This window comes from Antechinus flavipes, chromosome 2 (genome assembly GCF_016432865.1).
Source record: "Antechinus flavipes isolate AdamAnt ecotype Samford, QLD, Australia chromosome 2, AdamAnt_v2, whole genome shotgun sequence".
Taxonomy (NCBI): domain Eukaryota; kingdom Metazoa; phylum Chordata; class Mammalia; order Dasyuromorphia; family Dasyuridae; genus Antechinus; species Antechinus flavipes.
Window position 1 is genome coordinate 656,111,745 of NC_067399.1, and position 133,125 is coordinate 656,244,869.

Genomic DNA, 133,125 nt, shown 5'->3' on the forward strand with positions numbered 1-133,125 from the left:
ATATCCAAACCACGTGCAGCCACATTAGTTGCCACCAAAACTTTGAAACTGCCTTCCCTGAAGCCTTTCAAAGTAATTTCTCTCTGTGACTGTGCAATATCACCATGCAAACACTGTGCATTCTATTTAGGAAGAGAGGAAAAAAAAAAACTTAAGTGCTCGGATAGTACTCACTTCTGGTAGAACCAAGACAACCCTGTGACATTTCATAGGACCTATTTTATCAACACAGCCTAGTGAAGTCCTTGTCCTCGGGCATTACACTGTGGCTCAGAGGGGACGTAGCATTTTTGAAGGCTCTCCAAGGGGGCACAGGTTGTGGCAGATTCATCAAGCTGTTCCTCCATGTGTACACTGGTCCTCCAACCTGGTCCAATTCCAGAGAAGGTCACCATACCAAGTCTGGCTATGAGGTAATGAATTGTTTTGGCCACTGCTCCTGGTGAATGGCCCTCCAGATGCAGAGACACCATCCTGCTTTGCATCCTAGATCTCAAATACCCCAAGTCTCATGAAGAAGAGCTGGGGGTTAAGGAGGAGGACCTTTTTTGAAGCATCAGAGAACATAGCTAAAGGAATTACAACCATTTTAATGAAATGTCATCTAAATCTTTAGAAAAAGAGAGCCATAGTTTCATCTAATCTTAAGAAAAAAGAATCCACTAAATCATTAAATTAATCATCTCAATCACACAGTAGTTGTCTTCATGGCCTTCTCTTTCTGATTTACTTAAAAGACAAGACATGCTAGACTTTTCCCACATGGACTTCAAAATGACTACAACTCCAAATCTGACTTGTACAAAGAAGAATCTTTAACTATTAATGATTACAAACAAAAATTATAGCTTTGGGGAGAATATGCCTAGTGTTAGCTAATTGCCAGTAACCAATTAATTAATGAATAAATTTAAATTCTTAGGTAATTATTTTAAGGAAATTTTTTTAAGGCTTAAGATCAGCACTATAGTGAAGTTCTAGCTCATTTAATGGGCACCTAATCTATTCAGTAAATAGGAGTTCAAATTCTTCAAGGAGGAAGACACATTTTAAATTGAAGCATTTTGCAAACCTCTTTCTTCCAACAATTCTCATTTCTGCCCCAAGCAAACGAGATCCTGTGTTCAAAACCAAATGCTTTAGTAGATGAAGCCCAGTTTCAGAATCTTGGTCCATGGAGTGATAGCTGACTACAAACCTGTAAGGACCAGGATGCTATCTACTTATTGTACCTATGGGATTCACAAATCATTTCTCAACCAGGCACCAAAATAGTAATAACTGGGTCTAATAAAAAACTGTCAGTTACTTTAAATACAAACTTTTCCAGGTGACATAGAATAATTAAACTGGTCAGAGCAGATCCCTGCTCTGATTCAATTCAACAATCATTTATTAATCGCCTCCTTTATAAGAGACATGTTGTTTATGCATTCTTAAATTAGGACTCTGTATAAAAGCTGGCCCTGCTTACTTCTCGAGAGAATGTTAGGGATTCACATGATCCAAATCTTTATTATCTGGAGTCCCACTGCTAATATTCTTTGCATACTGAGTGCCGTGTTCTTCAAAGATCTTAGGGGCAGGTCAGGTCAGGAAGCTGCATACTTTTAAACACACAAAACAATCTGATTCAGGGCACAGGTTGATTACTTGACTTTATTTTCATGAAAGTTCTAGAACCTGTCTTGTTTCTGAGCAATACAACTGCAAGCTTGTTACTGTCAGGTAACTGGACAGCTCAGAAGATCCCCTACCATATTAAATCCCTCTCTTGGTCCCTCACATCTATGGCCTGAATCCATGATCTCTATGCAAGATATCCTGCTTTATCTTAGTAACAAAAAGACCTGAAAGATTTTCTAAATTACCTTTTATTTTGTCCTTTGTATCTGGAATCACACCAAAAACTCCTTAGAATCATTTAATTGGTCTTCGTTCGAAAACAATTACTACTACATAAAGAACTATCAAGAGTGTCTGCACCAACTATTTAAAAATCATAGCTGCTTTGTGTACAACAGATAAAATGAGGAGGGGATATTAGTTTGTTGAATCTTTTAATCAATCAAGAATAAAATCCTCCTTCTACTCAGAAATTTGCTGAAATCTTCATTTTATCCTCCCCCTCTAATGTATTTTAAAAATCAGACCACTTATCCATAGTCTTTAAGTCAAAAGCAGTAATTAACAGAACAAATGACCTGACCTGACACATTGTCCTTTTGTTCGTTGACCTTAACTGAATTTTGAATGTCAATCTAACAGGTCCCACAAAACAAGCTCCAAATAATTTTCCATCCCTACAGCCTCAACTTTAGAGAAAGTGACTACCTGTTTTATATGAGGATTCAAGGCCATCTCAGCCACGTTTTTCTTCGTCTCACAGAAGATGATGGCTCTCCCGTCATTTCCACTGTAGACCTGAATGACATCACCAATGACTGCTGCCCTCTGAGACCAGTGGCACTGGATGGCCAAATGCTTTGAGAGAAAATTTCAAAAATGTGATCTACGAAATCACAGAAAGATAATCCCCGTCAGCTTTACTTCCCAAATAATCAATAACTTCCAAAAGCTACAATGATGATCTTTGACTTTCTGCCTCAGACCAAGTACTCTCAGGTTCTGTTGATTCTGAGCAAAAAAAAAAAAAAAAAAAATGAGGCTGTGTGCATGTGTGCTTTTAAGAGTTCAGGTTAGGCCTCCAGATACTCCTAACCTAAACACTAGTAGCCACTATTAATACCTACTTCACAGGATCGTATAATGACTTTGCAAACCTTAAAGCATGATGGAAATGCTAGTAATTAAATTTGGCTACAAATGCATGTTTCAAAAAATGAAGTTCCGATTCATTCAATATGGTTGGGTATATTTTGACCATAACTAGAACTGAATTAATTTCCTCAAGATTTCTTCTCAAGATAAACATTGGCAATGCAGAAAAATTCACCATTTCAAAATAACTCACAAGCTGTAATCCTTCCATTTCCACAAATAATGTGTCAAAATAAATTGCTAAATTTATTGTGTATCTTCTGGTGCAGTAAGAACTGCAGGAACAAGCTGGTCTTCACCCCTCCATTCTCACTTCAGTGGAGGCCTGCTGAGGTCAGGTCAACCTGCCTAACTTGTTTGGGATATAGAAAGGGAGGGGTGGGAAGGAAGAAGGCTGGGCAGGAGGCCACAGATGTTATCACTAGTTATAGTATTTATTCTTTAGCCATTTAACATGTTTAAACTGTGCTATAATTTTCAATAGGTTCCTATTGTTTTCTGATGTCTTACTGACAAGGTTTTTGAGGGTTGGGCTGTTAACTCTGCTTTCCCCTATAACCCTATAGTTTTATAGCAGATTTTATGTAGCCTTTTCAGAATACATGTCTCATTATAGCAGAACTGACTTTATTATTATTTTTAAACAAAATTTCTTACTTCCACGGTGGTTGCAGTCTTTTGAGTCATTTTCCCCACGAGATCAATCTCTTCATATTTGGTTTTCATGTATTTTTTGGCAACTTTATACACCCATTGTGGGCAAGTTGCAGAAAACAGGAGGGTCTGAGGATTGTCTTCGGAACCTTAAACATATAAATCTGATTCAGTGTCCCCGAACATCATTGTAAGACTCTTCAAAATTCTCCAGCCAAATTTCCAAATCCAAGAAAATGTATTTTCTAGTTCAAAGCCCAAATATTTATGCATGTATACATATAACCCCGAAAATTCAAAGGCTTCATCCCAAAGATTTTTTTTTAAATTTACTTTTAACATTATTTTGAAATACCTGTTTTATAAGATCCATGGATAATGTCCTCCACTTGGTCAGCAAAGCCCATATCTAACATTTGGTCCACTTCATCAAGCACAACATGATGCAATTTAGAAAGATCCAAACGGCCACTCTGCAGGTGGTCTTTGATACGACCAGGGGTCCCAACTAAGATGTCAATACCTCTTCTAATGTGATTAACTAAGGAAGGAAAGAAAAGCCAATCATATTTGTAAATAAAAAATTCTAAGAATTGCATCTGTTTCTTTTGATATATGAATAATTACATGTTTAACAACTAACATGAACATTCACTCACTTTGGCCCTGATAGGGTGTTCCGCCATAAAAACATGCCACACTAAGTTTCCGAGTTATATCTTGGAAGTCTTTGGCTACTTGGTTTGCCAGTTCCCTTGTTGGAGCCAGAACAAGTACCTGTGTAGTGGTTTAAAGAAAAAATTAAGAGAGAGGCATTTCCAAGACCAAAATTCACAAAGCAGAGATTGAATAAAAGCATCATATATCTCTAAAAACTAAAAGAAACCACCAAAATCCCCATTAAAGCAGTTATGGAAGAAAAAAAAAGGGGGCGGGGAAACATTTCTACACTCTGTATAACAATTCACACAGAAAACAAAAATTCTTAAAAAAAAAAAAAATGTCCATTAACCAAGTGCGGATTCCTAGGAAAAGGTGTTACTGAATATATTAGGTGTATAAGTACTTTAAAAATAAACATATCAGCTTCATGTTATATGAAGTTATCAAAAACTATCTCAAGAGCCATAGAAATCACCAATCACCTGCTTCAAAAATCTTTTCTTTGCAACTACCAAAAAGTAAGAGGATTCTTTTTGAAATGTTTGCTCTGAGACCCAAAAGGCTCACTGGACTTTTTATTTTCATAGATTGAAGCTTAGGCAACAACCTCTTTTCCTTCATAATAGTATTTAAAGCCATTCATGCCTGTAATTATAATGGTTACCTTTGGAGAGCGGTTTTTTTTCATTTCTTCCTGATCTCTTTGGAGTTTCTCAATCAAAGGGATAGCAAAGGAAAATGTCTTCCCTGTTCCTGTCCGTGCCTGAGCAATTAAATCTTTCCCTTCGTATACAGGACTAAAAGTCTTCACTTGGATGGGAAACAAATAAGTTACCCCACGAGCTGTAAAATGAAATTTTGTTAGAATGGTTCTGCAGCATCAGCTCTAGTAGTTGCATGACCAACACAGATTCCTCAAAGCTTCTTTCTGTACAGATGCTGTCCAAATGACAGTCAACTCTTATTTATACATCAAAGAAGCAAAGTCACCACTGGCCTATAATGTAGGTCTGCTAATACCCACACAGAGGATGGAGGGGATAAAAAAAAAAGGTTAACCCTTTCCACAACTCCTCAAGAACTCCCTCAGTGTAAAGGGAATTAATCTCAAAGTTTCTCCAAGTAAGTTCATAGATGAAATAAATTGAGGGCAGCTAACAATGGGTTAAATTGTCCAATTGTTCACATTTAAAAAGAAGGGATCAGAGGCCTGGGAATCCAAAAAACTGTGTCTCTGCTGCAGGCACGCTGCCAGCAGGATCTTGCAAAAGTCCCAGTCACTGTGAGCCTGCATTTTCATTGTATAAAATAGAAGGTTAGCCTACATGAACACAAGATTTTCTTCCAGAGCCAACACTGTATGATGCCAAATGACAAAATAAATCAATGGCCCACATAATGAATCTGCATACAATGGTTCACCAACAGATTCTTTACTTTAACTTCAATCCAGGCTTAAAAATAGCAGCTTAAAGAACTTCTAGAACTGAGACAATCCCAGGTTTAAAAAAAAAAAAAAGAAAAGAAAAAAAAAAAAAAAAAAAATCAAACAAAAATCATACAAATTCCCAAGTAAAATTAAGCAATTCCCAAAATACAGATTATAAGTATCCAAAGCAAATCAAAATAAAAAAAAATTTATTCTGGCCTCAATCCAATTTCACTGATATAGAAAACTTCCAGTATGGAAACTCCTTCCATCCATGCAAATCAATAACTATCTTCAACTTATTCTAGCTGTTTGAACACTGCACACTCAAGTGATTTGCTCATGCTCATGCAACACAGTAGTCAAGATTTCAACTTGGCTATTTCTTATTATTTGGCCAACTCTCTATCAAGTATACCATCATCACCACTAATAAAAATAATGATAAAGCAAATTTATAATTAATAATTAGTATTTAACAAATTCACAATGTTAAAAATAACTTGAGACAGAATTCCTTAAGATAACAGAAGATCAACAAGGATACCAGAAACACAAGCATAATAAAACACTAGTTGTTTTATGTTGTCTTATGCAATACTTTTCTTTTGACCAGAAAAGGTACAAGAGTAGTTTTGCTACACTATACATTGAATTAAACTTCACATTACCTTTAAGAAGTTTTATAGTTTCTTCAGAGATAGGGAATCGGGAGAAGGCGCCTTCTTTCTGCTCCGGTGTTAGGTCCTATCAAAATTAAATTCAAGTTCATATATAGCTCATACTTCATCCTAAATTCTATAGTTGGGGAAACATTTTCCAAGACCCTTAAGTTAATATTTATCTACAACTACTTAATTTTATAAAATGGAAAAAATTACAAAACAGATAAAGTGCCAAACTTAACAATATTGCTATTTATTAAAGCAGGACACTGAGATAAAATGCAGGTTAGCTCAGTCATGGGAACTGTATCAGGCCGATAAGCCAAGGTCTGAAAGAACACACAGTGGACAAAAACATTTTAACTATAATCTGTAGCTTAATCAATTGTTTCTTATTTACTGACATCACCAGTTTCATCTCCATTTTGGATGCATGGGGAAAGATAAAAGGAAATCAGATAGCCTGCATTTTTGAGGGTGGGATCTTCTAAGGAAACAGCTAAGAATTGAAGAATTCAGCATCTGTCAATGCATATTCTAAAGCAAAGTTTATCTACAGAATAGACATTTGAACAAGATGATCCATAAGTTTAAATAAATCAGCCTCTTTATCTTAAGCTGTTTTAGACTGAATATAGGTTATACTTGCTCCCCAAAATTTGGATTTGTATAAAATCCAAGTCCTTATATAACTTGTTTGATTGTTTTGCACCTCTCTGGTTTACTGTCCAAAGCCATCTCATTTTAAAGATAAAATCTACAACCAGGAGCAGCACGGAATATGTCTATCTTTAACTTAATGTAAAAAAGAAGATGTACAGTGTGAATGCTGCTGCACTGGGAGCCATGTGATGGTAAAGAGCTCTTGTGTACTGGAAGGAATCCCTGTATACACATTAGGGGATTATATACAGAAGTCTCATAATATGAGAAAGTACAAATGATTGTGAATTGTACCACAGCCGGGAGTACACAATGATGATATCCAGGACCCACTGATGCATTTACTGAATGTAAAACAAAACCTTCATACCTCTTCCAGTTTACTGTATTTTGTTGTCTGGCTGGAGTTGCTAAGAGATGATCTGCTCTTTGAAATCTTTCCATTTTCTTGAGTATTTGAGAGGGCTTTCTTTTTTGCTCTGTCAGATTTGGGTGAACCTGAAAATTCACTTGGAAACCTATCTAGGCCTTCTTTTGTGTCTCCATTTAGCTTCTCTTTCCTTTTTGATTTTTTGGATTTGGGAGGGCTAAGTCCATCTAAATCATCATTATCTGATGTTTCCAATTTTTTTTTAAATCATCTCGGTGGTTCAATTTTCTTTTATCACTCTGTTGAGGAAACAAAGAACAGTAATAAATAAATGTAAATAAAATAGGCAAAAAAGACTGCCATGAAATTCTCAAGTGATTTAAATCAATGTCCATTAAGCACTATGTGTAAGGCTCTGAGACTGCAATATAACAGAAAAAAAAGTTGCAATTCAAAAAACCATAACAGTAGACAAGAAATGAAGTCAAAGTACTGTACTATAAAAAGATGGGGGGGGGGGGGAAGGGAGGGGAGGAAACATTTTTGATAGACAGACAAACAGAGCAGACAGAAAGAGAACAGTTTGATATTTTGGACATTCTGAGTTTGAGATGTCAGTAAGACAGTAGGACATCCAGGTGGAAATTTATCCAGCAGGAAGTACAGATGAAAGCATGGAACAAAGATCCCGGGAAGAAGTTATGGCAGATGACAAAGACAATCTGGGAATCGCATGCATATACTGATGATCAAGAAGATAGAAGCAGAGAAAAACAAGTGAGACACCTCTCAGACAAGGTAGGATGACAGGAAAAGATAATGCTGAATGTTGGAGGGGATGTGGGAAAACTGGGACACTGATACATTGTTGGTGGAACTGTGAATGCATCCAGCCTTTCTGGAGAGCAATTTGGAACTATGCTCAAAAAGTTATCAAACTGTGCATACCCTTTGATCCAGCAGTGTTACTACTGGGCTTATATCGCAAAGAGATCTTTTTTTTTTTTTCCCTTGGTTTTTTTTTTTTTAATTTTAAATTTTATTTTATTGAATAATAACTTTGTATTGACAGAATCCATACCAGGATAATTTTACAAAGAGATCTTAAAGAAGGAAAAGGGACCTGTATATACAAGATTGTTTGTGACAGCCCTCTTTGTAGTGGCTAGAAACTGGAAATCAAATGAATGCCCAACAATTGGAGAATGACTGAATAAATTATGATATATGAATGTGATAGAATATTATTGTTTTGTAAGAAATGACCAGCAGGATGAATACAGAGAGGCTTGGAGAGACTTACATGAACTGATGCTGAGTGAAATGAGCAGGACCAGAAGATCATTATATACTTCAACAATACCATATGATGATCAATTCTGATGGACGTGGCTATTTTCAACAATGAGATGAACCAAATCAGTTCCACTTGTTCAATAATGAATAGAACCAGCTACGCCCAGCAAAAGAACTCTGGGAAATGAGTGTGAACCACTACGTAGCATTTCCATTGCCTCTGTTTTTGTCTGCTTGCATTTTTTATTTCCTTCTCAGTTTAATTTTACCTCAATTTTAAGTCTGATTTTTCTTGTGCAGAAAAACAACTGTATGGATATGTATACATATATTGTATTTAACATGTATTGGTCAACCTGCCATCTAGGGGAGGGGGTGAGGGGAAGGAGGGGAAAAGTTGGAACAGACGGTTTTGCAATTGACAATGTTGAAAAATTACCCATGCATATATCTTGTAAATAAAAAGCTATTAAAAAAAGTGAGAAAATATAACAAAGTGAAGAAAGCTAAGGACTGCACCTTGGGTTCATACGTATTTAAAAGGCTAAAAGAAGGTAAGGCTGAAACCTATCCTGAATTGTAGCTATGGCTACACCCGATAGCAGCAAATTATTACCCCCCGCCCCCCAACACACAACCCTTATCAAAATCACAAATAAATCTTTCTCAAGAAAAGATTTCTCAATCCTGTTTTAGAATGGGGGAAAAGGAAATAAAATTAAATCAGGCCCTTCCCTGATCTAAGGAAAAATCCTTAATGGTCTATTTTAGTGGAGTTCTAGTGATTCTAGTGATTTTAGCACAAGTTGGAAATAATTAACTTTTGAAATCCTGTACTATTGAGAGAATATGTCTTTAGAATTCAATAGCTATTTTACAGTCCCATTTTATAAAGTAAAAAATCATTTGTGGCCTCTAAATTTAGCCTGAAATGAAGCAATTTTAAGACCTGTCCTTCTCCCTTCCCTCCCCCACCATCTTTCTAGTCAGTATTTAGAGAGGCCACCTAAAATTAGGTTTAGTCAAACTAGTTAGGGAGGGATTTAGGGAGGAAGTGAGAAGAGAAGAAAAGACTAGAGGGCTTTATGGAGACAAGCTGAACTTTGAAATACCATTTTGGTTTGCATTGCTTTTAAAGGGGCTTATGTGTGGGATGAACCAGATCCCTTGTCAGATCTCTAATTCCTGTTCCTATATCACAGAATCAAGAAGATAATTCTATTCCATGGAAAAGCTCTGGTTAGTATCTGACATATTTGAACAATCATTCTCAAAACTTTTCCCTTGTTTTGTAATTTTTTGATCAATCTACTCTGAACTTGTTTGCTTTGATAGTTATTTATTCTTTCCCCATCTTTAGGAATGTTTCTGTCTTCAGTATTGAGTTCCACTTCTTCTATCAACTATCATCTTTATGAACTGTAACAATCCCTAAATAATAATTATAAATAACTGATATTTAGATAATGCTTTAAAACATGCAAAGCCCTCTACACACATTAACTCATTTGAGACTCAGAACAATCGTATGCATAAAGTGTTTTGCAAACTTTAGATCATTACATAAACATCAGTTACTTATTATGGAAATCAAAAGTAATGTCTTATTTTTACTCATTAAATCCTATTTCTTTGCTGGCTTTTCAAGGCTCTCCAATTTGGTCCAAGTTAGTCCAAAACAGTGCATGCTCTCCTTGTCCACACAAACACTGATCTGCCTAACAATTCCTTCTCAACTCTCCTTTGCTGGATATTTATCCATACTACATCCATTACTTGGGGATACCCACAAAATTCTATTTTATTTTCTTGTTATACTCTCAGAGTGATCTGATCACATTAATCCTAATGGGCTCAATTACCTCCAGCCCTAGTCTGTCTTCTAAGTTCATCATCACCAACTACCTGTCAGACATTTTAAAACAGATGTCCCACAAATATCTCAAACTCAAAGAACTTTGCACCACCATCCAGGTTCATAACTTTTATGTCATCCTCAACTTCTCTCACTGAACAAATAAATCCAAAACTGTCAAATCTTATTTTCCACATGTCCCCTTCTTTCTATCCTAAGAGCCGTCATAGAAGAAGCCCTACCATTACTTCTTGCCTGAACTATTCCAATGGCCTTCTTTGTCTCCCATCTCAATTTTTTCCCATTCTCATGATTATAGGAAATAAGTATTGATGTCACTCTCTCTCTACTCAATACATTTGTGACACTAAAACTCTTCTATTTTTCCCTTTCCATCTCCCTACGTTCTGCTTCTCTTAAGTCATGTTTCAATTCAGCCATGCTGCTCTACTGCAACATTCCAGAACATTCCCTCCCAACTCTTAGAATCTCTACCTTCCTTTTAAGACTCCTTTTAAGGCCTTCCAAAGGCCTTTCCCCATCCCCCAGGGTGCCATTCCCTCTACAGGAGACTTCCACGTATTCTGTATTTCTACTGTATTAACTATAATATTATTAATATATATAATAAATATTAGTAGTAGTAGTAGTAGTATTGTCTTCTCCCATTAGAAGGTAAACTGCCTGAGGGAAAGACGGAAAAGTTTTTCTTTTGTATCCTTCCCTAGAATACAAATAGCATAGGAAAAACGCTAAAAATGCTTGTTGATTACAAAGACAATCAAGCTTATTTTGAGAGGAGCCAATCACTTCCCCTCTCAGCTACAGGCCTCTAGGAGACCCCCGCAGCAGGGGAGATGCTGATCTGCGCCAGCTCCATCACATAGAACCCTGAGCGGTTAGGGAGTGGGAAACTGAGGGCGCTGTCAGAGAAGCTTCTCTCACTCCATTCCTCCCTGCCTTTCCATATTCACAGAACTTACTCCCAAAGGGCTCCAGGGTGAGGCTGCTCCAGGGAGGCTCCGACTTTTCCTCCCTCCCTCCAGACCCTCACATGCTTTCAAACTAATCTGAAGGTACAAGAGCGTGGCAACCTCGGGAGTCACGGAAGGGGGTGGTAAAAAAAAAAAAAAAAAAAAAAAAAAACAAAAAACAGAACCCCTCTGTGCAGAAGGGAGCCTGCCAGGCTGGGACTCCCTCTCTTCCCTCACGCAGGGCCATCCCGAAGCTTCCCCCCGGGAGACCCCCTTCTTCAGCTGCGTCTCCTGCAGACACAGTCCCTGGGTCACATCCTGGGGGAGGCGCCCTCCATCTAAGCACCCTCCCCTCTCAGCTAGCACCGCCATCCTCACGCTGCAGGCGCTAGCTCCTCCCCAGATTCTCGAGGTGGGGGGGGACTCCCTTTGGTCTTGAGCCCTGGGGTGTACACGTGACGGAGTCAACAAACACTCGTGGAACTGAACAGGAAAGCAATGGGAAAGTCTGGGCGGAAATTCCAACCATTACTAAGTGCCGGACCACGGCCAAATTTCAGGAAACTTCTTGGTGCCTCAGTTTTCCAAGAATATTTGTAACATCTCGCAAAACTTATGGGATTGAAAGGAGAAATGCAACACAATTTGGGGCGTGGCGAATGGGGTTAGCGTGGGGTGTGCTGCAGCAATATCGGACCGTGAGCTGAGACTGGGGGCGCGATCTTCATTACGGGAGGGGGGGCATTCACGGGGATACCAACAGGTTTTTTATGGACCGCGGGTAAAGTCCGGAGGTCCGGGAAACCAGAGGGCTCGAACGTTGCGGCCGCGGGAGGAGCTCCTGCCCCTTAAAGGGGGGTTCGCAAGCTGTCAGGACGGAAAGGGGACCCCAGGCTGGATGGAGGGCAAGAAGAGCTCATGGCCATCCGGGCTCTGCCGCTAACTTCTCCCTCCCCCGCCCAGCCTTAGTTTGCCCGCGAGGCAGCCAAGAAGGCGGGTCCGGGTCCATGCTCTCTCCCGGGCCAGGCTCGGCGGAGCAGCCGCCGGGAGGGGATGGGGACCCGGGGAAGGCGAGGTGCCGGGGCCGGGCCTGACAGGCCGCCTCCGCGCTCACCTTGTGCCGGCCACTCTCCCTCCGCGGGCTCTCAGGCCCGTCCAGGGGCGCCGCCTCCTCCATCAGATCTCCCCACAGAACCTTGCTGGGCATCGTCCGCCTTTTGCTCCCGCCCGGCTAACTCCCCACGAGCCCCTCGGCGTGAGCGGTGGCGAGAAAAGGAAGCTGTCCGGGCCGTGCAACCACGCGTCACTTCCGCTCTGAGCCTCTCTACGCCACCGCCTGCTCCTCCTCACTACTACCCGTTGCGGAGGTGCGGTGCGAGCGTCGCGGCCCTCTGGCCAATAGCAGGAGAGAGCGCGCTATTGGCGACTCGCTGAGAGCCCCAGCCAATCCGCGCAAGGAACAGCTCCAGCATCTGGCTCCGGAGCGGGGCGCCGGCTCTGGGATGCGCGCGCAGCAGGTGGCTCCTCGGCTCGTGTGTGGGCAGACGCTCTGCGGTTTGTTGCGTTCCCACCGTGTGTTTGCTGGGCGCCCCAGTTATAAAGAAATCCCCGAACAGCCCTTGCCCTCCAGGAGCTTCCCGTGCTACGGAGGACGCTTCCTGCAAACAGCAGATCCCTCGGGACCGTGGCCTTCTTGGGGGTGGGGAAGAACCTTTCCCAGGCCCCAACTTTTTCCATTCCTGACCCCTTTTTGCTGAGAAGTTTTTATACGACCCCAACATATAAAATAGGTAACAAACCAAACATTTTCTGATAATTTCACAACCCCCCACATTCAGTGGTGAGAGCCTAACCTACCGGATAAGAAGCTTTTTGCTGAGATGTTAAGCTGTGCGCATGTGTTTGTGTATGTATGTTACATGCACACGGCCATAGAAAAGAAAGCACAGAGAACTCAAAATCCAGTGTCTGCAAAGTTCGAACGTTGGAACTCTGAATGGAACCTCAGGAGAATGTGGAAAGCTCTCTACCACAATAATATTTATTATTGTTATAAAATGATTGATAAGAATTTCCCCCCCGACTGCACTATTTTGACTTCTTCATAGCGCCCGGTGATGGAGGACCTTTCTCGCATGCCTTTTCTTCAGCCTCTAGATTATAAACAACGTAAGGAAAGAGCCTGCCTTTTCTGCATATATTAGCTGGACTTAGCACTTAGAAGGTGCTCAGTTTGATTGGATGATTATAAAGATCAACACATTTTCTAGATTGTAAGAGCTAGAAGGAATCTTGGTTTAGGAAAATGGGCCATTTGTACCAAGGGTCATTAGCTTAGACAAAGCAAAAAGGGTCATCTAGAAAAGTCATCTAGTCCTGGGCTGCTGCTGCTGCTGCTTTTTTTTTTTTTTTTTTGTAAAGATGTTTACTTTCAAAACATGCATAGATAATTCTCAACATTCACCCTTGCGAAATCCTGCGGTCCACATTTTTTTTTCCTTCCTTTCTCCCCACCCCCTCTCCTAGATGAGAATTTATCCAATATGTTAAATATGTACAGTTCTTCTATACATATTTCCACAATTATCATTCTGCACAAGAAAAACCAGATCAAAAGGAAAAAATGAGAAAGAAAACAAAATGCAAGCAAGCAATAAAAAGGTGAAAATATTCTACATTCAGTTCCCACAGCCCTCTTTCTGGGTACAGATGGCTCTCTCCATCACAGGACCACTGAAACTGGCCCGAAACACTTCACTGTTGAAAAGAGCCAAGTGCATCAGAATTGATCATCGTATAATCTTGCTGTTGCCATCTACAATGTTCTCCTGGTTCTACTCCCTTCACTCAGCATCAGTTCCTTTAATTCTCTCCAGGCCTCTCTGAAATCATCCTGCTGGTCATTCCTTACAGAACAAGAATATTCCATAACACTCATATGCCATAATTTATTCAGCCATTCTCCAACTGATGAACATCCACTCAGTTTCCAGTTTCTGGCCACTACAAAAAGGGCTGCCCCAAACATTTTTTGCACACGTGGGTCCTTTTCCCTTTTTTATGATCTCTTTGGGATACAGGCTCGCTTAAAGCCCATTCATGACTCCTTTTCACCCAAGAAATTTTTGTACAATCTCAGATGTATAGATATACGAAATAAGTATACAAATCAAACATTTACTGGTAATAAATAATCATTTTGCAACCCCCACATTCAGTTATGGGACCCCACATGGGGTCTCAACTCACAATTTAATAAGCTTTGATATGAAAAAAAGCTTTGATCTAGTCTAACCAATTTTCAGGGAAATACAGACACAAGAAAGGAAGAAAATGCCAGAGCTTAAATAAGAAACCAGGCTACTGATTTTAGCTCCAGTAACTCTGTCCACTATATCACTTTCCCTTCCCTCCTGCTCATAAAGCCTCTACGTTTAGAAATTAAGAGAGACTTTGATCTTCCCCAACACAGATTCTCATTAGAACATGAAGCTGGATGAACAGTCAGTCCAGTGAGTTAGTGCATCAGAATGGGTGTGTGTGTGTATCTTAGACAGTCATAGCAGATGGACAACCAGCTGGGGCCAAGACTGAACAAGCAGAAAAAAGTCAGTTGGACTACAGTCCAAAAGCTACTGTCCAACATAAAATCTCTTCTTTTAATATTAATAGGATTACAGATTATAGATTTAGACTCAAAAGAACTTTTAGAGCCCCTCAAATCCAAGGCTTTCATTTTACAGACTAAGAAAGTGAGACCCAGAAGAATGAATCTCAGAATTGCCTGGGGCAAGGTTTGAACTCAGGTTTTCCAGCTTCTAAGTCCAATACACTATCCATTATACTGTGTTCAATGACTATGAATAAGAAGTTTCCCTCAATTTGTATAGAATTTAAATTGTGATTGACTCAATGTCATATGGTAATGATGTGAATAATAGCTAACGTTGATGTAATGCTTTAAGGTTTGCATAAGTGTTTTACTTATATTTTCTCATTTGAGCCTTGCAACAACGAGATAAGGTAAAATTGAGGGTCATTTCCCAATAGCTAAATGGCTGAAAGATGAAAAGACAGTTTCGATAGGAAAAAAAAAAAACTATAAAGAAAATGAAAAAAAAAATCTATTGTAATTAGAAAAATGCAAAGTGACAAAAATGAGGTTTTTTTTTTCTTGTTAAGGTAGATTAGTATAACAGGCACAATATGTTGCATGAATTAATTGACAGATTGCCAGAATAATACTCAGAAGCCTGAGTTTGAGTCTAAGTTTTGACAATAATTAGAGCTCAATTTTTTCATTTGTGAACTGTGACTATGTGACATTGGGTCAATCACAATTTTAATTCTTCACATATTGTGAGAGATTTCCTATTTGTAATCATAGAGATGGTATAATGGATAGTATACTGGACTTGGAATCTGGAAGACCTTGTCCCAGAATCAGCTCTTTATATATTTTGTCTATAAAACCACTATCAGAGAAATTTGCTACAGCGATTTTCCTCCCTTATTAACTTCTTTCCCTTCTAATTTTAACTACATTAGACTTGAGTAAAAATTCTTAAATGTTATGCAATCCAATAAGCAATACAATTACTTATTTGAAAATTATTTGAAAATTGTCCCTTTCATCTTGTGGTTTCTATTGCTTATTTGATCATGAATTCTTCCCGTACCCTTAGATCCAAAAGGTACTTTCCCCCCTTATTCCTTTGTTTATCCCTAGATCGTGTCCTATTTAGAACTTTAATTTGATGTATAGAAGATGGTATTAGTTTAAATCATAAGTTTAAAGGTCATCACCTATGTCAAAACTTCTGAGTACTGCCTGAACCAGATTAAAATGTTTTAACAAAAAAAATGTTTAACAAAATAAATGAAAAAACAACAAAATTCTAGGTAATGTTAATTTGTGGTTTACTAAGTCAATGTGTAGCTTCAGGGATCTGTTTCAATTTTAATTTGATGCCTTTGATTTAAACCTATTTATAGAACCATCAATTTTTTTAAATGACCCTAGAAATAAAGGTAAATGGTGATGGTGAGGGAATAACAAATATCAACCTAGTTTGTTTTTAATAAAATTCAGTTTGTTTCAAATGAATCCTGTTTTCCTGGTCTCTTTGTATATTAACTAACATTTGTAGATGGCTTAAGGTTTGTAAAACATTCTACATATTTCATTTGCTCCTCATAAGAACCTTTGGAGTTTAGTACTATTATTATGTGGATTTTACAGATAAAGAAACTGAGGCAGCCAACAGTTAAGAGACTTACCCAGAGTCACTCAGCTTTTAAAAATTTAAGGTCACATTTGAACCTGATTCTGAGTCCTACATTCTTAGGACCTTAATGGAATGTCCTGTGCCATGCTGTCTTTCTCCTAGGAGTTTGTAAAATAGGATATAACTCAAAAAGTAGCAGGGACAGCTGGAATGAAAAAGAGACCTTGGTGTGAGTGTTGGTGAGTTCACCAGCCAGATGCCCTTTGGTTATTTCCCTTCTCCGGAGCTGGCTGCCCCCTTTGTAAAATTAAAGGGGTAGACTAGGTGGCCATGCCTATTTAAGTTCTTGCAAATCTAAGACCTTATATCTGTATACATATGATCTATATATAGTGATATATAATGATAGTGAGTGACTTAAGTTTAAGTGTCTTGTTCTCTTGCTGTCTACTTCCTTCAGGAGGCAACTAGGATGAGGAAAGCACAAAACGATGATATATAGCAGAAAAAATGAAATTGGACAGTGAATTCTCATGTGTTTCCGAGTAATCCTATTAAACGGACTAGTTTCAACCACCTTTCTCTGGGTGTCTATGTTCCAGTTCCCTCTGAAATTGTCCCAAAAAAACAAACAAACAAAAATCTAAAATTTATATGATCTTCTATTGCTTTGGAAGTTCTGAATCTTCCTGGGTTTTTAGCAGTTTTATGTCCCATCAACTGAGCCACAAGAGGGCATAACTCATCAAGAAATTCAATCTGATAATTCAAATAAATTACATTACAAATAAAATCATCCTATAAAAGGCAAAGAATCTCTTTAAGACCTACAAAATTTGCTCATGACCTGTAATGCTTACAATGTACTCAGCTAACTATGGTCCAAGTTCAGAATAGAAAAACCAGCCTCCCATGGGAACTCCATGTCTGTGTAGGTGAGAAAACACTGGGCTTGGAACAGGAAGATCTTTGTGGCCAGGGCTGGCTCCTCCCTCCACTCCCTTAGTGCCTATGACTAAGCCAGGAGATACCTCTGAGATGCTCTGAGCCCATCCTATCATTTTACAGAAAATTGACTTCCATTAAGGTGAGAAGATTTGTTTGAAGTGATCCAGATGGTCACAAGCCAGGCTTGTCCTTGAACTCCAAATTCTATCAATGCTCCTTCTGGTTTCTGCCATTTACCCTCTTGAAGACTGAGTTTCCTCATCTATAAAAAGGGAACTTCCCAATTCCAGGGTCTGTCTCTTCTCTGTCTACTATTCCATTTGTAAAAAGTGTTTGCTTCTGTCCCCACCACCACCTTATAGGGCTGTGGTCAGGAATACAAATGTGAACTCATTATCAATACTCTTCATCACTCCTTTATATGTGTCTATCTATCTATCTATCTATCCACCTATCATCTATCTATCCATCCATCATCTATCTATCCATCTATCATCTATCTATCCACCTATCATATATCTATCCATCTATCATCCATCATCTATCTATCCATCTATCATTTGTCATCTATCTATCCATCTATCATTTGTCATCTATCTATCCATCTATCATCTATCTATCTATTCATCTATCATCTATCTATCCATCCATCATCTATCTATCCATCTATCATCTATCTATCTATTCATCTATCATCTATACTCTATCTATCTATCTATCTATCTATCTATCTATCTATCTATCTAGGTCTTCCCTGTTAGAATATAAGGTGCTTGATATATTTCTATATATATACATATGTGTGTGTGTGATATATACATATACATATAGATATATGTATGTCTTCCCTGTTAGAATATAAAGTGCCTGAGGGCAACATCTCTTTTGTATTTATATTCCCATTTTTGAGTCCAGAGCCTGACACAGTTAGCAAATGTCTTTTTATCCATTCATTCCACGATATACACAATTCATTTGATAAACATTTATTAAGCACCTTTCATGTACAAAGTACTATTCTCTGTTAGGTGCTGGGGAAGATACAAAGATGAATAAGGCATTCCCTGCCCTCAAGGAGCTTACACTCTAGTTGGGGAAATATCATGTTCATGAAAAACCAAAGTACAAATGAGATTATGATAGGCGCACAAATCAAGCACAATGATGAGATCAGACAAGGGAGTTCATAGAGGCAAGGAATGTTTCCTGGAGAAAGTATTTGAGCTGGTCCTAAAGGAGGGGTACAGTATAGAGGACATCACACTGATAGAAATGAGTTGGAATGGATTCTTAGGCACAGGGAATGTGAACAGAGAACAGAGGTGGGAAAATGCAGGATATGTTTAAGGGAGGGCAAACCATCCAACCTGCCTGGAGCACTGAATTTGTCAAGGGGCAAAGTGTGAAATGAGTAGGAAAGTAGGGGGAGGCATATGGTGGAGGAGAAGGCAGCATGGCCCTGAGTTTGAGTCTCCTCTCCCTACCTGTATGACCTTGGATTGGTCAATCAACCTGTCTGCTCCTCAGTTTCCTCATCTATAAATTGCAGTGATTGGCTCTGATGACTTCTAAGGTACCTTGCAGCTCTAAATTCATAATCCCTACAAATACCAAGCTAAAGAGTTTCTACTTTATTTGCAGAAGGTCAGAGGCAAATTATATTAGCCTGGTATAATGAAAGGATACAATATTTTCAGTCAAAAGACAGGTGCAAATCAAAGCTCTGCTATTTTTTGAAAATTGTTTTTATTTATTTCATCAAATATTTCCTAATTACATATAAAATTTTATTATTTTTTATTATAGCTTTTTATTTACAAGATATATGCATGGGTAATTTTTCAACACTGACCCTTGCAAAACCTTCTGTTTCAACTTTCCCCCTCCTTCCCCCACCCCCTCCCCTCAATGCAAGTAGACCAATACATGTTAAATATGTTAAAGTAACATATAAAAAATTTAACAATCATTAAAAATATAAACCATCTCTGTTACTTAATACTTGTGTGAAGCGAGCCACTTGTTTGTCTAGGTGTCCTTTCTTATTTTTAAAATGAGGTAAGGATTGGGTATTGGGGGAGGGGAAATCATTGACCTTTAAGGTCCTTTTCTGCTCATAAGTCAAGCCAATGGAAATCCATTAACATAATATAATTATCCGGGTATAACTATATAGTGTGGTCACAATTAAGGCTTTTTCTGGAAAATAATTTCTGTATTCTAAATATTTGCTATTAATATTATTAGTTCAGTAGGAGAGAGGTCAGATGTATAATTTCAGGATCATGAAGAATATTTGAAGCAGAATCTCCTTCCACCAATTTAGATGAGAGACTCCAGTTTAATTTGCAATCTTAGAGTTGCCTGGGATACTGAGAGGTTAAGTGTCTTGCCAATATCTGTATTACCAATAGATCAACCATGTTTGTGTTAGATCCAAAGTCTTCTTTACTCCAAGATCTGTGTGTTCATCTACCATTCTAGCCACACTTTTTTTGTTTTTTGCCTGTTATTATGATTGCATACATAACTTACAGTGTGAAAATTCTCTCCATCAACGTAAATCAACAATTGGTCTGTAATTTATAATCTTAGAAAGTTATTCAGCACAAATGGTTAAGCCCAAAGTCACAAGGCCACTATATATCAGAGATATTAAGATTTACAATCTTCCTAATTGTAAAGTGGACTATTTATCCATTAGGCCACACAGCCTTTCTTATGTATTATTAATTTTTTTTGTAAATTATTATTATTAATTTAATTAATTATAATGAATCTTTTCACCTCTGAAATAAGATAGCAGTATTAGGTAATCTCTTCAGGTTATTTCCAGGGAGAAGGACTTTAAGGCAAAATTTAGCTGTCAACACATCTGCTGGCTTCAGATCATCTCTCTTGCCCAGGTATCTTGCTCCCTGAGGGCACAGCCCAATATCCTTTAATATTCCAGCTTCTCCTCAGGTTCTGGCACATGGCAAGTTTGATAATAATTATTGCCTAATCCACTCTCCATTCAGCTTCATTCACTTTTCTTAAGAACCTTCAAGATCCAAAGGAGTGAATTTCTAATGAAATTCTAATGAAAGAACATTAGATCCTTGATAAGCAGCAAATAGTGTCTAAGGTCAAGAGTTGGACGTGATCTTTGAAATCAACCCTTTCATTTTATAGATTAAGGCTCTGTGAAATAACTCACTTAATAATAGCAATGTTCTGGAATCACCAGCTGTAAATGACTTTGTTATTCTCAGGAGTGCAATCATCCACACCTACTCTGAAGGACTTAGGATGAATAATCATTTTCATACCCAGAGAAGGACCTGATTGAGTCTGAATATAGACTGAAGCATTCTTTCTCTTTCTCTCTCTCTCTCTCTCTCTGTATCTCTCTCTCTCTCTCTCTGTATCTCTCTCTCTCTCTCTGTATCTCTCTCTCTCTCTCTCTCTCTGTATCTCTCTCTCTCTGTATCTCTCTCTCTCTCTCTGTATCTCTCTCTCTCTCTCTCTGTATCTCTCTCTGTATCTCTCTCTCTCTCTCTCTCTCTCTCTCTCTCTCTCTCTCTCTCTCTTAAAAAATAATTTTTCTTGAGGGCTTTTACTTTCATTAGGGTGGGAGATCTATTTTTTTTTTTTTACAACTTAACTTTTATGGAAAAGTTTTGCATAACTTCACATGTGGTTTCTTAATTGTGGGTGGGGAGAAGGAAGAGCATCTAGACCGCAAAAATCTTAAAAACAAATGTAAATATTCAATATATAACGGATCACTTGGAAGGGGGTGGGAGAAGGGAAGGAAAAAAATAGAACACAGGGTTTTGCAGGAGTGAATGTTGAAAGTTATCCATGTATACTTTTTGAAAATAAAAAACTTTAATTAAAAAAAAGTTAAAATTGTTTTGAATGTAACTGGGGGAAAATATTAAATAAATTAAAAAAAAAAAAACAAACCTCACTTCAAGTCACCCTGGAAGTGTGAACTATCAAAGCAAAGTAGACCACAGGACATTTGTTTGAAATGAGAGACTTTAGTAGAAACTTAGTCCAATTTCTTTCTCCCATTTTACAAATGAAGAAGGTACATCGAGGTTGTTACAAGCCCAGGGTCACACTAGTGTTGGAGGTGCAATTCTATATTCCATCCTGTCTCAGGGAGTCACTTGACAAGGCAATTCCATCAATACATGCTAATTTTATTTTTCTACTTAGGATGAGTCCAGAAAATAGTGTTGTTGCTTTTTTCTTTAGTAAAGAATAGATAGTTCAAAGGAAAAAAAAAAGTCAGTTAAAGTTTCCTGTCAAATCAATCTACAACACTGTTTGTTGTCATACATTATAAGGAATAATCCTCCACCAAGCCTGGGGAATTCACCACAATTTAATACATTTCTTTCATCTGTAATTTCTGTGGTTCCATGAGGTGTTTTTGAGATAATAAAGGAACATACCTGATTTCATAAAGGGTCATATTTAGGACACATAATTATGGATTTGTATAATCCATTCTGAAAGGAAGCTGGATGGGTCTAAGTGGTTCACATATTGGGCCAAGGCTGGAGGGAGCCTTTGTCTGCCTTCCTTCCCTGCTGCCCCAAGAATCTCCAGCCTCCTAGGTCAAAGCCAGAAAGAAAGCCCAGGGGTTAGTGTCCCCTCTTCGCCCAGGTAGCAGGATGTGTTAAAGGTCAGGAAGATCATAGGGGTACAGTTCTACAGTGGACCTCAGAGGCCAACTATTTTGACCTCCCCTAACAGATGAAGAGACTGAAAGTCAAGGTTAGGTGATTTTGTTCAAGGTCATACAAGGAAGTAGGAGAGTAAGAATTTGAACTCAAGTCTTTTGACTCCAAATCCATTATTTTTTCAATGACACCACACTGCTTCTTGATTTGTATTAATAGAGAAAAAAAGGAGAAAGAAGTTTCTCTTTTAATAACTGGAGTAAATATTCAGCTAGCTTTAATTAACCTCCCTGTCCTCCTTTCAAATATACATATACATATATATGGATTTCTTGATTTGACAAAGCCAAAAAAAAAAAATTCCCCAAACAAAACAAAACCCTCTGGCAAAACTATACGGGCAATTTCACAAAGAGGAATAATGACTGACCTCTGTCCTCCAGTCTCTGTTGGACACCACTGAGGTACAGTGGAAAGAGAACCTTGGCTTAACTACCACCTCTAATAAGTCATGACCCAGCTCAGACTCGTTTCCTCATTTGTAAAATGAAGATTATAAAACCCATAGGACCTCCTGGGATGGTTGTGAAGGTCCAAGGGGGTCATATAGGTAAGTAAAGGGCTTTTCTAACCATGAATGTTTCTAAACATGGGTTATTCTCTCCCCTCCCTTACTCGTAAGCGTTTTCTCATATATTAGATGTCCTTTCTTCAAACCCTCCTCTACCATTTAAAATTTTTTATACTTCTTTATACTTTATAGCCTTTCTTTATACCTTAATACCCTATAAGCTTTCTTCATACCTCTCCACTAAATATGTACAGAAGAACTGCACATGTTGAACATATTGAGTTACTTGCCATCCAGGGGAGGGAGTGAGGGAAAGGGAAGGAAAAAAAAATTGGAATACAAGATTTTGCAAAGGCAAATGTTGAAATTAATCTTTGTATGTGTTTTGAAAAAAAAAAAAAAGAATCTTATACCTCCACGGCCCAAATCTGGCAAATTCATGACTACCTTTTTCTTAACGAGATTAAATCCTTCCAAAAAGAACTCCTCAGCCCCCCTTCTCTAGTCCTCAAGCCTTCCTCCCTCCATCCCCCTTCCCCGTCCCACTAGGCAGAGGACAAGCTGTCCTACTCTACTGGGTAAATGTCTCAACCTTAGCCATGACTGTGTGCCCCGTGGCCCGCTTCTGGCCTGGGTCCCAGGACTCCCCCTGCTTCTCTCTGGAACTGCCTCCTTCCTTTTACCCACAAGGATGCTGAGATCTCCGTAATTCCAAGGCGGCGTTCCGAGGGAATGGGTTTGAGAATCAGAGGGTGAGCCTTAGTTTCCCTGTCTGTAAAATGAAGAGCATGGATCCAAATACGGACCTTCCTCGCTCTAAGACTACATGGCTCGTGGCCGGTCTCCCCTCACCCAGCTACGTCCACCTCCCTCCTTCCCTTCTCTGACAGCTCCTGGAACACGTTTCCGTACCTCCCATCCCCCTGCCACATCCCACCGGCTCTTTTCCTTTTAATTTCCCCATATCTGGCTTCCATCATCTCTCTGAAATCACTCCAAATCACCTCTTCTCCCTGCCGTGTCCCCTTCACCTCCTATAGCACTTAACTGTGCTCTCCAAATGAGAAATTCTCTCCTCCTTGGGCTCCAGAAACTCCACAATCTTCTGATTCTCTCTCTTCCCCAACTTCCTCCACTAACCATCCATCCTGGTTCTGACTCCTTCAGACGGGATCTGATCTTCCTTTCTCCCCTCCCTCTCTACGTTCTTCCTCCGTGACTGGCTGGCACCTCAGAGCTGGAGGGAATCTGGTCCAAATGTGACCTGAGCAAGAACCTCCTCTCCTCTCTACCATTCCCTCTGAGGGCCCAAGTCACCCCAGACTGCACGTTAGCCCTGACCGCCATGTCGAGCTCCAGATCCACTTCTCTGGGTGGATGCTTCCGCCAGGATGTGCTGCCAGTATCTCAAAGTCAGCGTGTGCAAACCCAGGAGGACGACCGATCCCCTCAAACCCCGTCCTCCTGGAGATGTGGGTCAAAGGGACCAGCATTCACCCCGTTCAAAATCGGAGGGTTCGCTTTGATTTTCCTTCTCATTCCGTTCAATCACTCATCAAGGCCTGGAAGTTCTACCTGCATAATATTCCCTCATCTTTTCCCTTCTTCTTTCCAATGTTACCATCTTGAAGACATTCACACAGATTATTGTAATAACCTTTTCGGTCTTTCAACCTCCTTCTCCACCCATATCGCTCCTACACTAATTGTTATATATGGCTCACATTCTTTACTCCAATAGAATATAAGCTCCCCGAGGCAGGGAATTCACTTTTGTCTTGGTAGTCCCAGGGTCTAGTATACTGTAGGCACTTTAAAAATGTTCATTAATGGGTATTGATGGATATACTTGGCTTTCAGTACCTACCAAGGAAGGTCTGATTCTTTATCCTGCAATTGAGGTCCTTGAAAAATGGCTCCACTCTACCTTCCCAGTCTCAACTTCTTCCTCTCTCTTTATTATGATCGAGTTCCTTTGCTCGTGTCATTGGTCATGCTCTTGTTCAACCTCCCTGCTTTAATCACTGGACTTTTCCCCATCCTTTTTTCAAATAGAATTTCAAAATTCATTACAATTATGAAGACAATTTTCAATTTTCCATCTTTTAAAGCCCAAGTGCCTGTTTATAGCAATGAATCCAATCCCATGAATGGTTCCCATTTTGGCAAGAATCCCATATTCTTCAATGTCTTATTGAACACAAATCAACTAACTTCTTTCCATTACATGTAGAAAGTGACACCGAATGAGCAGTTTGAAAATAGCCAATGTGCCCCCTCCTCCAGAAGCAAACCTTCCCCAGTCCCCTCCAGCTAATAACAATCTTTTTTTAAAAATGAAATTATCAGTGTCATTGTAACTCATCAATGCCATTAAGATCACTATTTGTTATTGAGAAGGCAGTATGGCACAGCAGGCAGGAGCCAGACCTGGAGCCAAGAATACTGAGCTCAGATATTGATTAGCTTTGTGATCCTCCATTTCTCAGAGCCTTCAACCTCCCCATCTGTCCACAAAAGGCAGAAGTGGGGAGGGAAGGAGGGATGCATGCTCTCCATGGTCCCTTGAATTTCTAAATCTTTAATCCTACAATATCTCAGCACTATTCTAGGCATGAGGGATACAAAGACAAGAAGGAAAGAGCCTGCCCCCAAAGGGCTTACATTCTTCTAGAGGACTGATCAGATTAGGGGCTCCAGATCCATCCAGGATCTGTCTGTCCTTCTATATCAAGCAGAACAAGATTAAATATTACTCCCATTTGACAGCACATTCAGGAAAAAGAGAGGTCACAGCTCAGGGAGGGTCAGAGGTAAGATACAAACCCACCTCCCGTGTCCTTTCAACTCTGATGCACAACAATAAAGATGACTAATGTCACATCTGATTTTTTTTTTATTGTAAACATTCTAATATTTCCAATGACTCTATACCAAAATAAACTGTTGTAAAAAGGTTTCTTTTTTTTTTTTTTTAAAGATCAGAAACAGAACAAAAGCCGTGACTAGAGCACAAATATTCAAGAATTATAAAGTATGTATGTAAAACAAGAGTCAATCTGACACAGGCAGCGGGTTAAAACATTTACAGTCAAGGCTGTACATTTTTACAAAAAAAAGAAAGAAAAATAGCCCCAAGTTCCCAAAGAAAAAGAAAACTCAAACGTTTATGACAGGCGTCAACTGGAGCAGAGAGTTGGAGGTGAGGATCTGTCCGTTCCTCGAGCTGTTTAGGCCTTCAAAGTTCTGTAGGAAACTCCGTCTTCTCTTTAGCTCCTCCAGAATGACAGAATTATTGGATGCCAGGCTCTGTGTCCTAAAGATATCAAAAATTAAGTAGAGTTGTTACTTTAAAAAAAAAAAAAAAGGAAAGGTCTTTGGATTTCTGTTTATATTAACCAAATAAGGCATTGTATTCCTGTATTGAATACTGCCTCAGCAAAAATTAAATAAATAAAGCAAAAATAAATAAATAAAATATGAGTAACAGACTATTAAAATTTGACTGTATACATAAAACCAGGGTTTCATTTTTTAAAATTATTATTAAAGTTTTTTATTTTCAAAACACACGCATAGATAATTTATTTATATATTTATTTATTGCTGAGATTATTGGGATTAAGTGACTTGCCCAGGGTCACACCACTAAGAAATGTTATGTGTCTGAGGCCAGATTTGAACTCAGGTCCTCCTGACTTCAGGGTTGGTGCTCTATTCACTGCACCACTTAGTTGCCCCTACATAGGTAATTTTCAACATTCACGCTTGCAAAATCTTGTGTTCCCATTTTTTTTCCTCCTTTTTCCCTCCCCCCAACATAGAATCCAAAACATGTGCAACCTGAATTACATTCTTAAAAGAAGTCAGCTCCTCAATCCCAAGTATCCTTCATGGGTAACATGTTCCACAGTTGGACATTTATGATATCATTACCTGTATTGCTTATGTAATCCAATTCAATAAACACTAATTAGGGATTTTCCTCCTTTTTTTGCAGACGTGGTAGACTCCAGGAGTTGAACACTACCTACATGGACAAATTCCATTGGCCTATTAATTTGGTTGAATTGGTTTATTTCTCTTTCTTTTTATAGTTACAAGGAGTATTGCTATGTAGAGAAGGGAAGATTGGAAATGAAGATGAGATCAAAACAAAATATATTAAAAAATGAAAAATATTAAAAACCTAAGCATTATCTTGTTTTCTTACTCATTTTCTTTTTTTTTTAATCTGATTTTTTTGTCCAGCAAGAGAATTGTATAAATATCTTTACACATATTGGATTTAACATATATTTTAACATATATAATATATATTAGATTGCTTGCCATATAGGGGAGGGGGTGGGAGGAAGGAGGTGAAAATCTGGAACACAAGGCAATGTTGAAAAATTATTCATACATTTGTTTTGAAAATAAAAAGCTTTTTTTAAAAAAAGAAAATGATCGCTTAGTATTTATTTTATAGGTTTTTTTTTTTAGTAAACAGTATGAGATGGAAATTCATGATTTTATACTAAATCCTTTTATCTTATGATATGTACATGGAAATGTTCTTTTTTGTGTATTTTTGTGTTTCATTTCTTGATAAATTAAAAAGAAACCCAAGCATTTAGTAAACACTTTCTTTTGGGCCATGCACTGAGTTTGTTTCTGGAGATCGAAATACAAAACTGAATTAGTTCCTTCCCGCAAAGAGCTTACATTTCACTGGTATTAAATATATTCATCTATTCAACAGCAGGTATCTCTTTAATTAAACCCTAATGTATTTCTGTATCTAAGGGACTATAAAACTAAAATTCACTCACTACACGGCCACTTAAAGTAGTATAATTTATCTTACATAAATAACTAAATATGGCGGGCTCCATCCCGAGATTCCCTTTTCTGGATAGAGAGTGTCATTTTAGCCTCCGTGGTCCAGACAAGTCCATCTTTCTCCCGTCCCCTTCCCTCCCTTTTCCCGTATGCTCAGTCCAGTAGAACATAATCTCCTGGAGGACAAGGACGCTTTGTATAGCCCCAGCTCCCCAGTGTAGTGCCTTGGGCATCGTGGGTCTTAGGAAATGTTTCTGTTGTTGACTTGAATAGATTTCTGCTCTCTGAACTCCAACTTTGCCCTTACCTGTGGTTAAGAACCCAACTGAGATGGCTTCACACACTAAGGAAATCACTGCTCTAGTTCCCAGTTCCCAATGGCACCTGCTTCACAGAGCTCTGGAAGACCTGAGGCAGCTTAGTGGTGAAGTGGATAGAATTAGGAAGCTCTGACTCAAACCCAGCCCCAGACACTTACTATCTGCATTACCCTGGGCAAGTTGCTGAATCCCATCTGCTTCAGTTAACTCATCTATAAAATGAGCCAGAGAAGGGAATGGCCAGTCCCTCCAGGATCTCTGCCAAGAAAACCCCAGATAAAGCCACAAGAAGTTGGACATGACTGAGAAATGGCTGACCGCTAACTCCAACATGATGGAGGGGACCAAAGAAAGGCCGAAAAGTGTTCATAAATAACGTGAAACACTCATGTTTCATCTCCAGCCCAAACTTCTCCTCCCCTTTTGACCATCATTTCATATTCATCACTTGGGGGATTTAGAGCAGAAGGGGACCTTGCGGATCTTATCATATAATCCAAATTGCTCATTTTACAGAGAGAAGTCACTCCTATATAGCCCAAGTGAAATCTCATCATGTCCTACAAGGGGCCTCCTCCAGATCCCTTCCTTCTCCTCCATCCTACGCCTCTAGAATCCCAATGGATCATCTTGTCCTTGTTCAGGTGACCCGATGATCCTTCTCCTAGGCCAAAGGATCTCTGAATATTCTTTAAAAAAATATTTTGATGAGTGTATTTCAATTTAATTGGGTTCCTTCATAATCACGTATATTTTACTTTATGTATTTTAAAAGAATATTCTGTGAAGGGCCCAGGAGTCACGTACAAAGCTGGGGGACCCGGCCACTCCTTCCCTTCTTTCATGGGCACATTTGATCTATATGGTTAAATAGCAAACAGGGAGAGATCAGGACTAATTCTGGCACTTTCCTGACATCCGGAGGAGGAATGGTTAGAAAAATGCTACCCCTTTTCCTTCCAGCACCTGGAGGGATGCAGGAAATCTTTGCTGGACACTTAAATGGCTGCAGTAACCTCTGGGGAGGCTGGGGAGGACAATCCAAAAAGTGACTGTTCAATAGATCCTCTTCCACCCTCATTATAAACATTCTAGTACCAACCACCATAATACAGAGGTAGGACCCTGGACCAGGACACATGGCGGGTGCTTAATAAATGCTTACTGATGAACTGATCATTACCTATCCAAAGTCTGTTCATCCAAATTATAGAAACTTCCACATGTAAAATATATATTTTAGGAAAATGAAAAATACATGTAGGAGGGCAGTGTATGGCCCAGTGGATGAGGCATTGGCTCTGGAATCAGGAGGATCTGAGTTCAAATCTGGTCTCAAACACTTCACACTTATTAACTGCGAGACCCTGGACAAGTCACTTAACCCCAACTGCCTTGCCCCCAAAATCCGGAAAATATTTAGAGTGCTCTGTATCATTATGATCAATGCTGATGCTTACATATCTACCAGGGGACTTGGGAGAAAATTGAATGTTGGGGAGCTGCTTTCTTGAGCAGTCATTTTTTGCTCTTAATCACTTCTGGTAGAATCACTGACCTTATTTATTTTTTAATTAACAAAGGAAAAAAAATAAATCTTTGTTTTTATTCATCAGCGAGGAAAGTTTATGCTTTATTTAAACCCTTACAAAAAGATTGAACTTAAATTAGAAAATAGAATCATAGAAATTGGGGGCTCAGCTTGAAGGTTCTTTGGTTTTTCCCAGCTAATAGTTCTCTCTCTCCACATGATGCCTTAAATACTTTCTGAGGAAGTGAGGTGGTACAGTGGAGAGAGGGCTAGATGTAGTCAAGAGTACCTGAATTCAAATTCTGCCTCAGATACCAACAGTGTGGCCCAGGCAAGTCATTTCACAGTCTGCCTCAGTTTTGCCATCTGTAAAATGGGGACACTAATATTACCCACCTCCCAGACGTATTGCGAGGACAAAATGAGATAATATTTATAAAATGCTTTGCAAACCCTAAAGCATTATCTAAATGCTAGCTCTTATGCTATTTCCCCCCATTAAAATGTCCCAAATCTCTTGAGGATATGGACAATTTCACTTTTGTCTTTTTATCTCTAGCACTCAACCTCACATATAATAAGTGCATTTTGATTGAAGGAAATTTTGAGAGGATGGGACCCAACTCCCTCATTTTACAGATGAAGAAACTGAGATCGAGAGAAAGCAATGATTTGCCCCAAAACAAATAACTTGTCCTTCTTATATAAAAAAAAGGAAGAACTGAGTAGAAATGAATAGAAAATTTTCTAAAAAAGTACCTGATGAGTTACTAAATGGTACAATGGATAGAGCTCTGAACCTGGACTTAGGAAAACTTAGTGATTGTGATCCTGGACAAGTCACTTTAATCAAAGTTTCTTTATGTATAAAACGGAAAATAAAGCTCCCTGCTTCTCAGAGACATTTGCAAAGTGGTTTTTTTAAAAAAAAATCTTAAGGGGCTTTATGAATGACAGAAATATGATATTAATATTATTATTATTTTTATCCCAGGAAAACTAAGTATCCTTATAGAGACCACTGGGATTTCATTTAGGGCAAATCAAATGCCACTGAGGTTTAATTCCTTAATCTGTGACATCTCTCAAGATTCTTTCTTAACACTCATAAAAATTTCTAATATTTTCCAATGACTATTCACTGACGAATAGACTTGACCACTACCCTATCAAGATGACCTTTCAAGTGCTTCTCTTTAAATTAAAATGCTGAAAAATCAAATTGATTTGTTCAAAATTAGGTAGATAATGGACAGACCCAATGTTATATGAGCCTCCTTCCAAGTCTCTGTTCTAAACCTCTAGGATGTCTGAAACTTCCCAGCAGCCTGTATTTTTCTTTCTGGTTTTAGAGATGTTTCAGTGAAGCTTTAGCCAAAGGCAGATCAAAATTAAATCAGTTTTACGGAAATTATATTTGAAACAGTTCTTTAAGTAATGCATTCAGGGTTAGGGTTAGTCCCTTAAAGGGATGGATGTGGTAAAGATGGACTAGATCCTATGCTGGTAATTGCTTTGGAGGACAAGTGCTGTACAGTCTGTCCCTCCAAGTCCCACCAGAGAGTGAGGTGCTCACCGAGGAGAATCGATCCCGCTGTCTCCTGTCAGACTGTGGTTCTCGGTTCCTTCTAAATGACTCTGCTCCTGCTGGACACTCTGGGCCAAACCTGGCACCCGGGAGTCGCGGAAGGGCTCCGGCTTCTGCCTGAAATGCTTCCTCAGCTCCTCGCCTGGCGGCCCCAGGCCCCAGCAAGCCGATTTCTCCCCCACCTCCCCGGTGGAGTTCTGCAAAGTTTCTGCCTCAGAATCGGCCTCGCTGTAATAGTCAAATATACTGCCATCGACGAGCTCTTGGACCCTTGAAACGGAGCCCGTGTCCTCCTCACAGCTGTAGCCACGGGGACGGAGGCCGTGGTTTTCCCCTGAGAAATCCATCTTCTGGCCCCTTTCCGGGTCAGCGAGGGAGCCAGCGGGTCTGTGATAGTCATTTCTTTCGCAAGTCTGAGGCTTAAATCTTTGTATTTTGCTGCTATAATCAGGCAGGTCGCTGCTTATCTGCCAGTGGCCCAGGGTCCCTCGGTCACTTTAGTTTTCCCTAAGTTGTCCCAGGGGCTTCCATCTGAGAAGGGAAACGGGATGTGGCCCGGCTGAGCGGGACACAAAAGGTCCTTCTCCTCCTCCTCCTCCTCTTCCAAATACAGAGAGCTGCCGGTGTCATCAAGGCCTTCGGCCTCCTTCTGGTACAAAGCCTGATGGTCATCGTCGTCAGTAAAGCCCTCGTTCTCTTGACTGAGGGCCCCCCAGCATTTCCCAGTCGGCTCCTTTGGGGTGTCTCTGCTTTGCCTCTCGGGCGGTCCGACCTGGTGAGTCCTGTCCAGGCGAGGATCCAGAAGCCCGAGATTCTGGAACTGATGCACGAGAGCCTGCTCCATCAGCCCCCGCCCAGGGGCCTGGGACGCAGAGCCTCGCTGGGCTTCGGTTTGGGTCTCCGCCGCTGGGTCGGTGCGGGAGTGGATTTTCCACTGGACCTCAGGGCCTATCTTGTCTTGGCCGGCGTAGGCGCTCTGCCCGGGCAGGCTTTCTCTGAAGGGATGGCCCTTCCCACTCGCTCTGACTGCTCCACGCTGCGAGTAACTGGAGAGACAGTTCTGAAAGGGGTCCCCAGCCGATGGGACAGAGGCGTCATCAGGCTTAAAAGGGATTCCCGGCCCGCCCTGCTCTCCGGGCTGCTCGGCGCTCGGCTGGTGGACATCACTGTCCACGACTCTGGAGGCGTCCAAAGACCTCGGCCTTCGAAAGGCCTTCGGGGGCTTCTCGGTCTGCTTGGGTTTCGGGTCACCACTCTTCTGGCCCTTGTAGCCTCTGACCGTCGGGTTCCCCCTGTGAGGAAAGCCCGGAAAAGGGTTGCTGATTCTCTTTTTGTAAATAAACTGGGGGCTGGAGACTCCTGGGCGAGTCCCACCCAGAGGGGTCTGAGCCAGTTCTTCCTCCGGGCCTTTGGCGTCGGGCACAGCCTCAGCAGGAGGGGGCTTGGGGTGTTTCTCTGGCTTGGTGACCACTGACCGTGGCTCGCTGCCCTGGGATCCCCTCAGGCTCCGGCCTCTGGCCCTCTCCCTGCTGGAATGCCCCCTCCTCCGATGCCTTCCGGACCGGCTCTGCCGTCTCCTCGCCCCAGCCTCCCGGGCGGCGGCGGCTGCTTGTGTCCCGCCGCCCGCAGGTCAGTGGACGTGCCCTGACTCGTGTATTTTTTCCGCTCCTCGTACTTCTGCATCAGGACCGTGTGCTTGATCAAGTTATCCACAGTCAGCTCGGGATTGATGCGCTTGATAATCTCATGCTCGACGTCCCGGGGAATATTGTCCAAGTTCTCCTCGTCCCGGACGGGCCACTCTTCGGGAGGGAACTGGGCCGAGAAGCTCCTGTGGTCCTTCTTGGGCCGGTCTTTCCTGGACATCTGGCGCCAGAGCAGACGGAGACCAAACTTCTTGCTCTTTCCTTTGTCCTTGCCGGACCGCTCCCAAAGGCGGCCCTCCTCCGGCGTCGAGCCGGCCGAGTCCTTCGGCCCTTTCCCGACCCCGTCCCTCGTAACTCCTCGGCCCTCTGCGGGACACGGCTCCGGGAAGCAGCGGCAGGACTTGCAGTGGGAGGCATTTTCTTTGGTTAATTCGGCCTGGCTGTCCATGCTGACAAGGTAGGTGACGGAAGCTGGCAGTGGGCAGCTGTGGGGATCTTCCAGCGGCCCTCTCTTCTTGGGCTGGCTCGCTGCGTTTGTGATGAAATACGTCTGGGGGGTGACAATGAAGTAGCCCTCCCCCGTATGGTAGATCTTCCTCTCTTTTATTAAATTCCCCAGCGTGGTATAGAGGATGTCTTGTGAGGGAGTGGCTATACCTACAGCAAAGACATAGAAGTCAGAGATTTACTTCCATTCGTAAAAAACAAATGCATAAAATCACTAACTCAGAAATGACCTCAGTCATGATCTCGAGGAGATGAATTCCTTCCTTTTTTGTGCAAAGGTCCAAATAATAGCAACAAGCTCTCCCGTGTGACATGATACAATCGTAAACACCCCGGCTAGTTACTGAGACTCTGCCTCAGGACACCAAATTTAGAAGGCAAAAAATTTAGACATTATTTTCTTTTTCTTTCTTTTGCACATGGTGCCCATTTAATAAACGTTTATCTAAACAAGATGTTCTAGATAACATTTCCATATTATGTGTACACTCCCTATCCAGTTTTAAATTTTACATATGTACGTACACATATGAATACTGCGATAAATCTGAATTCGGAATTCACAATCAAAACCGGCTCGTTTAAAATGAAGAGTAGTTTTTCTAGTTGAAATTTGAAAGGAACAAGAAAATCGAGAAATCGGTTATAGAACACTGAATGGACATACCCATGAATTTTACAGGAAAGTGGGAGATTTTCAGTTTAGTCTACCAGACATCACGGGGCTCAACCAGAACAAAACATCATTTAAGCTTATTTCAGATGGAACAGCAATGGCGTGGTAAAATTGACAGATTTAATCTTAATGGCACCAAGTGAACTTAGCCACTTAAGTATTTTTAAAAAGTTATTCCCTCCCCCAAAATGAGGGAGCTTTTCTCTCCCACTGCCCCACAGCAGTTTCCTGGTATTTGTGTGTATGGACAACATATTCTTCATTTAATCACTATTTTCAAAGAGCATAGAATTTTATTCATTCATTCATTTATCTGTCTATTTATTTATTCAGTTATTCATTCATTCATTCATTCATTTATTTAATGAGGCAGTTGGGGCTAAGTGACGTGCCCAGGGTCACACAGCTAGGAAATGTTAAGTGTCTGAGACCAGATTAGAATTTTTTTATTAAAGCTTTTTATTTTCAAAATATATGCATGGATAATTCTTCAACATTAACCTTTGCAAAACCTTGTGTTCCAGTTTCCCCCCCTTCTCCCATCTTTTTTCCTAGATGGCAAGTCATCCAATATATGTTAAAGATGGTAGAAATTTATGTTAAGTCCAACCTATGCATACATATTTGCACAATTATCTGAACATAGAATTTTAAAATTTGCCATTTCTCATTCTGATAGCAATTATACTCTTCTGGAAGCCTGGAAACAATTGAGTTTAATATTCGGCTGGACCAGAAGTTAAAATACAACGCTACCACAAAGTAAGTTCCCTCACCAGCCCAGCCTAATCTTCTTCGATCTTCCATTAGCCTTGTGTTTCTGGCCAGTATTCCTGGCTTTCTGCACAGGACTGGTGTTGAGGTCTCTCCCTCCCTTTTCCTCCCAGCAGGGTGCCCATGTCTGGACTCTCTCTCACCACATAAGGGGTATTTCGATGTCCCTCCCACCATGAAACTAGTTTCCCGGAGCCTCTACTCCAGTTCAACTATTCTTTATTAAACTGGATCATTTTCATATCATAAATTGCAAAGTTAATTTGAGGGAGCATTTTGTACTGCCTGCCCTGGGCCCTAAAATGGATATTTGCCATTCTGATGACCTGTAAGTTTGAGCATCGGAGAATAGCTGAATGAAATAACAGAGAGGAGTATAATGGCTCAAGCACGGAATCCTCTCTCCTGGAGGAGGGGAGTCCAGGGGATCTCTTTAGTTGCATTGTTCTGAGCTGCAATGAACTAATCAATACAGTGAGTCCAAGGTGGGAGGTCACCAGACTGCCTAATGAGGGGACACCGTGCCCTATTAGAAATGGAGCAGATTCATTCAAGAATAAGATCAGGCCCACGGGTGATCAGTGGACTTTTAGCCTGGGTGAGATAGGAGACCAGCCTTAAAAAATGAAAATATTCAAGATATGAATTAATCAATAGAATATCAAATATTCATAATATGAAATAATCAATAGAATATCATAGCAGAAAATAATAAATACATGAATCATATAAGGAAATATAGAGAGATGCAAAGGGAGCTTGCTGGAAGTAGACTAATAAATACAGTGACTGTAACTATATAATTTAAAAAAGAAAAACTAGAAGCTGCTGTGTTTCAGATAGACTTAGATGGAGACACAAAACAAAATCAAGCGGTGGCTTGTCTATTGTTTATTTATTCATCTTGTTAAGGATATTACCTAAACGTCCACCCCTTACTGTGCATTTTAATTTTAATTTGTTTGTGGCTTTTCTTTATTACCAATTGCCAAGGTTATAATAAAACCACTGTTAATTCAAAAATTCTATTTCAGTCAAAGATTACATGTCTGAAGCTGATTTCAGGCAGCGAAGTGGGGGTTGGGCTTGGACGGGGCTTTTCATGGCCAAATCACTTCACCCTGGTTGCCTCAGTTTCCTCATCTGTAATATGAGCTGGAGAAGAAAATGGCAAATTTACTCCAGTATCATTGCCAAGAAACCTCAAATGGATTCAGAGAGTCAGCCATGACTGAACAACAATACAACATGGCAGAAAGATGATGGTGATCTGGTCACGATATTCGGCTTTGTCATTTAGTGTCTGGGATAAGTCCCTTCCCTGCTCGAAGTCTCAGTTTCCTCTCCTGTGCTTCCCCAAAGTCACAACTCTTTGATCCCTCAATACTACTACTAGATTTATATCCCCCAAAAAAGATTAAAGAAAGAATGAAAGGATGCATTTATCTGTGGTGGCAAGCAACTGGAAAATAAGGGGATGCCATCTCCCAGGTAGCACCCGAGCAAATCATGACATAGGGACGTGATGGAATATCATTATTCTGTAAGGAAAGACAAAGGGAATGGCTTCAGAGAAATCTAAGAAGATTTGTATGAACTGACGCAGAGCAAAGTGAGCAGAACCAGGAAATGATTTTATGTTATAATAAAAACATTGTAAAGACAAACAACTTTGGAAGACTTAAGAACTCTTAAGAACTCTCATCAGTACTGTGGCCAACAACACCAAAGGACCAATGATGAAGCATTTGACTCATCTCCTAACAGAGGTGACTGATTCAAGAAGGATTCTCACACTTTTGGATATGGCTGGCGTGGAAGTCTGTTTTCCTTGACTATGTAAATGGATTACACGGGCTTTGTTTTAATTTTTTCAAGAGAGATGGGGAGGGAAGAAGAGGCTAGAAGGAGTCAAGCTTTGAAAGTTACTGGTTGAATTTATTGTATACTTAAAAATTAAAGCAAGATGTTCATAATAGACACAGAGTTGCAGGTATAATCTTCCCTGCTTATTCTATACTATATATAGAAATATACATTTTATTTAGTGCATATTAAGGTCAGAAATAAAAAATGGTGAGGGAAAAAACCCAAAGAGATTGGATTAGATGATCCTAATAGTCTTATCCAACTCAAATTCTAAGTATCATTTGATTAAATATAACTAATATAATTTTGTTGAAGGCAGGAACGGCTTCATTTTGGTCTTTAAATCATTTAACATGCTTGTTTAAATATCTGATGTATGTCAGGCAATGTGCTAAGAAGCATTGACTTCAGGATATATTAAACAATTTTAAAAATGTTTATTGATTAATTGATTGGCTTTTCAAGTTGAGAAGTTATCAAAATTGTTATTTAAAATGCTATTTTCTTCTGGAAAACAAGAACATACGCTTACAGTTCTAGAAAGCATGGGTGCCATTTTGCCCATTCCATCTATAAAATAATGTCCATTATAGCATACCTGATGAGTGGTCATCCATCCTGGGCTTACCGACCTCCAATGAAGGGAAACCCATCACTTCCTGAGGCAGATCTTTCTACCTTTGGACCAAAAGGCTTTTGAGGTTACAGCTCTAGAACTATACCCCTATAATTCTAAATTCCCTAACTTTACAGATGAGAAAACTGAGGTCCCAGGAAGTTAAATGACCAGCTTGACAAAAATTAGGCAATAAATGGCAAAGGTAGTATCTGAACCCAGATCTCTTTCTTCTAGAACCTGTTATCTTTCCACTGGATTATCCTGTGTAGGTACAAATGTTACCATGACAAACACTTAATTTAAATAAATAATTCAAATAAATATATTAATTTAAATAAGTAAATTAATCCAAAACACTCTATAAATAAATGTCAATTGACTATTATTACAACCATTATTTCAATGTTTACAATGAAGTGTCATGATAAAAACTTGCTAATTTGCCATGGCTAAGATTCTCTGGCCCGTGGCCTCTGATCCCTAAGAGTTTTGTTAAGACGGCCTGGAATAGTGTTACCAACCAGCCACCCACAACGCATTATTCATCTTCCACCAAGGAGGGAGGCTTCCAAAATACCTGGATAGTGTTTCACCAGCTGATCCATCAGGGACTCCTGGGTCACCACAACATGAGCTGCGTTCATGTCCGCTATTGCACAGCAAAGGACCTCAGCCAGAGGTATAAACTGGGACTGAGTAATTGGATTCATCTGCACTGGAAAAACATCCCCTACGGAGAAAAAAACCACAAAGTTTGAAAATCCGCACTATGAAACGTCCGGACGGTCCAGTCAAGACGACAAGCAGTTCTCAGCAAACACGTCATTTTTCTCTTTTGTGGAGTCACAGAGAACCAAACTAATGCTTTCCAGCAGCCGGGAAGTTGGGAAGATCTGGTGGCTACGGATGGCGGACAAAGGCAAATCAGACGACCTCTCTGGGACTTGGTTTCTTCATCTATAAAATGGAGTGGAATGCCTGCAGAACCTCAAACATAGGGTTGTTGGGAGGCTCAATGAAATGAGGTATTGGGAAAGGTTTTGCAAAAGTCAGAGCTCTGGGGTCTTCCCCAAAGGTCTTCTTCTCTGGTGACTCGCCACTCTGCTGTCATTTTAGGAAGGGTCGCTGCCACGTTGTAAACCAACCTCATAGAATCCTTCTCTTCCTTCCCCTGCTAACTGGCCCTTTCTCCCTCTGCTTTTCAGCTTCCCACGGTGGGTTGTTTTTCTCCATCAGAAGGAAAGCCTCCTGAGAGCAGGGATAGAACTGTGTATATATGTGTGCCCAGTGTTTAGCCCAGTCCCTGGACATTCATCTAAGTCCATTCCCCTGCCTGAGAAATCTCTTCACCCCAGAGTTCACTCCAGCTCATCTGAAGCATTCTCAGTTCCTTGATCCTGTGGCTCCCCCGGAACCTGCAGGTCAGCCTTGTGTCCCCTTCAGGTTTCTTTTATATGAATTTTCCCATATTAGAATGTAATCACCTTGAGGAGAGAGAGTATTTTTCTTTCTCTTAGCCTTTATATTGCCAGCACTTAGCACAATATCTGGCATAAAGTAGGTGTTTAATAAATGCTTGCTGATCTTGAACTAGTAAGCACTTAATATAGCTATCCCTCCCTTTGTTGGGATGGATGTTATTTCCTGACATGGGATGAGGGATAATTGCTAACCTTCCCTACCCACTGATCTGAGAGGAGTGACAGACAGGCTTCTTGGTCACTGTACGTCTCAGAAACTAAATAAAGACACAGCCTTAATAATTAGGATGGGGAAATTACAGCCTTGCTTCAAAGGATTATGGGATCACAGATTCAGAGCTGAAAGAGAGCTCCTAGTTTAGTCCCTGACAGACAAGGTCCCACGACCTCACCTTGGGCAACAAAGGGGAGTTAGGTGACTCAGGGAATAGGATGCTAGAGGGAAGAAAAACTTAATTCAGATCCTGCCTCAGACACTTACTTAGTCTTGGACAAGGTGCTTAAATTTCCTTAGCCTCAGTTTCCACATCTGCAAAATGGAGATAATAAAAGTACCATCTCTCCCGGAATTGTTGTGAAGATAAAATGAGATTACTATCTGTAAACACATCACAAACCTCAATAAATAAGTAAATGGTAGCTATCATTTTTATGTCGGCTATTGCCATCTCAGCCTCTGGATTAGTCAGGGTCTCATTAGCAAATCACTGAATCTCATGACTGCTCAGAACCTCGGAGGCCATATAAGGCCCCCAACACTGAGAAGGGGGAATGATGGGAGGTTAAAGAGGTGCTTTAGTCATTCCCTCTGAAAACCCCACTCCTGTGTAATTTAGCATCTTCCCAAGACACCCCAAGTGGGGTTTATTATTCCAAAGTGACATGAGATCCTACCTCTCTTGGGTCTGTGGGCCTGCACAGGCCAGAAGTCGTAGAAAAAGGAGATAAGCTTTAATAACAGCAAATCTCTGGTCTGGCACCTCAGTGCTGGAATAGAGCGGAGAGTTCTAACCACTGGTTGGGCCGCGAGAATCCCCTCGACTGCCTCTGAGCCGGAGTCGAGAGGGAAAGTAACATGAAAGAGTAACTCCCGTTGGCAGAGAGGGTCACGCAAGCAAAGGATTTACCTTCCAACAATACCTTGAAGCAGGCACTCTAAATACTAATATCTCCATTTTACATACTACATCCACTCTGGGGCTTCATTCGGGATAATTTTTGGTTGTAAATATCTACTGGAGAGATTCTCAGTCCAGGACTCTCATGTTTTGGGCTCTATTGGAGAAAAATTAGCATTCCCCCCCATCTGTTTTAGGGCAGGCAGTGTGGACAGTTGATTTTCTGGCCTGTTTTCTTTCCAAGTTAGACAAGGTCTTCTGAGATAACCTTTCCTGGTTTGAATGCTTAAGTACTAAGATCTGTTATATTCCTGAATCGTTTACAAGTTTGAAAGGTCATATAAGCAGCATGGATTTCATAGCCCTAAAATATTAGGGCTAAACATTTGCCTCGAGCACACTGTGCTGGCTCATAAATGTTTATTATTTTTTTTCCTCCTTTTAAACATAGACTTGCTTGCCCTAATTGCAAAAAGAAGCCAGACAGCTGGTCTGAGATCATTGCATTACAGGTCTAGAAGATAAGGCTGGTTTGCAAATCCTGAAGAATTAACCCCAAGTGCTTCCCTCCTGGGAGTCCCACACCTTTGAGGCTCTTCTAAACTGTTTTAAGTTAGATTTGCCCGTCCTAGTGAGAGGAATTTCATGTAGATTGCCCTAACAAACTGGCAGGGATTCTTTGGGAAATTTCAAATGATTATTTATAGTAAAGGGACCCAAAGAAATCTTTATCTGGCCCTACACAGTCTTATCTGCAAAGGGATACATGAATGCCTTATATGGAAAGAAAAACCTGGATTAAGTTTTGTCAAAACCTTCTGTTGGACTGGTTTATATGCTAAAGGAAACCGTGGAAGGATCTAGGATCATTTCATTTTTCATCCAAAGAGTGAAAAGATCACTTATAGTTGGTCCCAAGTCCCCAAAACCTGTGGAGGGAATCCTATATGTTCTAGGAACTCAGAGGGACCAAGATTTCCCTTTGAGATGAGAATGTGATTTTTCTTCCTTTTTAAAAAAAATAATAGTTTTGAGATTGGAGAAGGCCTCTATAAGTATCAAGACAAGTGACAACTTGGAAGAATTTTACGAAATGATATCTTTTTTTTAGATTGTGTCATTCTGTATTTAGACCTTAAAGAATATTAATTTCCAAATGAATTAGTGAACTACACAGCACATACATTTTTCCTGGTTTTTTTTTTTAGTAGAAAGTACTAGAGAAGGTCTCCGATCATGTTGCATCTCTAGAGAGTTTCTAAGGCACTCGAATTAAGAAGGATTGAGAACGGCTTCCCATGGAAAATTCGATTTTTGGATAGGATTAAATAGTTAGCGAAGCTGGGAGGTGGAGATGGGAGTACTGCAGTCATGGGGAAGAACCAGAGAAAAATCCTGGAATCAAGAGATGGAGCGTCTTGTGAACAGCCTGGAGGCCGTGTCACGGGAGCAGAGTGGTACGTGGAAGGTAGAGGAGCACAAGTAAGAAGGGGCAAGGGGCGAGGCAGGCCTCGATTGCAGACACAGCATTGTGCATTTGCTCCCAGAGGCAGCCACTGCAGCTTGCTGGGTGGGAGGCGGGAGATGACACGGCGGGATCCGAGGTTCAGGAGAATTGCTTTGTGGCTGAACGGAGTTAGGTGGGGAGGGACTCGAGGCGGGTGGAACCACCAGCAGCTAGTGCGTGAGGGCAGGAGGGTCGGTCCCAGAGGGGCCACGTCGGCCATATTTGAGAGATGGAACCAAAGGCCTTGGTGGCTGCATATGAAGGGACAAGGGGGAGAGATGTCTGAAGGGAGATGGGAAATAGGGGCACGGCAGGGCAGGAGAGGGATAGTCAGCATAGAGGGGATGATCGAACCCACGGGAGATGATGAGATCACCGAGTGAAGTAATAGAGATGGAGAAGAGGATGTAGGCCAGGACAGAGCCTCGAGGGACATGCACACTTAGAGAGTGTGGTCCGGATGAGAATCTAGCAGAGCAGACTGAGAAGGAGCCATCTCAGAGCTAGGAAGAGAACGAGAAGAAGAGAGAGACAGAGACAGAGAAAGAGAGAGACAGAGAGACAAAGAGAGAAACAGAGAGACAGAGAGAGAGAGAGAAACAGAGAGACAGACAAAGAGAGAAACAGAGAGACAGAGAGAGACAGAGAGAGAAACAGAGAGACAGAGAGAGAAAGAGACAGAGACAGAGAGACACAGAGAGAGAAATGGAGAGAGACAGAGAGACAGAGACAGACAGAGAGACAGAGAGACAGAGAGAGACAGAGACAGAGAGACAAAGAGAGAGAAACAGAGAGAGAGAGAGAAGAGACAGAGACAGAGACACACAGAGAGAGACAGACAGAGAGAGAGAGAGAGAGAGAAACAGAGAGAGAGAGACAGAGAGAGAGAGAGAGAGACACAGAGAGAGAAAGACAGAGACAGAGAGACACACAGAGAGAGAGAGAGAAACAGAGAGACAGACAAAGAGAGAAACAGAGAGACAGAGAGAGAAACAGAGAGACAGAGAGAAAGAGAGAGAGAGACAGAGAGACAAGAGAGAGAGAGAGAAACAGAGAGACAGAGAGAGATAGAGAGAGAGAGAGAGAGACAAAGAGAAACAGAGAGAGAGAGAGAGAAACAGAGAGACAGAGAGAGAAAGAGACAGAGACAGAGAGACACAGAGAGAGAAACGGAGAGAGACAGAGAGACAGAGACAGACAGAGAGACAGAGAGACAAGAGAGAGAGAAACAAAGAGAGACACACACAGAGAGACAGAGAGAGAGAGAAACAGAGAGAGAGAAGAGACAGAGAGAAAGAGAGAGAGAGAGACAGAGACAGAGACAGAGGCACACAGAGAGACAGACAGAGACACAGAGAGAGAGAGACAGAGACACAGAGAGAGAGACAGAGAGACAAAGAGAGACACACACAGAGAGAAACAGAGAGAGACAGAGAGACAGAGACAGACAGAGAGACAGAGAGAGAGAGAGAGAGAGAGAGACAGAGAGAGAGAGAGAGAGAGAGACAGAGAGAAAGAGACAGAGAGAGACAGAGAGAGAAACAGAGAGAAAGAGACAGAGAGAGAGACAGAGACACAGAGAGACAGAGACAGAGAGAGACAGAGACAGAGAGAGAGAGACAGAGAGACAAAGAGAGACACACACAGAGAGAAACAGAGACAGAGAGACAGAGACAGAGACAGAGAGACAAAGAGAGAGAGAAACAGAGAGAGAGACAGACAGAGAGACAGAGAGACAGAGAGAGAGAGAGAGAGAGAAACAGAGAGAAAGAGACAGAGAGAGACAGAGAGAGAAACAGAGAGAGAGAAAGAGACAGAGAGACAGAGACAGAGAGAGAGACAGAGACACAGAGAGACAGAGACAGGTTGGATCTGACTGTAGGCAGCTGGCAGAAAGGGGGAGATTGAAAAGAAGTGACAGCCTGGGGACGCCAGAGCAAGCATCCCTTGGAGGAGACGGGCTGCCGTGCAGTAGCCTCTCCATAGGAGGCAAGGGTAAAAGAAGCGTATGAGTGATAGCGGATGAGGAGAAGAGGGAAATCATAATTAAAAAAAAAACAAACCTCATTTTTTCCCCTGTAAAATGAGACAAAGTTCTCAGCTGGGAAGGGGAGCCACAGATGGAGGAGACAGGAAGAGCCGCTGTTCAGAGCTGGCAAGTGAGCCAATGAAGGAGAGCGGGTGAGACTGCCCTAATGACAGTCAGCATTTGAACTCAGGCCTTTCGACTGTAAAACACTTTCCACTAACCAGGGCATCTCTCACTAAGAGATGCTCAACTAGGAAAAGAGAGTGACTGAGGTTCACAGTGGGGGCCGCACCCCAGGAAAACTCCCCGGAAGAGGGTTTGGATTTTTGTTTGCTTTGTCCATCACTCACACCTGACTCTCTGTGACCCCATTTCGGGGTGTTCTCGGCAGAGATCCTGGGGCAGTTACTTCTCTAGCTCATGTAAGGAAACTGAGGCCCCAAAGTGACCTGCCCAGGATCGCACCGCGAGCGTTTGAAGCCACATGTGAACTCAGGAGAACGCGCCTTCTTGACTCCACGCCTGGCACTCTCCCCACCGTGCCACCTAATTGCCTCCTTGTTCCCTTGGTTATGTTTAATTCCAGGCTACTCTGCCCGAGAAAAACAAATAAATCCATAATAACCCATTTCTAAATGACCCAAGAATCATTTTGGCGAGGCCGCCCGGGGCATTTCAATCAACTTGGCATTAAGTTGGCTTTTTTTGGCTTTCCACCCAAACCCAATTTTTTGTGAAGAAAACAAAGTACGTATTAAAATACATTATGACCGAAGCCCCTTGGCTTTGTCGCCTGGCTGAGTAATTGAGTCATATGCTTATAATGAGGCCCTGGAGAGGTCCTTCACTGCCACAGGAAGGAAAAAAAAAAAAAAAACTATCAGAAATGTCTAAGGCAGGGAATGGGAGAAAGAGGCAAGAGACAGAACCTTGGTCAAGTATCGCCTGCACTTTGAGGAACTGTGGGAAAGAGGTGCTGCCCGCTAGGAGAATGCTTCAAAGGAAGTTAATTATTTGATTCAATGAACTTTAATTAAACATCTACAGTATACAGGAGAGATACAGAGCTGGATAAGGCAGAGTTCCTGTTTTCATGGAACTCAGTTCAGCAGAAGTATAAATCCCAGCCCTGAGGGCTATAAGTCACTGCAGTACTAGGCAAGTCTGTTTAGGAGGTGAGGAAGAAGGCTTCCTGTTGGCACGAAGATCAGAAATAAACTCCTGAGCTTGACTTTAAAGCCCTTCCAATCTGACTTAGTTTACCATGTTTAGTTTTAAAGCCCTATATAACCTGCTCCCAGCCTACCTTTCCAGCCTCATTGGACATTGCTCTGCCGTCCGATCATGTGTCACATGAAACACGGCTCTTCCAGACTGTCTTATCCATCTGTGGCTCCCCTTCCCAGCTGAGAACTTTCTCTCTTATTTTACAGGAACAAAATGAGTTTTTTTTAAATTATGATTTCCCTCTTTTCCCTCATCTACTATCGCTCATATCACTCATGTCTCACACATGACATTCCCACTTCCTCACTTTTGCACTGGCTGTAACACATGCCTAGAATGCCCCATCTTTTCTTCCTTCCTTCCTTCCTTCCTTCCTTCCTTCCTTCCTTCCTTCCTTCCTTCCTTCCTTCCTTCCTTCCTTCCTTCCTTCCTTCCTTTCTGCTGAGGCAATTGGGGTTAAGCCCAGGGTCACACAGCTAGTAAATATAAAGTGAAGCCAAATTTGAACTCAGGTTTTTCTGACTTCAGGGCTGGTGCTCTATCCACTGCACCACCTAGCTGCCCCAAATGCTCCCTCTTTTCACTCTTCCCTCAAAGAATTCTTCTCTTCCTCTAAAAACAAGACTCTAGAACCACCTTCTGCGCGAAACCGTCCCAATTCCTGCTGGTGCCATTCCTGTACTTAATTACATCATACATACTTGCATTTACTCACTTTATATTGATGTGGTAGATATTCTTATGCATGTGTCTCTCCTATTAGAATGTCAGCTCCTATCCATCTCCTGACAAAAAGCTGATTGAGTAGATTGAGGTCGTGTATTCTTTGGACATGGACATGTTTGTTTTGCTTGATTTTGAGGAAGAGAAAATGGAAGAAGAGGAGGAGGAAAAGGAGAAGGTGGAGACAGGAAGAGAAGTAGGAGAAGAAAGAGGAAGATTTGGAGGAGAAAGAAAAGAAAGTGGAGAGAGAAGTGGAGGAAAAGAAGAAAGTAGAGGGAATAGGAAGAGGAGAAGAAAAAGACGAAGAGGAGAAAAAAGAAGAGAAAGAGGAGAAAGTAGAGAGGAGAAGAAAGAAGAGAAAAGAAGGAAGAAGAGGAGGAAAAAACGTTAGCCCCTTCCAAATAGGAATTGTTTCATTCTTTGTACTTGAAGCCCCCACTGCCTACCACAGTGCTTGGCATGTAGTAGGCACTTCATAAATGCTTCTTTATTGGTTATTCACTCCCTCCTCAAATTATCTTCGATTTACTTATCTGTTTTTATATGGTATACACCTAGTAGAAAATAAGTTCCTAGAAAACAAGAATTTTTTATCTTTACATCCCTAGTATCTAGAACAAAGCTTTTCACATAGTAGGTACTTAGTAAATGCTTATTCCTACTGAAAAGGAGTGCAAAAATGATAGGTTTAAAGAGAAATCTCATTTCCAACCCTGTAGCTCACAAAAAGCTTTCAGGAAAAGATGGCATCTGGGGTTGTAAAGCTTAAACAGAAGCCCACAAGTGAAGAAGGGGCTTTGGCAGATTGACAAACTATAGTAGAGATGATGCATCTTTAAAAATAGGGCAGGGGGAGAACACAGTTAGGCGACACAGTGGTCAGAGCACCAGCCCTGGAACTCAGACACTTATTACTTGTGTGACCCTGAGCAAGTTACTTAATCCCAACTGCCTCCCTAAAACATTTTCCCTCAGAGTTCATAACAGCTGGGGTAGCTAGGTGGTGCGATGGATAAAGCACCAGCCCTGAAGTCAGGAGAACCTGAGTTCAAATCTAGCCTCAGATACTTAACACTTCCTGGCTGTGTGACCCTGGGCAAGTCACTTAACCCCAATTGCCTCAGCAAAAAAAAAAAAAAGAAAAAGAAAAAGAATTCATAACAACTTCAAGTTGTGATTGTCACCAAAAAATGTATATATTCTATAAATATGTGTAAGTATATATATTGCATACATATGTGTATGTATATATTGTACATCTAATGTGTACATTTATATGTATGGGTATGCATTTTATATGTATTTGTGTGTGTGTGTGTGTGTATGGATTATCTCTAGGGATACAAATGTGACAAAGAAGGCAGTATACTATTCAGACAGGAAGTACACAGCACTATGGGAATTAGGGGAGAAATCTGTGGTTATAGTGGGGAGGAGTATAACTAACAGTACCTTTAGAATGGAAGTAATGAAATCTGGGCAAAATTACTAATAAAAAATTGATGAAGTTAATAATAATAACAGCTAGCACTTATAGCAGGGATGGGGAATGTCTGGCCCACAGACCACATAAGGCCCCAAAAAATCATTTGCGATGGCAACCACAAGCCATGATGAGCTGAAAGCGAGATATAACAACCTCCCCGCTTGAATTCTGTAAGTTGACAAGTTTGTATGGCCTGCAAATGATGTTACAACTATCCAAATGGCCCTTGGCAGAAAAAAGGTTCCCAACTCCTGATTTATAGAGTGCCTTGAAGTTTGCAAAGTACTTTATATACAGCATCTCAAGATTCCCTTTAAGGAAAAAGAAGCAGATAATAACTCTGGTGGAGAGCAGTAACAACTTAGCAGAAAAATAGCCAAGGAAAGAAAGGAACCAATGTCTCTGGGATAGAGAATAAAAGTTATTGAGAAACACAATTTGAGTGAAATCCTAGCAGTGTGAGTTATACAGGAAATGATCCTTTTCCAACCAAAAAAATGATCTGTGAGAGATCATATTTTGTTGTAAAGGAAGGAAAAAATGATTCTGTGACTTTATTTCCTCTTCTTTACTTTCCTATTCAGTCCTAATTAAAAGCTTTTGTCGTTTGATTTTTGGTTCCTTTCTGATCTATTAAGACAGAATGAATTAGATGGGATTTTAGCTCAAATTTGCCTGATTATGTATAATTAGCTACACCAGTACCAGAACCTATGGTAGCATGGGATCTGGGCTGCTTTTCCTAGTTGAATTGGTGTCTTTTTACTGGGCTATTCCTAGATTTCTGGATGGGGCCTGGAACCGAGAGAAGTGTAAAATTAACCCAGACCCGAAGGGTCACCTTATCCAACTGACATCTTCTCAGTGTGGCTATTTCTTCCATCGATGTAGATCGTAAGCTCCTCTCTAACTTCTCCTTTGGGATTGTTGTCTATGAATTTCCAGAATACAAGGAAACACCTCCTCTGATTTTCTTGAGGATCTGAGGGAGCCGGATTGTCCATCTGTTGATGTTTACTCTCACTCGGACACAGAGACCACAACCTTTTCTGGCAATGTGTACTAGTGATAAAGTCTTTTACATCAATATCAATACTTAAATGATATTCCTATACAACATATACTTAGAAGGTGAGTCTTAGCAAGTTACTACTACAGCTTAGAAGTATTATTGTTTTATTCCAGGTACAACATCTAGAGGACTATTTTTAGTACAGTGCCTGAAACAGAGTAGGTGCCTGATAAATGTATAATGATTGATTATTTACTGATGAAGGAAAATAGATACAAATTAACTAAGAAAATTAAAGTCGCTAAATGAGGAACGTCAAAGCCAAAAGTAGAAATCACATTATTACTATAGGAAATCTAGAGAAGGGATGAGCTGCATCTAGACCAAATGAATCTCAAGGAGAGGGAGCCTGGGGTAGAGCCCAAACCACATTGCACTAGTCACATGCACGGCCCATAATCCTCCAGGATAGCCAAACTAGTAAGCAAAATCAGATTTTAATGTGTGGATGTATTAATAAAAAATAAATTCATAAACATGTAGTTTTTAAGCCAATATGCAGCCTGTAGAGGCCTTATGTGCAGTTGGGAGAGACCTGTTTCAATCTGAGTTTGATTCTGCCAGCAAGATCAGTTCAAATGCTGCCCCTAAAACACCCTGGAGAAACTACTTTCACTCTCAGTATTCTAAGCCAGAGATGTCAAGCTCCAGTAGAAACAGGGCCACTAAATCTCTGTTAATTGCATATTGATTTACAAAACTACATATTAACATTATCTATATTCTACTGTAGTTGTATTTTGTAAATATTTCCCAATTACCTTTCAAACAGAGGATGAGCCACTTTTTGACACCTCTGCTCTTGGCAACTCTCGAAGATGGAAGATTTAAACCTGGCATTCAGGGAGAGATTTCAAGGGATCTGTGAAGCAACAAGGCTTGATTCCAAAGGAGCCTAATGATAAACCTGCTCATCATCCCATCCTTTCTCATATTGAGGATTTGCTCAGTACCCTAAAGGCCTTCTTCCTTTGAGAGTCTGTGGTCCTTAGGCTCTCTGGTATCATTCCCAGTTCTGCTCCACTCCTTATCAATAGACACACCTTTGTTGATGATTAATTCCTATATCCCATAATACTTTAATGATTGTTCTTCCCTCTCCCCCAAAAGGTGCAGAAGGCAACTGGACATAGTGCAAAGAGACCTGATTTGGATTTTATTGTCCTCGGTTTCCATCTTTGTAAAATGAGAAGGCTAGATCACTTGGCTCCCAAGGCCACCATCCTATCATCCATATGTTGAATTCTCTAGTATCCTGTCCATTTTTAATCCCAACGTTTTAGGGATACCCCAGAATGATTTTAAAGTACATGGTGTTGTACGTACATCACCAAACATATGAGTGGAACACGGACCGCCTCCCTCTGAAAGCAAGAAGTCCCTTTGGGATGTCTGCATTCATACTCCAAATCCACCCTTGCCCCGGGGTCAGTTAGGGAGCCCAGCCTGGCAACTCCTAACCCGAGTGAGTTTACACATAACACAGAGAATTTTCTCTTATTATAAGAAATTCGGCTCATACAGAAGTGTTTGTTGACTCTGTGCTAGGCAGCCTGCCAGAAATTCATGCATTATTGACCTTCAAATACTTGAACGGAGCCACTCAAACTCAGCTAATTACCCGGCCCATGAAATCTGAGCCCATCTTTTTGCTGGCCCGTATTGAATCGCACTGTGGGAAAGGTATCTCCTGTGTGTGTTACTGATGACCAAAACGGCCGGCAGACACACTCGAAGACCAGACAAAAGGATGGTTTGTTCTGTGTAATCTGAAGACATTTCCTTAATTTTTAAAAAGCACTTTTATCCAGAACAGAATGTCCACCCATTTTTTTTTTCAAAAACATAAAAAATAATCCTCGATTTAAATCCCCTCCGCAACCCAGCAGAGTATCTTATAACAATGTGCCCCTCATTCCGAGATGGCGATAAGATAGGGTGCCCAAATCAACCGGGCTTAAGATAGTGAGGGTTATTGTTATATGCTTCAATAGACCCAGAAAATCAAGTGAAATTGAAATATAAATACAAACAAAAAAAGGTTTAACCAATAGCACCCAGTCGGCTCTCCCTTTTAACAGAATCGGGTAGTGAAGACTTCTTTCTGTGTTTAGGTGTCAAAGAACCACCCATCTCAGAGGGCAAGATAAGCATACAGGAAAACAGAGAGCAGGGACACGAGAAATTGCAGGTGTTTATCAGACACGGTCACAAGTGTTTGGGAAAAGACGATCCTTTATATTTAATCAGGTCCCCTCCTATCCGTCCCAGCCATGGGTCTTCTGCTGAACAGTTAATGGGGTTCTTCAAGAGGAAGATAAAAGAAAAAAGAATCTCTGACAGGAGCTTTTTAAGGGCTCGAATAAAAATATTCAGGAAATCTATGCCAATCAAGCCCTTGTTATTGATGGGAAATTTTCCACAATTTGGCAAGCATATGTGCAACACTTACCATGCCATGTACCCATTGCAGGGGATGTTAAGAATGGTAAAAAACAAACAAACAAACAAACAAGTAATCACCAATCTCTCAGCGATAGAGCTCAATCCCTGAGCTCCACAAGGCTCAGTCTAATGAAGTATATAACTGCTATGTATATATTTAGAATAAATCAGGGATGTTTTCAGAAGGAAGGAATTAAGATTGCAGAAGGTGGCATTTGAACCATAATCTGAAGGGATCCAAAAAGGCAGGAGACATAGATGGGGAGTGTGTGTTCCAGAAATGGAAGACAGCCACATTGTCATTAGAGTACAGGGAAGGGAGTAAAGTGCAATGAGGATGGAAAGTCAGAAGGGAACAGGTTCTAGAGGCTTTGAGAGCCAAACAGAGGCTTTTATATTTGATCCTAGAGGTAATATAGGGAGCTAGCTGCTGGAGTTTACTGAATGGGGGGTAGGTAGTAGGTGCTTAATTCATGCTCTCCCTGAAGAATTAGGTGATGGGGTCGCAGGATCATTAGGAGCAGAGGTCATACAACTCCACATTTAATAGAGGAGGAATCTGAGGCAGGAACCTGCTTAAATTCACACAGCTTGCAAGGAACATCAGACTTTAAAACCCCCAAATCTTCCCGCCAATCCCACCCCACTGCTCACCCATAGCTGGCCTTCTTATGATTTAGTTTTCCCTTCGATATTCATTTTACCTTGCTATAGATTTGGAGGTGGGAAAGCCATGGGAGAACACGCTATGATTCATTCCCACATCTCCCTATGAACGTCCCCGTCATCTCGTACCCCAAGGACAGTCGGCCAGCAGTCAGGCCTGAGAGCGCTTCGTCCCTTTGCCCTTCTAGTAAACCAGATCGGAGCGCTTAATGAGATATCCCTTTCCTCTGAGACCATCCAGGCAGAGAGGACTTAGTTAATAACTAAGAGGAATCTCATCCGCTCTTTCCAGGGAGTTGTTTTCTTAAATGGGTTTCCTGAGGGCTGGAGTGAACCCACGGGTAACTGAGTTCACCTACAGGGAGACGTTATCCTTATTACCTGCTGTTGTTATTATTTTTGGACTCCTTCATCCAACCTAGGTCAGCACCTGCTCTTCCACTTAGAGTCTCTCTAATTAAAAAAGTAAGCACTTGCTTCGGGGGGCCACACAACCAGGATGAATCAGAGGTGGCGTGTGAATGCGTGTCTTCCTGACAGAAGAGTCGGCTCGCTCTCCGCTACTCCACTCTGCCTTTCTCTGTTATCAGTGTCCTGTCTTGGTACTTGACTGACAGCTTAGCCCAAAGGAAAGAATGCTGAGCTTGAAGTCGGGAAGGCCAAATTCCTTAACCTCACCTGGCCCAGGCCCCAGGGCCCGCTGGGACTTCTCAGCTAAGACAAGGCAGAACTGAAGCTTGATGGCAAGAATATCCTGCTGCTCATTACCTAGTTTTAACCAGTAATCACTAATATTTAGGAAGGGCCCACCACGTGCCAAGCATTATCCTAAAAGCTCTTCTCAAAGGACCAATAGGAGCTCACATTTCTAAAGAGTGTTTGGTAGTCGATGAGATGTTCTGCCTAATGAGACAGTCCTGAGGCCAGGGGAAAAGCCATGAACTCAGATTCAGGATATGGGCTTCGTATCCCAGCTCCAGCCTTATTAGCTGCATCCCAGTCTTTTTAATTTCTATCTCGCTGAGCTAGAGGCAAAGTTAGCAGGAAAACACTGCCTACAACCAAGTCAAACTGTTGTCCATCATTCCAGTGTGATTTTGTTTTTTGTTTTTTGTTTTTTTGCTGAGGCAATTGGGATTAAGTGACTTGCCCAGGGTCACACAGCTAGGAGGTGTTAAGTGTCTGAGGCCAGATTTGAACTCAGGTCCTCCTGACTTCCTGGTGCTCTATCCACTGTGCCACCTAGCTATACCACCACCACCCCTTGTGGTTTTTTGAGACTCTCTCAGGATGCCCACAAGGCCAAAACTATTTTCATTACAGTACAAAGTTGTATTTATACAACCCACCTAAACCTTTGGGGTTCTCAATCATATTTAGGGTAGTTAAGAGATCTTGGGCCAAAAAAGCTGGAGAACCCTATTTTGTATCAAACAAGGCAGCAAGATGACACAGTGGATGGAAAGAGTTCAATCCAGCCTCAGACACATACAAGCTGTGTGACCCCAGGCAAGTTACTTCACCTGTTTGCCTCAGTTTCCTCATCTATAAAATAAGCTGGAGAAGTGGTAAACCACTCCAATATCTCCGCCCAGAAAACCCCAATGGCATCACAGAGAGTTGGACGTAACTGAAAAAACTACACAACTGTGCCATTCGCCATGCTGAGGCTGGGGGAGGGCGGGCGGGGGGAGGAGAGTGGGGCAAAAAGTGGCCTGCCCTCGAAGAACTTACATTCTAATGGGAGAATCAATAAGTATGTAAATAGATATGTACATTGATTATTGTCAATAAATACATGGAAACAAATATGAAAATATATGTATGTAAATCAGACCATGCTAGACATATAGAGAATAGAGGGAAGGGAATCTTAGAGAAGAATAGATGAGAGTTATTCAATTTGTGAGCAAGTCGTATCATCAAATTTATTAGATGTGGATTAGACACTGCAAGGACTCATCCCTCCCAGATCGCTTCCAACATCAATCATAGTGGACCTCACTTAGCTTTTATTTTCTTATTCCAAAGGTGCTTCGGAACTCATGTCCCATGGCGAATGCAAAGGACACCGATTATCGATGAAGTGGGCCCTATCTAGCAACCTAAATGCAGAGCTGGGAGGGTCTTCAGAGGCCATTGAGACCAAACCCCTTATCTTCCAGAGGATGAGGCCTTGGAAAAGATAACAATATTCCGAGGGTCCCACAGTGGGGAGAGGCAGGCAGACCCAGGATCGAATTCCAAATCTGGCCCTATTGGGTTTTTTTCCTAAGTGAATATTTGGATTTTTAAAAAGTTTTAATGAGATTGTAATAATAACTCCTGTCTGAGAGGCAGTTAGGTTCTCGGGCCTGCGTAAGTCAGTTTAAAAGCCACACCACTGAACTCTGGGGTTAGAGGTGGGGCCGTCAGCCATCTGGTGCCCGGCAGGAGGGGCTCGGGAAGGAATTCTCACTTTCCGCTGCTCTGGGGGGGAGCCTGCCCCCAACACTCACATCCATGGCGGGGATCAGGCCTTGGACGGGAGATTTCTGACTGCCGGAGCAGAGGAGCCATCCGCCCCTTTGGCATCCAGTTTTTCCAGAATTCGGTCCTTTTCAACATTCGCAAGCGCCAGCCGATGGGCAGTGAGCAAAACTCAGGAGTCAAAGGTCTGAGCTGCAAACACCGCCTCTGCTCGTTACTAGCTGCGGGGCTGGACAAGTCAAAGAGCCCATGGGGAAAACGAGGCGATCGGAATGAACCTTTCTAAGGTCCCCGACGGCTTAAAAAGGTTCCGATCTTTCTCTGATAATCGAGGTCTACGGTCCAGGGCAAGCGGTGGGGCCCCCGGCAAGAAACAAGGTCAAACCAACATCTTCCCCTCGACCCCAAGCTGGACCCATGACCTGAGGTCCCGAGGCGCTGACCTCCAGCAGCACAGCTGGAAAACCCAGGGGAGCCGGGAGAACTGGGACCTCACCTCCAGCACCAGGAGCGGTGGCCCGAGCCCTAGTCGTTCTCCTCCAGGGCCCTCAGTTTCCTCCCTGTAGGATTAGGGCATTAGACGGGATCTAAGATTACTTTGTATTTCCATTGAGGACATTTTGTATCTACTTGGATATTCACATGTTGTTTCCCACAGAATACAAGCGGTTCCTGGAGATCCTGGCCCCGCCCTTGGTGGCGGCTCTGTGCCGCCCCCCCCCCAAGCCCCACCCCCCACCTCACACCTGCTGTCTGAGGCCCCATTGATCTTCTGGCCTCAGTAGTCTCTTTTGGAAGATAGAAGGGGGCGGGGCGGAGTGGAAGGGGCGGGGCAGAGAGGGAAAAGAGGCGGAGCTGAGGGAAAGGGGCGGGGATAAGGAGAAGGGGCGGGGCGGAGAGAAAAGTTGGACTAGATCTCTCTGGGCTCCCACTGACACTTTTGAGGCTAATCAGTGGACTGAAAAAATATGGCGTAGGGAGGCTGGGGAGGAGGGCTGGAGTTTGGCAAGCAATTCATAAATTAAAAGAATGACCCAAATGGTCGCAGAAAGACCCCTGCCCAGAGCGGCAGGACCCCACACACACTCATCCACACACTCATCCACACATACACACCTCATTTAAAAGGCTACTATCTGTGAAAAAAAGAAATTTCTAGTCAGGTACAAAAGCCAGCCAGTGGCCATTGTCCACTCCTTATCCACAGCGTTGGAGGCAGGGGACCCCCATTTAAAGACACCTCGACTTTTCAGCACCCATGTTACTTTCAGGCGGCCATCTCCGCCCTGGACTTCAGGATCTTCATCTATAAAATGGGGACGAGTGGTTTTGGTCAGCCCCAAGGTCCCTTCTGGTTCTAAATCTCTGAGTAATGAGCATTCTCTATATCAAACATCACCTCTTCCTTCAATTGATTCTCTCCTTTATCGTCGTCATGTTGGTTGCTTTTCTTTAAATGGGTCCAGGCCACCCTGGACTCCGACTCTGAAGTCAGGAGTTGGGTTGCGGCAGCCCCGGACACATATCTTGGTGTGTGACCTTGGAGAATCATTTAGCCTCACTAGGTCTCAGTCTCCTCATCTGTAAAATGACAGGTAACCCCTGGGTAGCCCAGCGATTAGAGCAGTGGGCCTGGAGTTAAGCGGACTCAAGTCAAATCTGGCTCAGACATTTACTAGCTGGGTGAAGCTCGGCAAACTGCTTCTCCTCTGTCTGCCTCAATGTCCTCAACTGTAAAACAGATAGTAACAGCATCTCCTGCCAGGGTTATTGGGAAGATCAAATGAGAGAATATTTGTAAAGCACTTAACCTAAGGTCTTCTTCACACCCCTTCCAGTTCTAATTTAATAAACCCTTTATCGTGTCCCTGGATGCAGTGCTCCAGATGGATCTGACCAACCTAGAATGTTATAATGAGCTAGAGACAGCTCGGGTTCAAATCCAGCTTTGAAACTTGTTACTTGTGCAACCTGACATGTCAGCTTTCCTTCATGGCCTCAGTTTGTTCCCGTGTAAAAATGAAGAGACCAGACCAGATGATCCCAGAAGTCATTTTTAGTGCTATGACAACCACCCCCCAACATTCCCTGTCTCCTGTAACCACTCTAAAGCCAGTTAAGACAACAGCGCATTAGCTTCCTCCTATTTCACTCACTGAGTGGGGGATGGATGGTAGGCTCTGCGTGCCTTCTTTCCCGGTTTACACTATTTGCTAGACTCTGTGGAACCTACTTTGGTTCTGTTGTGAAGTCCTGAAGGGCTAAATATTATTCCCTAAATATTCACAGTATGTTTCCTAAATATTTACAAGATGCTGTTTCTGCCTTTAACATGAACACTCAGTCCTGGTCATGGAAAGAATGTAAAAATGAAGTTTTATTTCTATCTGCTTTTATCTTTCTATCTTTTATCAGAAAATCTCTTGTAAAAAGAAATCACAACTGTTTGGTTCTGCAAATATGTATTGTATCTAGGATATACTGCAACATATTTAACATATATAGGACTGCTTGCCATCTTGGGTGGGGGGGTAAAGGGAGGGAGGGGAAAAAAACGAAACATAAGCGAGTGCAAGGGATAATGTTGTAAAAAATTACCCTGGCATGGATTCTGTCAATACAAAGTTATTATTAAATAAAATTAAATTAAAATTTTAAAAAAAAAAGAAATCACAGCCAAAAGTAAGCAAAAAAAACCCAGACAGTTTTCAAAAGAAGAAGCGCACACCATCAACAATCATATGAAAAATGCTCCATATGACTTATAAGGAAGAGGAAAATTAAAATAACATTGAGGTTTCACCTCAGTCAGCTGATTAACAAAAATGGCAAAAAATCGGTAATGGCCAATCATAGACAGAAGGCAGGAAGCCAAGCACAATAACACATTACTCATAGAGCTGTGAATTAATACAATATTCTGGGGGGAAAAGTTGGGATTAGGCAAGAAGAGTCACTAGACTCTTCCTAACTTTCTCCCAGCAATCCTGTGACTGGGTAAATAATTCAAGGAGATCAAAGGCAAAGGAAGAAAGAAAGGTCTCATAAAAAAGAAAGTATTCACAGCAGTATTTGGGGGATTAGCCATAACTGGAAACAAAGTGGGTACCTGTCAACTGAACAATGGATAAACAAACTGTGGTACAGGAAAATAATATAATGTCATTGTATGGTATGAAACAAGTATGAGGAATTCAGAGAGAACACATATGAATTCAGAGAGAAGACATAAGAACGGATACAAAGCACAGAAAAATAGAACCAAGAATACAACATAGGCAATGTTCTCAATAATTAAAGGAAAGTAATGCTGAAATAAAACTAATATGATGAACAGATTATATTGAACAGTTATACATAATACATACTTATATTTTCATATTTAATCTGATAGATTAATATAACGACCACTCTCTCTTCCAGAGCTGAGGCCAAAATATTCTTAAAGAGATGTGAAATATTGTACATGCTTCAAAATTGTGTTGATTCATCATTTTGTTTTGTTTGATTGTTTTTTATTTATTTCAAGGGAAGCTTCCTTGAGAGGTGAAGTGATTACTAGAAAGTGTTAATGATGATTTTTAAAAATGTACCAAAAATACTGTTTTTAAAAGTATGCTACCACATTCTTATCTGTCACAAAATGGATAGATTCTTTTTTTTTTTTTTTTTGGAAAATACTATGCTTAAATCTTTATTCAAATGTCATCAGTTATTTCTCTGGAGAACGTTAGCATTTTTCATCATGAATCCTTTGGGATTGTCTTAGATCATCGTATTGCCAAAAAATATAGCTAAGTCATTACAATTGTTCATCATATCAGTTATTATAAGTCTTTCTAGAGTTCTGTGATATTACCCTACTCATCATTTCTTATAGCACATAAGTATTCTACCAGAATCATATACTACAACTTGTTCAGACATCCCTTAACTGGTAGACATACCCTTATTTTCCATTTCTTAGCCACCACCAAAAGAGCTGCCATAAATATATTTTTTTTATTTTTTTTCCTTAAAAAATGAATAGATAGCTGAAGGTCACTGTAGCCTGGAAATACGAGGTCAGGAAATCAGAATAGTAATAACTGCTAAGAAATTCCTCTCATATTAGAAACCTGTTAAACCCTAAAGAAGCAAGGATATTTGTACACAAAGTTCTTAGCACAGTGTGCCTGAAACATAGTAGGTGCCTAATAAATGCTTGTTCCCCTTCTCATTCTTCCCTTCCTGAAAGGAAGCCCGTCACATGGAGCCAATAAATTACTGTCCCCATTAAGATCCACAAAGAATTAGCTCAGGATTTAAAGAGTCAAATAAGGGCTACCTCTTCCTCTATTTAAGGGGGTAATTCTCACCATTTGCCCAAGGAATTTACTGTCAATCAATCCTCAGCTAGTCTGAAATCCCTGGCAACAGGCCTCCTAGGACATCTTGCCTGAAAGTTTTGGAGCAGTAGGGGGGTTCCTGAACCCTAGAGAGGGCTGTGTCTACTCCAGAGGAAGCAGACACAGCTTTGCTCTCTGGCTTTCCAAATGTGGAGACTCACTTGCACACTAGAGCTCTCTGAGATTTCACTGGCGCAGGTTCTCCTTCCCTCCTGCCATCAACATAGATCGATGTCCGTTCCATATAGCAAGTATTTAAGAGATGCTGCGTTAAAGATAACTGTATAAATATGTATACATATGTTGTATTTAACTTATACTTTAACATGCATTGGTCTACCTGCCATCTAGGGGAGGGGGTGGGGGAAAGGGGGAAAAGTTGGAACAGAAGTTTTTGCAAGGGTCAATGTTGAAAAATCATCCATGCATGTTTTGTATGCAAAAAGCTATAATTAAAAAAAAATGTATACAATTAAAAAAGAGAGATGCTGTGTTTTAGTTGAGGGAGAACTGGCTTTGGAATCAGCAGACCTGGATTCTGGTGGGTGCTGTTTCTGACACATCCTCTCTTCAGTGGCCAAAGGGCACATGTCTGTCTGAGCATGGCTCTGCTTCTGTGCTTGGATCTCCTGTACAAGCCCCAGTGTGAGGGCACAATAAGTACTTTAAAGAAATGCTTGTTGATTGATTCTGGATTGACCTTGTTGTGGATAATCAATAAATTCTGGTTGCAGGTGTTCTCAAGCTGCCATTGATTTTAATAAAATCTGTTTTTAAAATATCTATTTTAAACTATGTGAAATAAAATCTGTATCAAATCTATTTTAAAATCTATTTGGATAACTGCGTTTCACTGTGATCAGATCTCTTTGTTATCCTCTATTTTATCAGATGCATTAAAATACACGATTCTGAGAAGGGTTAGTGGAGAAGCTGGCCCAGACAGTAATTTAGGAGGCCAGCCACCAGCAAAGTGAAGGCTCCTTTCTTTAGGGGCTTCCTATCCCCATTGGGTTAAATACAAACACCTGTTTGGTGTTTCCAGGCCTTTCCAACCTGGCTCCAAGCTCCCTCCTGGGCTTATGATGTCTCTTTCCTTCACATTCTCTGGCCAGGTTTGGGGCCTGGTACTGCTTCATTTGTGGGTGTACTTATACACCTGGAACACAATAGGGACTTAATTGATGGATGTCAATAAATGGATGATCATATGAAAGCAGAGGAACCCACCTGGAGTCTGGCTTCTGATACATAGGGACAAGTAATTACCCTGGACAAGTAATTTCATCTCTAAGTGCCCCAAGAGCTAAGTCTTTTTTTTTTTTTTTAGCTTTATTTAAAAAAAATTTTTTATATAGATTTTTATTTACAAGTTATATGCATGGGTAATTTTTCAGCATTGACAATTGTCAAACCTTTTGTTCCAATTTTTCTCTCTTTCCCCCCACCCCCTCCCCAGATGGCAGGTTGACCAATACATGTTAAATATCTTAAAGTATAAATTAAATACAATATAAGTATACATGTCCAAATCATTATTTTGCTGTACAAAAAAAGTCTGACTTTGAAATAGTGTACAATTAGCCTGTGAAGGAAATCAAAAATGCAGGCGGACAAAAATAGAGGGATTGGGAATTCTATGTAGTGGTTCATAGTCATCTTCCAGATTCTTTTGCTGGGTGTAGCTGGTTCAGTTCATTACTCCCAAGAGCTTAGTCTTAAGGTCTTTAAGACTGTAGAATACTCCTTGATCTAAACTGGTAAGGACAGTCTTCTGGGGAAAAAAAAAGTTGGTTATAACCAATGACCTTCCAAGACTGCACTGGGAAAAAAAGTGATTAGGGGTGTGTGTGTGTGTGTGTGTGTGTGTGTGTGTGTGTGTAAAACACCAGCAGAAATTCAGTCCCAATTCCTCCCACAGTTCCCTTTTCCATAAGAAAGTATGTGGGAATGGGAGGTGGGGATGGGGCTACCCATAGAAATGTAAAAAGATCTGGCCGGGAATCAAAGCGAGTCAGCCCCACAGAGGCTTCCCAGGCATGGAAGCACTCCCAAAGCGGGCCATTGGCCCATTCAGGTCCCTTTCTGTGCCTCTGAAAGCTTCTCTCCCCAATCTGGAAAGCATCAGTTTCTATTTCAGGCTCAAGGATCTCTTTCACTTCAGCTCTGGGGGCTTGTAGCCCACACCCCCAACTGGGCCCAGGCTGATCCCAGCATATTTGAAAATGTGAACTTTTTAGGGGCAGAGAAAAAGTAGCTTCGAGGCACAGGCTTCATGGGAAGAGAGTCAGAGGGGAAAGCCTCTGTGGGCTGCTGGGAAACTCCAAGCCAGAAGGATCCAAGTTTAAGCTCCCTTGGACTCGCTTTAAATCCTTTTAGCTACCCTCCCCCTCCTCATCTTGGCTAGGCAGAAGGGAGCAGGCCTTTGGGATGCTTCTCCAATGCCATTTCATAAGCATTGATTAAGCCCCTACTATTTTCAGACTCAGTTCGAGAAGCCCACCTCACACAGCTAAGATGCTGACGCTTCCTTCCTCCCATAATTAAGCCGAGAAGAATAATGGCTCTTCCTCTGACATCCACCTCAAGGCTTGCCACATACATACAGGCCAGTGGGTCACTTGCACCACTCCTTTCCAGCGAATCCATCCATTATTATTACCTCTGACCCGGGACAGCCAGAAAGCTTCCTCAGATTACAGTCACCCCCCCAGAGAAGAAAGGCAAGACCTACATTTACACCAGGTTGTTAATGAGGTCCTCCAAAAACCCCAAGCCCATCTGCTGGAGCCATCGGTTCCCCTGCCCCCACCAAATGTTTACCCACTTCCCATCCCCCTCCACAACTAAAGTTGCAGCCCAGAGGAAGGCCTCCAGCCCAGGAAAAGCAGAGCTGTCCCCCTCCTTCCCCCTTCCTTCTCCTGTCACCAGGTCCCTCCCAATCCCCAACTTTTTTTCCTGCCCTATCTCAGGGGGCTATAGTCAAGAAGGGGCTTGGGAAACCCCAATACACTATGTAAATGTCAGCCATTCTTCTTCTTCTCCCCAGCATCCAGCCAGGAATCTTCCCTCTTCCCCTCCTGCCACAGAATTTCTTTTTCTTTTTAAAATCCTTACTGCTCTCCTTTGTTTTTGCATGACCTCCATTTCCAAACATCTCCCTCTCTGCCCCTGGGTGGACTCTCCTCCCCAGAGTGATCCCTTGTCACAAAGAACAGAGGACAAAGAGGAAAAATAGTAATTCAGCAGAATTAACTTGCACGTTCCCCAAATCCAATAATGTATGCAATGTTCTACCCTCTCCTCCACAAAGAACAGAGGATTTCTCACTTATCATTTAAAGAGCGAATAAATGTGAGAGCATTTATTAAGGACCCACTATGTGCCAGGAACTCTGCTGAGCAGCTGGGCATAAAATAAAAGAAAGCCAGACAGTCCCTGTGGTCCAGGGGCTTCCATTCAAAGGGAGCCAAAGCCTTGGGGTGGGGGGCGAGGTGGGAGGGGGTCATAATAATAACACATTTTTATAGCCTTTGTAAAGGTCAAAAGTACTGTCTTCAAATGGGCCTCAGTTTCCCCATCTGTAAAATGAGGAAGAAGGATTCCAAGTCCCTTGAGACTGTTCTGGGACTTGGGTAGGAATCCCAAGTCTGCCACCTACTACCTCATGATTTCGCTAAGACACGAAAACTCTGCACCTAAGTTTGTCATAGGGGCTTTAGGCTAGCCATCCCGAAGACTACTTCCAGCTTTCAGCCTGCGGCCTTCTGGTTAGCCCCCCACAAGAGTGGCAACAGTATGAGAGAGAAGAGGAAACTGAGTCAGGGTTTGGGGTCAAGTCGGTGACTTGATAAGAAGTGCCCAGCTCAGTCTCAAACTGGGGTCCCCAGATCTCCTGTCTGACACTGGAAAGCTGTTGAGCCGTGCTTGTCACTTGAACCCAGAGCCTATAATGTTTAACTTACCAGGACTGCTATGATGCTCCTACGTGAGAATGGAAAACATTCTGCTTCAGCATAAAAAGTCAGCTAATCTTTATTATTATTATTATTAATTTCCTCTCTTCATGGCTCTCATTTCCCCCTAACTGAACACAGAAAATATCTTGTAGGATGGAGAGGGGACTAGAATTAGAGACAGGAGACCAGACTGGCTTGGTCACTTACTGTAAGTGACTTACAAGTCACTTAACTTTTCTTAGCCTCAGTATCCCTAGATGTAACCTGAAGGGCGAAGGACTAGATGGACTCTAAGGTCCTTTCAGCTCGACAGCTATGTCCTTATGATTTGTCTTCCCTTCTCCTTCTATCCAAGTCATCTCCAAGACCATAGTTCAGCTTTCCATTCCTCTCCACTTCAGTCACCCAAAGACCCTGACTTTTACTTCTGAAAAAAAGAATTTAGGCAACTCGTTTCCAAGGGACTTGTCTAGCCACCGGCATTTCCAGGCCATCCCCGCCCGAAAGACACAACGCCAGCTCTCCCTCTGATCACCAGAGCCTATATTTTGAAAGCTTTGGTCCTTCCAGGTGGCCTTCCAGGTCCTGACAGCTCTTTGTGCCTAGGACTGGGGGGTGGGTGGCCTAGAGAGGGTGAACAACTTGCATTTGCATTTATTGATCAGAAGCACCCTAAATTGTTTGTGGGAAGGTTGATTACTGAAACCCATCTTCACTTGGCTCACATCCAAAGCCGTAGATTATTGGGAGAAGAGGGATTAGTTTTCACTTCCTAAGCCTCATGTTCTTTCCCCAGCTGTCCAAATCTTTTTTTTTTAATAATAACTTTTTATTTTCAAAATAACATGCAGATAGTTTTCAACATTCACTCTTGCAAAACCTCTGTTCCAAATTTTTCTCCCTCCCTCCCCCAATCTCTCCTTTATACCAGCTGTCCAATCTTAACAAACACAAGGAAATCCTCAAAGCCAGGGCCCACCCTCTCCAGCAGGCTTTGCTCTCCAAGACTGCCTAGAAAGAAGCAAAAAAAACGAAAAGGAAAAGAGAGAACTGGAGAGAGAAATTGAGAGAAGCAAAGAGATGGGAAACATTTTCAGGCACTTGTGGCTGAGGCTAAGAAACGGGCTGCAGAACTTTTTACTTGAAGAAGAAATCATAAAAAGTAAAATAGGAAATGTCTTACAAATGGCAGGAAATGGGGATTTGTCATAAATATAACACTATAAACGTGATATCTAGAGCTGGAAGAGGCTCAGAATCAGCCACCCCACAGTGGCCCCTGATTTACAGACAGGGAAACCTTCTCTGGGTTTTATATTCCAGAGTTGTGACTAGTCTGAAGTCACACAGGTCATAGGACGCCGGAAAGACTGAGAAGTAGAGGGGGCCAGAGAGGCCGTCCTGGTCCACAGTCTCCCCCAAACTCTCAACCTGCATGGGAAAATGTTCATCTTCATTGTGCTATAATTGGTTTCCCTTGTAATTTTCTCTGTTTTATTTATGCAGCAAAAAACATGATTCTGAGACAGATGCCATGGGGTACATGAGCCCTAGGGAGCCTAATCTAGTCACTTAAAGTGTCTTAGGGTCCACAGTCAAGCAGGTGCCAAGTGATGGATGCAGGTTTTGAATGGGGAAGGGGGCAGCCCTCTCACTCCATAGCCAGCCTCCTTTCTACCACCCCACCCCACGCCTTGCCACGCCACTCCCCGCTGCAGAAACCGGAGCCAGCTGGAGGTCTTCACCGGCTCCCTCTCCAGTGGTTGGCCAGCTGGAGGAAACAATACATCCTTATCGAGTGTCTCCTTTGAGCAGAACTGAGCATCAGGATGTGTGTGACTATGTGTAAGAGTATGAGTGTAACAGTGTGTATAACAGTGAGAATGTATAAGAATGTCAGCTTATGTTAGAGTGTGTGAGGATTTGCAGGTGTATGGTGTGAGTGTGTATAAGAGTGAGTGTATGAGTATGAGTGAATATAAGACTATAAGTGTATATAAGAGTATGTGTATAAAAGCATGAGTGTGTAAAAGTGTATATAATAGTGTGAGTTTATGAGCGTCAGAGTATGTCACAGTGTTTGTAAGTGTGTGGGTGTGAGTGCAAGAGTGTGAATGTGTATAAGAGTATGAGTGTATGTAGGAATGAGTGTCAGAGTGTGTGTGTAAAAGTGTAAAAGTGTAAAAGAGTATGGGTGTATAAGAATGTCCAAGTGTGTGTGTCAGAGTGAATGTGTGTCAGTGTTAGTGTATATGAGAGTGAATGTGTGAAAGTGTTTGTAAGTGTGTGGGTATGAGTGTGTGCAAGAGTGTGAATGTGTATAAGAGTATGAGTGTATGTAGGAATGAGTGTCAGAGTGTGTGTGTAAAAGTGAGTGTCAGGGTATGGATGTATAAGAATGTCCAAGTGTGTGTGTCAGAGTGAGTGTGTGTCAGTGTTAGTGTATATGAGAGTGAATGTGTGAAAGTGTTTGTAAGTGTGTGGGTATGAGTGTGTGCAAGAGTGTGAATGTGTATAAGAGTATGAGTGTATGTAGGAATGAGTGTCAGAGTGTGTGTGTAAAAGTGTAAAAGAGTATGGGTGTATAAGAATGTCCAAGTGTGTGTGTCAGAGTGAATGTGTGTCAGTGTTAGTGTATATGAGAGTGAGTATATGTGTATATGATAGTGTGCGTGTATAAGAGTGAATGTGTGAAAGTGTTTGTAAGTGTATGGGTGTGCGTCTGTAGCAATGAGTGTCAGAGTATGGGTGTAAAAGTGAGTAAGAGTGTATAATAGTATGTAAAATAGCGTGAGTGGATAAGTGTGTCAGAGTATATGTATTTGCAAGTATATAGGTGTGAGTGTGTAGAAGAGTAAGAGTGTGTAAAAGTGAGAGTATAAGTGTGAGTGAATGTAAGAGTATAAGCGTATGTAAGAGTGTGTGTGTGTAAGGGTGTGAGTATATGTAGGAATGAGTATCAGAATATTTGTGTAAAAGTGAGTGTCAGGGTATGGGTATATAACAGTGTCTGAGTGTGTGTGTCAGTGTGAATGTATGTGAGAGGATGAGTGTTTATAACAGTGTGAGTGTATAAAACTGTCAGCATATATGTGCTTGCAAGTACCTGGGTGTGATTATGTAAGAGTGAGTGTGTAAAAATTAGAGTATAAAAGTGTGAGTGAATTTAAGAGTGTAAGTGTATGTACAGGTGTGAGTCTATGCAAGAGTGTGAGTGTGGGTGGGAGTCTGAATTTATGTAGGAATGAGTGTTAGTGTGTGTGTGTGAAAGTGAGTGTCAGAGTATGGGTGTATGAGTGTGAGCCTAAAGATCCAGCCCTGGATAACACCAAATCCCATCAGTCATGGAGCTTGAATCCTATCAGATACTCCCTGGAGTCTGTGCCTCAGTTTCTCTATCTGTAAGATGAGGAGTTAGGCTTCAATGGTCTCTGAAGTCCCTTCCAGAAGCCCCTTGTGAGCTTCAGAACCTAGGGGAGAGTTAAGAGACCTACGGAGATAATGCCATAATTCATTAAGGCAACTGGCGGTATAAAAAGTAAAGCGTCAAGCCTGGAGTCAAGAAGTCCTGAATTCAAATCCTGCCTCAGACCCTCCCTAGCTGTGCTCTTGGGCCACTTACTCAGGTTCTCTCAGTCTTATTTTCCTCATCTGTAAAATGAGAATAACATTCATTGTTACTGTTGTCGCATTGTGCTGTGTAAGTGCAAGCTAACGATGAACAGGATCCACTTTTCAGAGCTGGGAGATGACTAAAATAAGGTGATGAACAATGCCATATTATAAGCCTTGTGCCCTTCACTCCCGAGACACCCACTGGCCCCTGATGAGAAGGTGCTGCAGCACACACAGCCCCCAAGGACCATCCGGCTTTTGTAGGAAATCTCCCAGGAGGGAGAATCCTCTCACTGCCGCCCATTGTGTGGCTGCTGGACAGCTCTCCTGGGCACAACCCACCCTGCCTGAGATGCCCGCCTGCCGCTCATTGTGCCCTCCGGTGCCAGGCAGAACACGAATCCCCCGTCTCCAGCTAGTCCTTCTGACAGCTCCCATGCCTCCCAGGAGTCATCCTTCTTCAGGCTAACCCTTCTGAGTTCCCCAAACCATCCTCTTCTGCAGACTCAAAGCTGTTGGCCAGTGTAGGCGGCCTCCTCTGGGCACTTAGTAATGTCCTTCCTAAGCCTTAGGCATCCAGGACTGATCCCGGTGATCCAAACAGGAAGGAAAACAGAGGGATTCTTCCCTTCTTGTTCCTGGCAGCCAAACTGTGTCTTTTCTTTCTATCTTTCTTTCTTTCTTTCTTTCTTTCTTTCTTTCTTTCTTTCTTTCTTTCTTTCTTTCTTTCTTTCTTTCTTTCTTTCTTTCTTCTTCTTTCTTTCTTTCTTTTCTTCCTTCTTCTTCTTCTTCTTCTTCTTCTTCTTCTTCTTCTTCTTCTTCTTCTTCTTCTTCTTCTTCTTCTTCTTCTTCTTCTTCTTCTTCTTCTTCTTCTTCTTCTTCTTCTTTTTACAAATGAGGAAATGGAAGCTTACAGCAAATGTGAGTTGATCATAATCCCATAGGTTTATTACTTATTATTATTAGAAGGAGGATTTGAACCCATGTCCTCTAACTTCAAATTCACTAGATTTCCTATCAGAACAGCACCAGCATCAGATTTTCCAAGACCATCTGCTGGTTTGTTAAGGACACGATCCATTAGATTATTAGAATACTGAAGCTTGGACCTGGCCATGAAGATCTGGGTTCAAATGCTGCCCCTGGACCTTATATATATAAAACTATTTATAGCCATGGTAAAGAACTGGAAACTGGGAGATGCCCATCAACTGGGGGAATGGCTGGACAAGTTCTGGTATCAGTGTGCTGGAACATTACTGTTTTGAAAAAAAGAAAGGGGGTGATTTCAGAGAAACCTGGAAAGACTTGCATGGAATGATGCAAAGTGAAGTGAGCTGAATCAGGAAAATAAATTAGACAGTAACAGCAACATTGTAAAAATAGACAACTTTGAAAGACTTAGTAACTGATGAACACAACAACTAACCACTATTCCAAAGCACTCATAATATAATGTGTTCCTCACTTCCAGATAAAGGATGATGGACTCAGAGAGCAGTTTAAAGCCGCTGTTATTCACTTTTTTCCTTCCTTCCTTCTTTTCTTCCTTCCTTCCTTCCTTCCTTCCTTTCTTCCTTCTTTCTTTCCTTCCTTTCTTCTTTCCTTCCTTCCTTCCTTCCTTCCTTTCTTCCTTCTTTCTTTCCTTCCTTTCTTCCTTCCTTCCTTCCTTCCTTCCTTCCTTCCTTCCTTCCTTCCTTCCTTCCTTCCTTCTCTTCCTTCCTTCCTTCTTTCCTTCTAACTTCCTTCCTTTTCTTTTTCCCTTCCTTCCTTTTCCTACTTTTCCTTCCCTTTCTCCCTTTCTTTCTTCCTTTGTTTTTTCTTTCCATCCTTCTTTCCTTCTTTGGTTCTTTTCTTCCTGCCCGCCTGCCTTCTTTCTTCCTCCCATCCCTCTTTTCTTACTTTCTTTTTTTTTCTGGACAGAAATTTGTTTTGCATGACATACATATCCATATAGTTTTGTATGGCGTTTTCTTTTTCTTTTCAGTGGTTAAGGGTGGAAGATGAGAGAGGGAGAGAATTTAAAAATAAAATTGAATAAAAAAGAGACAAAGGCTGCTTCTGAAACATACTAGCTATGTAATCTTGGGCCAGTCATTTAATTTCCATGGGTCTCAGTTTCTTCATCTGTCAAATGAGGAGCTTGGAGTAACTGGTCTTAGGGTTCCTTCCTGCTTAAGCAATGCAATGTTATAACAGGAACCCAGAGACAACAGGACAGGAAGAACAATGGCAGCTTTATTTCTAGTCCCTCCCTCTACCCAGTAAGGGTAACTAACCCAGGCTAAGGGGCAGGCAGGCTGGGCTCGGGTAATCAATCGTCCTTGAGAAACAACAGCCAGCTCCCTGGGGACTCTCTCAGTCCCCTGATGACTGAACTATTTTAGAATCTTCTGGTTGATTTAGGGGACCCACCACGGGAACTTTAAACAGCCTTCCTGAGAAGATCCCTCTGCAGCCCCTCTTCTCTCTTTCCCAAAATAAAATCTGATTTTAGTTTGGGGAATGGGGAAGGAAGAAAAAAAAATCTGAGAACTAAAAATCCCAGCTCCATGCCCAAATGAAACCAAGCCCAGGAATGATGCTCTGCGCCAGGTATAGAAATAATCTGGTTTAATTTTTAACCCTGTACTGCAGAAAGGATCAAAATCTGGGAAGGAGATGAAAGAGCTGTAACCACGAAAGGAATCCAAGAAACACATGTCCCACCTCCCGCTGAGCGCCTGCTCCCGCCATTAAATGTGTACCCTATGCAGCTGGCTGAGATCAGCCCCATGGGGAGGGGGGAGGGGGAAAGGAAAGATGGAGGAGAGCTCAGGAGCTGGAGCCCCTAAAAGCTGAAGCCCTGGTTGTGGAGAGCACCAAGGACCTAAGCTTACCAGAGTAAGCCTTTATGGACACAGCTATTAGGGAATCCATCCAGAGACAAAAAGAAGCTATCCCTTTCATTCACATTGTACAGCAACATTGAAATTAGAGTGAGGCAAGATCCCAGAAAGCACCAAATCCAAGCTGCTCAGGATCTCATCACTTCATTCTCATCTCTTTCCCAGAGTTCAGATAGAAACCCCAGAGACAAATCCGTCTTCTGCTGAGTCTTTGCTTTAATATGCTCTGGAACGTCTTGCAGGCAAACGCAATGACTACATTTCATAATTCAGTAAAAGTGCTGGAATTTAAGCACCCACTGCCATTATTTTGGACCAGAACTGTGATTTCCTTAGGGCAAAAAATTCCCTGTGAAAAAACTTTCTCCACCAAAGCAGATCAACCCACAATTTCAGGTTTTCAAGAGTTGTCTTGCTTGGGGAACTAAGAAGTAAGCCACTGGCTCAGGGCCACCTTGCCACAATGGGTCAGAAACAGAGCTGGGGCCCAGGTCTTTATTACCAAAAAGGATAAGCTCTCTAGCTACGATGACACATTTTCCTCTTGTATCCCTAGCATCCAACACAGTGAACGGAACGTATTAGGGGGTTAATAAATGCTTGTGGATGATTACTGTTGATATGATTTCAGCTTTTCCTGGGCCTTCATGATCTTAAAGTAATAGATCTGCCTGTTATGGCTTTGGGGACAGCTAAGACATATTGTCACAAAAGTGCTTTCTAGGGACTATGGAGCAAATGTGACATTACATAACAAGTTCCCAATTCCTAAATGGCTTCTTTGATTAGCTGCCATTGTCGATGGAGAACTGCGAAAAATCTTGGTTGGTCTGGCCCTTCTCTTCAGCTGCTCTCTCTGGGTCAGACTCCAAACAAAATCCTGGGCAATTACTCAACCCCTCCATGCCTGAATGTAGGTCTGCCTCAGTGGAAGGAGTTTCCTTATCTAAGGTGCCCTACAATAAGAAATTGCAGGTTTGATCATATAGTTCTAGGGTCTTGCTTTACAAATGAGGAAACTGAGGGCAAGGGATATTCCTGGAGTCACACAAAGCCACAAGCAAAGATGCTAGCAGAATCAAAATGTGAATATAAGCTCCTTGGCTCCAAATCAAGCATTCTTAAAGTTACATACACCATAAGTCATGAGATATGAGATCAAATCTCCACTGCTACTTACTATTTGTGTGAGTCCAAGTTATTCATCTGACTTTTATGGGTCTCAGTTTCCCTATTTGTAAATAAGAGTCTGGAAACAAACAATTTCAAAACTACTTGTAATTCTAACTCCCAACATTCTATGAGTCAGGACTAGCTCAGAGCTTCTGCCTTCCAATTAATAGGACATTGCTGGGCCAAGATTGAGAAAGTCAGTTATAACAAAAGAAGCCCAGCATGGGCTTTGGACAGCAGGGTGGAAAGGCCTCAAGGCCCCAAGATTGGGAGGGTCAATTCTAACAAAAGAAGCCCTGCATGGGCTTTGGACGGCAGGGTGGAAAGGCCTCAAGGCCCTTGGAGGCTTGTTTGCAGAGGTTAAACTCACAGAAGGGAATGGGGCTGACTTTATTGCCCATAAATCCCAAGATGGACAAATCAATCTCTTCCAACATGGTGGCTTTTCAACAGAAACGTTATGTGTTGTTGGATTTGTGTCTGACGTGAGATGTTCTTGAGGATGGGGGCTACTGCTTTTCTGTCTTTGTATCTCCAGCATCTCCTGCAGTGCCTGGCACATGGTAGGTACTTAATAAAGATTTGTTGATCGATCGATCAATCGATTGATTGATAGGTATTAGACACTGATAACCCACAGCCATCTCCCATCTGGGGACGCCATTTGCTTACACAAACAAACCAATCAATGAATAGCAGCAGCTGATTCTCCCTATATGATGGTGACTTTTTCTAATATAGAGCCTCTAAATGTTAATCCTGATAAACATAATACAATGTAAAATATTAACCTTCCCTAAGGTTGAATTTCCCGATTCCTTTTTTGATGGAATAAAAAAGGAAGCAGCTTGATGGGGGATGGAAGGGGAAAGAAGCACTAGATTTAGGATTATAGAGCATGAGTTCAAATCCCAGTTCTGGCTTAGCTAACTGGCTAGCTGGGGAGGGTTGAAAGAATTAACTTCCTCATCTATAAAATCATGATTGGACTTGATCATATCCAAGGCTCCTTCTAGAATCATTGACACTCAGAAGAGACCACGGGGACCACATTGGCCAGATCTGACCTGACCCCAAATTGAAGAGTGATGGTGCAGTTTTTGCCTCATGATCCCCAGGGATTAGAAACGTACATCCCTTCTGAGAGCTTAAGAGACTTTTCCTTACACCAAGTTTCTCTGTACCTGCCTTTTAGTTCTCTTCTCTGGGATCAAGTGGAAAAAGCTAAATCTGCTTCCCACCTGGCCAATTTCCATCAGAAGGATCATGGGGACTGATTTAGAATTGAAAGAGATTCTAAAGGTGATCAAATCCCTCCCTCCCCATTTTACAGCTAAAGAAACTGAGGTCCAGAGAGGTTAAAGAACTTTGCTCAATGTCACATCTGAGGTGGGATTCAAATGCACATCTTCCTCACTCTTGGCCTATCAATTAGGTCAGGAGCTCTTAACCTTTGTGTGTCCCTTTGGACAATCTGATGAAGCTAGGAACTCCTTCTCAGAATTTTATTTTTAGATGCAAAAAATAAAATATAGGAAAGTACAAAGGAAAATCATATCATTCAAATAAAGATATATTTTTTCCACATCCAAATTCAAGAAAGCCTGAAATCTTCTCATAGACCCCCAATGGGTCCACTTACACCCTGTCCTACACCAAAACTGTGCAAAGCTTTTTGCAGGCCAAACAGTCTCTAAATCCTACATTTCTAGGAAGGTACCAGAAGTTCATGTAAGTTCTGGAGGGCAGCTTTCACTGAGGCCAGAATCTGAAGAAGGTAAAGAATAAAGGGTGCTAAACTTAGAGCCAAGTGACCTGGATTTGAATCCTGCTTTTAAGCACTTGAGTGATCCTAAACAAGTCCCTTTACCTTGAGGGCCTCAGTTTTCTAGGCTGTCAAATAGGGGAGGGGAGGGGGAAGGGGACTAGACCATTCCTCAAGAGTCTTCTAGTTCTAAAAACTCCAATGCTCCTGAGGCAAGAAGTCAGTGGAAGGGGATACAGCCTTGGGGTTGCAAGCACGGGTTAGCATGGGGCCTCTGGACAATACTTTCCATCTCAGAGCCTCAGTCTCAAGCTTTGCAAAGCTAAGACCATAAGAGGAGCTACAGAATCAAGTCTCCCTTCCTCCTCTTCATTAGGATGAGGGCTATAGAAAGGGAGCCACAGTGGTCTGCAAAGCCTGAGGCAGCTGAACTGTGCCTGGAAGAAATTAGCACCTTCCCCTAATTTAGGTTAATTTTCTAGGCCCTCCTTCAGACCTCAGGCCCAGGGGACTCCTGGGGTGTGAGAGTGAGAGAAATGTGGGGGAGGGGAAGTCTAAAGTAAGTGAGAGGTTTGGGGCCCAGATCAAAATGAAATGTATTTACTAGCACTACAAAAAGGGCTGCCACAAACATTTTTGCCCATGTGGATCCCTTTCCCTCCTTTAAAATCTCTTTGGGATATAAGCCCAGTAGTAACACTGCTGGGTCAAAGGGTGTGCACAGTTTGATAGCTCTTTGGGCATAGTTCCAAATTACTCTCCAGAACAGTTGAATCGCTTCACAACTCCACCAACAATGTATTAGTATCCCAGTTTTCCCCACATCCCCTCCAACATTCATCATTATCTTTTCCTGTTATCTTAGCCAATCTGAGAGGCGTGTACCTCAGAATTGTCTTAAATTGCTTTTCTCTGATCAGTAATGATTTAGAGCACCTTTTCTTATGACTAGAAATGGTTTTAATTTCTTCCTCTGAAAATTGTTCATATCCTTTGACCATTTATCAATTGGAGAATGGCTTGAGGGAATTGCACACGTTTAACATATATACTGGATTACTTGCTATCTGGGGAGGGGATGAAGGGAAGGTGGGAAGAAAACTCTGGAACACAAGGTTTTGCAGCGGCGAATGTTGAGAACTATCTTTGCGCATCTTTTGAAAATAAAAAGTTATTATAAAAGCAAAAAAAGTAGATGTTAGAGATGTGGAATTCAGTCAAAGAGAGCTAGTGTGGAGGGGGATAAAGTCACCTGGATCAAAGCCCTGAACCCCACAGTACTTCATGGAGAAAACACTTAAGAAGAGGCTTGGAAGGGAAGAACTCATTTGGTGGATGCCCATCCTGATGGTGAGGAGGTATACGCCCAGATATTATGGGTAACGCCATTTAACTTTCAGCACCACAGGACGAAGTGTTGTCTGCCCATTCCTTGTTAGATCTCTGCCAGCTATATCCTCAATTCATCGAATGACATTGTCTAATCACCTTCTAGCTATGCCTCGGTTTCCTCAGTTGTCAAATGAGGGGACTTGATGTGATCTTTAAAGACCTAGCTCCTAAGACATTATGACTGGGTACCAGGCAGTAAAAAGAACCTTGGTATCTTGAAGTCCGAAGGTATGGATTCAAGCCAGCACCTGGACGCTGGCCATATGACTCCAGGCAGGTCTGGTCTTTAACCTACCTCTTCAGTTTATTCATCTGAATGTCCACCTCCAATAAAGGGGACATTCGCAGCTCAGGGACATAGCTCTTGTGTGATGTTGCTCTCTCTGGGCCCTGGCTTCCTTATAAGTAAAAAACAGGATCTGGACTAAATGAGCTCTAAGGTCCTCCCATTCCTGGATGTTAAGATCCTGTTCCTTAATGCAGCAGAGAAGCTCTCCAAACTATCCATTTTCAGTTCCCAGAAGAAATGAGGCAGCTTGTGCCAAAGGACATAAAGAAATGTTGTCCTAAATTCTGATAAACTGGGAAGGCTTACAAAAAGTCACAGAGTAGGAGCCACAGGGGACTTTTGAGCTCATTTAGTCCAGTCCCCTCCAAGGTCCAGGATGGAAGTGACTTGGCCAGAATCATACGGAGAGTCAGCAGCAAAGGCAAGATTTGCACTCCAGTCCCTTTGATTGTAAACGCTGCTATTTTTCTACTACACCACACCGCCCTGGTCACATTTACAAATATTTAGCTTGGTTTTCATTTTATACAGACCACTATATAGCTAGTGAATATCTGAGGCAGAATTCAAATGCAGGTCTTGATTCCCTACCCACTGCACTCCTTAGCTGTCCTTAAGTCATTCTGTTTTTTGTTTTTCTTCCCTGAGAATCTGCTTGGGTAATGGATGGCATTCAATGCTTGATGGGACCCTGCAAGTCTTAAGGGCAGAGTGAGGTCATGGAATAAAGCCCGCCCTAAGAATCCCATCACTGCCATGTCTGGCCTTTGTGGCCGGGAGCAGGGGTCCCCTGGGCGTCCAGGTCCTCCTCTGGAAAGTGAGAGGGCTGGACCAGAGGCACCAACATCTCCTCTAACCCCTACAAAGTCTGTCCTTTCTGGTGGGACGGAGCCTCAGGAAAGAAGCTGCCGGACACCTCGCTGGAGGCAAGTCCCTTCTGCTCCGTGGGGCCAACATTCCCCCTCTAACATTCTGTGACTCCAACAAGTCTCTGGAAAGAGCTGTTTGACAAGGCAAGACACTAGCTACAATCATGTAAATGCAAAGAATGCTAAAGGGAAGCCAAACGTCTAAATTATGGCTGAGCTTAGTCCCAGAGAGAAGAGATAAGGCAAAATGTATCTTTGTTCAGTCATCATTTTTGTTGGGATCTTTAGTTTTTGACATTGGCTAATGTGAACTTCTTGTTCAGTTGTTTTTTAGTCACGTCTGACTCTTTGTGATCCCCATTTGGGTTTTCCTGGCAAAGATATTGGAATCGTTTGCCATTTCCTTCTCCAGATCATTTTACAGATGAGGAAACTGAGGCAAACAGAATTAAGTGACTTGCTAGTGTCTGAGGCCAAATTTGGACTCTAATCCTCCTAGCTCCAGGGCCAATGTTCTAGTCACTGTGTCACTCAGCTTCCCCAAGTAAGTGCCTCCTCTTTAACAAGATGTGTGTGGGATGGGGTAGGGTTGGAACCTGTGAGTATGGCACAGTACATACACCACCTGGCCTTGGTTAATTATTTGTCTTGATTACAAAGGAAGCTCACGGTGGGGATGACCTCTAAAAATGACTAATATAAAAACAAAAATGTAGAGGGCCAGAAGTCTGGAGAAGTATATGTGAAACAAGGATACTTACAACAAGGTGCTTGCTCAGTGGGATTGATGAGATGATGGTTCTCTAATTCACATATACTTAGTACTTAGCATGATGGTTTAGTAGTTCTACAGTTGGCACATGCTCAGTGTGCTGTAATGATGTAATTGAACTAAGGTATGTAAGGGCTGAGAGGCTGAGATAAGCAGACTTGAGAGAGACTCAGGTGAGGTGGGCTCGAGCTTGGTCTGGGACTCAAGACTCAGAGAGATCCTCGAGAAAGCTAGCCCGGACATCACACAAAAGGGAAAAACAGGTTAAAAGCAGGTCAAAACAAAAGGGACGTCTGGTTAACTAGCTCAGGTTAACTCTGAGACAGATTAGTCCGGGGGAGATCCTTGTCAGCCTTGGACTTCAGCTTCCTGATCCAGCCCCTTAGGTCGAGGACACTCTTTGGGTCTCAGATCTGTGGGCTTGGCTTCCGCCCATGGGTTTACAAGCTGGAGGTGAGAAGGAAGGAGGGATGTGTGAATGGTTCAGCCACCAGAGTTATCACCCGCCATTTACCAAGTTCTCCAGGTGGTGGAACAAAGGGAGGACCTCCAAGACAAGGTTGGAAATCAACATCCTCAGCTGGTCTCCATCCTCTCCTGGAAAAGTCCATTTCATCCCCCAGCTCCCTGGCTTCCCTGCATTTCCTAAAAGGGACCCCAGGAAACCAAAAAGCATCCATGAACTTTACAAAACGGAGAAGGGAAGAAGAGAAAGGCAACAATGGCGGGGATGTCACTGAGCCGCCCTCCCCTTGCATATAACGCCAAACACTCGACCCCAGCTGCATTTACTTAGCGTGTGGATGTGTGTTTGTGCTTCATATCTGTCTGTGGTGTTAACAGCCGGCTTCAGTATGGAAGCATCCTGGGAGCACTGAGGAGCAATCCCTCACCGTTAAGGAGTTCTTACTTGATGCAGCATAGCTCTGGAAGGGGAGCCAGGAGTTCTGGCTTCCAAGTCCTGGCCCTGCTGCTCATTACCAGTATGACCCATAGTCTCTAGGGGCCTCTCAAATTCCAGATCTCTGTGGCTACAAACTCTTATGACTCTACAGGTCTTGGTTTTATTCTCTATAAAAAATAAGGGGATTGTGTCCCTATCCCTCCATGAGCCTCAGTTCCCTTCTCTGTAAAAATAAAGGGATGCAGCGAAAGAACTCTGGGAGATGACTATGAACCACTACATAGAATTCCCAATCCCTTTATTTTTGTCCGCCTGCATTTTTGATTTCCTTCACAGGCTAATTGTCCACTATTTCAAAGTCCGATTCTTTTTGTACAGTAAAATAACTGCATGGACATGTATACTTATATCGTATTTAATTTATACTTTAACATATTTAACATGTATTGGTCAACCTGCCATCTGGGGGAGGGGGGAAGGGGGAAGAAGGGGAAAAGTTGGAACAAAAGGTTTGGCAATTGTCAACGCTGTAAAATTACCCATGTATATATCTTGTAAATAAAAAAAAATAAAAATAAATAAAGGGATGGTGTCCCTATCCCTCTATGGACTATAATTTACTTCTCTGTAAAAATAAAGGGATGGTTTCCTCAGTTTCCTCTCCTTTAAATGGGGATATTGAGTATATATTTTAAGTCTCAAGTTTCCTTCCCTGTAAAACCACGATTGGGGTGAGAGGAGTATTGATTAATGATCCTAGAGAAGTGATAATTCATATTCCTTCTTGTCTGCCAGGAGACAGGAGACTGCTAGGGCAGAATGGAATGTGCATGTATCAGGTGAATTCAAGAAACAGTTTCTTTCTTTCTTTTTTTTTTCTTTGATCCATGGAAGGGAAAGAAAGAGGCTATTTCCAGAATAGAGGGAAATATTAGATGGAAAACTAAAAGGATTAATATAATTAATTTTGTTTTTAAATCAGAGGCATTGTGGTACCACGGTGCCTTGGAATCAAGAAAACAAATTCAAATCTTGCCTCAGACCCTGACTCGCTATGTGACAGCGGGTAAGTCACTTATTATCTCTGGGTCAGGATCCTACAGAACTAAGTAAAATGAGGGAGTTGGGCTCTGACATCCACGCTCCTTTCCATTCCAAAATCCCCTGAGTCTCTGAATTCCAGCTCCAACACTGGGCAAAACACAATAACGTATCGATTTTCAGGGACTTCCTCAGGAGAACAGAGATAATACTTGCCTCACGGTGCAGTGATGTGAGCACAGCAGAGATGATACTAATCCTCCTCCTCATGAGCCTCCTAAATCCCAGGGAATTGGGAAGGGGAATGGGAAGGGAGAGATCAGAGCAGCAGGACAGGGAGGACCATCCCCATTTCACAGATGAAAGGACTGAGGCCTAACGAGATGAAAAAACTTGCCCAATACCAAAGAGAGTGATGGAGCCCTCTGCCCCTTAGCCGGGACACCTCCCCACGACTTGATGACTACAATGACACAGCTAATGGGCACCTAGAGCACACTGTGCTGGGTCTCTTGGGAGCGGCCATGACCGGAGGGGAGACTGAGCTATCTCCACCAGAGAAGCCAGTCTGAAGAGGCCGAGGGCATCAGCATCAACTGAGCACAAACCCGGAGTTTGTTAACAAGTTTGTAAACTCAGACACCCAAGGAGCAAAGGCAGGCCCCAGGGCTCCATCTTGACAGATAAAAATGGCTTCTTGGAGATGGAGTCTTGGAATGATATTAAGAATCTCTTACCTTCCTGGGAAAGGAAGGAATCATAAGAGCAAAGGTTGAGAACTTGAAACGACTTGCAATGTACACTTTCCTTTCTCTCTCTCTCTCATTTTCTTTTTCTTTCTTTTTTCACTTCTTTCTAATTTTTTCTTTCTTCCTTCTTTTTTCTCTTTTCTCTTTTTCTTCTTTTTTCTTTCCTTTCTTCTTTTCTCTTTTCTTTCCTTCCCTTCCCTTCTTCCTTCTCTCCTTCCTTTCTTTCCTTTTCTTCTTTCCTTCCTTTCTTTCCTTTCTTCTTTCCTTTCTCCCTTCTTTCCTTTCCTCCGTCCCTTCCTCCCTCTCTTTCTTCTCCCTTCCTTCCTTTCTCTCTTGCTTTCTTCCTTCCTTCCTCCCCCCTTCCCTTCCTTCCTTTCTCTCTTGCTTTCTTTCTTCCTTTTTCCCTCCTTCCTTTCTTCCTTCCCTCTTCCCTCTCTTTTCTTTTTATTTCTTTTTCTTTTTTTCTTCTTTCTTTTTACCTTCCTCTCTTCTTTCCTATCCTATCCTTTCCTCCCTCTCTCTGTTTCTTCTTTCCCTCCTTCTCTTCCTTTTTCTCTCTTTCTTTCTCTCTCTTTCTTTCTCTCTCTTTCTTTCTCTCTCTTTCTTTTCTTCCATCTTTCCTTTCCTCCTTCCCCTCCTCCCTCTCTCCTTCCTTTCTTTTTTTCTTCCTATCTTGCTTTCTCTCTCTTTCTTTTCTTCCATCTTTCCTTTCCTTTTTCTTTCTGATTTTGGCTTTCATGGAGTATATATCCACTACTACAATCACTAGGTTCAGAGACAAGGATACTTTAGTGAATTTTCTAGTCTAATTCCAAATTATTTTCCATAACCAGTCCCTTCATTTTACTAAGCACAGAGAGGCCCAGACCAAGAAAAAAAAATGAAGGGTCTCTCTACTGCTTTATCCTCCCTCTCTTGCTCCTCACAGCAATCCTTCCAAACTCTTTTTTTCCCTTTTCAATCCTCCCATGACTCTCCTTCTTCAAACTTTTCAGCTGAGAACTTTGCCTCATATTTACGAAAAAAATGGAAGCCGTTTTCTGTGAAATCATTCGCTCTTCTCCTCCGCTTTTTCATCTCCTATCACCCGATGCCTTCACCCGCTCCCTCCTCCTTGGCCCCTGTCTCACATGATGAAGAGGCTTACTCCTCACCAAGCAAGGCTCACCCCTCATCTTACTCAAGCCATCCCATCTCTTCCGGTTGTCTCCAACAGTTTGCCCCATAGGTCATCCTCACTCCATCATTTACTTCCAAATCTCTCCCTGTCTCCTGCTCATTACCTACTGCCTACAAACATGTCCACATTTCCTTCATCCTGAAATGACCCTCACCCTCTAAATTGTCTTATAACTCTTCTGCCTTTTGTGGCTAAATGCTGGAAAGGCTGTCTACAAAGGGGCCTCCACTTTCTTTCTTCCCCCTTTCTAGCAATCTGACATTTTGAAAGATAGAGTGAAAAAACTTCCCTCTCTAAAACAAAACCATCTGCACTTAATTATTTCTTCTCCTAAAACAAACTCTTACAGTTTTGAGGTACCACAAAGATGCAACATCCATAAACGTAATCAATTCATGGTTAATTTATGGTTAAGACCAAACCCGTTATTAATCCACCTTCTGACCATCCACCAAAATGGCTCTTTCTAAAGTTATCCCAGTTGCCAAATCCAATGGCCTCTTCTCAGTCCTCTGTTTGACCTCTCTGTGCTTTGAGACAAAATGTTAAATGTTAATTTAGGATTTAATAATTCATATCTTCTTTTTGCCCTCCTGGGAAGGGCTGGTATAGGGCTGACTCCAGCTAGAAGAGACTGAGACTAGGATCTGGGCAGGGTCCTTGGTAAAGACAGCAACTCTTGCCCATCTATGCCAGGAGTCTCAAGTCCCTTGCTTTCTGGGTCTGTTTCCTCATGCAAATCAAGGGGATTCCACTAGATGACCTCCAAAGAGCTTTCCAAGTCTAAAATCCTGTGATTGAGGGGAAAACACTGGTCTGTAGCCCCATAACTAGATAACAGCCAAATTAATGATAGAACGCAATTTTTTTCACCTAACCTAATCCAGCTGGGCCACCTCTGTAGTAGAGGAAAAGTGGACTGAAATCAGGGGACCTGAGATTCAATACTAGGTCTACAATTTACTGCCTCAGTGGTGTAGGTAGTCACTCATCTTTCTAGATCCCAGGCTTCTCTTCTATCAAATGAAGGAATGGGCCCTGATGACCTAAAGGCCACTTAGGTTTGTTCTCAGAGGGAAATAAGCAATTAGGACTGCCAAAAACCTCCTTGGAGGCCTTTAAGCAGAGAGCAGATGATCACATGTCAGGTGCTATAGTGGGAACTAACCCTGGGCACCTCCTTTGACCCGAAATGCCACTGAGGTCCCAATTCCTAAATCCTATAGTTCTGGGTTATGTGGTATACATATCCTCGCAACCCCTCTGCTGTGTGAACAGACAATAACCTACTGAGATTGGGGACAGGAAATCCAATGGACAGTGCTTGCTCACCATCAGGATGGATGGCCTTCCAATTGACAAAAGGTGACACATTGGTGATAACTGTACTAATGGACCAAACCCATAAAAAAGAGCTGGTTCTAGAGCCAGAGGACCAGAGTTCAAATCCTACTTTGGAGAGGTATAATATGACCCCAGAAAATGGCCCTTAACTATCTCATGTACAGGATGAAGGAATTGGATTAAATGACCTTTGAGCCCTTCTAACACTGTATGGATGATACTACAGCATACACTAATTTCCAGAATTACTTTAAGAAAAGCACTATAAAATGGGAACTATTATTAAGAGAAAGTTCTGCAAAGGGGGTCCCTTTCCAGCTCAACAGTCACCACGTCCTGCTGCCTGTCACACAACGAGACTCAGATGGAGGATTGTTTCTTCATTGCTTATTCCTCCTTTGATGTGCTACATGTTTCACCACAGACAGTATATAGTGAAGATACATTCACTATATAGATATGGTCCCAGGTTCAGGTGGCCTGATAACAAAAAGATCTATGGCAATGTTCACCCAGTTTGGGATGGGATCCCTTGTGCTGTTGCAAATTCAACTCCTCAGCCGCCATGGAGCTGAGCAAGGTAAGAGGTAACATCTGGCTATTAGAAGAAAAACAGAAAAAAGATATAGTCCAGGAAGTCTCCTGGGTAGGGAAAGAGAGGAGCCTGAGGCAGGGGGGAGAGGAAAGGCCCCCACAAGGAGCAGCTGTTATTGCTATTTCCACTGCCTTGGGGTCCTACAGTATTGGAGTGATAGTGATCAAATAACCACACTGGGAGTGTGAGAGGCAGTGTGTGTGGTTGCTGAAGACAAGCAGAGATTAGCCAGGGATGCTGGGAAGCCAGTGAGGAAAGGACAATGGATAGTAGAGTGAGAAGACACTGCTTCCAACTCTGGCTTTGCTACTAATTAACTGTGTGATTTGGGGCATATCACTTCTACTTTGGGCTTCTTTTCTCATGTGAAAACATGACTGGAAGATTATAAAGAAAAAGTGTGTCCCAGAATGGAATTGAAAAAAAAGGAACTCCCTCTTTTCTTGGAAAAGGTGGGGGGGCTAGATATACAGATAGCATCAGACACGGTCGATGTGTTGGTTGGTCCCCCTTTTTCTTTTAGAATCTTTGTTACATGGGATGAATGCTCTGGTGCATTGGAAATAGCAGGAAAATAAAATAATCAGATGCAAAGTCTGATCCTTTGAGATATAAGCAAACACAGCAGGGCTTGGGAAAGGGGATTACATTTGATTACATAGTGGTGAGCTATCCAAATTGGCTAGATGGGGCAGTGAACAGAGTATCTGGCCTGGAAACCTGGTCGCAGATGCTAATTAGCCGGGTGACCCTCGTCACATCATTTAACCCTGTTTGCCTCAGTTTCTTCATCTGTAAAATGAGCTGAAAAAGGAAATGGAAAACCACTCCAGTATCTTTGCTAAGAAAACCCCAAATGTTGTCAACAAAGAGTTGGCTGTGACTAAATAGAAGTTCAAGTCAGCAAGTGTCAAAAATGAAAGATAGTGAAAATGACAATTTAAATGGAACTTGTGTGACTAAATAATCTCTAAGATTCTCTTTTTCAGGGGGAAAATCTGAACAAATATTTAGTGCCACACTTTTTTTTTGTAGAAGTCAAAAACTGGAAACAAACTAGTTGCTCATTAATAGGGAAGTGATTTTACCAACTGTGGTACAGGAAGGTAATAGAATGCTCCTAGACCGTGAGAAAAATGAAGATTAAGACAACCAGAGAAGCCTGGAAGATTTGCACAAACTGAGGCAGAGGGAAATGAACAGATTCAGGAGAAGATATACAATGATTACAACCGAGTAAATGGAAAGATCACTAAACAAAGGCAATCATGTTCTAGAGGTGAGACAACAAAATATCTCTTCATCCAGAGAGCTTTGATTTAACACGAGGAGTAGAATGTTCATACCGTGGCAGATGTGGTCACTGTATCAGGTGATTTTGTTTAATTGTGTTTCTTTGTTATAAGAGAGGGTTCAAGTCCCAGGTTAGGCTAAGAAGTATAGCCAGAGATACCATAATGTTAAAACACAAGGCATCAATAACAGGAGCTAAGATAATGTGAGCACATCTCTAAAAGTTATCAAGCTGTGCATACCCTTTAACCCAGTAGTGTTTCTACTGGGCTTATATCCTAAAGAAAGCTTAAAGGAGGGAAAGGGCCCCACATGTGCAAAAATGTTTGTGGCAGCCCTGTTTGTAGTGGCCAGAAACTGGAAACTGAGGGGATGCCCATCAGTAGGAGAATGGCTGAATAAATTGTGGTATATGGATGTTATGGAATATTATTGTTCGGTAAGAAACGACCAACAGGATGATTTCAGAAAGGCCTGGAGAGACTTACATGAACTGATGCTGAGTGAAATGAGCAGAATCAGGAGATCATTGTACATGGCAACAACAAGACTGTATGATCAATTGTGATGGACATGGCTCTCTTCAACAATGAGATGATTCAAATTAGTTCCAACTGTTCAGTGATGAAGACAGCCATCTGCACCCAGAGAGAGGACCATGGGAACTGAGTGTGGACCACAACATAGCATTCTCACTCTTTCTGTTGTTGTCTTCTTGCATTTTGTTTTCTTTCTCAGTTTTCTTCTTCCTTCTTGATCTGATTTTTCTTGTGCAGCAAGATAACTGTACAATTATGTATACATGTATACATATATTGGATTTAACATATATTTTAACATATTTAACATGTATGGGACTACCTGCCATCTGGGAGAGGGGGTAGAGAGAAGGAGGGGATAATTTGGAACAGAAGGCTTTGCAAGGGACAGTGTTAAAAAATTACCCATGCATATGTTTTGTAAATAAAAAGCTTTAATTAATAAAAAGAAAGAAAGAAAATGTGAGCATAACGAAGTCAATCACTCAATTAACAGGCACATATGAAGTGCCTACTGTATGCTAGGCACTCTTCTCAGAAAAAAAAACTACAAAACAATTTCATCCACGAAGAATAGTACAGAAAAAGAAAATTTGTTTCATGAGATACAAGCAGGAAAAGGTGAGTTTCCTAGGGAGTGCTCAGAGAAGACTTGGTTTCTCATCAACTGCTTTGTTTGAGTTCTACTCCACAAACCTTATGCCGTGTTCAGGATAAGCTCATCATCTGAAATGCCACTATCTAGGAGAGTGATTCAGCTTGGGTACTGAAAATTTCCTTCGCATTTTTAGTTACTTCTTCCCTCTAACTGGAGAGCTGGAAGGCAGAGCAACGAATTCCTCCCCAGGACTCTATGAATGTCCAGACATTTACAGCTAAATTCATTTCCCATTAGGCTCTCTGCTTTTGATTCTATGAATATCATGCCCCCTTACCAGGGGTCTTCCATGCCTCCCCTTCTTCCCTTTTCAACCTCTTTTTATGTATCGTCTTCCTCCATTAGATTGTAAGTTCCTTGGAAAGGAAGGAGGGAGAAAGGAAGAGAGAAAGTAAGGAAAGAAGGGAGGAAAAGAAAGAAAGAAGGAGGAAAGTAGAGTGAGAGACAAAGAAAGAAAAAGGAAAAAAGGAAAGAAAAGAAAGAGAAGTTAGAAGGAAGAAACAAAATCAGCAAAACATTTCAGAATAGGAAGAAGACAGAAAAAGATTGTAAAGATATTAAAATGAGCGATTTGGGTGCTACTTTATTAAATTAGAAACAAATTACAAAAAAAATGAAATTTCATAAACAGTCCTGTTTTTTGTTCTTTGTAAACTGCAATGTCTGTTCTTTCCTTTTCTTATTTGTATCCCCAGAACTTAGCATTCTGAGCTTTATTTTTTATAGCATTATATTTTCAGAACTCATTTACTAATTTTGAGTGATCACTATTTTACTTCTCTGTATGTAGATTTTCCCCAACAAAGGAATAAGAGTTGTTTTAAAAGTTAGAGAGGGTGGTTCAAGCTCTATTGACCACTATAACTTATAAACTAATTTCATTTTAGGAATTCAATAAACAAAAACAAAGTTAGAATCTGGATCCTGAGAATCTCTTCTTCTCTAAAAAAGTGAATTGTTTGAAATCACATTGCTAGTTATGCCCCCAGCCTGTCCCCCCCTTTTTTTCAGTCTTGACCTTTCTTCATTTTGACAAAATGAATAGACTCAGAGAAATCTAAGAAGAGTTACATGAACTGACGCAGTAAAGTGAAGTGAGCAGAAATAGGTGAACAATATATTGAAAAGAAAAATAACTTTGAAAGATGAAAGAATTCTGATCAATACAATGACTAATTACTATTTCAGGGGCGAGGAAGCATGTTACCTATCTCCTGACAGAGAAGTGGCGAACTCAAAACAAACATCTAGATATACAATTTCAGTCACCGCCAGTGCACGGATTTGTGTCATACTTGTTTGTTATCAGAAAAGTTGTTGTTGCTATTATTGTTCTTTTAACATAGAAAAGTTTTATTTGGGGAAAGGATTTGGAAGGGAGAGAACTATGGATGATCCTAACCAAAAAAAAAAAAAAAAAAAAAAAAAAAAAGAAGAAGAAGAAGAAAAGAAAAAAAAAGGAGGGTCATTCTACCATTAAAAAAAAAAATCAGAAAATGGAAGGATGTTCAGAAAGAGAAAAAGATAAGCAGGACAAATTTTAAACTACCACGTTTGATTCATTATGTTATTTTTTTAAATGCCAGTAGGGATATACAATAGGGATCTGTAATTTCATGGATAATCCTCTTTTTCTGATTATCTACATGTATGGAAATACTCACATTTGAACTTGATTGTCAAGGAAATAATAATCAAAAAAAGAGGAGGAAATAAGAAATGTGAACCCAAACAGAAAAGAAACAGAGATTGGGCGTGTTTCAGGAGGGATTGAGGAGATGACTGTTGTAGTGAAGATCATGAAATAGGACAGCCAAAGGCCTTTGCCTCTTCCTATCATCATAGAATGTGAGCTCTGGCAGCTTCTTCATCCAGTCATCCCAGAAGACTTTGGCTCTGAAAAGGTTCCTTGCAAGAGCTCAGAAGTTGAACTCTAACCAGTGCAGTGACCAGTCCTAAAACTTATTATGAAGAAGAGAAAAGATGGATTAGATATAGAGGAGGAAACATGTTTTCAGACAAAGTTTGCAAGTTAGTGAGTAGTGATAGAGATGCAAGAAAAGAAGGGGAAAAAGGAAAGAAAAAAAAAGGATAGGAAACAAAGAAGAGAGAGTTGAGAAAAAAGAGAGGAAAGGAGAAAAAAGAAGAGAAAAAGAAAAGGAGGGAAACATGAAGGAAGAAAATGAGAGAAGAAAGGAGAATGAGAAAGAAGAAAGGAAGAAAGAAAAAAGAAAGATATGTTAGAAGAATGAAATAAACATCAATAAAACATTTAAGAATATGGAGAAGAAAGCAAAAAAAAAAAAACTTTAGAAAGATACCAAAATGAGCGGTTTGATGCTATCTTGTTAAATTAAAATACTCTTAAAAAACAAATTTATAAAGAGCTGAAGTTCAATATAATCTTAGTTTTATTTTGTTCTTAGTACATTTCCATCTACTCCGTAGAAGGAGCACCCACCATGGAGGAGAAGCTCAGATCCCCTAAAGCACTAAAGGATGGAGACACTTCAAATTTGGGAGGCAGGTAGGGAACCTTCAAAGAAAAAAGACTAGTCATTGACCGGCAAATCACAAGAAGCTTGAACAGGGGAAGGACGGAGCTTAGAGCTGGAATAGAGAGCTTTTCAAAAGTCACCCAGACCTTTTTAAAGCTTCTTAAACCCTTTTTAAAGCTTCCTATAACTGAATGTGGAGGTCACAAAATTATGATTTATTATCAAAAAATGTTTAATTTGTACACCTATTTTATATACCTATAAGCCTAGGGTCACCTAAAAATTTCTCAGGCAAAAAGAGATCATGAAAAAAAAAATTTAAGAAGCTCTATCCTAGACCAACTACCTGTGATCTTACAGATATGGGCACTGAGGCTCAAGAGAGAAAGAAATGGCTTATCTAAGGTCATTTTGGACTGTAAGGAGCAAATGTGGAATATGAAGCTAAGCCCACTGCTGCTTCAGGGTGGGCTGGGACTCTGCTCCATGACGTCACCTCTGGACCAAGGGAAAGAGGATATCCCTCTTTCAGAAATAGACCTTGGGGAAAACAGGCTAATTCCAGATTTAATGAAAAACCCATTTTCCCCTCAAACACATGGGAACATATGGAGTAAAAGACAAATCAAGACGGTTCAAGGGAATGGTATACACGAGTTCTCCAGGTGCCTCCGACATTTTTACGAAGCGACGGGAGACTGGAAGACAAAGGCCTGAGGTGGGGAGACAGCCCAGCTATAAATTTCAGGGGAGGACAGGGGAACAAACTTGTTTGGCCAAGTGGCTGTTTTTATGTCTTTTCCCTGAGTAGCCGTTCTGCAAGCTGTCACCATTAACCTTTCACCTTCCCGGAGCACTTTATAAATCCTAAGGTGCCACAGAAATGGGAACCGTTATGATTGGCAAAGAATCTGTCTGACCTTAGTCCCCGCTGACCAGGTCAGCTAGGAAGAGGTGGGAAAGAGGTTCCCAGATCCTTGGGACAGGTCCAGGATGCTGAAACTGTTCCCAAGAATCAAAGGTTCACAAAGCTAGAGATTGGGGCCATCTCAGAGATAACCTAGCCCAATCCCCCCATTTTAGGGATGAGAAAATTGAGACCTGCAGCAGTTTAGCCAAGATTATATAAACGGTCACCATCAGAGACAGAATCTAAATCCAGAGCCCACTCTTTTTTACTTTGGCTTCAAGATTTTCTGGAGGACTTTCTAGAATCAGAAAATCTTCCTTCAAATTTCATCTCTGCTACTTACTAGCTTTATAATCCTAGGCAGATTACTTCATCTTTCTGAGCCTCAGTTTCCCCATATGTAACAAGGAAACACTACCAGGGCTGTGAGAAAAGTGTCTCGGATTGAGTGCTGGGCGTGGTGTCAAGAAGAACAGAGTTCAAATCCAGCCTCAGAAACTTACTTGTATGACCATGGACAAGGCATTCTGTTAATCTTAGTTTCCTCAACTATAAAATGAAGATAATAACAGTACCTACCTTTGGGGGTTGTGAGGATTAATGAGATAGCATTTTTACATAATGGTGGAGAAAGAATTCAAACACAGGTCTTCCTCATTTTACATCCAGCACTCTGACCACCATCCCTCCATGCCGTCTCCCGTAAGGAAATAAAAAAGCCAAGTTTCAAACAAAACTACTCTGACTTCAAATCCCTCTACACTGATTCTCCTGGGGTACCACAGTCTAGCATCCCGTTCCTTTTCCCCTTCTGACCCCAGGTCATTGCAAACGCCAGACTATACCAGCACATCTTCAAGGGTTACATTAAAGAGTAACATAAAGAGTTACAGGGAATGCAAACTTTGCCCCAAAGATTTCCACCTATCCTAAAGAGATAAAGCCTAAACTTTCCAGCTGATCAAGTCTCAAACTAAACTTCCTTCTGCCTAATTTCATCCTCACCCCCTTCTCTTGTTCCAAAGCCCTATGAGACCCTCACATTTGTGGTCCCAAAGAGAATAGGGTCTTTCCAGTTAACCCTTTCTTCCCCTTGATTTGGGATTTATCCACCCTGAAGCTCCAGTTCTAGCTCATTTACCTATTCTACAATCTCAGGGTCACTCTCAGCCAATCAAGAAATCTTCTGATTTCAAGGTGGGCTTTTGGGTATTTCACATATGTATTTATCCGATCTCTGCCTAACATCTTCTCCTCCTGCTCTAGGAAAAGACACAGAAATATCAGCAGGTAAAGACACCTGGACACAGAGGTCAGGTCTACAGTTCACAAAGAGAGTCAGTCCCTTTTATTCTGGCATCAGATTCCCAAAGACTGGTTATGATTCTTTCTCTATCTTTTGCCTCCTGTGCAAACAAAGACTGCACACATATCAGAGGGCACACAGTTCACAGCTGTTTCTCTCTAGAGCCTGAGACCCAGCCCTCTGGTGGGTGAAGGAAAACAAAACCACTCTGGGGACCAGAGAATAAAAGATCATGGAAATGTACCTCCGGGGTCCAAGGCTCCAGTCTGTCCCTTCTTTTAGGAAAAAGTGATCATGGGCCACCACCAAAGGCTGTTAGAAGTTAGGAAGGGAAAAATACAATCACTAAACTTGGGGAAATCCAATTTTGGAATTAGCATGGCTGCCCACAAGTTCACACCTTTGAACAGAGCTGAGGCGCTAAGTCTGGTGCTTTTGGGAGTCCCCATTAAGGAGTCCTGAATTGACAGCCCTTATTTTAATAAATCGAACAACAAGCATTTGGTACCCACTTACTAAGTGCCAGGGGATACAATGACAAAAAAAATGAAAGCATCCCTTCTCTCAAGGAGCTTGTCTTCTAGTAAGTATATTTAGAATCAAGATAAGGAGACCACTATTAGCTGAGAGGATCCGATAAGACCTCTTGGAGAAGGGGATGCTTGAGTTAAGTTTTGAGAGAATCTAGGAGATCTAAGAGACAGAAACAAATGTCCTTCACCCCCTTTCTCTGTGGCCCTTGTTCAGTTCCTCATTTGGGGTCAGTTATGAAACACAAAAGGAGAATGCACAGATAATGCACAGGTTGCCTGGACTTCTGATTATATTCATCGTAGAAGCCAGGTGTTAGCACAACAAGGGAGGCAGAGCAGCTTGAGGAACAGGAAGGCAGCAACCATTACCAATGCAAGGGACTAGCTTTTATCTTCTCTGAGAGTGCTGGAGCAAGGCTAAGAGAACTTGGTTTGAAGTCAGATCTTCATTCAAATCCCCCCTCTGCCACTTATTACTTGTATGACCTTGAGAAATTTCCTTCCCTTCCCAAATAGGGAGCATGCTTTTCTCTCTAAGATCCCTTCTAATTCCCAAACTCATGATTTCTTTGGGCCTCACTGTGCTCATCTACAAAATGAAGGCCAATTCCAGCTCTAAATTTCCAAGAACAACTAACTTGGAGAGCCTGGACTCCCAGCAAGGAGAGTTTCATACTGGCATGTCAGCTGAGTTTATTTTAGAAAGAGAGCCAGGTGAGACTTTTGCAAAGACCAGGGTATCTCTGGGGAGCCTATGAGACATGCCCTGAACAATGTTTGTTCAGGAAAGAAGGAAGGAAGGAAGGAAGAAAGGAAGGAAGGAAGGAAGAAAGGAAGGGAGGCAGGGAGAGAGTGAAGGAGGGAGGGAGGGAAGGAAGAAAGGAAGAGAAGGAAGGAAAGAAGAGAAAGAGGGAGTGAGGGAGGAAAGAAGGAAGGAAGGAAGGAAGAGAGGGAGGGAGGAAGGGAAACTGGGGAAGATGAAAGCATGAACAATGACAACAAATAGCTTTTGTTCATTTCTCGGGCACAACTGCAGAGCAGTGATAGTAGGACTTGAAAAAATTACATAAAAAGCAAAGAATGATTATGGAGATACAGGAATACTAATGCACTATTACTGGAAGTGCAAAATGTCCAACCGTTCTGGGAAGCAAATTGCAAGTATTCTTTTTAAAGTGACTAAAAATATCCATGCCCTTTGACTTAGAACCCCCACTGCTGGGCAAATACCTCAAAGATATCAATAACAAAAAGAAAGGCACCGTATGCACCAAAATACTTGTAGCAACAAAGAACTGGAAACCAAGTAGATACCCATTGGTCAGGAAATGACTAAGTTACATGAATAGATGGAATATTGCTATGGTATTAAAACAATGGATATTTCAAATATGTAGAAACATGGGAAACTTTAATGAACTAATACTTCATAATTAATGAATGCTTGTTGACTGGACAATCTAGATGAACTAACATAAACCAAAAAAAAAAAAATGAGCAGGACCAAGGAAACAATGACTGCAAATAAAATGAGCAGGACCAAGGAAACAATGACTGCAAGGGTGAAAATGGAAAGAACCAGAATGCAACAGAAAGGGAATGTTTTGAAATTATACAGATCAAGGTTGAAGAGCCTAGATGAGAAAAAGCACAACTGGCTCTTGTTTACCAAGGTGGGGGATATGGGAGGTAACAAAATAGGGAGTGAGCAGACACTTTTGCTGTGTTGGTTAATGTTGCTGAACAGCTCTTTCCCATCATCCCCCTTTTTAAAGGTGCTATAAAAGGTGACTCTTTGGGAAGGAGAGAGGGGGAAAGAGAGAGAGTAGAGAGACAGACTGACAGACATAGAGAGGCAGACACACACACAGAAAAAGACATACAGAGACAGAGAGGGGAGAGAGACAGAGAGAAAGAGGCAGAGACAGAGAAACAGAGAGAAAGAGACAGAAGGAAAGACAGAGACACACAGAGAGAGACACAGAAGAAGCGACAGAGACAGAAAGACAGAGAGGGAGAGACAGAAAGATGGGGAGGGAAGAGAGTAAAGAGAGACAAAGATATATAGAGTCAGAGAAACAGACAGAGAGAGACTCACAGAGAGACTGACAGATGGGGGGGGAGAGAAAGAGAGACAGACAGACACAGAGAGGGGGGAGCAAGACATGTAAAAAAACAAATGTTATCAGTAAGAATTCAATTTGGGGTTTTTGTCTTGTTTTGTTCAGCACTGAGGCCTTGGGAAGGCTGAGCTCTTCTTCCTCCCTCACAGCTTGGGTTGACTATTAACACCCTTCTGCACACACATTTTCTGCTTGGTTAAATCAAGCCTAGATTAACAGCCAGAGCAATGAAATTAAGAGACAGCAATCACACTAAGTGCGGATGAGATCCAGGATCATTTTTTCTCTCCCTATTTCAGTACTGCGCATTTGCTCTGGCTATTTTTTCCCCCAGAAAGCAAGAACAAGAATGGGGAAACCAAGGAAGAACTGGAGGACTGGCTGACATTCCTCCTGTGAGAAAGAAGGGAATCCAGGCATTTCACGGGCAGGAAGGGAAAAGCACCTTGGTGTCCCCCTGCCCCTCATCTCTCTCTACCCCCCTGACAGGGTCCTCATTCTGGATCTGTGCTCCCAGCTCTTCCCAGCCTCTGAGCAGGGCCCCTAGGCCAGCCCTCACCTGGGGACTCACTGCTCTCCCTCCCAATCAGACCTGAGGTGAGGAAAGATCTCCCTCTTAGTCCTCCCAAGACAAAGATGTGAACAGTCAGCATGAGCTTGCCACAGTCCACGCCTCTCATTTTACAGAGGGGGAAACTGAGGCCCATGTACCTGAAGAAGTTACATGAATAGACTGGGATATTGCTATAGTATTAAAACAATGGATATGTATAAATATGTGGAAGGATAGGAAGGTTTAATGAACAGTTGTTGAGTGAATGATCTAGATGAACTAACATAACCAAGCAAAACCAAGCGGCAGAACCAAGAAAACAATGAATACAAATAAAATGAGCAGGACCAAGGAAAAAAAATGACTGCAAGGGTGAAAATAGAAAGAACAAGACTACAATAGGAAGGGAATGTTTTGAAATTATACAGATCAAGGTTGAAATGAAGTAGAGTGAATTGTGCAAGTCACCCAGGTCGTAAGCAGGAGTCAAAATTTGAACTCAGACCTGAGGACTGTAGAGTCTTTCCATTGACCCACTTTGGCTAGACTGAAAGGTGCTAAGGGATTTGTCTAGGATCATACGGCTAGTAAGTCTCTGGGGCAGTATTCGAAGTCAGGTCAGATTGACCCAGAGTCTCAGTACCATCCCCACTGTACAATTCCTGGCCACCAGAAGCTTGTGAATAAATGCTTGTACACTGATTTTCGTTCCTATCATAATCCCTCTCTAGGACTCCCTGAGGGTAGGACCACTTCTTCCCCATCAGTGCCTGGTACTATTTGCTAAGTTGGATTCTCAGAGTTTCCTGGGGGAGCTGAAGTTCTATGAGCAGGATTCCCTATCTGGAATGTATCCAGTCAGACTCATTGGGAGGGCTTCTGTATTAGCCCAAGATTACTATGACTGTAAGGACCACAAGGGACACCTAGCCACCCAGGCCCAGCGGAGATCACAGATCCACTTAGATAAGAGCTGGGAGCTCAAGCCATTTTACAGAAGAAGACACTGAGATCCACATGGAGAAAAGCATTCATGGATAATAATAAGGCCTTTCCTTCCAGGTCCAACCAATACTGAGGCTCCCGGTCCCGTCTCCTCTGAGATCTCTGTGCTTTCACCAGCTGCTGAGAATGTTACCTTTTCTGAGGGCTGCTTATCCTCTCTAAGTGCCCCCATGTGGGAGCAGTCAACCCTGATGGCCACCACCAAATTCCATTGTCCTTGGCCTGGAGGACATTCAGTTTCTCAGGTTCTCCTTAGAAGACATTTAATCCCACCTCTCCATAAATCATCTAGCCATTTTCTAGTCTCTGACATTGGACTATTATTCAGAGCCCTAACATGCCATGGCCCTAATGTTAAGTTTCAGACTTCATCCGGATCAGATGTCCTGTCCCAGAGTTCAGCTCAGTTCACAAAATTTCATTAAAGCAAGAGCTCAGAAGTGGAATCCAGGCTCTTCCCTCCCGCGGCAAGTTGTTTCATTTCTCCTGTGGCCATGTAATAACTCATATTCTACAGTGTTTTACAGTTTATCAAGAATAAAAATCAAAGGGGAACTGATTAAAACTGGAAAGGACCAGAAACTGGAAACTGAGTAGACGCCCATCAATTGGAGAATGGTTGGGTATATGAATGTTAGGGAATATTATTGTTCTGTAAGAAATGACCAGCAGGATGATTTCAGAAAGGCCTGGAGATTCTTACAGGAACTGATGCTGAGTGAAATGAGCAGAACTAGGAGATCATTATATACCTCAACAACGATACTATACGATGGTCAATTCTGATGGACGTGGCCCTCTTCAACAATAAGATGAACCAAATCAGTTCCAATGGAGCAGGGATGAACTGAACCAGCTACACCCAGGGAAAGAACTCTGAGAGATGACTATGAACCATTACATAGAATTCCCAATCCCTCTATTTTTGTCTGCATTTTTTATTTTCTTCACAGGCCAATTGTACACTATTGCAAAGTCTGATTCTCTTTGTACAGTAAAACAACTGTATGGATATGTATACATATATTTTATTTAACAAAAACTTTAATATATTTGACATATATTGTTCAACCTGCCATCTGGGAGAGGGGGTGGGGGGAAGGAAGGGAAAAATTGGAACGAAAGATTTTACAATTGTCAATGCTGAAAAATTACCCATGCATATATTTGTAAATAAAAAGCTATAAGAAAAAAAAAAGGGAAAAAAAGGCTGGAAAGGACTTTAAGAAAGCAATGGCTTCAATCTTTTCTTTTCACAGATAAGGAAATGGAGACCTACCCAGAATTTATGTGACTTGTCCAAAGTCATAAACCTATAACATAACAATGGAAGGATTAGAACCCAGGCCTTTGGGTCTTGGGATCCAGAGCTCTATCCATTGAATTCCACTGTTTTTCAACAATTGTATGAGTTAGATAGCAGCAATATGATTATCTCCAATTTTGCAAATAGGAAAAAGTGAGTCTCACACTAATGCATTGTTGGTGGAGTGGTGAACTGATCCAACCATTCTGGAGAACAATTTGAAACTATCCCCAAAGGGCTATCAAACTGTACAAACTCTTTGATCCAAGAAGTGTCTCTATTGGGTCTGTCTCCCAAGGAAATCATGAAGGAGGGAAAAGGGCCCACATGTGCAAAAATCCTTATAGCAGCTCTTTTTTTGTGGTGGCGAAGAATTGGAAAATCAGTAGATGCCTATCAACTAGAGAATGGCTGAACAAGCTGTGGTACATGAAGATAAATGGAATATTGTTGTTCTATTAAAAAATGATGAGAAAGCTGGTTTTAGAAAAGCCTGGAAAGATTTACATGAACTGATGCTGAGTGAAACAAGCAGAACCAGGAATACACTGTAGCATAATACATAGTATATACTGATATAACACATAGTAACAGCAAGATTGTGCAATGATCAACTAGGAAGGACTTGGTTCTTCTCAGTGGTTCAGTGATCCAAAGCAATCCTGATAGACTTTGGATGGGAAACATCATCCACATCCAGAGAGAGAAATATGGATCCTGAATGCAAATCAATACATGCTATGTTCGCTTCTTTTTTCTTTTTCATGTTTTTTTTTCCCCTTGTGGTTTTTCCTTTTTGTTTTGATTTTTCTCTCCCAACATGCTTCATCAAGAAATGTGCTTAAATTTAGATTTTTTCTTCCCGGGTTATTTTTATCTTCTGAATCCAATTCACCCTGTGCAACAAGAGAACTGTTCGGTTCTGCACACGTATATTGTATCTAGGATATATTATAACACATTTAACATGTATAGGACTGCTTGCCATCTGGGAAAGAGAGTGGAGGGAGGGAAGGGAAAAGTCGGAACAGAAGTGAGTGCAAGTAATGTTGTAAAAAATTACCCATGCAGATGTACTGTCAATAAAAAGTTATAATTATTAAAAAAAAAAGAAATGTGCTTTAAAAAATGAATATACATGTATAACCAGAAAAAAATAAAAAGTGATGAAATCATAAAAAAGAAAAGAGAAAGAAAAAGAAAAATGAGTCTCAGAGAAGAGATTTGAATTGCTTGGGAGTCACAAAGCACAAAGTGGAAGTGGTAACATTTGAATCCAGACCATGATTCCCATTCCTATTCTCTTTCTATTAACTACATCAATATAATTCTTCCTGTATATGGAAATAAATACTGAAGAGCCTACGCATAAGAGGTGGAGTCAAGTCAAGGTACAGAAGTTAAGTGAGATCTAGGTTTGCAGCCAGTCTTGGACATTTTTAGCTGAGTGACCACTGGCAAGTCCTTTTGCTTGTCTGAGCCTCAGTGCCCTCATCTGAAAAATAGGAATAATAACGCTGTAGCTTTTATGCTTACCACGCTGGGCTGCTGTGAAGCTTGAATGAGATGGTGGTTGTAAAAGGTTTGGGTACAAACCTTAAAAGCCCTGAATACACATAAATGCCAACTCCTATCACTGCTTTTTGCTATTTCTGAGCAGGGGAGTAAGAGGATCAGAGCTGGCCTTTAGGGCTTGGGGTTTAAAAACCCATTCATTGCTTTTCCACTCTTTCAAATGTTCCCTTAATTATGGCTTAGTTTTCAGATGTCAGCAAACAGAGCCAAGAGACTGAAGGCTCTCACCACCTAACTGGTACCGTATGTCATGTCATCGTTATCGGCTGTGATTTACCCCCTCCTCCTCCATTATCTCACCCAAGCACAGCCCCCACTCCCCAGCTCCTGCCCCCCTGGTGCACTCTGTACTCCATTTAATATTGGAAGCACCAGACCTGGACCTGCTAATTCAAACCAGAAAGAGAAACAAGAGATCAGCGGATAAAGGCTTGGGAGGGAGGGAAGATGGGAATGGATGAGGAGTAGTGCTGTAAATTACCCCGATAAGATATGGGGTAATTGCAAAATATGCCTCCCCCATCCCCACCCGTCTTGCTGTTCGCGCTCAGCTTGGACATTTGAAAAAACGTCTTTAAACAGGCGCGATCACAAGGATGATGGTTTAGTGCTGTGAGAAGCGTGCGACATAGTTCACAAAAGACAGAGACGGGTGCCTCAGTGGCCCCAGGAAGCTCTTTTACACTATAAGTTCTGTAATAGGGGAATTGTTTGGGGAAGATGTAGAGAAAGACAGAATGAGGCTCTTCTGGACACATTTTAGAACTGGGAGACAGCTCCAGCCCTTCACTAAGCAGAGAAGAAAAGACATCTTCAAAAGTAAAAAGTGAGAGAGCTGAGATTTGAATCCAAGTCCTTGGACTCCAAAGTCCCAGCTATCCCCACTATACCACACTGCCCCCAAACCAAAGGTGTCTCAACTGATGACCTGTTGACAACCTGCCTTCAAGCTAACTATAGTCACAAAATAAAGGCAGATAGAGTATAGAGCACCCAAATAATAACAGGAAAAAAAATTACTGAAATTTTAGGCAGCACAGGGGGAAGGAGCTCTGGATGGGGTGAGCCAAAGGCTTGGGCTACTTCACTGAAGGAAATTCAGGAAACTCAGCATCTCTTCAAGCCTCAGTCAACACTTCTAAAAAGGTTTAGCTAGATGGGGTCAGAGGGGCCTCCAGTTCTGATACGCTATGTCCAGCCCTGATATTCCATATTCCAAAGTCCCTTCCACCACTGACATTCCACTACATGAGGTTCCTTCCACCTCTGTCATTCCACATCCCAAGGTCCCTTCCACCTTGTCATTACACGTCCTGAGATCCCTTCCACCTCTGTCATTCCACTTCCTGAGATCCCTTCCACCTCTGTCATTCCACTTCCTGAGATCCCTTCCACTTCTGTCATTCCATTTCCTGAGATCCCTTCCACCTCTGTCATTCCACATCCCAAGGTTCCTTCCACTTCTGTCATTCTAGATCTTAATAAGGTCCCTTCTTGTACTAACACTGAACGTTCTAAAGTCTCTTCTGATTCTGACATTCTGTGTTCTATGACTGTCCAACTACAGGACCCAAGGCAGGGTTTTGCTTAAAAATCCAGTCCAAAGGGATTTTGCACAAGCAAAGAGTAATCCTTAGAAAGGGAACTCAAGGGAAAGCAGACACTGCTATTTTCTATTAAAGTGCAAATAAACTCAAGAGAAGTCTGACTGACAACTGTTTCTTTAAAAAAAAAAAAAGGTTAGAAAAAGTCCTGCAGGCTTTAAACACAGGGGCTGGTAATTTGGGAGCTACTTTCCCTGTTTATTTAGCTGACAAGCTGTCAGGAAGGCAGCTACTTCAATTGCTTTGCAGAGCTAGCAGCTTTAAGCACAGCCAAGAGAGGCAGGGCTTTGCCCCCAGGCCCCTCAATCTTCCGGGGTCAGTCCAAGCTCATCAGCCAGTTCAGTCCAAAATTAAAACAATCCAGAGCTGCACCCATGGAGCCTTTGGTTCCAAACAATCCAGGAGTCACTTCCCTACCAGTTTAGCACCTTGAGGTGCCCTAAGTCTATCCAAGCCAAGCCAACAAGTATTTCCTAAGCAACTACTCTGTCCTAAGTGCAGGGGATACAAAAGAAATAGGCTTTCCTTTCAGGGAGTTTATAGTGTTCTGAGGAAAGAAATTTGTTTGCACAAACAAATGGACACAACATGATCTGAGGACAGAAAGCAAGAACTGGGAATTCCAGAATGAAAAAACAATCTCTAAAAAAATCCGAATTTTGACCACTTGAAAAGCAACGGAGAACTGTGTGAAGATGCAACCTGTATCTGTAAATTATAAAAAGGTAGCTTCCCTTTGATAAGGAGCGTGAACAGCACTGAAGATGGGTGATGGATGAAAAATTGATGGCTTTGGCGGGTGTTGCAGTCCTACCCAGGGACATTCAAAGACAGGCTGCCAGCATATTGGGAGAGGAGGGGGCACCTTCAAGAACCCAGGACAGTAGAGAGGCATAGATGGGCTAGCTACACTCTCAGAGGGAGCATCCACAGGCAAAGGGCCACAGACTCCAGAACTGGTCTCAGGAGAGTTCTGAGGACTTGAGGCCATGATGGTGGATGAGGTAGTAGATTTAGGGTGTGTGATATATATACATATGTGTGTGTATTTGTATATATATTATACATGTGTGATGTATACATATTTGGGTGTGTGATATATACATATATGTGTGCATGAATTTGTATATATGTGTATATTATACATGTGTGATATATATGGGTGTGTGATATATACATATATGTGTGCATGTATTTGTATATATGTATATATATATTATACATATAGAGAGAGAACTGTTGGAGGGCTATGCTTTGCTTGATTATGCATATTTGACCCATGAAAAATTTTGTTCATTTTTTTTAATAGAGGAGGGATGTTACAAACATGAAAAGGCATGCATTTTTTCAGGAGGTCTCTGTAATATGCTAAAAGTTTTATTTTATTATGAGACGTGTGAGTAATTGGCATAAGTAACATAAAAACAAAATTCTATGAGGTAGTGGATTTAGGGTGGGTGATAAAGTATATATACATATATGTGTGTATGTATTTGTATATATGAGTATATATACATTATACATATATATAGCCGTTGGAGGGCTATACTTTGTTTATTATGCATATTTGACTCAAGAAAAAATTTTGCCCTTTTTTTCCCCAATGGGATAGAGATGAGATGAAAAGAAAATTGATTTCTTTTTTTTTTTTTTAACTAGAGGAGGGTTGTTACAGATGTGAAATGACGTGCATTTTTTCAGGGAAGGTCTCTGTATTATTATACTAAATGTTTTACTTTATTAGGAGAAGTGGAAGAAATTGGCTTAAGTAACATGAAAGTAAAATACATCCATACAATTGCAAATGATAAAAAAAAAAAATACATGTTGGGAAGAAAAAGAAAAGAAGGCACTCTTTTCAGCATAATAATGACTAAACTTGGCCTAGAGAAGAACTGAGAAAATGCAGCTCCCTCCCACCCTCCCCTGCCGAGGGGATGCGGGGCAGGGGGATGGCTGCCGAACACTCCATCCATTGTCAGTCTCGCTGAGTGTGGCCTTTTTTTCTCTTCCTCTTGGAATCTTTGTTTCAAGGGATGGCTCCCCAGGGGTGGGAGGGATATATTCAGGAATGAGGGAGATGTCAAAACAAAAGGTATAGAGAAGATAGTTTTCTGAAAGATAAAGTTTTGTCTGCGGATAGATTTCGAAATTTCTTTGGTCCAGCCCCTTCATTTTACAGGAAACTGACCGACCCCATCACTTTCCCGATCGCCTGCCGAGAAGCCCTTGGAGTCCCAGCTGAAGCTACACAAAACACAAGTGAAGCTTTTGCCTCGTTTGCGCTGAACTCTTTCAAGCTACAGAAAAGTCTATGGATGTGTAAAGGATCCCAGTCTCCCATTCTCGGAATCTCCGGGCTTTCAGAAACTTTTTCTGTTCCATATTCAATGTGAAAGAAAAGAGAGAGAGAGACAGAGAGAGAGAGAGAGAGACAGAGAGAGACAGAGAGACAGAGAGAGACAGAGACACAGAGAGAGACAGAATGGATAGATATACATAGATAAGATAGATAGATAGATAGATAGATAGATAGATAGATAGATAGATAGATAGATAGATAGATAGATAGATAGAATCATTTACTGAGTATTCCCTGAAGGGCCCATACCCGCGCCTATGCTCATGATTCTCCTACCCCTGGATCCTAGGTGTTCACTAAGGGGGGAACCAGCCACCGGTTCGAGTCCAGCCTTTGACATACTAGCTTGGAGACTCTGGAAAAGGCTCTGCCCCTCTCTGAGGGAAGCTGGCTGAGACTAGTAAATTGCACATTAGTGGCCTGTCCGAATCTGTGGTGAAGGTTTCCTCCTTCCAAGAAACCAGGAGTTCCCTACTGATGAAATCACAGCTCCGAACCAAATGGAAGTGGGGAGGGGGAGAACCAAAACATTTCCTAAGAGCTGGGGTGAGAGTGAAAGGCCTCCCCGCCCGTCCGCCCGCCCACCCAAGGGAGCTGTGAAGGAGGCTCTTTGCTCCGCAAATCAAATGCTCTTTGGTTTCTATAAGAGAGCGCCGACCGGACTGGTCCCGCAAACTGCTCAGCGGGGATCACCTAACGGGAAAAGTCCTGCCCTCACGGGCGGGAGGTGCGTACCTGCGGGAACACCAAGCGAAGCCCGTCCGCCCCCTTCTTTGCTCGCCTACACTCTCTCCGGGGAGAACTGCTGCGTTCCCGAGCCAACCTGAGCTGCCGGCGCCCTCGGGGCCCCTGTCCCCCACTTCGCTAGCTCACAGGTACTCGCGCCCTTGGCCCCCCACTCCGGCCCCCTCCCTCCGTCCTTCGCGCGCTCACTCACCCACGGCGCGGATGCGGAAGCCCCGCGGAGGGCGCAGCGCCCGGCGCAGCCAGGCGTCCCGCAGCACCTGCAGGCTGCCGGGCGGCCCGTGCACCAGCAGCACCCCGCGCCGCAGCCAGCCCTGGAAGGCCAGCCGGGAGGCGGCGCGGGCCAGGCGCGCGTTCCAGAAGCAGCGCACGTTGGCCCGACGGAAGGCACGAAAGAGCGCACGGCCTCCGAGCTCCCCATCCTCGGTCTCCGGCGACCCGGGGGCTCCAGCTGGCAGCAGCTCGTCCAGGCTCGCCTCGGTTGCCCCGAGCTCCGGGTCCGGGTCCGGCGCCCCGGCGGAGCCCCGTTCCCGCTCCTGCCGGCACAGCACCAGAGCCAGCGAGCCGGGGGCCAGCTGCACGGGGCGTGCCATCTCTGACGCCCCGCAACCCCTGTGCAGCTCTGGGCCAGCCCGCCTCGGCGGCTGCCCCGCAGCGAACAGCCCGCTGCCCTCAGCCCGCAGCCCGGGGATAGGCTTATTGGACTGCCGCGGCGGCTGCCTAGGGAACGCGACTTTGGGGGCGGGGCCTGGGCTCCGGACTCCAGGGGGCCGGGCTGGGGGCGGGGGCGGGGCCGGCAGTGAGCGAGGGTCCGGCACTAAGGCCCCCGCCGGGGGGCGGGGCTGGGGGCGGGGGCGGGGCCGGCAATGAGCGAGGGTCCGGCACTAAGGCCCCCGCCGGGGGGCGGGGCGAAGAGAACAAGCAAGTGGCCTGGGGCAGGGGAGGGAAGGGGGATTCGTCAGAAGGCCAGTGGAGCCCACCGCCCAGGAAAGGGCCCGGAAAATGTCCTTTAGAACTAAGAGGGTTGGAACTTTCAGCTTCGAAGGGTGACCTTAGAATACGGAATGGCGGAATGTGAACCCAGGATTTCAGGGCTGAAAATGACCTTCGAACACAGAATGTTGGGACGTTCTGTCCTAGAATGTGGAGCCTGGAATATCACAACTGAAAGGGACGTCAGACAAGGAGTTCCCAACCTGGGCTCCGGGGATAGATTTCTGGAGGGCCATAAACTTAGACAGGGAAATAATCACATCTTCACTAACCTCTAACTGCAAAGTAGCCTGTCCTTCAAATAGGAATGTCGGGGAAAAACGTTCCGAGAAGGGTTCCAATGGCCTTCACTAGACTATCGAAGACTATATGATGGTCACTCACACACCCACTCACACACACACACACACACTCACACACACTCACACTCACACACACTCACACACACCCACTCACACACACACCCACTCACACACACACTCTCACACACTCACACTCACACACACACACACTCACACACACTCACACACACACACTCACACACACACACACACACACACACACCCCTTTCTGCCTTAAGATGTTGAACAGAGACCGGTGAAGCTGAGAGAGCCTTAGATCTTGGAACATGAAGTGTAAGAACTGGGAGGGTACATGACGTCATTTGGTGCCCACACACTCCTCCATTGATGGAAAAGGAAACTGAGGCTCCTAGAGAAAGGACTTAACCAAAGGACATGGCAAGTTGGTGGCAGAGCTTGCGCCACCACCTCCAGACTCCATTCTATTACTTTTCACGCCATGATCCGTTCTTCCCTTCCTCCCTTCTACCCCAGCTATCTCCCTTTTCCTTTGGAAGCACACATTTGGCTCCCCAAGGAAGATCCATTGTTCTTGGTCGGTCAATGAGGGGTTATTAATATCTTTTCATCTAACTTCCTCATTTTTCAGAGGTGAAAACTGATCAACCCCACTGGCTCCCCTGCTGCCCCTAAACCTTGAGTCTCAGCTGAGTCGGCATAAAAAAGGATTTTCTTGCCATAGGCATCCGGAGAAAGAACTAATGGAGACTGCATTTGAACCAAAGCTTACTATTTTCACCTTTTATTTTGGTTTTTTTTTCCTTTCTCCCCAGTTTTTCCCTTTTGTTCTGATTTTCCTTGCCCAACGTGACTAATATGGAAATATGTTTAAAATGGTTGTACATGTATAACCTATATCAGATTGTTTGTTGTCTTGGGGAGAAGAGAGGGAAGGGAGGGAGAAAAAAATTTTGGAACAGAATCTTACAAAAATGAATGTGGAAAACTAGCTTTACATGTAATTGGAAAAATAAAAGACTATTACATGAAAATTAAATAAAATAAAAAAGGATTCCCCCCCCACCCCGCAAAACCTGAGCTGCTTCAAGCTAAAGCTCCCACAGTTCACAAATGAGGGGTACAGAGTCCTCCAAAGTCCTATTACATTTTGTTAGAAGGAGAAACACCCACAGAATGGAGCAGGGACATATCCTAGGAGCTCAACCTCCTTTGGTCATATAAAATTCTAACTTCTGCATGACGGACCAAAGGATGAGGATGGGAAGCTAGGCTCATTCTAGTTCCAATGTTGCTCGTAACTTTTTTTGTGGCATTGGACAAATCATGTCCTTGTGCACCTCAGTTTCTCCCACTTAAATTTAGGAGATTGGATTAGAGAGGAACAAACATTTACAAGGTCTATTGCACCCAGATCATTGTACTAGGAACAAAGATCATGTGAGTGTGTGTATGTGTGTGTGTGGGGGGGGGGGTCCTGTTGTGCCCAGAGCTTTGAGCTTTATGGTAGGATGGGGAGACAGGATATTAAGCATAGTTTAATAAACTAGTAATACCTCTGGGGCTTCCTTCCAACTCTAACATACGATGATTGGAATGGATTTGGAGATTGGTCCCACCACTGGGACAGACCATTAACCTAAGATTTTCATGCTATTATAGAAACTGGAAAGAGTGAGCCCTTCCCCTTCCCTCAAGATCTAAGGTTCCATGAGATTCTTCGGATTCCTGGTATGGGTCCCAAGCTCAGTAGTGAGACATCCAGTTCACTGCAGGGTGTGAAGGAAGCACTTTGTCAGAATGGAGACGCATCTCTCTCCAGTCTATTGCTATATAAAGGTGATACAGAATCATTGGCTCCCCTATTTCAGGTGGAGACATTGAGGATGGAGGAGAGAAATAATTTATTCAAGACAGATTTGACTTGGCCCTCTCTCTGCAAAAATAATGTTCTTTCCAGCATAACATAATATTTACACAATAAACTGTCTAAGGTCTTGTGAGGAAAAAGTTTTGAAAACTAATCCACTATTAAAATAAAAAAGCTTCCACTCCTCACCATCTGTGTGACCCTCGGCATGTAAGGTATCTTCTGATTGCCTTACTCCATTGGAGAAGGAAATGGTAAACCAGGCCTAAGAAAAAATAGTCCAATGATTAGAGAAATGCAAATTAAGACAATTCTGAGGCACTACTTCACATCTCTCAGACTGGCTAAAATGACAGTAAAAGCTAAAGTAATGGTGGATGTCGTAGGGAATGAACTCATCACATGTGCAAAAATGTTTGTAGCAACCCTTTTTGTAGTAGCAAGGAAATGGAAATTGAGTGGAGGCTCATCAGTTGGAGAACAGTTGAATAACTTATAGCATACGAATGTTACAAAATATTATGGTTTTACAAGAAATAACCAGCAGGCTGATTTCAGAAAGGCCTGGAGAGCACTTACTGATACTATATAAAGTGAATAGAATCAACAGAACATTATATATGGCAATAAGATTGTGTGATGATCAAGTCTGATGAACTTGGCTCTTTTCAACAATGAGCTGATTCAGCCAGTTCCAATAGACTTGTGATGGAGAGAGCTTGCACCCAGAGAGAGGTCTATGGAGATTGAATGTGGATCACAACATAGTGTTTTCATCATTTTTGTTGTCATTTGCTTGCTTTTTTTTCTCATTTTTCCCTTTTTGATCTAATTTTACTTATGCAGCACAATAAATATGGAAATATGTATAGAAGAATTGCATATGTTTAACATTTATTGGATTACTTGCTGTCTAGGGAAGGGGAAAGGAAGGGAGAGAGAAAAATTTAGAACACAAGGTTTTGCAAGGATGAATGCTGAAAGCTGTCTTTACATGGATATTGAAAATAAAAAGCTATTATTAATTTTTATAATAGTCCAAGGGTTCACCAAGAGTCGGACATGTCTGAACAACAATAATAAATTAGGACTTGGTGTTTTTGCCCCCAAGGGTAGCTCAGTTGTACACCCAAACATTCTTCTGGATAGAACACATCCAGGGGACTGGAGGCAACCGACCTGTGATTTTTATCTGCCTAGGGAGTTCCTGGTGAAGAAATGCTCTTCTCTGACACAAATGGGCATCTGTTCGGCCAATTATAGTTTTCTGAGGGCAGGCAGGGGTTAAGTCACATGATCCCAAAGTGAGGATATGGCAGAGGTTAAACCGGAACCAGCCCTCCTGACTCAGAAGTCACCTCACTAGTTTTGAGGTGATGGAGTCCTTCTTAGAACCATCACTATCATTTGGAAAATGTTTTCCTGAAAGCAGAGGACTGAAGTCCACCCTCCTGTTCTAGTCTCCACAATTCGCTGCCTCTGCTCTCCTACCCCAGTGTCAGGATCATTCCCTTTCTCCTTCCTGTCTTAAGGATGCTCTTCACTTAGTCCTGAAAACCTGTTTGGTGACCTGAGGTACAAAGGAGAAATCTGACCTAACAGCAGAGAAGCCAGGAACTCCCACTGCTAATTCTGATCTGCGGCCTTGGACAATGCCAGCATTTAACCTGTGGGCCTCTCCCCTGGGAAGAGGAAGATGGCAGCCAGATCTTGTACGGGAAAAGAACTGAACGTGCCAGGGTAAAGAATGCCTCTGCCCTCCTCTCAGATAAGAAAAATACCAGCCTGGGGCAAAGCTCTGACATACAGGAATAGCCAGTGCTTTTCTCTGTCTCTCTCTTTGTCTCTCTTTTTGTCTCTGTCTCTGTCTCTCTCTCTCCCTCCTCTCTCTATCTGTCTCTCTTATGGGTCTCTGTCTTCACTGTCTTCCTCTGTCTCTGTCTCTCTCCCTCTCTTTTTCCTTCTCTTTCTCTCTCCCACTTCTTTCTGTCTCCCTCTCCCCCACCTTTCTCTGTCTGTCTCTGTCTTTTTTCTTTTGTCTCTTTTCCTCTCCTCTTCCTTGTCTGTCTTCCTGCCTGTCTCTTTCTTAATCTGACCACTGATTTTGAAAGAATATAGAACCAATACTTTAGAAACACAGCCATGTGCTTAGTTTTAGGGAAGTATGGGAAATCATTCATTCCACTAGCAAATATCCCAGTCTATCTTAACTCAGTGCTTGCATCTCTGAAGGATACCTTTAACTCAGGGATTGTCAGTTAACCAGCGCTTACTCTTTGAAAGGCACTGTGTTACTCTAAAATAGGTGATTTGTCCAAGTCACCAACCATCCGAGGAGGGATTTGAACTCGGCTTCCTGACTGAGTCTAGAACTATTCATTCATTTCATCAGGCATTCAGAACCATTTTTTTAGGGATCGTGGATCTGATGAAACCTAGAGACCTCTTCTCAGAATCGTGTCTTTAAATGTATAAAATATTTTGCCAAAGAATACAGCATGAAACCAATTAAGTTGGAATAGTTATCAACTTTTTTTTCAAAACAACTTTCTGGATCTTAGATTAAGAACTCCTTCCTGAATTATACTAAGCTGCCTCAAAAAAGAAAGGAAAGAAGAAGAAAGAAAGGAAGGAAGAGGGAAAGAAAGAAAGGAAGGAAAGGAAGGAAGGAAAGAAGGAAGGAAGGAAGGAAGGAAAAAAGGAAGGAAGAAAAGAAGGGAAGGAAGAAAGGAGGAAGAAAGGAGGGAAGGAGGAAAGAAAGGAAGGAGGAAAGGAAGGAAGGAAAAGAAAAAGAAGCCCCCTAATATTTTGAATCCACTCCCATCCAATGCAACTCCTTCCAGAAAAGCCATGCTCAACCTACTCACAGATGATAATCTCCCCACTCAGACTTCACAAAGCACTCTTTGTTCTATATGTGTTCAATGGGTTTTATCAGGAATTGTTGCCATGTCAAAATTATGGGTTTCTGTCCCCTATTCTTCCTAGCAAATAACGGGAGTTGGACCGGGGAAGAGGCTTTCTGTGTGATCCTGAGCTAATCCCATCCCCTTCCCCCCCACCCCACACACACACTTCTCAACTCTAAAATAAAAGGGTTGAATTAGATAACCCCCAATGTTCTTTCCATGTTTCCAAACTGTGCATTTATCACTTGGATTCAAATCCTGCCTAGATCAATCAGTGGCTCTTTCACCTTGGGTTAGTCATTTCTCTCTGAACCTCTGAATTTCCTCGTTAGTAAAGTACGGCAAATATTTGTTAGGAAGATTTGTGGTGAGGGATGAAAGAGTAAATATATATTTTAAATTGCTTTGTAAACCTAAAATCACTCATTTCTACTTTCTTTTAAAATCCAGCTAGGAGAGCTGGCTGGTGCAGTGGGCTGGGGCTGAAGTCAGTAAAATATGAGTTCAAAAATAGCCTCAGACACTTACTACTTTTGTAACCCTGACTACTTTAGTAACTTTTCCTCATCTCTAAAATGGAAATAATAATAGCATGCACATTGTTCTGAGGATCAAATGTGATAATAATTATAAAGTACTTAGCACAATGCCTGGCACATAATAAGCACTATATAAGTGTTAATTATTATTATTGGCTATTATTTGGCTTAATCACAACCTTCTACCTGAGACCTTTCCAGATCCTAGGGCTTCCCCCCCACCTCTACACACGCACAGGTGCTAGTGCCTTCCAAAAGGAGTTATTTTGCTTTTCTTGTGCATTTTTTGTATTTACTTTTATTTGAATGTGTTTTCTCTCCAATAGAAGGTAAGCTCCTTGAAGACAAGGTCTATTATGTGTTTATCTCTGCTTCCTATGTTCCTGGCCCATGGCAGGCTGTTGCATTCCCTGTGGAATAATAGTAATAATAGCTAATGTTTATGTAGCATTTTAAGGTTTTAGAAGCATTTTATATTATCTCATCTGGGGCCAGGGATTGTTTTGTGTTTGATACTTTATTTCTGATATGTCACACAGTGCCAGGAAGGAAGGAAGGAAGGAAGGAAGGAAGGAAGGAAAGAAAGAGAAAAGAAGGAAGGAAGGAAGGAAGGAAGGAAGGAAGGAAGGAAGGAAGGAAGGAAGGAAGGAAGGAAGGAAGGAAGGAAGGAAGGAAGGAATGGAGGGAGGAAGGAAAGGAGGAAAGGAGAAAAGGGAGGGAAGGAAGAAGGGAAGAAGGGAGGAGGAAAAGAGGGAAGGAGGAAAGGAAAAAAGGAAAAGAAAAAAAAGCCCCCCTAATACGTTGAATCCACTCCCATCTTTTAGAACCCATGTCCAATGCAACCCCTTCCAGAAAAGCCATGCTCAACCTGCTCCGATATGTTTCCGATATGTCACACAGTGCCTGGCTCCTTATTAAATACTTGTTGAATAAGTGAATGGACAATGAATGAATGAATGAACGAATGAATGAACAAATGTGCCAGTGGAACACAAGCTAGCTTTGGATGCAGAAGTGCTTGTTTCAATCCCCCTCCTGTCACTTGCAATCTCTTAATTTAATCTTATTTAATTTCATCTTAACCTCGGTTTCAACATTGGCTTTAGAAAGATCACCTCCCTGACCATTCCAGCTGTGGTCTATAACTCTACAGATGTTATTTCTGAGCTCTAGGAAGGCCGGTAGTGCCCAGCGAGAAGGAGGTACTTATTAAAGGTTTGTTGATTTACTTAAAATTGCCTTTGAAAACTCAGCCCCGGGTGCTTGGCTCTCTGAGGTCCCCAGCGCCCTAGAGGGGGCCTGCTCCCAGGAGGGGCCTTTTCTTTCCCATGCTGGTGAAGCTTTAGAATGTTTTTAGCCAAGGTTCCTTAAAGCTGAGGTCAGAGGGGAAGCTGATGGGCTCCAAACAGGGGTGAAGGAACCCAGAAGACCCCCTCTGGGAAGAAGGCTGGACCCTGCCCAGTCAGCCAGTCTTGATATTGACACTGACCCTTCCTCCCCCTTTTTAAACCTGATCAGGCAAACAGAGCCCAGCCAGGCAGGTGGGGGTCAGGAGATCAGGCTGAATCTCCGGCTTTTTAAGAGAAGGGGTGGTCTGGAGAACACTTCCCACTGAGGAGGAGGAGGGTGCAAAGCTTGGGGAGCCCCGGTGGCCCCTGGCCCCATTTACATGCAAATCCTCTGAAGGGAGCTGGCTCCCAGCCAGCTGCCCAAGCCAGGCTCAAAGGAGTTCAGTCTCCCATCCCTCCCCCCTGCCAGCCTGAGTCTCCTCTCAGGCTTTGGGAAAAGAGCAGGGGAAGGAAGGGTACGAGGGCATTTTTCTTCTGAGCCCACCGTGAATATTAATGATAGAAACAAATGCAAAGTATACTGGCTTCAGAGTCAGAGGACTTAGGTTCAAATACCGGCTCTGCTATTTATTCTCTTTGGGACTTTACTAATCTGGAAAATGAGAGAGTTAAATACAATTTAAATTAGGAGGAAAACAGTTGTGGGGCAGGATAGGGGGAATCTCTGTTGCAAGTTTCTCTTATAAAAGTCTCATGTCCAAGATATAAAAGGAAATGATTCCTATAAATGAGAACAAGAGTCATTCCCTAACTGACAAATGGTCAAATGTAATGCTCCGATAGTTCTCAAAGGCAAAACCCAAACTATCTGTAATCAGATAACTAATAATTAGCCAAACACAAGTTTAAGCAACTTTGAGAGTTCTACCTCCCACCCAGTTTGACAAACTTGATAAAAACCGTAAATATTGAAGGAGCTAGGGAAAGCAGGCCCATCGATGCCTTGTGAATGGAGTTGTGAGGTAGCGCAAACATACTGGAAATGAGTTTGGAAAAGTTACTAAAGGCTTTGACCCGGGATAGAAGTATTTGGTTTTTACTCCAGTCAAAGAAAGAAGAAAAGGACCTATAGGCACAAAACCATTTATAGCAACTCTTTTTGCAGTGGCTAAAAACTGGATATGACTATCAATTAGGGAGTGGCTGAACAAATTAGGATATGTTCATTCCAGGACATTCCCTCTGTTATTTCTATTTCTATTATTTCTATTTATTATTGGGGTAATTGGAGTGTTCAGGGAGGACTAGCACCTAATACAAGGGCTTGCCAGACCCTTTTCAGAGCTTCCCTTCTATCTTTGGTGTCTACCAGCCACCCAACTCTCTCTCACCCGTGGTTCCAAGAAGTTGTAGCACGTGCAGAAGCCACAGCCCAGTAAAACCATCTCTGCAGATAGATTAAACCAGGTTGAAGGTAACCAACGGACCTCAGACCCTCTGAAAAGTTAGAGATGTCTACCCTAAGCTTGTGAAGCTTCCCCCCAACAAAATGGGTAGAGAAGAACATTTTTTTTCCCCAGTGGCCGTGAAGGGAGCTGAAATAGGATCTCCGAAGCACTTAGAGCTTGGTCAGCTATGGAAGAAGCCAAGGCCATCCACTCTGGGCAACCCTACCTCCCTCAGGTCCAATTCACAAGCAAGCCAAGACCGCCCCCTGTGATGTATAGGTCCTCTTCAAAAACTAAGAATGAGCAACAACCGTAACAACAGGCATCCGTACATAACTTGGTTGTGGTTCAGTCATTTCAGTCGTTTACAACTTTTCTTAACCACATTTCTGGTTTTCTTGGCAAAGCTACTGAAGGAAGAGGAGATAAATGGGGTTAAGTGACTTTCCCAGGGTCACACAGCTAGCAAGTCTCTAAGGCTGGTTGAATTCAGGAGAACGAATCTTCTGGCTCCAGGCCCAGTGCTCTATGATGATACCCAGCGGTACCTCGTATGTATCTGTGTGCATGTTGTCTCTCCAATTGAATCGTAAGCTCATTGAGGTCAAGGACTCTTTTGTATCCTTAGTACTGAGTCCAGTATCTGATGCATAGTAGGTACTTAATAAAATATTGATTTAAAGAGTTTATTGGAAGTTGTCATCTGGAGGGACAAAAAAGATGACTTCAGAGAAACCTGGGAAGACACTTTTGAATTGATACAGACTGCATTGAGTATAACCAGGAGATAAGATAACAATGATCTTGTAAAAAAAAAAAATTCACAATTCCAGGATTCCAAGGACAAATCATACTATCCACCTACAAGAGAAGTGACGGATTAAAACTGCAGAACGAAGCCTGTGTTTTTGGACATGACCAATGTGGGAATCTATTTCATTTCACTATGCATATTTATTACAAGGGTTTCTCTTTCCTTTTCAATGGGGAAAGGAGGAGAAAAAAGGATGGGGTTAAAAAATAAGAAGAGAATTGAAAATAAGAAGAACCATAGACTAGAAGGACAGCTTTGAAAGTAACATGATAGATTTGTTATATACTTAAACAGAAAAAGCAAGACTACAAAGCAGAGATGAGAAGCTTCATGTACCAAGCCCTTCTTCTGTTCTACAATATATAGAGAAATGCTTGTGTTATTTGGTTTTTAACTTTGGAATTAAAAAAAAAAGACATGAGTTAGATCAGATAACCATCTTTATAGACCCTTGCAAGTTTGAAATCCATGATCCCTTGACTGAGGCCATGACTAAGGTACATTGTCATTATCTCACAGTTCTTAGGATAAGTTGTTTCAACAAGACTGACTTTTTTGTTTGTTTTTGTTTTTTTATTCTAGGCGATCTCAAGAATCTGAACAAGAAACATTCAGACACAGCCAATTGTTTTGCTTGACTGTATATTTGTTACAAGGGCTTGGCTTTTTTGCTTTTCCTTTGGTAGGAAAGTAAGAGGCAAAAGGAAGAAGAGGAAGAAGGGGGAAAGGAAGAAAAGAAGGTATTTGAGGCATCTTTTAGAAAACTATAGAGAAGAGTGCTGAAGGAAGATCAGAAAGAAGCACAGATAAACAGGTTAGCTTTGAAAGTTCAGATTGAATTTATCTTAGAAAGAAAGATCAGAATACTTTTCAATTTTTTTCAATTGTTTATGTCAGACACTGAGTTCTTACCCCAGAGTGGGAAAATGTTAGGCTCTATTATCCTTCACTTTTGGGCCTAATCTGCTTCACTAATGAACCTCTCTATTGTAAAATTCAGAACAATTCAAATTGTTTTTGAAGCCTACTGCCTTGTAAGTAGGGTTTGACATCTGGTAGTTCAATTGTCTGGGGGAGATGGAAGAGAAAATAAATTCTTGTTAATTGAGAAAAAATAATTTTTAAAAATCAAGCTATACATAATAGGTATATGCAGTTTCATATACAATCCTCTTCTTCTGTTCTACTATGTATATGGAAATACTCACTTTATTCAGTCTTTATTAAGTTCAGAATAAAAAATTCTACTACTACTACTAATGACTATTATTATTATTATTACATCTAGCATTTAAATAATATTTTTAAGCACTTTTCCAAGTCTTTTACATCTTTTATCTTATTGAATCTTCTTAGTAATCTGGGGAGGTGGATGCTATTATTTTTCCCATTTTACAGATGGGAGATTCAGGCAGAAAGAGATTAAGTGAATTGCTCAGGATCACACAGCCAGTAAGTTATTTGGGACAAGTTTAAATTAAGGTCTTCCTGATTCCCGGTACAGCATCCTTGCCACCTAGCTGTCGAAATGGGTGACTTTTGTGGTTTCCAAAGATTGAAATGTGTGTTTCTATGCATTGTCATTATCAACAACAACAATAATGATATAATAATAACTGGCACTTGAAGGTTTGCAAAGAACTAGACCTGAACTCAGAAAGATCATAGTCAACTTATTTAGGCACCCGTGCCCCAATTTTTCTAGCTGTAAGAGGGAGATAATAATACTTCTGGAGTTTACCTTAAAGGATGTTTTAAAGATTAAATGAAAATGTAGCTACTTTATAAATTTTTTTCCCTGAGGCAACTGAGATTAATTGACTTGCCTAGGAAGTATTAAGTGTCTGAGGTCCGATTTGAACTCAGGTCCTCCTGACTTCAGGGCTGGTGCCCTATCCACTGCACCACCTGGCTGCCACTACTTTACAAATATTAAAGCACTAGCAGTTATTATTGATGTTATTGTTTCACTGGTCATCACAATTATTATTCTCATTTTACAGAAGAAGCAATTATTTCTCAGAGAAATAAAGTAACTTGCCAATAATCACATAGCTAGAAGGGAAAGGAGGCTGAATTTGACCTCTGACTTCTAAGACCCACCACCTCACTTCTACACTGTGGGGAAGTTATCTCAAAAGCTAACTGTTATTGTTCACATTGTCATAGCTTCAAGCCATTTCCAAAGTACCACAAGGCCAGGGCCCGGGAGCTGGGAGGGGGAATGTTGGCTGCAGGACTTTTGTGTGAAAGCCCTTGAGAGATCATCTTCATTTTATGGACAAGGAAACTGAGGCAAAACTGAGTTTGCCAAAAATGAGGCAAAAGTCATGGGTGAGTTTCAGGACCAGGACTTTTGATCCCAAGCTACAGTTCCTTACTACTGCTGGGACCCCCAAACCCCGCTTCTCAGCTTCCTCAGAGAAAGCAGCAAAGAGGGGGCAAATCCAAGTCCTTGGAATTCGGGAGGGCAGGACCTCGGTCTCCTTTTGTACCTCCCCGGCTGACGAGGCAGACTTTCCAAAGATGAAAAGGGGGGATTTTCAATCCTGTTCCCACTCACTGGCCTGAGCTTCTCTGCTGAGCTTGTCAACGGGGAGACCAATTAGTGCCTACTCCGATTGGAAAAGCTGTCTCTTAGGGCCTTGGCTGAGTGCACCAGCTCATTTTACACAAGACACAAACAATCTGGGGTCACAGGGTTGACCTGGACAAGATTCAAACTAGGGTTCTGCTCTCACCAACCTCCCCAATCCCCCAACACTCTAATTAAAAAAAAATCTCATTTACCAGGAGGGGAACTATGGTGGGAAGAAGCCAGAGTTCCACAAATTTAATACCCCTCCAAGATGCCGCTCTAATTTCCTACAGAACAAAACTTATTAGAGCCAAACGCTTTCATCTGATTGGCTTGAAATCCTTTTACTGGGTACTAGAAAGTGGGCCCTAAGTTTTACAGCCCTGGGTTCTTAGAGAGCCAGAGAAAGATGGAATCTCTTCATTGAAAGGGACCCTTCATCCAATCGAGTCCCCAAGACAAAAGTCCCAACAAGTGGCCATGCAGCCTAGGCCCAAAGTCCTCCGATTGGGAAGAGGCAGCCGGTTCTGCTTTGGGACAACTCCAATCCGTAGGACGTTTTCCCTGCTCGCTGCACAAGTCTGTCCCTCCCACCCCCCCATTCTGCTCCTCATTCAGCCCTCCGAGGCCAAAAAGAACAGGATCTAACCCTCTTCCACTTGCCAGCCATTGTATTACAAAGACACCTACCATGTACGTCCTGATATTTCTTTTCTTCAGGCTAAACATCCCCAGTCCCTTCACCTCAGGGACATGAGCTAAGGCTCTTCCCCTTCCTCTGGATTCTCTCTAGTTTATCAGGGTCCTTCTTCCAGTGTGGCGCCCAACTGAACAGAGGTCCCATTTCTGGCTATCGTGATCCTGGGAACTTCCCCCGCTTTCCCTAATCACTAATACACAGTAAGATTTCATCCACTTTTGGTCGCCATACCACATGGTTGCCTCACGTTGAACTTCCATTCCCTTAATAACCTCAGGCCTTTTTCAGAAAATAGCTGCCTAACTAACCATTCCTCCTCCATCTTGGGTTTAGGAAGCTTGTTTTAAATTTTTAAGCCTGAATCCTAATTTCATTTTCTTAGATCCAGCTCAACCAGCCTCCCTGCCACCGTCTCTGTGATCCTAACTCCTTGAGGGAGTTAACTCCGTTGATCTGCCTTGCCTTATTTGATGAGCTTGCCATTAAGGTCTTTCTCCAAGCCATCCCAATTTTCTCTCTGCCGTCAACCTGATCCTTCTGCTTCCTCCTCAGCCATGTCCCGGCGGTCTTTCCCTGTTGTATCTCAGTTCTTCTCTCCTCTCTGCCAGTGATCTAATCAGATCTCTCATACATTCAGCTATCTCCCTGCTGATAACAGATCCCGGATCCAGACCCAGCCTGTCTCTTGAGGGCCAGTCCTGAATCTCCAGACACTGTCGCTTGGATGTCCCACAGGCATCTCACCCTCAACGTGTCCACAACAGAATTAATTATCTTTCTCCCTCTCTCATTTTCCTGTTTCTATCTAGGGAACAGCAGCATTGGTCCAATGGACAAACTAAAAGTCACCCTTGATCCTCTTTTCTCATTCACCTCTCCCCACTACCCAATACGTGGCTGAGTTCTAACAATTCCATCTCCTCCATCTTTCCCCTTCTCTCTACTTATACCAAGACCATCTCGGCCCAAATCCTCATCACCTCTTGCCTGGACTGTTAGAAAGGATTCCTAACTGATGTCCTCTCTCTGATTCACCAATTATACAACCAGCAACCAAGTTAATATTCTTTTTTGGGGGGGGGCTGAGAAAATAGGGGTTAAGTGACTTGCCCAGGCTCACACAGCCAGGAAGTGTTAAGTGTCTGATTCAGATTTGAACCCAGGTCCTCCTGACTTCAGGGCTGGGGCTCTATCCACTGCTTCCTAGCTGCCTCCCAAGTTAATATCCTTATCACACAGGGCTGACTTGCTCAGGAGGTTGCAGGAGTTGGTTCCCCATGCCTCGTGGGTAACTACAAACTCATCTGCTCAGCATTTAGAGTTCTTAACCATCTGTCTTCAACCTGTCTTTCCATGCTAATCACATACCTTACATGTGATTATGATTGTGCATTTTACACTCCAAACAGATGACTCACTTTCCCTCTGTGTGATCCTCCATTTCCCATCTCCAGACTTTTGTATCTCTAGGACTGTGGCCCATTCCTGGAAGGCCCTTCCTCTTTACTTTCAACCCTTGGAACCTCCAGCTCCCTTTAGGGCTCTGCCTCTTTCAGGAAGCCTTCCTTAATTCCTCCTGTTGGAAGTGTTCCCTACCCTGTTCCTCAAGCAAACGTCTAGGTATTAATTTGATCTGTATCCTATATTTACTTATACGTGAACAATGAGAGGCAAGATGGTTATCAGAGCTAGAGTCAGAGAGACCTGGATTCAAATCCCACCTTAACTGTGTGGCCCTGCACACGTCAGGATATAGAATTGAGGGCCTCAAGGGCCCCTTTCATCTCTAATCTATGATCTTGTGTCAAGGTCCTCAGGTAAACTATCAGCTCTTCAAGGGTAGGGCCTGTGTCAATTTTGGCCTCTGTATCCTCCCCCAAGCAGAATTTCTGACACATGGTAGGAATTTGAGTAAATACATGGTTTTGATTATTTGATCACTTGGCAAAAATCTTAAAGATCCCAAAGGAACCTTGTATCCAGGAGACATGTTTCTTACTGAAAATGCAAATATTTTCATGTCTACATAAAGAAAAAGACTGTCATAGTGAATCTTTCTTTACAAACTATTTCCTGGAGTCCCTGGAAAGTTATAAATACATTATTTTTAAGTAGAATCATATTTTATTTTATTTTTTATTAGTGATTTAATTTGTAGTTAATATTTTTCCCAGTTACATTCAAAACAAAATATTTTTTGTTATCTGCTTTTAAAATTTTTGACTTCTAGGTTTTCTCCCTTATCCCCACCTACAATTAAAAACCACTTGTGAGGTTATGCAAAAATTTATTTTATAAATTTTAATTGCTATATGTTTTGTTTTTACCTTGTCTAAATTTCCTGTTTATCCTTCCTCTAATCATTTTTAGAACAAATAATATTTTAAAATTTTTAATAGTATTTTATTTTTCCAAATACATGTAAAAATAGTTTTCAAAATTCATTTTTATAAGACTTTGTGTTCCAAATCTTTCTCCCTCCTTTCCTCCTTCCCAAGACAGCAAATAATCTGTAAATCATATTTTAATATGCAGTAGAGGAATTTAGCAGCTATTTGAATCTCTTCATCCCTATAATAATGCTAACTCCTCATTAATTTGGAAACGGAGGTTACCAACAATCTTTTAATACTAAACCCAGACACCTTTTCTCTATCCTTCTCCTTTTGGACTTCTCTGAATATTTCCTAAATTTCCTGATTATTCCTAATGAGCTAATCTACTCTTAATCCACTGGGTATTGTACCCAGCAGGTACCTAATCAACATTTGTTAATTGAATTGGACCTAGTTTAGTCCCTTCATCTTACAGATAATTCTGAATTATGGTTTGGCAGCTTAACATTTATTACAACTGTATAGAAGAGATAAACTCTAATCTATTAAATAAAGAAAAGAAATTACTGGAGATAAAATTAGGAACTTGAGTATATAAAATAAAAATATTTTGCACATTTTAAAAAAAAACTCTAAACTAAAATATAAAGAAAGAGATTGAGGGGAAATTCTTGTATTTTATGTGTCAGATAAAAGCTTGGAATCTAGAATTTTATAGAGCAGTGACACAGATCTATAAGGACATTTTGTCTCTAAATAGAAATGTCCGGGAGCAATGAACACAAAACAAGGAAACATCAATTATAAGTTAACATTGGGAAAAGTGGAGATTATAGCATATTAAAAAAAACAACAACAACCCAACAACTCCAAGATGTACCACTGCACATCTTTCAAACTAGCAAAAATAAATAAAAATAAGAAAGCATGATATTAGTGGAGTTGTTGGGGGACAGATGCATTCATATATCAATGATGTAATTGAAATCAGAGAATTTCTAATGAGAAGTCTGGCAATGTGCAAAGGTCATAAAAATTGCCATATTTTTGAAAGTTTATCCCATATTAACAACAACAACAACAACAATAACAACAAAAACCTTTGAGATATCACTGCATTGCACCTTTAAAACTGACAAAAATAGGAGCAGCTAGAGGGCACAATGGATAGATTTCTAGCCCTGAAGTCAGGAGGATCTGAGTTCAAGTCTGGTCTCAGACACTTTAACACTTCCTAGTTTTGTGACCCTGGGCAAGTCACATAACCCCAATTGCCTCAGTTAAAAAAAAAAAAAAGACATACAAACATAATAAAACAATATAGAAATAATAAAGCATTAGAACTGTGAGAAAATAGCTATACTCATACATTATGGATGTAATTGCAAAAGAGTATCTTTCTGAAGAACAACACAGAATCATATAAAAATGACTGCTTTAGACTCAGTTTTCTTATCATAGTAACTACAGCTGAAGAAAATAATCATTTTAAAATATCAATACAATTTTTAGGGCTATATTACTTGTATTAATCGGGGAATTAATTGGTCAAACATATTCTAGGGCATTTATAAAATGGAGTTTTAGAATGCCACTAAAAACAAAAACTATTTGGGAATATAAAGAAATGTAGAATCACAGTTTCATGGATTTAGAACTAGAAAGGACTTTGGACGGCCCCCTTACTTTACAGATGAGGAAACTGAGGCTCAACTAGAGGAAGTGACTTGACTAAGATCATACAGGTAGAAACTGGCAGGGCTAAGATTTGAACTCAGGTGCTCTAAGTGTCTCCAAATTCAGTACTCCTTTCTGCTATACCACACTGGGAAAGCCTTGCATAAAATGCTACAAGGAAGGAAAAAGTAGAACTAGAAATAGAGCACTGTTTAACTATAACTTAAAAAAAACTATATAGTACCTATATGTGAATGTACAAGAGGCATGAGGAGGGGATTTAGAGTGAAGAGTTAATAAGTCGACATTAATATTATTAGTTAGGATGCTCCGAATGTGTTAGTGCAATTCAAAGCTATCAAAAGAATTTAAATTAAACTCAAAATATTAAATCTATTAAGGTTTAAAATAGCACTAAGACTTTTGGGATATCTTACATCTCTAACTCAGTTTGTCAAAGCACATATTCAGTTTCTCCTTTTCTTTTTGGGGCACTTCCATTGCTTAAAAAACCCTCGATTTTGACTCTGACATTTCCTTACATTATAACCTTGTGTCCGCTCATAACCATCTCATCCAAGTCCCCTTTATCAAAGTAAGACTTGTAGGAAAAAGGAACTTATACTTATTGTCTTTTCTCCACCTCTTATTCCCTTTTGAATCTCTTATAATCAGGCTTTCTTGCCCATCACTCAGTGGAAGCTATTCACTCCCAGGGTTTCCTTTGAATTCAGCGGCTGGTTTGTACCAACTCTCAAGAGCCGAATGTTAAATTTTTAGGAATTTTGTGAGCCTATTGTAAAAACAAAGCCCATCTCTTCTCTACAGTGTGGTGATTCAAGGCAATTCCAACAGATTTGGGATGGAAAATGCCATCTGCATATCGAGAAAGAAAGAGAGAAAGAGAGAGGGAGAGACAGAGAGAGAGAGAGAGAACTATAGAGACTGAACGTGGATCGAAGCATAGCATTTTCATCATGTTTTTGTTTGGTTGTCTTTTCTTTCTCATGGTTTTATTCCCTCTGGATCTGATTTTTCTTGCATAACATGAAAAAATATGAAAATATGTCTAAAAGAATGTATTTAACATATCAGAAATGCTTCCTGTCTTGGGGAGGGAGGAAATAATGGAAGGAGGGAGAAAAATTTGGAACACGAAAATCTTACAAAAATGATCTTGACGTGTATTTGGAAAATAAAATACTATCAAAAAGGAAAATAAAGAAAGAAAGAAAAGAAAAAGCACCATATCCCACATACAGTTTGATCAGCTCTTAGACCAGTCATGCTACTTGTGGTTTTAAAAGGATTGGTGTCAAAACACAGCAGAGTATATTTTCAATACATTATTGTTTAAAACCAGTTCTAATTGAACAGTAATGAACCAGCTACACCAAGCAAAAGAACTCTGGGAGATGACTATGAACCACTACATAGAATTCCCAATCCCTCTATTTCTGTCCACCTGCATTTTTGATTTCCTTCACAGGCTAATAGTACACTATTTCGGAGTATGATTCTTTTGGTACAGCAAAATAACTGTATGGACATGTATGCTTATATTGTATTTAACTTATATTTTAACATATTTAACACATATTGATCAACCTGCCATCTGGGGGAGGGGGAGGGGGAAGGAGGGAAAAAATTGAAACAAAAGGTTTTGCAAATGTCAATGCTGAGAAATTACCCATGCATATATCTTGTAAATAAAAAGCTATAATAAAAAATAAAAAACTTTAAAAATACATTATTGTTTACTTTAAATTATTGTGGCTTTGATAATATGGCTTGATAATGAGTATTTGAATGAATGGATGTCCATCAATTGGAGAATGGTTGAGTAAATTGTGGTATATGAACATTATGGAATATTATTGTTCTGTAAGAAATGACCAGCGGGATGAATGCAGAGAGGACTGGCGAGACTTACATGAACTGATGCTAAGTGAAATGAGCAGAACCAGGAGATCATTTTATACCTCAACAATGATACTGTTTGAACATGTATTCTGATGGAAGTGGATCTCTTCGATAGAGAGAGCTAATTCAGTTTCAATTGATCAAAGATGGGCAGAAGCAGCTACACCCAAAGAAAGAACACTGGGAGATGAATATAAACTGCTTGCATTTTTGTTTTTCTTCCCGGATTATTTCTACCTTCTGAATCCAATTCTCCCTGTGCAACAAGAAAACTGTTCGGTTCTGCACACGTATATTGTATCTAGGATATACTGTAACCTATTCAACATGCAAAGGATTGCTAGCCATCTGGGGGAGGGAGTGGAAGAAAGGAGGGGAAAAATCGGAACAGAAGTGAATGCAAGGGATAATGTTGTAAAAAATTACCCTGGCATGAGTTCTATCCATAAAAAGTTATTTAAAAAAAGATAATGAGTATTTGAAAGTGAACTTAATTGTATTTTGTTCTGATGGGGGAAAAGGAATAAACATTTATTAAGCACTTGCTATATGCCTGATGCTGTGCAAAGTACTTTACAAATATTATTTCATTTCTCCCTCACAAGTACCCTGTGGAGAAGGAGCTATTATCATCCCATTTTACAGTTAAGCAAACTGAGTCTGAGAGAAGGTTAAGTGATTTGCCCAGGATCATACAGCAAGTTAAGAGTCTGGGGCAGGGTTTGAATTCAAATCTTCCTGACTCTGGGCCCGGTGTGCTCTTTTCCACTGCACCAGCTAGCTGTCTCTAGTGGAATGCTATATCCAATAAAGTCAGGAGTAGCTATGAAATTATTAGAAAAATTTCCTAAAATCATCATTTGGCTTCCATGCTTACAATCACCACTTGACATTCAATACCTGAAATAAAATAAGTTCATCACTTAAAAATAGTTCTGGGTAAACTTGATTCTGCTTATCACCAAGCTTGGAGTCAGGAAGACTCAGCTTCCCGAGATTAATTCTGGCCTCAGATACTTACTAGCTGTGTAACCCTGGTCATTTCATTGGACTCTGTTTGCCTCAGTTTCCCCATCTGTAACACAAGCCGGAGAGGGAAATGGCAAATCACTCCAGTATCTTTGCCAAGAAAACCCCAAATGGGGTCACAGAGTCAGTGCTGATTGAAAACAACTGAAGAGCAGCAACAACAATAAAACTCATACCAAGCTAGAAATTAGAGCTCAAGAATTTGAAAATTGAAACGATTAAATTGATTGAATTCTGGGACCAAGATGAGTGGGATGTGAGCCGAGCACAGATACTATGGGGGTGCACGTCTCCTATCACACGGGCATTTTTCTTGTTCTTTTCATCTTGGTTTGACAAAGGGATTAGCCAACACTGATTTTTTTTCCCAAGAGCTTACTTTAATAATTGACATTCCTGAAGGATTTTCATTACTTTCAGCTGCATTGATGCCAAGACGAACAAACATTTTCCAAACCGCCAAGTTAATCAAATGCACCCTAAGAGCTTTGGGAAATGTAAAGGTTGGTGCTGGAAAGTAGGGATCACAAGGTGAAGATTGTGATTAAGTCAGAGGACTTAAAGACATTCCATTTAACAGAAATAATCCATCTAATGCTCTTCTTAGGAATATCTTACTTGAAAATATAATTCAACAAGTCAACTTGTGTCTTTTATCAGATGGAAATGATGAAAGCAATTTTAATTAATTTGACTTATTACAACCATCTTTTTGACCTTATGAAGAATTAACTACACCATGAATAGCTAGTAAAAAAAATTCCATTTAAGTAAAATTTTATTTTTATTTATTTATTTTTGCTGAGGCAATTGGGGTTAAGTCACATAGGTAGGACATGTTAAGTGTCTGAGATCACATTTGAACTCAGATCCTCCTGACTTCAGGGCTAGTGCTCCACCCACTGCACCACCTATCTACCTTCTTAAGGGAAATTTTAAAACATAAAATTGATTTGTATGATTTTGGAGGATAATAATATCAGCTCAAACAACATTCAATTCCTAGAAACTATACAAAAAGATTAGAATTGTCATTACCAATAGTACTGAAGGGAAAGAGGTTTAGCTTAATGAATATAATTTGTACAAGAGTAAGAAACAGTTAACAGTAGGTCATATGTCAAATTTCATGACAATAAATTTACTGGAAAAACAATTAGGGGATTGAGATGCAACTCCATTTGTCCAATAATGGTTGAATTACAAGCACAGATTGGCTATGGACATAAGAGTTTGGCAAAAATTAATGAAAGTATTCTGTGAGAATCAATTGGATATATGGAATTAAGAAAATTGAGTATTGTAAATTTTGTTATTTGTAAATTGTGTATTATACCCATCCTTTATATAAATAAACTTTATAGTAAATTTATATATCTGTTTATGTATTGTTTTTTTAGAAAGCAAATTGTTAACCATTAATCAGCATTGATCCTGTCTACAATCTCTTCTTTGCTAAATTTCATGACCTTATTTTTCTCTCTCCTAGTCTTCTCTGACTCTGTACTCTTTTAAACTGACCATCCTCTCTTCCTAGATCTTCTCTCCTCAAAGTACCTTGACTCTAGTCTTTCTTGTTTGCATTCTTTTTCTGACTGATGCTCCTCAATCTCCTTTGCAGAGTCATAGCCTATCTCAGGCCCCTGCAAAAACCAAGTATTCTCCAAGCAAAGCTCCCTTTGGATTCTCTTTTATCTCTTTACTTTTTTTCTTGGTGATTTCATTTGTTCCCATGGACAAAAAGAATATCTTGTAGAATTCATTCCCAAAACTATATATCGAGTCCTACCTTTTCTCTAGAGCTAGGGTAGGTAGGAAATGTAGGAGGACCTGAAATCAGAAAGGCCTGAGCTCAAAAGTGACTTCATGTGCTCCATAGCTATGTAATCTTCATTGAGTCACATGTCCTCTTGGTCTGACTCAGTTTCCTCAGCTGCAAAGTTGGGATAATAACAATCCCTATCTCACAGAGTTATCATGAGGATCAAATAAGATCAAAGTGCTTACTTAGCACGGTGCCGGGCACCTAGCAAACCTTACATAAATACTTAGTTCATTTCTCTAGGGAATTTAGAACAACATATTCACACTGGAACACTCTGAACAAGATTTGGGCTTGAGTTTTTCCAAGAGAGGAGATTAAGGCCTTATAAATCATAAGCACTCCTTTCCCCCTCCACTTCAGGGGCTTTCAACTTTCCTTTTATTTTAAGAAGTTTAATAAAGAGTTTTACTGCTAACATAAGTAAGCACTACTAAGTCACAGCTGGCCTGAATTTGCATTTTTACAGTTGGACCATGGAGCTGGAGGTGGAGTTCTCACAGCTGTAACATTCCCAGTCAATCAACCCCTCCTTTCTCTCCAGATGCACAAGGCCGCTATTTTACCTTCTTCCAATCTTAAGGGCACAACTCCTGTCTAGTGAAGGATGGTTGGGATATTCACATGTAAGGAAAGTCAGATGTAATTCTCCCAGTATGATGCCCAATGCGCTGGATTTGGGTTGGTTTGATGTTGCTGAATCACGCCTGACTCTCTGTGCGGTCATCTGGTTTTTTTTGGCAAAGATACTCGAGTGGTTTGTCCTTTTCTTCTTCGACACATTTTTCAGATAAGGAAACTGAGGCACATAGAGTTAAGTGACTACTATAAGATTACATAGAGCCTGTAAGTATCTAACGCCAGATCTGAATTCTGTTTTCTCTGACTCCAGATGGGACATTCTATCTACTGTGCCATCGACTTGTTCTATCACTCACTACTGGGTGGCCTTGGATGAATGATCACTTGGGTGAATTGATTACAGGCTCTCTGAGCTTCATCATTCTAAACTGGGCTTGAAGCAGAGGCCATCTCAAGACCCTTTAGCTCTAAAACCAAAATCCTAGGATGAAAAAAGTGTTTGGCAAAGAACCTAGCCGGAAAAATGAAATGCCTGAGGACTCCAAGCCCGTACAAGTTGAAAAAATAATGGGAGTTTACAGTGATCAGCTCAGGAGGCAAAGCCTTTCATAACCTGACCCCCACCCCCACACACACCTTAATGGCTTCTTACACGTTACTCCCTGACTCTTCAGTCTGGTGATAAGGGCCTTCTGGCCCTTCCCCGAACAAGACCCTCCAGCTCTCGGCTCTGGGTATTCTCTCTGGCCATTGCCCAGCCTGCAAGACTTTCCCTTCCACTCTATCTAGTGGCCCACCTGGCTTTCTTTAACTCTCAACTAAAATCTGATCTTAATTCTAGTGCCTTTCCTCCCTTGATTATTTCCCACTTATATTATAGGTTGCTTTGTATATATTTGTTTGCATGATGTCTCCCCCATTAGGGGGAGCTCCTTGAGATTAGTCACTGTCTTTTACCTTTTTGTATCCTGGCACATAGAAAGGGTTTAATGACTGCTTATTGCTTGATTGAAGGGGCTCTTGCTTAAAGGTTTCGAATAGCACTTTATAACACCCTGTCATCTGATCTTCACAAAGATCCTGTGAAAATATTATTATGCCCACTTTACAGATGAGAAAACTGAGAATCCCAGAGGTTTAGCAATTTGTTCAATGTCACACATTTCATTAATGGCAGAGCTGGGACTCAATCCTGGGTCTTGGTCAGAAGTATTCTTGCCCTGTAACACAGCTGGAGAGGGTAGGGTTGATGAGAACAAAGGTCTGACTCATAGGAAACTTATCACCTTTTGAGTAAAAATTGCCCCCTTCCAAGAAACACTGTGTTTTTTTCCACTTTCAGTTAACAGCCTGACACTTTGAATGTAAATCACTCTCTGGGGGCAGCTTCTGAAAACAAAGTCCAGCTCTGGTCACATGTGTGTCTGTGCTAAAAGAAAACATGGTGAGAAGTTCCAATCTGGATGTTCAAAAAGTTGATGAATAGTGGCCTTTTCCCTGGGTGAGAAGAACCTAAAAGTTTCTGGTTGAACATGGGTTCCATGGATATCATCTGTCTTCCACCTGTAAACACTATCTCTGGGATCTCTTGGTGTCTGAGCAGCAGAAGGTTATGTCTCTCTTGTTTCTACGATAGTTAACATTGAAACTATCTCAGAAATTAAGGGTCAACTATAGTTGCTTTTTAAAAAACTCTGTCAAAGCTGAGGAGTTGAACAAGATCCCCAGGGCTCTCTCCAGTGCTAAATACAATAATTGTCTTCTTTGAACCATTCCATTTCAGGATTACCTTTCCTTCCTTCTTTCCTTTTTCTTTCCTCCTTCCTTTTTTCCTTTCTTCCTTCCTTCCTTTCTTTTTCCTTTCTTCCTTCCTTCCTTTCTTTTTCCTTCCTTCCTCCCTCCCTTCCTTTCTTTTCTTTCTTTCCTTCCTTTCTTCCTTTCTTCCTTCATTTCTGTCTTCCTTCCTTCATTTCTTTTTCCTTCCTTCATTTCTTTTTCCTTTCTTCCTTTTTTCCTTCCTTCTTCTCTCTCTTCTTCTTCTCTGCTTTCCTCCTCTTCTTTCTTTCCTCCTCCTTCTCATGCTCCTTCTCTGCCAAAGGAGACTCCTATTTCCTAAGCATTCAGATCTTTTGAGGATACTTGAATGTATGAGCAAATAAGGGGTCTCTAATTGGATTGGGCAGCAGTTACTGGCACTTAAACATTCACCTCTTGGAAATACCTTTCCCATAGCCTCAGCCCAGGGTATTCCTGAATGCAAAAAGCTGATAAAATCCTATTATGTGAACCAGATGGGCTTAGAATTATTTTAAGTACAGCCTTTGGCTAGAGTACCCTATACACTTGCCTTTTTGGAAGAAAAGCTTCAAAGGTGGTTTTCCTTCCATTAAATATTTATGCTTTGGAACCAGGAACAGATAGTGGTCTTTGTGAGCCCAAAGCCCTCTTTGAAAAGGACCATTTGCACAAGGAGGAATGATTCATGAAACATTAAATATTAATTGTTCATGTGACACATAGGATCTTGCCTTTTCCTTGCCTGAAGGGAGGTGAAGAGCCTCGCAAGCTCCAGAAGCAGAATATGGTGAAACTTAGATGGCAGACCAAACTAGGATAGAGTTAAGAAACAATCCAATCTGTTACATTTAGTTTTTGTAGATTTGTATTTGTTAGCTTTATATTTAGACTATATACATTCATAAATCCTTAGTATTCTCTCTCTTCCTCTCATCCCCTCTTAGAAGGTAAACTCCTGAATAGGGATTGTTTTGTTCTCTGTACAGTGTGAGCACAGTACCTGACAGACTGGAGGCTCTTAATAAATGGGTGAATGATTTGACGAGCATTTATTAAATGCTTACTATGTACTTCATAGGAAGGAGTGGTTTAAGATTTCAAATTCAGTATAGGTAACACTCTCTCTTCCAGAGTTATTGAAGTTTGGTAGCAAGGTGAAAGTCAGGATGACTGGCAACGGCCAAGGATGCAGTAGATGTCCTTAGCGTCTTCAATGTCTGATCCGCTCTGAGCTTCAGCCTTCTTTGGGCCATTGGAACAAACTGTTCTCCTCTTCCTATTCCACTGAGGGAAGACTTCACATGCTTGGCAAACAAGCACTTAATAAATGCTTTATCTGTAGATCTATCTAAGCTATCTTCTTTGCCTAAAACATTTATTTACTCATGCGCCGGTGATTTCTTCCCATTAGACAATAAGTTCTTGGAGAGTATTGATGTTTTTCAGATGTTTTCGTTAAATCTTCTTGTTTTCTTGGCAGAGACACTGGAGAGGTTTGCTATTTCCTTTTCAGCTCCTTTTGCAGATGAGGAAACTGAGGCAGACAGGGGGAAATGACTTTCTTGTGTGACTTTCCAGAGTCACACAGCTAATAAGTGTGTTTGAACCCAGAGCTTCCTGACTCCGAGCCTAGGTGCTTGAGAATAAATAGCTTAATTTTTGTCTTCCTAGCTCCAATGCCTTGCACAGCGCTTGGCTTCCTCTCGGCATTTAATAAATGATACATGAACTGAAGTGAACTGGCAACCAAGTGGGGTAAAAACACGAGGCATCCTGGGAGGCAGAGGGGAAGAGGGGGAGAACTCCAATAAGAGGAACAGCCCCAGAGGATTACACAGATTAGAGATCTAATTATTAGCTCCCCAGAGGGATCCACAGATTAGGATGGAACAGAAATGAACCCTTTACCTAGAACCTTGGGCACCACCACATTTCCTGTCCTGGAGAGCAGAAGACTTGGATGGCAACTCAAAGGTTTGTCTCTCTCTGACCTATAAGTGAATCCGCTCCATAACATCCCTGATCTAGAGACTGAATATAAATGAACATGTGCTATATTCCCTTTTTTTTTCTTTTTCTCTTGTGGTTTTTCCCTTTTGTTCTGATTTTTCTCCCCCCAACATGATTCATTATTTTAAAAAAATTAATGCACATGTATAACTAGAAAAAATAAAGTAAAAAACCATCATCCTTGACCACAAGGGATGACCTTCTCACAAGGATGTACAGGATGGGAAAACTCACCAGTGCTAGAGGAAGCTCATTCCTCTTTGGGACATCATTAAAAGGACTCACCTCTCATTGCTCCTGGTCTGTATGGAATAAGCAGGGTGAGAAGGGCTTTTCCCAAGGGCTAATATGGTGGGGAAGTACCACCTCTTGATAGAGAAACTGGGCAGGTGATGAGGAAGACAGCTCTGGGAGAGCTCAAGGGAGCAGAGGCAGAAAGCCTGGGCCCACTTCCTCTCTCAGTGGGATCACAGCTACAGCCAAACTCTGCGAGACTTGGTTCTTCTCAGCAATTCAGTGATCCAAAGCAATCCCAATACACTGCAATTTTGTTGTTATGTTGTTGCTGAGGCAAGTGGGGTTAAGTGGCTTGCCCAGGGTCACACAGCTATGTTATGTGTCTGAGACCAGATTTGAACTCAGGTCCTCCTGACTTCAGGGCTGGCACTCTAACCACTGCGCCACCTAATCCCAATAGACTTTGGACAGAAAATGCCATTTGAATGCAGAAAAAGAATTAAGGAAACTGAATGTAAATCAACACATGCTATGTTCACGTCTTCGTTCTTTTCTTTTTTTTAATCTCAAAACTCCTTCTCTCAGGGTCCATTTGTACCAATATTCTCCCACTCCACTAGTTTAATTCCCCCCCAGGCACTGTGGCTCTGATCTGTGGGATCAAATAAAACTACCCTAGTCCCTCTTCATCAGGACCATCCAATGCTTGGCTAATAGCAGGCACCCAAGAAATGTATATTGACTAAGGAACCAACTGACTGACTTAGTAGTTATGGGAACTGGAGTCAGGAGCGGAGATAGCGTCTTCTTTTTTACAGGTTGGACATCTCTGATTCTTTGTATGATACGGTTCTGAATCCTCCCACCATTCTAATTGCTCTTGTTCCAAACTTATATAAGGTTTTCCCTAAAATGCAGCATTCAGTACTCCAAACGTAGTCAGAATGCAGCAGGATCTAGTTAAACCTCCACCTTCCAGATCCAATGGCTCTCAATGCAGTCTCCAATAGTACCGCCACATTATTAATTCCTGTTGCTTTCACGGCCCACTAAGCCCCCAATGGGCCATTACCTAACCAAATCTTCCCCATCCTCGGATTATGCAGTTGATCACTTGAACCTACATGTATATTAAATTTTAACCATTACCCAATTCCCCTGAAATGAAGCGGAGGCCTTCGCAAAGGAAAATTTATCACTGGCACGGAGTCCTAAGTGACTTTTTATGTGCCTCCGTTATCCTGAATCTGAAATTCAGAGTTTATGAAACGCGATGCACAAACTCTTTGAATTTTTTCGGCTCAGATGTGAGAAGTCGTTTAAAGACTACTTCAGCTATAACTTACTTTATAACAAACTTCATTTAATGGTTTCCTGTAGATCACATTTAAAAAGCTGGGTTCCTTAAAAAAAAAAAAGTCATTAGATGCTTCATATGTTCTTCTTGAGAGACTCTATGATATTTGACGCCATTTGGGCGACTTGGACGGAACTGCCTAGATGACCAAAGGTCAAACTCACCCCTCAGAGGAGCTGTTAGGGCAGCGTCTGCCAACTCAATAGTAATAAATGATCCTTTACAAAACCAGCAGCAGAGAAAAAAATTATTTTTATTTTAAAGATAAACATATCCCTTGAATGTGAGGGCTCTCAACATACTTCAGCTGGCAGAGGACCTTATTAACCATGTGCTAACAATAATGAAACTGCAGTAGTCCAATAAAGTGAAAAAATTAAAGCGATTATATGGCGTTCTTTGATGTTTGGCCCAGGCCACATGGATTCTGGGCCTGGTGGAATGGAAAGCCATCTGTTCTCAAGATATTGCATAGTGATGCCGAGAGCTAAATATTTATAGGTAACGGAGATAGCCAAACCTAGACTTAAGGAATATTTTATAAGTTTAAATGGCTGTTATAATCTAGGATGGATGTTTTAAAATATGCACTTAGACAGAATCAATGAGTATGAGAACCTGATGTGGTTCAGGGAGAGAGATTTCAGCCGAGGGGCTCTTTGAAAGACTTTATCAGCCATAGCTCCCTGGGACTGGAAGACTGAAAAAATTGTAACGATTTTTTTTATTTAGCCCCAAAGTAAAGTGAAATCCGGAAAAAAGAAGTGACTTACCCTGTGTCAATAGGTGATAAGCTTCAACTGGGATTCAAACCCAGTTCTCATGATTCCAGATCCAGAAGTTTTTTCTACAAGTTAATCCTCATCACTGAAATTTCTGGAGCACCCAAGTGCTTTTGTCTCGTTGATCCCCATGACAAGTCTGTGAAGCCATTTCACAGACAAATACAGAGACTAGAGCAGTGAGGGGATTGCCACAGTGCACAGAGTCCCAGTCTGGAGTCAGGAAGCTCATCTCCCCAAGTTCAAATCTAGCCTCAGACACTACCTATGTGATCCTGGGCAATCCTGTTTGCCTGTTTCCTCAGTTGTAAAATGAGGTAGAGAAGAAAATGGCAAGTTACTCCAGTACTTCTGCCAAGAAAACCCTACGTGGGGTCATGAGGAGCAGCACTAAAATAATCAAGAAATAACCAGAGAATGGAGAGCATAGAAATCGACTGTAAGTTTGCTTCTTGGTGCAATTCCAGAACTCTTTGCAATTCTCCCTTAGCCTTTCTATACTGTACCAAATGCCTTCTCCTCTGGGTCATCCCAAAGGATTCCTGTCCTCTGCAATTCTCCCTTCACGTGAATGCCCCATCCCTCTTCCTCTTAGATAGCTCTAATACTCTGCTTTAAAGACCGTCTTGCCATTCTGGAGAGCAATTAAAAATTATGCCCAAAGAATTATCAAACTGTGCATACCCTTTGACCCAGCAGTGCTACTACTGGGCTTATATCCCAAAGAAATTTTAAAGAGGGGAAAGGGACCTGTATGTGCATGAATGTTTGTGGCAGCCCTGTTTGTAGTGGCCAGAAACTGGAAAAATGAATGGATGCCCATCAGTTGGGAATGGCTGAACAAATTATGGCATATGAGTGTTATAGAATATTATTGTTCTGTAAGAAATGACCAGCAGGATGATTTCAGAAAGGCCTAGAGAGACTAAGACGCTAAGTGAAATGAGCAGAACCAGATCATTATACACGGCAATAAGACTATACAATGATCGATTCTGATGGACATGGCTCTCTTCAATGAGATGATTCAGGCCAGTTCCAAGAGACTTGTGATGAAGACAGCCATATGTAGCCAGAGAGAGGACCGTGGGGACTGAGTGTGGATCACAACATAACATTTTCACTCTTTTTGTTGTTTGTTTGCATTTTGTTTTCTTACTCATTTACTTTCTTTTTTGATCTGATTTTTCTTTTGCAGCAAGAATCGTATAAATATGTTTACACATATTGGATTTAACATATATTTTAACATGGATAATATATATTGGATTGCTTGCCATTTAGGAGAGGAGGTGGGAGGAATGAGGGGAAAATCTGAAACACAAGGCCAAGGGCCAATATTGAAAAATTATCTGTGCATCTGTTTTGAAAATAAAAAGCTTAAAAAAAAAAAAAAGACCATCTGTGGTTCTCTCTGATAAGACACTCAGCCTGGCATTTGAGGGCTTGCCAGCTAGCTCCCATTTTAGGCTTATTGCATTCTGTTCTCATCCACAAAGTACCTTCTAGGCACATTTAACACTCCAAATCCTCTGTTCTATCCTATTCTCTCCTGGCCCTGAGCTTTCACTTGGGACATTCTCCGGCCTACAACAAATTCTCCCCAAGCTGTGCCTCTTGAGATTCTCCATTTCCAGGAGCCCAGAAGCAGCTCCACCTTCCTTCAGAAGCCAGTCCTCACCTTCCCCAGCTGAAAATGATCTTTCCTTTGCATAGATCCCCTTCCACTCTTCTCATTATATTTGTGAATACATAAAGACAGAATTGATCCTAGGACTTGTAAGTGGATGAGATAAATGAATGAATGAATAAATAAATGAAAAGCACAATATAGAAGTGATACTGAGTGAAATAAGCAGAACCTGGAGATCATTGCACACAGCAACAAGATTTTAACGATGATCAATTCTGATGGACGTGGCTCTCTTCAACAATGAGATGACTGAGGTCAGTTCCAATGATCTTGTGATGAAGAGAGTCATCTACACCCAGAGAGAGGACTGGGGGATGAGTGTGGATCACAAATAGCATTCTCACTCTTTTTGTTTGCATTTTGTTTTCTTTCTCAGTTTTTTTCTGGTTTGATTTGATTTTTCTTGTGCAGCAAGATAATTGTATATAGAGATATCATATATTGGATTTCACATATTTCTACCATGTTTCTTTTTTTTTAAATATTATTTACATTATTTTTGAGAGTTTCCCACCTCTGTCCCCTGCCCTTGGGTGTCAGCACAATCTCTGTCAAGATCCAGTGCCACCCGTTCTTCCAGGCTCGGTCACACCGGCGTGACTGAGTTTGCACAAAGAATGATCGAAGTATGCAAATGAAGCCTTTCAATTATTAAATGAACAGTGTTGAAAACTGAGGGAAGATGGGGAGAAACAGGGATTTCCCAACCTTTTCCTCCAAATTCACTCTAAAAGTACATCACAATTTGCTAAGTTCACTATTACTTATGAGTAATCTAAAGCAATCCTCCACATCAGAGCCTACTTACGGAAGTGGCTGAAAAGCCACAAAAAAGTCACCTCTAAGACTCTTGTCATTCTTTTCGCTCAGAGGGAAGAAACAGCTTTGCTCAATTATATAAAACACTTACCCCAGAGAGAGACCCAGACTGCCCGCAGGTGCAGATTGACAGAGACCCAATGTGGCTACTCCTTTCCCCGGCTTTACCCACATTTAAATTCTAAATGGCTACACCTGCCCAACCTCAAATTGCCTTGGCTCAGGATAATGATCAGGTGCAAGTGCCCTCATTAGTGAGGTGGCAGGAGGAGGCCCTTTGGAAGGACTGACTCAGTGTCATAAATACGGGTTTGGCTTTTGGCTTAATAGGTTCCCTCCTGCATTCATGATACCCTTAGATTAAAAAACTGTATGAAAGAAACAAGGACATCTAGATTGAGGTCTTGGGGCCAGATGGCACAATGGATAGAGCATCAGCTCTTTAGTGAGGAGGATCATGAGTTCAAATCTGGCCTCAAACACGGAACACTTAGTACTTCTGTGACATTAGGCACCTCAACCCCAATTGCTCCCCATCCCCCAAAATAATTGTCTTCACACGGAAAACGGAAGCTTACTTTTGTTAAGGCGTTTCAAGTGACTTATAGTACCAAGTGTTGGGATACCCAATGACTGTGGATCCCCGGCAACAGAGGCTGTCAGTTGTAAAGATGCTAACCCACTGCTGCTCTTAGAGGGACCTTCTTCCCCGAGGGAAATCACCATTCCTTATCCTGAAAATACCCAGGGCAGCTCATTAAGAGGCAGGAAACCCCAGCAGGGAAATGAAGCATCCTAGCGCCCACCCCTTGAGCTCCGCAGAACAGCAATGGCATGGAAGCTCCCAGCTCAAACTAGTCATTTTTTCTTTTATAAAACTCCAGCTAGAAAATGCCTATTTAAGGGAGGGAACTTTGGACCCCATTGCCCCCGAAAAAAGCCCTTCCACAGACAGCCTTGGTTCTGGTTCAGCTTTGGGTCGGTTATTATCTGGAGTCAGACCTGGGGACCAAAGGAGTCTTAACCGACCAGCCAGTAATTAGCTATTCCCCAAAGGGTAATGGCACCTCGCTACAGTTTTGCCAACAGTTCTTAGGGAGATCGTTTTGTTTTATGACAAATGGTGGCTTTGCCTACTTTTACCTAGGACTTTCATGCAGGTAGATCCTGGACATGGATGGGTAGGTTTTCACCACCACGGTACAGTCTTAAAAGATTCATTAGAATGTACTCTAACAAGATCTCCTTTTGTCAGTTATTTTAATAGTGGATTTCTTTTATCCTGAGATGAGATCGGTACATAAATAAGCCAATATTGTTACCAACATCTTTTTGGGGGGGGGCTGAGGCAGTTGGGGTTAAGTGGCTTGCCCAGGATCACACAGTTAGGAAGTGTTAAGTGTCTTGAGGGCAAATTTGAACTCAGGTCCTCCTGACTTCAGGCTCTATCAACTGCACCACCTTGCTGCCCCTGTTACCCACATCTTCCCAGAAGTTTCAGTTCTCCTCTCTTGAAAGGAATAACTAATTTCACAACTGACCACCAATGATAAGTACCTTCTCCATCTTTATGGAGTTTATTCTTAAAATGCAGGTATCTGAGCACACCATACTACTAACATTCAGGGTGTCTCTTTCAGAAAGCCTTGCCCCAGAGTCAGCAGGTCTGCCCTGCCCATTCTTCCCATTCCATAAATCTCCAAACAAAATCATTTCCAATAGGCACGTCTTGCTGCATCCCACACATTAAAATGGTAGCTACCGTTGCCCAATTATCATTTTTACTGCTTTATAAGAGGCAAAATAGATTTGAGATGGAAAGTGTCATCTGCATCCAGAGAGAACTATGGAGACCAAATGTGGATCAAAGCATAATAGTTTCACCTTTTTGTTGTTTGCTTGCTTGGTTTTTTCTTTCTTGATTTTCCCTTTTGATCTGATTTTTCTTGACAGCATAACCAATATGAAAAATTCTTTACAAGAACTACACATTTAATCTATATCAGATTGCTTGCTGTTTTGTGGAGCAAGGAGGGGGAAGAGGAGAGGAAGAAAAATTTGGAACATGGGGTTTTGCAAAGATAACTACTGAAAACTATCATTGCATGTATTTGGGAAAATGATATATTGTTTCTTAAAAAAGAGAAAGAGGTGAAAACCACAAATACCACTGACAGGTGGTAGGGAAGCCTCCCAGCAGTAGGAAAATCCCCTCAGGTGGCTCTGACCACCAGGCTCTTGATCTGAAACACAGATGCTTTGTTCATTACTACCTACCCTCAGCCAAGAGAGGTTAGTAAATTCTGGGATTTTCTC

General features: G+C 41.7%; 2 protein-coding genes across 2 annotated transcripts in view; both read right to left on the reverse strand.

Annotated features, from left to right (window-relative positions):
- Window positions 1-12,654, reverse strand: part of DDX50 (DExD-box helicase 50) — a 26,630-nt gene extending 13,976 nt beyond the window's left edge. The window contains 10 exon segments of the mRNA XM_051982562.1: window positions 1-122; window positions 2,335-2,484; window positions 3,439-3,584; window positions 3,791-3,976; window positions 4,095-4,212; window positions 4,763-4,941; window positions 6,199-6,274; window positions 7,226-7,491; window positions 7,494-7,524; window positions 12,465-12,654. The exon segment at window positions 1-122 is cut by the window's left edge and continues 40 nt beyond it. Coding sequence (XP_051838522.1) covers window positions 1-122; window positions 2,335-2,484; window positions 3,439-3,584; window positions 3,791-3,976; window positions 4,095-4,212; window positions 4,763-4,941; window positions 6,199-6,274; window positions 7,226-7,491; window positions 7,494-7,524; window positions 12,465-12,557 — 1,367 coding nt within the window. The 5' untranslated portion in view covers window positions 12,558-12,654.
- A 13,246-nt stretch (window positions 12,655-25,900) lies between these two features.
- STOX1 (storkhead box 1) lies at window positions 25,901-99,878 on the reverse strand. The gene is given in 7 exon segments (XM_051982564.1): window positions 25,901-26,092; window positions 31,028-31,508; window positions 31,511-32,633; window positions 32,636-33,342; window positions 37,708-37,860; window positions 99,479-99,730; window positions 99,809-99,878. Coding segments are annotated over 7 exon segments (2,943 nt in total). The 3' UTR covers window positions 25,901-25,935.
- Between the last annotated feature and the right edge of the window lie 33,247 nt (window positions 99,879-133,125).